Source organism: Centropristis striata, chromosome 11 (genome assembly GCF_030273125.1).
Source record: "Centropristis striata isolate RG_2023a ecotype Rhode Island chromosome 11, C.striata_1.0, whole genome shotgun sequence".
Lineage (NCBI taxonomy): Eukaryota > Metazoa > Chordata > Actinopteri > Perciformes > Serranidae > Centropristis > Centropristis striata.
This window is the reverse complement of record NC_081527.1, coordinates 29,406,368-29,550,546: the sequence shown is the minus strand read 5'-3', so window position 1 is coordinate 29,550,546 and position 144,179 is coordinate 29,406,368. Positions and strand designations below refer to the sequence as shown.

Below are 144,179 nucleotides of genomic sequence, written 5' to 3'. Positions count from 1 at the left end.
ATAATATAGCTAAAATGTTTGCAATTCAGTGTCCCTTTACAGCTTTGTGTATGAATAAGCAGGGCAAAAATAAAGCCTTTACCACTGCTTAATTATATTTTTCCAAAAATAATAAGAACTTAATAGTTGCCGATGATATTATTCTTAAAAGTTATTTAGTTACAAGTTACAAGTTATTAATTTAACAATAATTTTATACAATAACGTCTTTTTATTTCTACATTTTTCTGACAATATGTATGTTGAAGCTCACACAGTGGCAGTCACTGAAGACATTTATGTTTTTATTTTTTTCAAAAAAAAAAGAAAGAAATTAAATATATTTAAAGTAGACAATTTCTTGGACCGGAGGATGTGTTCCAATTACCGTGGAATCAAACTGCTTAGCCTCCCCAGCAAAGTCTACTCCAGGGTGCTGGAAAGGAGACTCCGGCCGATTGTCGAACCTCAGATTCAGGAGGAACAATGCGGCTTCCGTCCTGGCCGTGGAACAATAGACCAGCTCTTCACCCTTGCAAGACTTCTGGAGGGGACATGTTTGCTCTGCAGGACTCTCTGGGAATATGGGGTACTGGGCTCGTTGCTACAAGCTATCCAGTCCCTATATAACCAAAGTGCTGTGTCAGCATACTCTGCACAACGTCAAACACGTTCCCAGTGGGTGTTGGCCTCCGCCACGGTTGCCCCTTGTCTCCGATTCTGTTCGTGGTTTTCATGGACAGGATCTCAAGGCACAGCCGGGGGGAGGAAGGGATCCAATTTGGTGCAGTGGCGTCCCTAGGCTAAAACATTTGGGGCTAAACCCACAAATATAATAAATAATATAATAATAAAAAAATAAAAAAATTGAAATTATGTAAAAATGTATAATTTCGAAAAGAGTGTTGCAGTTGGAACTACTAGAGGGAAGAAGCTAACGTTGGTGGTAATAGTTTTTCACGTCTCACACAAACACAACCACAAACACACACGCACACACAGACACAGACACACACACACACACTGGATTTCCTGTAAATGCAACAGATTTTTCAGTCAGCTGACTGGGGGAGGAAGTAGGTATTACACAGTGTGACATTAAATGTTACAGAAGTCACCTCTGAAGTCACATTGTGGAGAAAGCCATGCCTCAGATGAAATAAATGTAGGTAGGGTTAGGAACTATGTACATTTCAGACCTGTGTACTTGAAAATAGAAGTATAGCGGTTGCATGTGAAAAGATGATGAAAAATAGACTTCTTGTGCTTTTGGAGTATCACTGGTGATGCAGCGTGAGTGTGACGTTGTCATCATTGTCATTTTACTGTCAGGTAGTTCAGTTTCCTTGTGGAGTGTTTGACTTCATATGTGGATTACACACTTACACCCCCCCCCCCCCTTTCTGATTCTGATTCATTCTCAGCTTTCATCAAACTAACTCTTTAAAAGGAGGAAGTCTCTGCCCCTCCCCTCCTTCACTGGCCTCAAAGAGAAAGTAGTGTTCAGTTCTCATTTTAATCTTGACAGAGCAGAAGGAGGAAAACCGAATGTCTGAGGCAAGCAAGTGCTTTTTTTAAACTCTTCAGTCAACAAACAAAAGAAACTGTGCAATCGAACTACAAAATCTCCAATTGCATAACTTTAAAAGCAGCTTTTGTCACAGATGGAGCAGCAAAAAAACCAGATCAACCTGTTTGGTTAGTCAAGTAGCATTTTCAGTGCGTCAGAAGAAAACCCACCGGATATCTAAACCAGTTTCCTGAACCATCAGGACAGAGTCAGATACGGAGAGCAGCCACAGTCTTTGAGTCCTTCACTCGCTTAGGAATTCCACTTGTACTGGAACTTTCTCCAACATCACTGCCGTCCCGTACACAAAGTCTTGCAGCAGCAGCTGTTATCGAGCTCCAGGTGCGCCTTAACTTTTCTTACTTTCCTTTCTGAGTCTCTCCTCTTGTGCTTTTAATTGATGTCACCTTTGTAGCTTGCTCCATTAAAGCTGCTTTCTCTGGCTTTACCTTGAAATGTGCAGATGAAGTACTAGAGACAGATGTTAAACAGAGTGGATTGGTTTGCTTAACTTGTAGACATTAGCTACACTGTCCCCACGATTGTCACTTTTTTTGCATTTGTATGCGTGTGTGTGTGTGTGTGTGTGTGTGTGTGTGTGTGTGTGTGTGTGTGTGTGTGTAAGATGAGTGACTGTGAGGAAGAGGAGAACAGGGCAGAGTCTTCAGTCTCCAGTTGTCTATCCCTAAAGAGTGATCGGTCCAAAGAAATTCCTCTCCACTTCAGTAATGACCCTGGACCCTCAGACACAAAGTAAGAGTCTGTTTCTACCCTTAACTGAAGAAATGTTGAAATGTACTTTTATAACAAACAATAACTATATGTAGTCACCAGTGATTACTGGCTCACTGAATGGTGTGACAAAAATGCTTTTATGCAATACTAATGTAATGGCAATTTTCCAATTTTATCCTATGATTTCCATTGTTTGCTTTTTCAGTTGAGTTTGAGGATTTATTGAAGCAAGTCGAAGCAGATTGTATGAAAACAATCCTGTTTGTGAGCTGTCTCCAGCAACAGCTAACACTGTAGGAATTAAAACAAGTCTTAGCATGAGACGGCCTGGCTCACTACGTTTCAAGCAACTGATAGAAAGAGCATGCTCAGACTAGCTTACAGTTTCTCTTCAGAACTACATATACAACTAGTGCCTCTCCATTTAAAGGCTGAAGAATTATTATGTACAAAAGTATATCCTGTTGTTTTGGGATTTTGCTAAACTCTGAACTCCACCAGGCTGTGAGGGAGGTATCTCACCCTGGGAATGTGAGGGCACACAGTGGGTCATCTGGTCCCAGAGCAAATTCTGCCCAAAAGGACACTGCAGCGAAGTTGGGACTTCTTAATAGGGCTGGGTCGAGTATGGTACAATTAGCGCAAGGTCAGAAGTGCAAGAGCGCCTTTAGGACGTGTCCAACTGACTTTTACATGGTGCACAATCTGGCCCCAAATTAAGCTGCAATAGGAAAAGTGGTTGTATTTAGTCTCTTGGTTAATCATGTGTGCTTTGGGCATAACAGGAATTAATCCAGTGTCATGTCCCATTCCCTTTAAAATCCAGTTGTGCCTGCACCTGATGCATTGCTGTTTACATAATCATAATAATATAATATATAACATAATTATTTGGATAGCACCTATCAACAATGAAATGCAGCACAACAAGTCCATTTGACCTCGTATTAGCAAATAATCTGTTGAATTGAGGAGGAGTGCTGCAGTAGTTCCCTGTGTGTACCTGGGTTAAAATGTTTTTTACAGAGAATCCCAGGAACCAGATATACAGTTCAAGCTTTGTATGACTGTATGTTCAACCTTGTTATATTTGAATATAGATAGCCAATGTGAATGTTATATTTGAATAATTATAAGACGGCAGATAGCCAATGTGTTTTTCTCCACTGTAGTTCTGTGTCTTTCTCACATAGACGGACCTGAGACATTCTCACAGTATGTTATCATATTTAGGCTTTGTAGCTCATAGATATGCGCCTGTAAAAACAACACACACACACAAACACACACACACACACACACACACACACACACACACAAACTGTGTCACAACCTTCGAATGAGACTTGAACAGCTGTTGGCCTGACCATGTCATCGGTAACTGGCCAATAGAATTCGGTTTGTGTGCAAGTCCAACTTTTGTAGAAGATGAAAATGTGAAATATTACAGAGATTGGGGCTCATTCTGACTGGGATCCTGCAAGAGCTGTGTCAGTCTGAGTCCAGCGCTACACAACTTTACCTGTAACCTGAATACAAAGCCTGTATTGAGGCAAGTCTTTTTTCTCTGGTGTGTGATTACTTTTGGGCTTCCAATCTCCTTTCTAGCAGAGAGTTCTTCACATCAGCAGCAGAAGAGAGGAAGAATAATGCTCAATGTGAGCAGTGAAGAATAATGCTCAATGCTGAAATTAATTAGTCTGACTGTATGTAAAGTTATTCTAATGGTTTTTGTAGCCTATATATTTTAATTTAAAACAAAGAAGATATGGTCTAGTATTAATGCATGTACATATTAAAAATGTTTATTAAAAACAGGTTTACAATTATTTTACCAAATGTATTGTTTATTCTAGTTTATGGTAAAAGCTTTAAACACTGTATTTTAATATAAAAGATCAATATTCAATCAAAAAATAAGTCAGATTGATATTATCAGTCATTGTCATTCTTCTTATTAATATTATTATGCATTGTATCAGTATGGGCCACAACAAACTCATAATTAATGTTTGTGGTTACAGTTCTGTATGTCAGTGTATGATCTCAGGGTGTGAGTACAGGAGAGAAATGTAAAGAAAATAGCTGCATTTGTCAGTCACCACTCATCTAGACAGCCATGGTAAAGTTATTAAAGTTTATTAAAGCTTTTATTAAAATGATTGCCGGGTTTAAAGAATGTGTTTATATCTATAGTGAGAAGAAGAGGAGTGATGAGGAGGACCAGCTGTCCTGCTGTGCTTTGTGTCAGGACGTCCTGAAGGATCCAGTCTCTACCAGCTGTGGACACTGGTTCTGCGGATCGTGCATCAGCTCATATTTGGACCAGTCTGCCTCATCAGGAGACTCCTCCTGTCCTCAGTGTAAACAAAGATCCAGAACCAGACCTGGACTGCAGACAACCGGTCAGATCTGCACTGAACAAGGTAAGACTGTCCATCTGTCTGCAGTCTGCAATTGTTAAGCTTAATTTTTGTCGGAATGCTGGAGGTCAGCCTAACACACGGATATTGATTTTATTCTAATAATATAAATATATATCCCGCTGCAACAGAATAATATGTTGATCAGCAAATCAACCTCAGACACAAGGCATGTAATGGGCGAAGGTTTGATCCGTTAAATACACAGAGGATCAGGGAGATTTCAAAATAAAACACAGCAGATTGTCTTTTAATGGCGAGATCTTCACCACAAAGTGATTATGTACATTCACAGAGTGAATATTTAGAAAATAAAACATATATTTCTCACTATAAATGTAATCAAAATCCATTTTTATGCAGAAATTAAGTCAAAATATAGATTTTTTTTCACTAAAAATGAGAGAACTGTCCGCCATTTTTTTTGTTCTGACAGCCGGAACCTTGAAAGTCAAGTGACTTGGACACAAACCAATAGGAAAAAATATGCATGGAATAGCCAGGGATATGACTGTCATTAACTTGCATTGTAGCGAAATCCGTGTCAGTTCCACAGAAATTTGAGTGATTCCGTGGCTATTCCACGGATTTTGAGTTAAGCAAATCCGTGGCTATTTCACGGATTCCTGTGAGACCATGTTGCTCGGTGGAATGGAGCCATTGAGGCTAAGAGTTGTGTGAACACCACAAAAATTAGACTTCACATGTGTCTCATGCCCTCAGTGTGGATTGACACAATTCATTGAATGGAATATTATTTGGTCCATAAAACATGCAAGTGACGGAAGTGGGATTTATTACATTATTTAGCGTATTATTACTTGTATAACTGGCGCAAAAAGCATACTTACTAATGTCCAAAATATCCACATCATAAAACCATTCACTATCCCTATAACACATTTTCCACAAAATTGCATTGACCAAACACGGTCAAATAGATTTTGACCTAGTCTTGTTTATTCTCTTCCAGCAGATAGTGGTCTGCAGGAGGTTTTAGATGACCATAAGATCAGTCTGAGGAGGAGATGTGAATGTGTGACTGAAGGAACTGATGAGACAGGAAGTGGAACCCTCCTCAACAAGATCTACACTGAGCTCTACATCACAGACGGACAGAGTGAAGAGGTTAGTACCCAACATGAGGTGAGGCAGCTGGAGACAGCTTCCAAGAAGAAGACCATCCATGACGTTCCAATCAAGTGCCAGGACATCTTTAAAGCCTTACCTGACCAACAGGGACACATCAGAGTCGTTCTGACTAACGGCATCGCTGGCATTGGAAAAACCTTCTTGGTGCAGAAGTTCAGTCTGGACTGGGCAGAGGGTTTGGAAAACCAAGATGTCAGTGTGGTGATTCCGCTTTCATTCAGGGAGCTGAACTTGATCAGAGATGAGCAGTTCAGTCTTCTGGAGCTGCTCCATGTTTTCCATCCAACATTACAGAAGGTCACAGCAGAGAAGCTTGCTGTCTGTAAACTTCTGTTCATCTTTGATGGCCTGGATGAAAGCAGACTTTCACTGGATCTCAACAACAAGGAGATTGTGTCGGATGTCACACAGAAGTCATCAGTCAATGTGCTGTTGACAAACCTCATCCAGGGGAATCTGCTTCCCTTGGCTCTCGTCTGGATAACTTCCCGACCTGCAGCGGCCAATCAGATCCCTCCTGCGTTTGTTGACAGGGTAACAGAAGTACGAGGCTTCACCGACCCCCAGAAGGAGGAGTACTTCAAGAGGAGGGTCAGTGATGAAGAGCAGTCCAGCAGAATCATCTCACACATCCGGACATCCAGGAGCCTCCACATCATGTGTAAAGTTCCTGTATTCTGCTGGATCACTGCTGCAGTTCTGGACCACATGTTGACTACAGATCAAAGAGGAGAGCTGCCCAAGACCCTGACTGACCTGTACTCACACTTCCTGCTGGTTCTGACAAAGAAGAAGAAGCAGAAGTATGATAAGAGACATAAGACGAGTCCACACAAGCTGACAAAGGCTGACATAAAGATTCTTCTGAAGCTGGGGAGGCTGGCGTTTGAACAGCTGCAGAAAGGAAACATTATGTTCTACCAAGAAGACTTGGAGCGATGTGGTCTCCGTGTCACAGAGGCCTTGGTGTACTCAGGAGTTTGCACAGAGATCTTAAAAAGAGAGAGTTTGATCTTCCAGAAAACAGTCTACTGCTTCGTTCATCTGAGCATTCAAGAGTTTCTGGCTGCAGTCTACATGTTCCACTGTTACACCACCAGGAACACAGAGGTACTGAAAGCTTTTCTGGGGAAAGACTGGGGGTCATCCCCCGATGTCTTCCTGAGGAGAGCCATGGAGATATCCCTTGAAAGTAAAAATGGCCACCTGGACTTGTTTGTTCGCTTCCTTCATGGCCTCTCTCTGGAGTCCAACCAGAGACTATTGGGAGGCCTGCTGGGTCCAACAAAGAACAGTCCAAAAATAATCCATAAGACCATCAAAAACCTTAGGGAGATGAACACCAAAATCTCTCCTGACAGAAGCATCAACATCTTCCACTGTCTGCTGGAGATGAAAGACCTCTCAGTACATCAGGAGATCCAAGAGTTCCTGAAGTCAGAGAACAGATCAGAGAAGGAACTCTCTGTGATCCACTGCTCAGCTCTGGCCTACGTGCTGCAGATGTCAGAGGAAGTTCTGGATGAGTTGAACCTGCAGAAGTACAACACATCAGAGGAGGGACGACAGAGACTGATTCCAGCTGTGAGGAACTGCAGGAAAGCTCAGTAAGTCCAGATATGAATAATTGTATGAATAAGTGTAGATTATTGCAAAAGTTATTATGTATTTTGTGGCAGATGTTCTTAAACTTTTTCAAATGCTGTGTGTGCAAAAAATGAACATTGTTCATTTGATAGTGTTCATAGCTGCCAAGTTAATGCCGTCACTATTATTATAATAATATATTATATATTATATCATATACTGTCTGGTCACAATAACAATATTACCATCATATCATCAGTAACTACCATCATCTTGCCACTGTACCTAACCTACCATCTTATCTTCTTTTTAACTTCTTAAGTGTCCTTGTTCTATTCTGTGTTTTTTTTCTATTGTTGTTTTTATTTATTCTACCTCAGTATTTTATTATATTGTATTTTATTGTACTTAAATACCAGACTGCTGTGACAATCGGATTTCCCTTCAGGGATGAATAAAGTAATCCATCCATCCATCCATCCATCCAATTAGTCTCTGTACACTGCCTTATACATAATTGACCGTTCGCAAAAGCTCTGTCCCCTTAGTTACTGTTGCTACGCCCGTCAAGCTTCCAGGACTGTCAGCAGCCATGGAGCAGACTGGTGATGTATTAGTGAGTGTTCAAGATTAAAATAAAATAGGTTCATAATGGCCTGTTGCGATAATTATGTTCAACATTGACATATACATTACAGGACTGTATATTAACTTTTCTGGATAGTTTTGTAGCACAATCCACAAAATCTCTAGCATTGGTATGTATCTATAGTTACAAACACCTCCTCTGTAGGCTACACTCAAATAAGATGTCACTGGTGCCAAGATGGTAAATAATCCATAGCACAGACTGGTGTAGCAAGTGCTATAGGCTACATCTGTATTTTTACTGTACTGTGACTTATTGTGAAGGACTGAATAAATACGGAACCTGGACAGGGTGTGTTGATAACGATGATGTATAACGGTGATATTCATTTGGCTGACCCAGAAACGTCCAATTTACCCCGGAAAAATCAGCAGCCCCCCATTGTTTTACAGCAAGGAGATGAAAGTGATCCATAAAAACGATAGCGCTAGGCTAATTCACCAGCGTTACCGTCTTTTTGCCTACTCTGGTAAACCCAAGGCTAACGTACATGGTCAAAACATTATATGGTTTGAAAGATAAGAAGTTAGACTCTAGTTTCACACCACCTAATTAATTGGGAACATAACATGACCATTAAATAAGTAGTTGATCTGAAATTCTGATAGAATGTTAGCCAAAAGCCGGGCGATGTGGGATTCAGTGACGCTAGCTATTAGCACTGTACAGCCCTGTATTATGTTAAGCTCCTAGAAACATTGCTAGATAGCTTAGCGTGCTAATTTTACAGACGGTGTCATGAACATAAGTTTGTTGGACTAGTTATGCACTAGTAGTGGGAAGAATACTATTTGACGGGAACCATAGCTGTTAAATCCAGTTTGGTTTATCTCATCTAACATAGCTAGACAATAGTTAGTTAGTACATGTTTGCTAGCTAGCAGCTTAATTTGGAGCAGTCATATGTGTGTCTTTTGATCTTCGAGATATTAGTTGTGTCTCCCACACTGTTTAATCCACAGCCAGCAACACTCCTCTTGCTTATTGAGTTTTGGAAAAGGGGAAAAAACGACTCCTCCTGCTAAACTCTTAGTCTGGTGTCAGATTTACAAATCCTGTATGCACACTCTTTCACCATGTTGCTCAGAGCTCAAACCTTGACGGACCTTCTTCTCCTAAGGTATGATTGGACAAGGAGCGTTTGGGGGAGGAGTTTTGCGAATGGTCAAATGTTTCATGAAAACATTTTATAATATTAAATAATTGTGTCATGACAGACTTTCTGACTGTGGAATCTCAAAGGCTCACTGTGAAGTTGTGGCCTCAGCTCTGAAGTCCAACCCCTCCTATCTGAAAGAGCTAGAGCTGAGTCAAAACATCCTGCAGGATTCAGGAGTGAAGCTTCTGTCTGTTGGACTGGAGGGTCCAACCTGCAGACTGGAGACTCTGAGGTCAGTTCACTGAACAGCTTTTGTAGGGTTTTTTTGGGTCGACCTTGGGGTCTCTTATGTCTGGGCTCAGCCTTAAAAATAGGGTGAGGAGCTCAGACATCCCTACAGAGGAATTTCAGCTGCTTGTTATCTCATTCGTTCAGTCACTACCATAAGCTCAGGACCACATGTGAGGGTCTGAAAGTAAAACTTCTTGGCGGAAAACAGACCAATCTGGCAACACTGACATCTCATCATTTCTGCAGCCTGCTGACACAAATAGATACAATGTTATTTGCTTAATTCATCACCAACCAAATTGGCTAGAAACTTTACAAATTTTACCCGCCAAAGTTTATTTTTACCCACATTTGGCAGGTTGGTGGGTGTCAATTTAAAGCTTTGATCACAACACGCATAACTATTTTAATGTCAACTTTGCATGTGGCTGTTGTTTAAAGACAGACTTGTAATGCAACAGCATGTTATTAATCTGTTGGCATGGATAGTTTTATGAATGTTGTTCTGACATTTGAATGTCTGTAGGCTAAAATCATGATGATCCACAATAATAAAATGATGATCCAATAACACAATGAAATAAGTCACTCAAGTTCATTGATGAGGGTATATTAATGTCGAGCTGATATTGATTGGATAATATATTTTATCTGCATAATTTGTTCTTTATTCAGATTGAGGTACTGCAGTTTGTCAGAGAACAGCTGTGCATCTCTGGCCTCAGCTCTGAAGTCCAACCCTTCCCATCTGAGAGAGCTGGAGCTGAGTGAAAACAAGCTGCAGGACTCAGGAGTGAAGCTGTTGTGTGATTTTCTGCAGAGTCCAAAATGCAGACTGGAGACACTGAGGTCGGACACTATTTTTCACTTTTGTGCTTGGATGAATATGATGTGAAAGTTGTGTTGACGCTAAACTGCAGAAGTTGCACAGGCCTGCAAAAATACAATGAATAAACACTCTGTTTCAACAATCAGAAAATAACAAGTAGAATATAGTATTTTCTTTTTAGGGGTTTTCAGTTGTGTTTGGCTTCACAACATGAGTTTGTATAGATGTAACATTTTCTAAAGCTTCTACACAATAAGCCATCTAGGAATAGATAAGTCAACATTGAATGAAGTCAAGCTGGAGCTTCTAAAGTTTTTTGTCTTTATTCAGATTGACTTTCTGCAGTTTGTCAGAGATCAGCTGTGCTTCTCTGGCCTCCGCTCTGAAGTCCAACCCGTCCTATCTGAGAGTGCTAGACCTGAGTGAAAACAAACTGCAGGATTCAGGAGTGAAGCTGCTGTGTGATTTTCTGCAGAGTCCAAAATGCAGACTGGAGACTCTGAGGTCAGTTAACAGATTTTTTGTTACTATTGTGTATTTAATTAACAATTTAGCCAAAGTTCTCTATGATATCGTAGTTAATTGGACGTAACTCTATGGGCTTTAATTTGTCTTAGTAATATCTGCAAACACACAGAGGGTGGTCTACAAATAGTCCTTGATTTGCATACGTGTTGTGCTATCCACAAATACAAATTTCTAATTTGTAACTTGTATTTTGTTTTTTACAAATACGTATGTATTTGTACGTATGTATTTGTAAATATATTGTGTATTTGTAAATACCCAATATTCCATTTGTAAAAACAAAAAAGACATTTGTAAAACGGAAAATTCTGTTTGTGAAGTGTGACTCTGCATTTGTGAATCATCAATCACACACTGGAATCAATGGAAATTTGATTTTAATATTTAATTGGTTGGGCTTACGTGACCAGGAAGTTTGACTGCAGTCAAGTGAGCTGTCATTCTCTTCTCCATAGTGAAACCAGCCGTCACTATACAATGTAGTGACCCGTATTGTGAATTTTATGGTAAAGTCATTGAAGCTGCACAGAGCGAGCTGACATGAAGGATAAACACTTTACTGTCATTCTTTCTCACTTTTTTTAGTATAAAACTCTTACCCGCAGAGAGGAGATGAAGTATTAACTTTACATGAACATACCACATGAAATAATTAAATTGCGGCGTGCCAAAAATGTGTTTGTTGTGTCGACGTGCGGTTTTCAGTTTTCAGAATAAAGTGTTACACAACCAGGCCAAAAAACAGATAAATATGGAAATAAGATTAATTGCATGATATTCACCAAACTGTTCAGCGCCTATGGATATAGACTGTACAGTAAAATATTACATTATATTAAAAAATTATTAAAATTAAAATCTCTGTTTCCAGTCACTAATTCAACTTCAGGTATATTCTAAAGGACCTCAGGTATCTTCTCACAAACTTACAGGTAGTTTCACTGTGGAATATCAGTTTATTATGAATTTTAATATAATGTAATATTTTACTGTACAGTCTATAGCCAAAGCATTTTATTTATTTTTTTAAATCCACAGTGAACAGTTCGGTGAATATCATGATTGCGGGAAAATGTCCTGAAACCCATTGGTCTTAAAGCCGATAAGTCCGACTGTCTGTTAACCCCAAAAAACAAAAGTATTCTGCTCCAAATGTACACAGTAAAGGTTGTCGGGTGCCTGTGACTGCTGACGTTAGTACTTTCCAGACGTCATTAACATATTGGCTAAATTAAATTAAAGATTGAACCTCTAATTACAGAGATTGTGTTATTATCTGTGTTGACATGATCACTACTATCTTTGACATCTCACTTATTAGAACAGTGGTAATGTTGTGTTACACATTTGAAAGCTGAATAGAACTGATTTGATTATAAAGGGATTTTTTATCTACATCTTTTATTCATTATGTTCTTATTCAGATTGAGGGGCTGCAGTTTGTCAGAGATCAGCTGTGCTTCTCTGGCCTCGGCTCTGAAGTCCAACCCCTCCCATCTGAGAGTCCTTGAGCTGAGTGGAAACAACTTGCATGATCCAGACATGAAGCTGCTGTGTGATTTTCTGGAAAGTCCAAACAGCAAACTGGAGACTCTGAGGTCAGACACCATTTCTACTTCTGTGCTGGGATGAATATGATTAGCGTAGGTTAGATTAGATTAAGTAAATTAAGCATCTTTCCAGAGGTTGAAAAAGCATTTAAGTGCATACACGTTGTGTATTCTAGCTCTTTATCAAAGTTAGGCCTTTGATATCAACGCTGAGTTAAACATTCAAACCAAATGCTATGTATTTATCATTACTCCATTCCAGTGCAGCTTCTTACGACCCTGTAGTCAACGCTGGTTCAGTAGACCCATTCATACTGCGTTCCCGCAAAAGTCCCGCTATATTGCCTGAAATATCTGTGTCGGTTTTTCACCTTAGAGCATTCATAGTGATCCCGCGAAGGCATGTTATTCTTGCTTATTCATAATGCAGTTGGGTCTCGCAAGGAGGTGGTAGGAGACAATAGTGATGTGCAACAGAGCAGCAGTAGTACTGCCCAGTAGCACTGTAGCAGTACAGTATGTATGTGCTGCAGCTGTATGTGTACAGTTAGCGACATCCATTTGTTTACAATCAGCGGCAGACACATTGTTTACAGTTAGCGATGCCGGTTTGTTCATCATTCACAGTAATAAAAGTGATCTGCTTACATGTTAAAGTGAAATAAGTTGCTTTCAGGTGTCAACAGCACGTTTGAGGGCCGAGATCACCCTCTTGTCTTCAGGTGGTGGCGGGTGCATTGAGAGCATGCCAGGATACATTGCAATATTGTGCAAAATACAGTAGACCTTGGTTCGTCTGGTTGCTCCTGAGCAGTTTAAGATAAAATCTGTGTGTACGGAAGATTAAAGCATGAAGCCCGTTGTCTTCTAAAAATATCATTGATATATATCATTGATTCTTTCTTTAAGTTATGTTTCTTCAGGTTATGTTGCTCCAGTTTGTCAGAGGTCAGCTGTGCTTCCCAGTTTAAGATCAAATCTGTGTGTATGAAAGATTAAAGCATGAAGCCCAAAAGTTATATTATTGATTCTTTCTTCAGGTTATGTTGCTCCAGTTTGTCAGAGAACAGCTGTGCTTCCCTGGCCTCAGCTCTGAAGTCCAACCCCTCCCATCTGAGAGAGCTGAAACTGAGCTACAACGAGCTGAAGGATTCAGGAGTGAAGTTGCTGTGTGATTTTCTGCAGAGTCCTAACTGCAGACTGGAGACTCTGAGGTCAGTTCACTGACTTTCTTGCTAACGTACATGTTTTTTTGGATGATGTCTGTAGAGGATGGACAATGTTTTCATGTCAGTCTTCTGATTTTTTGGGGAGGCAGGCATAGTAACTTTAAGCTAAACCTGAATTTAAAAAACTGATTTAAAACCTGAACACATTTGATTAATTATACATTTTTTAAATTTACATAATTTATTCTTTATTCAGATTGAGGTACTGCAGGTTGTCAGAGATCAGCTGTGCTTCTCTGGCCTCAGCTCTGAAGTCCAACCCCTCCCATCTGAGAGAGCTGGAGCTGAGTGAAAATGAACTGCAGGATTCAGGAGTGAAGCTGCTGTGTGATCTGAAGGAGAGTCCACAATGCAGACTGGAGACTCTGAGGTCAGTAGGAGGTTTCACCAGTATTGTACTGAACACAGTTGGTATCAAAGAAAGATCCAGTATTTCCTGTAAACCTCTGACCTTCTCAGTGAAGCTGTGAGAGGATAGTGGTGACAGAAACACAAAGAGAGAACAGTCAGCTAATCAGATCAGCCAGAAGCTTGTTGTGTGCATTATATTTGTTTTAAGAGATGAGGTCTGCAGCACAAGTTACCACAACACTGATGTATCTCTTCTGTTGTCTGTCTTCTTCTCTCATCAGCTGGTTGTGATCTCTGGTAAAGTCCAGTCCACAATCCTCCCTGTGTGTTCCCCTGGATATGACAGAGTATCATCAGAGTATCTGGACTGCTGTGCTGCTGCTCTGTCCTTCTACACAGTCTCTGCAAACACACTGAGACTCCTCAAGACTCACATACCTCATCCACCTGAACCTCCACCTGGACAGGAGGATAAAACTGTAAAAACTAAATAGTGAATTAAATCAAGGCTTCACTGAAGTCTACCAACTGAAACAGGATTCCGTAAATGCAGCTTTGGTTTAACTGGTGATCAGCAAAATATTTATATGAAAGTGCTCAAACATAAGTAACATAATTACTGCAAGACTTTGATCTCTTTTAATATTTGTATTGCAGTTTGTATTATTGCAGGAAAATAAAAGCACAATTCCTGATATTTGGATCCAGTTTTAATTGTAGTGTTATGTAACTGAGGTAATTCTGAATTATCCTTACATTATATCCCTGGCATTGTAGAGAGTTAATGAAAGCACCATTAACCATTATGGGAATGAGAGTTGAAAACATATGAAAAGGTGTTTTCATCGGACAATGAAAATAATACATAAAAAATATAAATTTTGCAAATGCAAATAAAAACTAATTTAAGAAAAAGTTTGAGGAGACAACGGGGGACATGCAATAATATATATTGATGGTTGAGAGTGGAGCGACGACAATATCATCCCAGAGCTGTCTGTTTTTATATTGATTTTATTAATAGTAAAGGTCAGAAAATATTTTGTTCTGGCAAAGTGAACAAACTTAGGACTGTTTATATTGAGTTAATGCTCACTGAACAACAGGCTGAAATACCATTAACCATTAGTCAGCTAGGTTAGCCTCCCGTTAGCAAACTGTCTTTGGAAAATAGAGGTAAAAGCTGCGTGTTTCACATGTATTTGTAACTGTTGCTGCCAAATTACTCCAAACTGAACTTTATGAGTAGGTGTAAAATTTAAGTTCATTGTGTTTTGTGAACGGCTTTTATTTTGTATGTTTGTTCAATTTTATTTTGAAAAGGGAGTGTAGGTGGATTTGATAACCGTGAATGACAGTTACAGAAAATGTAACTAATCATCTTACTATCTTTACAATCGAAAAGAAAACAAGTTTATTTATTTCATCTATGTGAGCATTTTAAGAAAGTTGTAAGTTAACAGTTAACAGTTAACAGTTAGTTAACTTTGGTTGTTAGGAAAGAAATGTTACTTTAACTATTGTTTCCATCTTCAGTCAACTGTGGCAGATTTAAAGGTATGGATCCATGCAAAAAAAAAATGCTGCAATCCAATATTGCTCAGTAGAAAGTAAAGCCCAGCTATTGAAGGTAAAGTATTATCAGCTAAATGTAACTGATGTATCCAAACCAAAATACATCTTTTATGCAAATGAATTACCCCTATCTATATAGTTTTTTATATTGCATTATTGGACTGGTACTGATGCATCAATGCATACACATAAATGACAGATGTATAATTGTCTAGTTGAGCTTTTAATTACTAATGTTATATATTACTTACAGTAAGAAAACATGGTTTCCCAAATTGGGGTCAGAACATTTAAAATGCTCACAAGATAAGTCTGAGGGGTTCTGAGAGGAGTATGAAGAAAAAACAAAGCAATGCAAACTAATTTGTATGAATTGCTTAGTACTTTTTCACCTTTTATTCAATCATAGATATCTTAAACATGACAAGGCATCTCAAATTGTCACTCTTTTTGTAAGGGGTCAAAAGCCAAAAAATATAAACTCTGTGTTGTACCTGAAGTAGAAGTTTAAAGTGGCATGAAATAGAGGTACTCAAGTAAAGTACAAGTAGGCTACCTCAAAATTGCACTTAAATAATACCTTAATATGTTCTTGAGTAAATTTACTTTCCAACACTGCGTAAATGTCTGCTCATTCTCACCATTTCTTAATGCTATTCCTGTTTGTTATTTGCAGGTAGAAGGAGGTAAGAGAGAAGGACAATGAAACTAAAATCATCTGAAACATGATGATGATCTGCCAGCTGTTAAGGACAGAAGGACATTTACACATCTTTTTTTAATTTGGTGATATATGCAGTTTATTCCTTGATTTTTTTTTTAATCATACTTTTTTACTTGCTTTTTTGATGTTTTATACATCTTTAAAGATTTGGATAATTCGTATTTATATGAGCTTTTTCTTAATTAAATTGGAACAAAAAGTGAAATCCTCAAAAAAAAAATGCAGTGCTCTCACAATATTTATCCTCTCAATTCCAAGCCTAATTATGTAGTTAATTACATACAAAATAGACACAAATTGCTTGGAGGAAAAAAACAAGATAGAAAATTAATGAGAAAACAAACCATAAGACAGCTTCCTTAGGTCAGACAGCCTCAGTCACCATCAGTGTTGCCGATCAGTGGCCAGAAAGGTTGTGCATTGATTGACAGGTGCGATGTGCTTCTGAGCATCCCAACTAATTTTGACAAATAGCTCCTCGTGTGCAGCATCACAAACTGCAGTGGCGTGAAATGAGCTTTAATTACTGCCAGTTATTGCTCTGACGTAGTTTGTGCTTTGTTTCGCTCCAGCACACGCAGACTACTTGTTTTGTTTGTAGATGAGCTGAATATGTTGTTGTTGTTGTTGCTGAAGGTCTAAACAACTCTAAACATCTGTGGACAATATATGTGTGTAGACTCATTAGTTACTGTAGAGATTTTGGTAATCGCTCCAGAGAATGTTTGTGCAAAATACAGTAGACCATGGTTCATCTGGTTACTCCTAGTACAGTTTAAGATCCAATCTGTGTGTACGAAAGATTCAAGCATGAAGCCCATTGTCTTCTTAAGTTATATCACTGATATTTCTTCAGGTTATGTTGCTCCAGTTTGTCAGAGATCGGCTGTGCTGCTCTGGCCTCAGCTTTGAAGTCCAACCCCTCCCACCTGAGAGAGCTGAAGCTGAGCGAGAATGAGCTAGTCCAAACTGCAGATTGGAGACTCTTACAACAAAAGTTCTTTTTGGCACAGTCATTGAACTCACTTTAATTAAAAGTGGCAGTTGAAACTTTTTTATTAAAAAAACAAAGGGTTTAAATTGCAATAATGCTGCCTGATGCTTGACTGTACATCCTAAAAAGTAAACAGATATAATACTGCTAAAATATTCAAACATTTCTGTCTGCAGTCTGCAGTCCCCTGATAGTTTGAATAAGACATGACTTTTCATATTTTCATTTCAATTAGATTCAAGCTTCAGGATTTCATTTCATCAATATCTTTATCAGGACAGAACATGCTCAGTCTTTAGATTAACAGCTGAGACGTTTCAGTGTCGTTTATTTTCAGAAAGCATGACATTACACTCACTCTGATGGTCAATGTTTGTGGTTCTTCTGCATTTGCACACTGTGTCTCCGCACACTTATTCTGTGTCTCTGGGGAATGTCTGAAATGGCATTGTAGTGGCACTTTCAACCTATATAGTATAGTAAATATAGTTGAGATATCACATCCAAGAGAACTGGACATCTGGCACAGTGCCTGAATATAGGTTATGAAATCGCTTGTTTTGCAAGCCATTAAAAACATGTTAATCTGCTAATGTTTGGCTTGTAATTAAGAACGGCCCTCAGTTGTATTACACATTTGGTAAAGGCAGGATTTATCATTAATGCTGAATGCATAAAACCCGCAGGTATTCACTCCAATAACATTGTCGGCAGTCAGCAGCCTGGAGCTTCTTTTCTTTACTTGTCTCTATTTAAATATTTCATCATGAAACTGCATGTATTGAAGTTCCTACTTGAATGCACACAATGTCGTCTTCAGTGGACAAAGCCATCATCGAAAATGGTGTTTTGAATATTCATAGCAACTGCAGAAGGTCTTCAATTTGCACAAAAACCTCCCTCTACATATTTATGCCTTTATTGTGCTGTAGTGTGCTTTGGGTAAAAGCAGCAGTAAAAAGGTTCATTATGAGCTCACATTTTCATTACCTTGACATTACAGTAGTCTCTAAAAATCTACTTGTGCTCTTTCCAGTCACGGAAGGGAATACTTGCACAGATGAAAAAATAACTTACGAATACATCAGCCCTTTAGCGCTGATTTAAGCTAAGAGTGTTCAGATTGTACAGTGTTCACTTATAAAGCCCTTCTGCTCTCTGATACATCCCACCCTGGAGCTGTTATCTCTGCTGGCTGCTTCTCACTCTCGCACCTCCATATCTCATCACCAATTTTTCCTGTAATTACACATAATTGGTTTTCTGCACCAAAAATCACTCATGTGGATAATCTCTCATTTGTCTCAGTGAGAAAAATGAATGTTAGATTACATAGATTTACGCTTTAATGGAGCATGGCCTACTCTACAGCACACATGTGCCACATTCTGGCTGCTGTGTGTACTTCTGCAAAGTGGTTTAGTGTTTTCAAATGGTTCAAAACTAATTATGTTTCCAATAAATCACAATTTTGAGCAACCAGAGTATATTGTAGTTTTATAAATGTGAGAAAAAGTCTAAACAGTCTTCAGGGATGTAAGTTTGAGCTACAAGAACTTTCAAACTATTTTGTACATTTTACAAACTACTGTATAAAATTCATAGTTGCATAATTTGACAGTGTTGCATCTCTCGAAATGTAAACCAATTATCACATCTTATTTAGTGGAGAAGACACACATGTACTGATATTTACACACAAATATACAACAGTGAACCCATTAGGAGCTGACTCATTTGTTCGATGTGGCACGTACGTTTTTAAGAGATGTTTCCAGTAAGATTGACATTTATCCATAAACTGTTATCCATCACTTTATGTGTCATTTTTTTTTTTTTTTTTTATATATATAATTTTTATTAACGAATATACAAAGAAAAGAACAGTGGATTACTTATTAGGAGCCACAATATGAAAACAAAACACTAAAACACAATTCTAGACAACAAAGACTCAGAAACATATTTACAAATTAGACATAATGTACACACAAATAACATACAAAGAATAATATAAAGGACAACCACAACAACAAAAATGAAAACAACGTTTCACCAGTACAAAGCCACATGGCGAAAACAGACAAACAAACAAAAGAACAAAAAAACAACAACAACAACAACAACATGCATTTAGCCCAAACAGAAATATAGAGAGACTGGTAATATACACAGATTCCATGATAAAAAGAGAATCATATGAAACGTTAATTAAATTAAAAGTAAATCCATCACTTTATGTTGTAGCTTTATGAAACATGCCGTTTCCTCGTCTTACCAGTTCCGTATGTGTTAGTGTTACAAAAGTATTTTGACATATACTAAATTATCAGAAAATTGGAGCAACTTGTTTGATTTTACATGCTTAAACTGATGCAGGTGTCTTGGTTTGGTTTGACTGTATTATGATTGACAGGAGGCCTAATGCAAGCAGAAAGCTTTAGCTATCAGTCTTTTATTTTGTTTAGGAAGGCTAACTAATGGAAGAAGCAGAAGACGAAAGTTGAGTAATGGTAGAGGACTGTGCAAAATGGATTTAAATGTACTGTAACATTTTTTTGTTGCCATTGGAAACAATGGAAACACTGACATTTCTGACACAATTATTAAAAAATGAAAAAGAAAAAGCTGTGCTTCAAGGAAAGAAGGGGTTAGAAAGAAATTAAATGTGGTGCTGAAGAGGTGATTTATCATTTGCAGATCTGGAGTCCTTTTAATGTGCAGGACTGGATGTTCAACTTCTGATAGAGGGTTTGAGAGGTGCTGATGTTTCTCACATTTGCTAACTGTAAAAAATATATGTGTTACAGCATTTTTTTTACACCTGCCTAAAACTTTTGCACAGTACTATATGTACATATTGTTCAGTCCTCACAATTTCCCAAAGCAAAGGTGACATCTTCAAATGTCTTGTTGTGACCTGAGAGGCATCTCTTGAACTAGAGATGTTTTTATGTGATTTTGAATTAAGAAGTTACTTAAATGTTTACTTGATTATGAAATGAAAAAGTTGATCATTTTTATGTCTCTCGAGATATTGATAATAATAGTTTAATCTGTAATCAGTTCAATAGATGAATAAACTTGATAACAACTTGCTATGCTAATGTCATCTATTTTAGTATTTTATTTCATTCATATATTTTTATTTTATACTTAAGGATATTTATTTTTGTGATTAAGATTATGACCCTTTTGGTACCCTCTCGGATCTCCCTTAATCTGTAGACATTTCATTTTATTATGGCCTATGGAATGTCTTATTTGATATGTACCAACCTGTTCCAAATCAATGAAAATTTGATTTTTTTTTTTTAAATCCTAAGAAAACAAAGTATTGTCACTATTTTTTTCCATTTCATTCATTTCAGTAGCTCTCTTTTATTCATTTCCATGATGCTTTGAAGAAAACTTCACAGTGAACTTGGTTGTATGATAGGAATATATATTGTGTTCCAGATGTTTTTATGGTCTTTTTACAGCTGCGGGCCGTACACATCAGATCTGTATAATTACATATAATTACATTCAAGGACATGCTATCTGTGTTGGACTTTGTGTCTGCGTGGGTGTTTAAATGCAGGGAGGCTGTGAAGGGAAAATGACAAAGAAAATCATTTTCATTTTCAAGTTTAGACAGTTAAAGTTACTATTATGTAAAGTGGGATTGAACAATCAGTACATACAGTACATTTAGGTTTAAATTTAGTGGAAACATAATATTGAAAATATATCCTGAAAATATTATATATCTGATTATCTTTTTTTAATAAAACTTGTCATCTTGTTTGTTCACAGGAGAAACCATACCACTGTACCCAGCAGGAAAACTCCTCCAGCAGATATTACTTTAAAGCCCACCAGGAAATCCACTTAAATGAAGGTATTTTTATTAATTTAAAATAGTATAATAACTATGTCTGAGGTTTTCCAAATCGATAAGTCATTCAGAATGAACCAGTAGTAATTATTGCTTTCTAACTTATTTCCGTTTTTCTAATTGTCACCCTTTGTACAGCTTTAATGTCGTTTATAATAGCACTCTTTGTTTTACAAGGCACTGAAGGATATACAGTACCTGTTCTATAGTTCTATGGGATGGGTTATAATGACATTCTTTATTATACTATTGGATCATACTATATTATGACTTTTTTCAAAACTTTTTTATGACATACTACACAGTGACTTTCATCAATTACATTTTAATAACCTACTTTAGTGTTCCATTTTTATGCCATAATATACTATGACTTTTGGGGTTTTTTGGACCATATACTATACTGACTTTTTTTTACGAAATACTATAAGGGGTCGTATAGGACATAATTCTCATCTACCCTCTTGCATACACACAAAATACCTGTAAGATACGCAATTTTACCTCTCACATACACTTATTTTTAGTGCTCACATAAAAATTTAATGTGAGAGCTAAAAAAAGTTGTTTTCTTAAAGTCATAAAAAAATGTAATGCCCCGATACTCTCAGAATGATCTTTTTGTAGTCTACTGATATGTGGGGTGGCTTTCCCTCAAATAAAAAAAAAAAAAAACACCATATTTTGAGATGTCCAAAATTTGAAAGAAAAAAAAAAGTCATACTACTGCAAGTCGAATTTTTTTATGAAAAAAATCATAAATGGTCTTATTATAGTTTGTTGATACATGTAGTAGGGTGGCTTTTCCAGAAATACTTCCAGTACTTTCATTAATTTGTAGTATTATAATTATGCCTGAAAGGTTTGTATAATAGCACTCTTTGTTACATGATGTACTTTCTTTGGCTTTAGTTGGCCTCTGTTTTAAAAACTCAAATCTCACTTTGAGAGAGAAAGTATTTATTGGAAGAAACAGACAACAATTACAGTTGTCAAAGTACACATCCAGAAATGTAAAACCCAAAACATCATTGACTTCTGTAATTAATGTCTATTTGTACTTCCATATGAACACAACTTGCTCAGCATCATGAAGGTGAACTTTCCAAAATGTAACCATATGCATAGTTAGTTCATTGAATCATTAAGAAAAACAGTGTAAACAACAGAACTCTGTAAACAAATAAAAACAGAATTTCACAGCTTAATGACCGACAGAAAAGTACAATCATATCTTACGTAACATGAGTTTCTACGTCTAAACAAAACTGAGCAATTACATGTTCACACAACATGGAAAAATGTTCAAAAACCAGACTCTTTTCGAAGTGTACCTTGTTCCCTTAAAAATCTAACTAAACTGAAGTTTGATATGTGGAGTTTTCCCCTCAGAGATTGTCAAAGTTCCCCTTCATAATGTCCGTTAGAACTTTTGAAGGGATGTGCATTGTATTTAAAAATACAAATACATGTCAGAGGCAGAGTAGCAGAAATAACTGTCAAATAAAGAGGTTTGATATCCAGCCACAGACCAGTTTGGGCTCAAGATAGTTGTAAATGTGTGACTTACAGAATTACAATTGGAGCTGAGGTAATTCATCATCTGACAATTGCTTGAAAAGTAATACTGAAAGCTTAGTTTGCGTTATTCTACAAACGGTGTTTCCACGTCAGCCTTTTTAGAGTAAAATAAGATTTGCTCTTATATTGTAATTAGATTTTTTTTTGTTTTTGAAATGCCAATATAGGTAGCAGAAGTGGTCCCATTATCCTATTTTGGTTGGGCTGCAGTCACAAGCTCATGAAATATCCTCCCAAATTTTACCAATTCTCTCCCCCCCAGAGTAAGAAGACAGTGAAACATGACTAAACACTGAGGGGTAAAGGCACTAACATGATGCATTCTATCCTGTTTCCGTCCAAGACAGGATTGTTCTCCACTGACATCTGATCAGAGAATCCACCTGAGGGAAATAGAAATCCTCATTAGTCATCACTAAAGTAGAATTAACACAACAACCTGCAGAACACCTTTTACCATTAGCAAACATTACCAAAGGTACAGCACAGGAGCAAAAAAAGACACAACTGCTTGTGGTTCAGAGGGTTAAACTGTGAAATGAAATGAGAAGGATGTTATATTTGCAATTTTATTATTTTTGTTGTTATTGTTTAAGCCTTCCTCCTTGAGGGTAAAAAGGGTGTTTTAATCCTAGGTGATATGATCCATGAATAGCACCTCTCGAAGAAAATTATATATTGCTTGAAAAGTAGCGAAGGCCCTTTTAATGGGATTTAAAAATTGAATCGCTCTAAAAATTTAATAAACAAGTGTTTTACTACCTTCATACCTGATAAATATGAGATGAAAACTTACCCAGATTTAACCAGATATCGCCTTTTTCTTCTTTTTCTGGAAATATCAGAAAGAGAAAAAGAGATTTTTTTTTAGTTATTGTGTAAAGAATCTAGTGGTTTACTTTCATTCTCAAAACATCAAAACAACAAATCAAACATCAAACACTTTTGTAGCCAAATGTTTCGTTTCTTGCACAGTCATACACATGGGAATTTAATTTCAGTATTTCTTTCTTACCGTAGAAGCTGGAGGAGTTTGTTCGTCTGCAGTCGGCTCTGCCTCTTCCAGTTTCTCTTTTAATCTGTTCTTCTCTGAAAAAAAACCCCATGAATATCAACACATGAAGTTATTTGCCATCTACAAGAAAGGCAAGTCAATATAATTTATAAATCCAAAATCACTGATTTGTGTCATAACTTTCAGTGCTGCAGCTTGATTTTGGTCCTTTAAGAATAATATTTTTCCAAAAATTAAGACGACCCAACCCCACCCAGATTTGCTTGGACTATCATTTAGTGATTACTGATTTAAGATGTGATAAAGATAAATTGTATCATGGCATTTTACAGTTGGAAACTTGCCAGTTCTTTGTTACTTTGTTTCAAAACAAAAATATGGAAATCCCATTTGGCTTTGGGAAATTGTGATTTCATGCTCTCCTTACATTTTGCACTAATGAAACAAACAAAAATAATCGTTAGCTTCATGCTACATGTAATTATTATTTTTTAAATAACTCAAAGTCTCTTACTCTTCTTCTTTGCAGGTGTGTCTTGGCTCACAGTGATGGGGGCGGGGCTCTCCGTTGTCTCCTCGCCTCCTCCAGTTTTCTTCTTTTTCTTCTTCTTGCTTTCCTTTGAAAGTGGAGACGAGTCAACTTCAGGAAGCTCAGCGCTGATCACACCACTGTCAGCCTCCCCCTTCACTAATCTCTCCTTTTTCTTTTTCTTTGTCTTTGGCGGCTGGTTTTCTTTTGAGGAATTTTCTTCTTGCTCTGTGTTCATTTTCATCTTTTTCTTCTTCTTTGGTGTGTCGTCTTCCTCCGGGGCAGAATCGGGTTGAGGTCTTTTGGTTGGTTTTGGTCGAGGTGTCTGTTCTTGTCTGAAAAATGGCGAAAGTTAAATAAATATCATATTGTCCATGTTTACTATTATTCCATGAGTCATTATTATTGCGGTTATGTCATTGCATTACACATTTTAATATAAAGATCCAAAATAAACTCGACTGACTTCTCGCCGTCTGCTGCGGTCTCTCCTGAAGTCTCGCCGCTGCTCTTCTTCTTTTTCTTCTTCTTCTCTGCTTTCGCCTTGAGCCTCAGTTTCTTCTCTGCTTGTTTGTGGACCCTCAATCTCTTTTTCAGGCTGAGTTTCTTCCTGAGACGGTTTTTCTTTTTGGTCGAGGAGAGCTGAGAGGAGTTTGCATCTAAAGGGGTTAAGAAAGATATGAAAAGTATTCAGGGGCCTTATTGAAAAAAACTTTAATTTAAAAAGTGACCTAAAACTAAACCTGCAGTGAAATATAAAATAACTTCAATAAACCAATACTGAAAGTGTAAAAGCCAAACAGATTAAATATATAATGTATTCAAGGAGAAGAGTTAGACTACCTGTGGCTTCCAGCTCCTTTTCTGTATCTTCGTCGCCCCCTGCTGGTTTTTCGTCAGACTGCACCTCCTCTTTATCTTGTCCACCCTCCTTTTTCCTCTTTTTCTTCTTCTTCTTTTTCTCCTCTGTTGGCGCTGCAGGATTCTCCTCCTCCTTCTCCACCACTACTGTCTCACTCGGCTCCTCTTCTGCATCTTTCCCCTTATTCTTTTTCTTTTTTCTTTTATTTTCTGAAGGAGTGACAGGAGTTTCTTCGTCTTTCTCTTCCACTTCATCTTGCACCATTTTTCTTTTCTTTGCCTTCTTCTTCTTCTCTGGCGAAGTGGTCTGAGATGTGTCCTCCTGCTGTTGCTGCTCCTCCTCCACCTCCTCCTCTTTCTCCTGATTCTCCTCTTCCTCAGCTACCTCTTCTGCTTTCTTTTTGTCTTTCTTTTTCTTTTTGGCAGTCTTGGTGGAAAGAGAAGTATCACTGGATGACTCTACGGTGGAAGCGTCTGTGCTCGGTGTATCTGCAGCGTCTGTATCCTCTTTGCTCTTCTTTTTCTTCTTCTTCTTGGGGGTTTTAGCATCTTTTCCGGACTCTGCAGCCTCTTCAGGGAGCAGCTGGCCGGTTTCTTTCTCGCTGTCTTCGACTTCGATATTGAGGATGATTGAGCCTTCTGGGACTGATCCCTCTTCTGCTTTTTCTACGACAAAACCGAAAACACACAGCATTTATAGAAATGTAAACAAAGAGAGACAAAATAAGGAACATGTCAAAGTCTGTGGCCTCAGTACTGCAGACAGAGGACATGGGTCATTTCATACCAGCTCATCTAAAACTACCAGTCCATGTCATTAAAATTCTTGACAAAAGTTTTGTTAAACTTGCAAATTCCTATACCTCCTACAAATGTTTTTTTTAGTTATACAGTTTTTAAGCTTGGCCCTCTGAGCTAAATTTCTTATTTACACTTACAGTTATTGAAGATTTTTCACAAGTCAGATTATTAATAAATACAAAAGGTACTGAGCAATAATAATACATACATACATACATATAAAAAATAGAATTGAAAGAAGAAAAAATAAGGAAATATTGGCCACAGATAAAAGACATCTTATAAATAAAATAATGGAATGGATGTAATGGGTTCATATTGTCTGATTTGTCATAAGTTTCTTGTTCACAGGGCACTATACACAATGGGAAAAGTAGTTCAGCAGCATTTCTTATTTACCTTTATGTGAGAATTGTAGGAAATGTGTTTGATGTAAATAATGAATAACTTACCTGTGTCGTTGACGGGGTCCTCTGAAGTTGTTGACGGCTCTGTCGGGTCCTCAGGATTCAGCGAGGACGTAACTTCACTGTCCTCTGTTTTCTGCATCAACACACAGACACAATAATTATTATTACTACAATTACTTATCCATACTTATGTTTAGATCAACAACAGTTACTAATAAAATGGTTTAGGGTACCTTGGATTCCTCTTCCTCCTTTTCCACATTTGGATTTTCAGAATCAGGGTCTGCAAAAAAATGACAACATGATTGAATACTGAAAGTATTGTATTATTTCTTCAGGAATATCAGAAACATTTAGAGACATACTGAAGATGTTCTTCATTTATGTATGTATGCATTTAAAAAAGTGACCAGTAGAAGATCTTTGCACTCTTTAAGGATTTGGATACATAATTATTATTATTATTATTATTATTATGTTAGGATTATAAAACGTCTCTCTTTCTGAGTAAATCTTTTCAACCTTTGAGTCATGATTGCGTGCAGCATGAGAGCACTCTCCTTTTTTTTGTAGAAGATTTTTTTGACTTGTTATTTCAACAAAAGCTCAGGTGGAACTAATTTCCAGTGGCTTTCTGTTCCAGCAATTATTACAGTTCAGTGATTAGTAACGTGACAAGTTAAACCAGAGTTTGACAGGTGAAAATGTCCGCAGAGAAAAAACGTTTCTGCACCAAAGTCATGAATTAATTTCAACCACTTTGGTAAATGAGGTGACTGTGTTCCAGATGACTGTAATTCTGAGACTCGTCGTCGCTCCAGTTTGCTTAACAAGCTCCGACAAGCTTAACAAACCCCTTAAACAAGTGACTGACGTTGTGGAAAAAGAGCTGTCAGAGCGGTTTCTCTCAGCCTTGGCAGAAATCCTTCAAACTCTTTAAAAGTGTTGGCGTCAAGTCTGAGTACAACAAGGTAAAATCTTTAAATGTAATGTCCTCTGTTCTTTCCATTTATTCCCGCAATTAAAATGATCCAAAAGTTCTGCCAACAAAAAGGAATTATAGTATGTTTATTTTTCCTTCTAAATAAAATGGAAAAAATATGTTGAGTGTAGAATTAAGGGCTGCAGCGAGGAAAGGCCGAGTAGGAAAGTACTTAATTTGTGATTCACATTTGGAAGTGCATTTTAAAATTGGTGGATAACTTTTAAATGTCTGTTCGTACCAATTTTTTTAGTATAAATCACGTCCAATAACATGTTCACATATAATAATTTCTAATAGAATCATTATTCATACATTTCATCTGAAACAAACTTTTCACTGAACCATTCTAACACCCGATACGGTCTGATTATAAGTCATCCTTCCTGTTCAATTTTCAAATGAAATGTCATGTGGTGGCAGCAGCTTTGAAATCTGCAGCAGAGGTTTCAGAAAGAAAAAGCCCTCTGAGCCGTTTCTTCACAACAGCTTGTGATTCTTGTCAGTTCAGTGAGACAGAGACAGAAAAGATGCCATACATAACATGTAAATTGCAACCTGGTTGTCTTATTGGCTCTTCATACCTGCAGGGGGCGGGGCTTCGCTCTCTGCTGGCTGGTCATTGGTCTCCTGAGCTGTCAGGTCTGACGTTGCGGACTCCGCCTGGCTCTGCTCCTGCAGGAGGAATCAACAGGTCAACAACAGTCTCCAACATCACACAGGAAGAGTTTCTCTCTTGTTGCTTGCTTCATTTTCTTTCTTTACTTTAATGTCTTTATTTCATTCATGACATAAGAACTACTCCAGTTACTGTGAGCAACAGAAAGCTGCAGTGACCTATATATACCATTACAGAATTACACAGATTAAAATAGATAATATATGACCATTCGACTAATATATGAACTTTTTGATATCATATGATGTTTGTTGGCACTGCAGTGATGATAAAATTGTATAATTCGCTCAAGGTTTTTGGGAAAGTAAGCAAAAAAAAAAAAAAAAAGCGCATTCACAGAATTTGTCCTTCTTATATTTACAAACATAAATATACACCACTTCTACACCTTTGCAGCGCTGCTTTCTTCCTCAGTTTGATTGACAGCTGTCTGTTCAGGTGCAGAGATTTCCTCTGTGGCTGCTTCAGTCTCCTGAGGAAAGAAAACAAAACAAATTATAAAACTATACATTTTTTTTTTTACTGTAGAAAAAAATAAAGGATCATTTTAGTTTATGAGAACTTCAGCCTTGCGTAGTTCTGCTTTTTTCTTAATTTCTTTTGGTTATGAAAACTTTATACAAACACTACAACAACAACAACAAGTCAGATGAAGCAACAACCACAATCAGTCAAGTCCCGTTCACACACGCACTACAACCCTGAACCTTTCTGGACATTACCCATAGGAGCTGTATGCCAGCAAGGTTGTTATCGTTAACGAAAACTAGAATTGAAAAAACATTTTTGTTTACTGAAATAAAAATAGAAATGAGAGTTTTTAAAAAACCATAACTAACTGAAACTGTATTGTGTGGTTACAAAACTAACTAAAATGATAGTGAAAATGTCCTTAATTTTGGTCTTTGTCAACTTTTTTCACAAATAATCCAGTGTTTCTATTTCTCCACCGTTGAGTATGTGTATTCCTGCTTTGTGGGCTTCCGGGAGAAGCGCAAGTGAAATTACCGTAATGACTCCATATTGAATGAAAAGAGCAACTTCTCAGCTTTAAAAAAACATTGGCATTTTCCGGATAGCGCAAACCGTTTAGTTATTATGGTAAAAGTGTCGCCGGCGCAACTCTCTGTAAACTTTGGATGTTGTGCTTTCACTGTGTGTAAGTGAAAGTCTTCAATTCAACCATGGTATTACAATACATGTAGTGGAAACACTGCATAATCCTTTTTGGTTGATATGAAATGTATTTATTTAGCTCCAACTAAACAGCTGCTGGTTAGTGAACATGCAGGAACACATGGTAAATATGTTTACTGAGACTGTGATATCTACACTCCAACCAAAACTCAAAACACCCGGAACTGTAAGAGTTAATAACCTTATTGGGGCTGAGATGGATAAACCAAAGGAAATAAAGGCAAAATGTATTATGACCTCTTTGAATCTCGCACCAAACCCATTACAAAAAACACTAAAACTAATAAAAACTAAAACTAGCAAACTCACTCTAAAAACGATTTAAAACTAATTGAATTTGAAAACAAAAATTCACAACGAAATTTAAACTAAAACTAATGACAAATCAAAAACTATTATAACCTTGTATGTGAGAAGGCAAATGTCTGAATCAGTTAGACCGGACATGAAACAGACGTGGCGGCTCATAGTTTGTGTAATGTCTGATTAGTTCCAATAGAGTAGGTCATTGTCCAGAGAACGCAGTGAGCCAGAGACTGTTCTTTAATACGAGGGGCGCATAGAAGAAAAACATCTGAGGTTGAAGAAGGTCATTTACACACAGACATGAAAACAAAAAAACTACATAACCATCAATGTCATTCAACTTTTGGCCATTGAGATAAATATATAAAACAATTTCTGAATCATGAGCTTCGTTTTCTGCAATATATATTATATAAAAACAATTTTTTTAAAGAAAACATTTTAAAAAGTTCACATTGGCACATATCGGACAACATATACAGTCATGGAAAAACATATTAGACCTCCCTCTTTTTCTCTAATTTCTTGTTCATTTTACATTACAGTACATTTGTTTGGACAAATATAATGATCACAACAAAAACAGCTGATAAGAGTTTAATTTCAGAGCTGATATCTAGACATTTTCCATGGTTTTCATGATAATGACTTTCAAGAAAACCTTAGAAAATGGCTAGATATCAGCTCTTAAATCATTATACCAACATGCCTTTGATACGCCAATATCTGCCTAATTGTTTTCTTGCCTGACAAAAGTACCAACAAAATATCTGACAAAGACACAACTAGAGTCAGGAACTTCTGCGGTGAGGGCCAACGCCAAAATCAGACAAATTCCAGGAACAGCAAGAGACCGGGTTGTTTATGACAAAATTACATATTTTGCTGTGTGTTTTCTCTCATAGATAAGTTTCTTTATTTGCTGCATTCCCAGCAGCCTGATTCATAAAACCTCTTTACCAAATAAGCTGATTCCTATTAGCCTGACTCATCAACATATTTCCCTGCAGCTTGAACTACGCTGAATAATGATTTATGGAACCAAATCAACTGAAAATGAGTCAGAATGATTTAAATAAGTCCTGGCTTATTTGGTAAACTGGCACCAAATCTGGGCAATTAACAATATAATCATCATTGTGCAGGGGGTTAAATGAAGTTGACATTCCTGTTCAGTATTTTTCACAGACTTGTATCACATAGATGCCTGGTATCCACAGCAGCTTGACGGCCTATTATAAAAAACAAGTGCTTTATTGTTCACATTAATTACCAGCAATCTGAAGACTTTCTTTCAGGTATGGGGACATTTAATCCCAAACCTTTACATGCCAGAATAAACTTAAAAAATTGATGACTCTGCAGAGAAGAACTGCATGCACTGTTTCCCACTGGAAGCACAAACAATGCACTGCAGCCAGTCACAATCCTCTGCAAAATAAGTTTCAGATGTGCACAGGGTGAGCTGAGGGGAACAGAGGCTTGGCTGTGCCAGCAGTCAACAAAAACTGCTGTTTTTATGAGTTGTGGTTAAAACTGATTAACATTTCTGCTCATTTCTGAACCCTGCAGAGCAGTTTGGTAGAGGAGGGCGAAAATATACAGTACAAGGAGCTGTTTGGTGGCTTAAATGTAGGACACATTTCAAAAGGGAGCAATTCAGGAAGGTTGTAAAAGATACAACAAACTTGCAGTTGTATCCTCTTCTGTACGAGAGTAGTAAAAAGAAAACACGCACACACACACACACAGAGCAGAAAAAACTAGGAGGAAAATCTGATCAAAAGTTTAACTTCTTGGACAGGTTTGTATTTTTAAGGGGAAATTAGAAAAAAGATATGAAATATTGGAAGCACTTTAAAGTAAAACTAATTAAAGTTTTTATGTTTGTTGGAGGAGTAATCTTACACAACCACATACTTTGGATTCAGCCTCAGGTCACTAACCTGCTTCAGCTCATCCTCGTCCTCTTTATGCTCCTCTGTATCTAAAGTGGTGGTCACGGCGGGATCAGAGGCCACAATCTGATCCTCTGCCTGGTCAGGGGCAGCCTGGCTGGCCTCGACTGCCCCGGCTTCAACCCCCTCAGCAGACTCTTCAACAGGAGCAGACTGCAAAACATGTACAGGTGGGCCGGTTAGAACACCGAGCACAGCTAAGAGACATGTTCCTGTAAACTTTCTCACAGGATTAAAGGAGTGGTTCAGTCTTTTAAAGTTGGGTTGCATGAGGTATCCATAGTCTGGTATTACCTAGAAATCAACATCAGCTTAAGTTTATATTTAGAATATTTTACCGCTTTCCCTTGCCATGAAACAGCCCTGTTTAAGTGAACATTGGTGAAAGGGAAGTCCTTATACACTTTATTCAAAGCCGTCATTTTACCTTGCCGAACACGGTAGTAGCTGCTCTCCCGCTGCCTCGATTGTTTTGTTTGTTTGTGCTGTTGTACATATTCAGTGAAATCTGAACCAACCCTTTAAAACACCAATGTCACACAATGACACAAACAAACTAACCGATCGAGGCAGCAGTAAAACAGAAACTCCTTTCTTCTGTGAGGTAAAATTACTCTATTTCTCAAAGGGGTTTGGTGGCTCCAGAGGGCAAGGAAAGGGCCTTCTGACAGCGAGGAAAGGCAGTGAAAATATTCTAAATATACAACTGGCGTCTATTGTACTGTAATACACAGGATATGAAGAAATCCCTCATACCACCCAATTTAAAAAACCCCAACCTATGCCTTTATAGATTCCTGCTGGTTTTAGAAAGTTAAATTCCACACATTTGAGCATCATTTTATAAGGCTGCCAATATTCTATGTTTTCTTTTTTATTGTGAACAAATCCTATAAAAGGACCTTCAGTCTCCCAGCACTTTCCGAGTTTCTTTCCTGGGTCCTAATGAAGATATGAACCTTTAAAAACTGGCCATGAATGTATACAGGCATTTAAAGTTTCCATAAAAGCTGGGCACTATAGTTTTTACTTACTCAAACTAGACTAAATGATGTCTTTGTCAGGGACTAAGCCATGGATTTGATGCCCTACCAACTTCTTTACAGCAGCAGGATCATGTCTGTAAGACTGAGTCAAACTAAAGCGTCTGCATTTATGGTAAAGAAACAAAGTGTCTCACAGCACATTGTGTGTCTTGGGTTTTGTATGACTGAGATGAATAAGATATATCAGGCTTCAAATTATTCCCAACTGAACACAGAGAAACTACAAATCAAAAGTATAAGAAAATGTATCACAAAAACTCTTTTTAAAACACATGATGTTAAATATGTTTGGCAGCTTGTATTAATCTTTTCTTCTGCATGCGGGCCAGATTTAATCTGACCAGCTGGAGAGTAAAAAGGAGAAAGTAGAAAAACAAACTGTCTGCTTTTGATTTAATTCTGTTCAGTGAAAAGAAACATCTTTGTTCTGTTAAAAGTAGCGGAGTGCACTGTTGTAGAGAAAAATCTGTAAAAGCCACAACTCTTCTGACACAAAGCAAAGCAATCAGGATTTTGTCGACAGAACCACGGAAACATGAATACAATTAGTCTCTGAAGATTTTCATCCTGTCACACACAGTTTCTGTCCAAACAGCATTATCTACCGCATCACTGGGCTAGCAGAAAGGGACACACACACACATACACACACACATACACACACACATATACACACACTTGAAATAACAGACGAACACAAACTAACAGATACAGACAGGACAAGTTCACATGAAATGAGTCTGTGTGTGTTTCAGAGACGTATAACAACACTGGAGCTACTGTCCAACTATCAACACATTATTACAGTGACTGGACAACAGTTATGTGTATGTATTAGTGTGTGTGTGTGTGTGTGTGTGTGTGTGTGTGTGTCTGCATGTTGTTGTGACAGCTCTAGACTCCTGCTGCTGCACAAACATTTAAGACTTTTTACTTTTTGTCACTCCTTTTGTAGTTTCTCCATCATCGTGTATCATTATTAGACGACTTTGTATATTGATTTGATCATTTTTCACTTTGAAGCTCCTTTGCTTAGTTTCATTCATTTGGATTACATGTGTATTTTATTTTAGAAGCTGTCGAAGCAAACACAAAATGTGTCGCTCGCTCTTCCACTTAAAGAAAAATAGTATACTACTGTGCAGAAGAGTTGTGATTTTTCTATGTTAATAATGATTTACTATAATATTGATAATATGCAGATAAAATCAAGGACTTTTGTTGCAAAGTTGGACAGCAGAGAGGAGAGGTTAGAGGTGCAGGACTTTTATATGGCAGTAAAAAACAAGGCCACAGTGAGTAAACTGTGACAGGAGCAAAATAAGAAACTGAAACTGCTCAAATTCAGAGGGTAAATATTTGCTATTTGAGCTAATACATATTAACCTAAATTTGAAATAAATATGTTCCTGATACATCAAAGTAACAGATGTAGCGGCTAAATCTGACAAACTCCTGAAATGATTGTGATGTTTCACTAGAGAAGACTCTCAATGAAGAAAAGATCGAATAAAGTCTGGTTGGTTTTAGATTGATCTGTAAAAATATGCTGACACAAACGGGAGCCAAACGGGACATGCAGTCAGGACGGGATCTGGAAGCAGATTCATATATGCACGTCGTAAAAAACATAATTAGTGGTTTTCTTGTATTGTTTGACTGAAAATAGAAGAAAAAAATATCTCTCTGAAATATAATTCTGACATTTTTCTTACAAGTGTCTAATTGAAGGGTGCTTGTTTTTTTTATGGCAACAACTGCCTGTTTATTGTTTACTCTTTTTTCTTGCAAACATCAATAAGAGTGCCAATCTCGTCTCCTGGCAGCGATGCTGGACAGCTGCACTTTGTGGACTAAAGGACGAGCAGCACATGGGACTGTAAAAACAATAATAAAAAGTGTGAAGGCATACCAGAATCTGGTTCAAACTCCAATAAAACAGTGTTAGAACAAAAGACTCTGTTTTTCTCTGGTGGCTGCAGCTCAATTGCAGCAGCTGATGATTTTTTCATGGTTCAGGGATTCAAACTGGTGACCATCAAATCATAAACCTGCTTCTGTCACTCTCACACTGCTGCTATCTGAATCTGCCAATACCCTGCCGTGTGTCCATTGTGATGTTTTTCTCTGCTCACCTCCTGCTCTGTTTTTGTCTCTTCCTGCTCTTTTTCTTCTTCTTCGCTATCGGAGCTTGCAGTTTTGGTTTCACCTGCAGGATTCAGCTTCGGCTCAGAGGCGGCCTCAGCTTCTTTCTCCTCACTGGGAGGCTCGACACCATCCGACTCTGAAGCAGGGACACAAAATATATGCAAAATGGCTGAAGAGTTCTGGTCAAAATGTGTAAAACTAATATGTAACTTGGCAAAAACTAAGCCACACTCATGTAAACTAGAGGTAAAAAAACACAGATATTTGCATTTTTTACCTGTATCGGCATCGGCCAATACATGCATGCGTTCGCCGATTGATAAATTGAGACTTGTGTAACATTTGTCATCATTGTGTCATTTTTATCATGTAAATGGAGGGAGAAAAGTCAATATCGGCTTCAAAAATCAGCCCCAAAAAAATCAGCAGCACATATCGGGGATCGGTTAAGACTGATGTCAAAATAATCGGCACCGGCCTTAAAAAACCCGTATCGGTCGACCACTAATGTAAACGCATGCAAATGTTCAAAATGATTGAAATTATTAGAGCAAACACAACTAAGTAAAGAACAACACTAACCAGGTGGAGGTTTTGCTTCCACGTTGTTGGAGAGTTTAGCGTCTGCGCCCTCTTCTTCTTCGCTGGTGGCAGGTTCTGGTTTGATGCTCTTCTTCTTCAGAGAAGTGGAGTCTTCTGTCTCCTGCTTGGCGTCCTGAGCCAGAGAGCACAGCCTGCAACACACACACATACAGGTTTCATGTTATTTATGGATGATCCTGGACAAAGCTCTGGTGATTAAACGCACTGGAAAGTGATCTAGTGGTTATGATTTCATATAATCAGGCATTCAAATCCAAACTGCAAACTAATTTTGAGTAGGTTTTTAGTGTATTCAAACAGAAAAATGACATAAAGCTTACTCAAAGCTGTCAGCATACATACTGAATACAGTTAGTCTGCAGTAAATAATGCTACGTTTTAGAGATGTTTGAGTTTAGGAGAAGTACTGACGAGTAAAAAAAAAAGGACAAAATCGTTTCCTGTTATCTTCACTGTAGTAAAACGTAACTGGGGAACAAATCCTGTGTGAATCAGCCAAAAACTACAGATGTTTGTGACTGTCGAGATGAGAAACTCAAAGATGTTTACAAGCAGAATAAATTATTCTGACAGGAGAAATCTGTTTGTATGCGAGTCATAATCAGAAGGAAGAATTAGCTACAAAACAAACTACACAAAGGAAGGGATTGCATTGTGCTTTGATGGACGTGTTTCATAGTTACTGCAGAGATGAGAACCACCTTATCTGTGGTGTCTCAGGAAATGTGTCAAATAGATCTTGGGAGAAAAGAAACTTTTCCCTCAGAAAGAGCTGTTGGAAAACAGGAGTTTCAACCAGGATCGTCTTATATTCAGAGCAATATGATTTATTTGCATTTACTGGCTTTGATTTGTATTATTTAGTGTAAGATTCAGTGGAAAGTGGAAAACCGCAGACATGAGCTGATGTCATTCACTCATTCATCTGCAGGCCGTTTAATCCTTTTCAGGGTAGAAGGGATTTGAAGTAAATCCCAGAATGCACTGGGCAGGCGGCCAAGCAGTCATTCACAGGGACATGCACACTAACAGTGACATCCTGTCCACAGAGACAGTTTGGAGTCTCTAATACACCTAAGCTGCGTGTCTTTGGACTGAGCTACCTGCTGAGCAACTGAGTCCAAACACAAGGTCATGATATTTCACTATAAAATGATGATTGAATCATTGTGCATGAAATAAAAACCATGAAAGTGAAAAAACATTTGCAAAACAGACTTACTTTGGAGTTTAAACAATCAAACGTCCCTTGAACCTATGCACGCTCAGTCTATCCCCTCACTGTATATAATTAACATTACACTTCTAATGTACAGTAAATTATTGGCACCATCACTGTACAGTGTTTATTCAGAGTAGCTGCATAGTTTTACTTATGTCTAGTTTATTACCGTTGACTTGCCTTTTTATTGTTTACTTATTTATTATTTTATCTTGCATTTTTTACTGATGCGTCTTTTTATTGCACTGTATATTTCCCCGCTGTCTCACCAATAAAGGACTATCCTATATTTTTGACTTTTAAATTGTGTTTTGTTCTTTAGCTTCCAGCAATTCTTTCATTTTCATGATTCATGTGACAGCACAGTGCTTTCCCACTGGCTTTAATAAAGTATTTTATATCAACTTATCAGACATTTGATAAAAGGAATATTTATTTAAACCTCCGACTGTTTTCTTCTCCACAGGTATTTAGTCGTTTTCATTACTGGTGAATCTCTAGACTGGTTGAATGATTGCATTCTGGGTTGCAGCAGTAAAACCAATTCCACAGTGTTTTAATAATATAAAGCTTATGTTCAGGACTGCCCAGTTACTGTTTTGGCCCTTTGCTGCATGACGTCCCCATTCTCTCTCGCCTCCTTTCTATCTATCTGAACTACCCATAAAGGCAGAAAAACTCCAGAAAGTGTTTTCCCCTTCAGTTTTTCATTTAGGGTCTTTGTAACTGATAATATATTAAGAAGAATGTTGTATTACTATAATATGCAGAATGTAAAGCCATGGTCAGACTATAATCGTACTGTGAAAATCTCAAATCTTTGCAACCCTAATTGTATTTTTAAAATAAAAAATGTCCAAACTTCCTGCAATATGTCTGACTTACTTCATCCAGCCAGTGTAGATATCATGAAGGTTGGAGCCTTCCTCTGGTGTCTCGATCTACACAAAAAAAACATACATACACAATAAATACAGCAGCCTGAAAAGTACTTTATTTTTATGACTCTTAACATTTTCCAAATTAGTCATGAAAGCACATTTTACCACTTTTAACCGATTGCCTCAATGTTACATTTATAATCACACGGCTGAACAATATTCCTGTAACCCCACTGTGATGATGTAGATAAAAAGAAAAAAATTAAGGGTTTAAAAGGAAATAGCAAATTTCCTGTGGTTCAGGAATGCTTCAGCTTTGTTGCCACACGCTCCCGGAAATGAAACCATGCAGCAATACAGAAAACTAAGCAATATGAGAGTATGTGAGGAATTGAAAATTTAAACAATATGGAGAAAAGAGAAAAGGTCAGCTTACATGAGGCCATTTTTTTCTATTGTAGTTTTCCTAAGTGTCAGGAGGATGTTTTTACTGTTTTTAGCCAACCAGCAGACTGACCAAAGTTTACTTTCCTTAAAGCATACATAAAGAAAAACATGTGTAATCTTTGTGCATTTAAGTGCAAGAATACCACAATAAAACGTGAAATTCAGTCAGGAGAGTTATTGAGCAATGTGCAGAACAAAAAAGTGATTTTACTAAGAGGTTTCTAATGGTTCTGATTTTAAATAAGGTTTTGATTGCATTGCTCTCTAAAGAACATGTGAAAAATAAAATAAGATAATTAAATAAGCAGTGGGCAGCTTTGTCACAGAGTACAGGCTCTTGTGTGTGTGGTTGCATCATGACATTTTTAGAGCTGGAACTAACAACTTATCACCAATTAATTGTTAATTTTGCAACACTATTTAGTCATTTAGTCTGAAAACAGTGCAAAATTCCATTACAATTCCCTATATTTAGTTTGCATTGCTATAAAAACAAACAAAAAAAGCAAATATCAACAGAAGCCTGAATGTCACTTAAAGACTGCAAAATTAATTCAACTTTATTGAAATATGATTTGGTGCAATATTTAAATCCAAGTATTGAGGTGCTGCAGATGTAACAGAAAGAAAATCTTGTGAAAAATCACACCATGTGTTAATTTTTTCCCCAAAAAAATGAATAAAAGCAACAACAAATGTGATCAATTCCTCCAAGATTCTTAATCAAATGTAACAGGATTAGTTGCCAATATAAAATTAGTTTTTTTTCCCCAATTTTTATATAAATCGTCTTAAAATCAATTATTGATAAATATTTGCCGATTTATTTATTGTCGATCAACTAAACGAATAATCGACATAGCACTGCAGCTCAAGGACATTTTAATCAAAATTAACAACTTTTATCAGTAAATCCTATAGAAATGTAAGGAGGCGTTGAATGGGGGTGTCTGTGCGCTGCAGGAGGCCTGGAGCAGCCTTGTTTTTACAGCCACGCAGCTTCTGTAACATAATGTTCTTTTGCTGCAAGAGGCCTGAAGAAGCAGCCATGTGCCTCCAAACACACAGAGGCTGTCCTGTAGCTCACAGACTGGAGCACTGGAGCAAAAAGCACACTGAAATCACATTTATATTTAATGCATATTTCTTATATAATATGCAAGGTAGCATGCAAGCTAAAGCAAGAGCAATCAAATCATCAATGTGACCAGAAAAATGAAAGTGAGTGACTTAAAATCAAACGAGGCCACTTCTACGCTGAGTCAGGCTTTAAAGGGTGAGGACGCAGATCCAACTTCTTACCTGAGCAACGTGTTTTTCCAGCACCTTCGCAGCTTTCTTGTAGCCGTTCACCTTTAGGTGCTGGAAGATTAGAAAGAGCAGAGCGTCGTCCTCCTCTGAGGCCATGCTGACCCGCTGGACCCGCTCACACCACTGGCAAACGGGATCAAACCCGGAATATTGTTGAGGAGTTATTAACAGTTCAGTTCATGCTCGCTATTCAGCGTGCAGCCATGAGCTTCTTACGGCGACGACGCCCCCCTCGAAATGCATCATGGGAAGTGGGGTTTTCTTCGGAGAACAACAAAGGCATCCTCTGACATTTCAATGCATAAATGTTATAGTTACAAGGCATACGTACATACATATATGTATGTATGTATACATATATATACATATATATACATACATATATATATATATATATATATGTATAATTTTTTTTAATCTTTACATATCCTGTCATTGTGCTGCTGCAGAAATTAAAACTATAATTTTTGCAGCAGCACAATAATTTAGGCCTATGAAAATACAATGCATAAATTTCATTATAGCACAAATATAGTTACAAGGCTTAGATTATATATATATATATATATATATATATATATATATATATATATATATATATATATTAGTATTATTATATTATTATAATAATAATTTAATATGTATATATTATTAGTATTATTTAAAAAAAAAAATTTACTCCATCTGTACGTATCCTGTCGTTGTCGTGCTGCAAATTATTTTTTTGCAGCACAATAACAGGATAAGTACAGATAGAGTAGGAAAAAAAAAATACAAGGTATATAAAACCAAAAATGGGAACAGAAGTTAAAAAATAGAAACTCTACAAGAGCAATTTAAAACAAAATTACAAGAAAATATGGCTGTGGTGTGATTAATAGTATAGTATAAAATGTAATATAATATATTAAAAATGGTATTGTAAGGAAGATATATTTAAAAACAATTTGATATGAATTTATCCTTCATTAAGGCTAAACCCCCATAAAATGACTTCAGCTCATTAAATAGCCTCCATCCATCCTGTTTCTCAGTTTATTGGTTTAATATGAAGCTAATGGCCTTTGCTAATGAAGCAAAAAGTTGAAAAATTGACCACTTCTAATTGGATTTAAATTTAAAAAGCATAGACAGTCAGCAGCCACAGCCAATTAATGGACCAATGAATTAATGGACCTTGAGAATATTAAATTGGATTTTTGACTTTAGAAACCCTTTTTTAGAGTGCTTAGTCGTGGTCTTTAGAAGCAGGGGAGCCCGGGTTTGGGTGGTGCACTTTTCACTCTCAGCTTTATTTGTCTTGCTTATGTTTAAATATTCTTAACAGCACCAAATAAAGTTGTCGAGGCTATAAAAAAATGCTTTAATGTATACAAATTATTTTTTATAAATTTGGGTGATTCATCATAAAAGTCTGTAGCATTTTCATTGTGCCAACCAACGCTGTGATGGGGCAGGTTGGATCAAATGCACGTTAGAAAAAATGGTGAAAAAAAAATTAAACTAATAAAAGAATTTAAAAAAATGTTTTATTTGAACAAGAGCCAGAAAACATTTAATACAATATATGTTCATTTAAAAATGTTTTCAAACAATTATTTTGAAGGAATGTCTAAATCACAATAATTAACTAAAAATACAGTGTAGTTTTTATTTTTAATCTTTCATAATCCCCTAACATGTTAGTGTTGTTAGCCAGCTACCAAATTAAATAAACGCATAGCTGATTACAATGTCTATAAAATAGAAGTAGCATATTTAAAGCTCTAAGTTTTTGAATAGCATACATTAAGTCCAAAAAACACTTTTTACTTCTTTATTATAAAACTGAAATGTTTGAATCCTAGACTGTAAAAACAAGCTTTTAACATATCAGATGAAGCAACAAACATTTGGATGCTAACTTTGATTATGTCACCTCAGAAGACCAGAAAATAGCTGTGTACCAACCAACCCTCGTTATAAACTAATCCCTTCATTGCAAACTGTCCAGACACATTCTAGTTTTTGTAGTTTTATCATTTATTCCATCCTGCCAGCACAATAAATCAGCTTTGTAGCTCAGAGTTGTGTTAGAATAGTAAGCACATGTTGGTATAACATGCTAACCTGCTAACAAAAGTAACTTCGGAACATTATACTAAGCATACTGTCAACATTTACATTGTTAATCAAATAACCACTCAATTAATATTTTAATACTTTCAATTCAAATACATTCATTGGTTATATTTTACTTTAATCATGCGTCCTGCTAATCCACAGAACCAGGTCCAAACTGTCAAAATGTCTGAGTGGGTTTCCAAGGGTCTTTATACTGGAGCAGGGGGTGGGTGTTTTATTTGGTTTAGGAGAATGGTATTTTTTTAAGTATGCTAAACAACTTTTTATTTTATTTATTTTTTAAAATATTTCTCTGTTGGGACAATTGGGATATTTCTTTTGAAATTGTTTTCATATAGAAATGTTATTTTCATGTCTTACATGATGGAATTTTGGTTTTCTGTGGGAGGAGCTTCCCAATTAAAATCAAGAGGAAAATGCAGCTAAATAGTTCAGGTGCAGACAGACCTGTAAGCTCTTTGCCAGCTGCCATTTACTGAGGCAAGTCTCTTTATAAGTTTACTTATTCATCATTTAATCTGTCAAATGGAGACACATTGTTTAAATAACTTCAGTCATTCAGAAGAAATAGTAAGAACTTAAAGTAGCCCATGTCAGAACGTCCTTTTACCAGACCAAAGAAAGAGTTTTCCTTAATTCTTTCTGCCTAATTTACGATAAAGTGTTTTCAATAAAACACAGTCAATCATCCATCCCATTAATTCATCCACCCACCCATCCATCCATCCATCCCTCATAGTTAAGACAGTCACAGTCCGGATTTTACGAACAGGATCTCTATTGTCTACTTTCAAAATAAAAGCCGGAGTGAGGAACCAGCTGCAACATCTTGAGTTTTGTTTTTTTTAAACGTTTGTACAGCTCAAACCAAGCGGATAAAATAACTGCGAATATATTACTGTGGACCCTCAATGCTGTGTTTATACTTGATTGGGTTAATTGATGTTTATATATCAGAAACACTTTTATTGGGCAAAGTAATAAACAATAGGGACAATGACAGTAATAACAGAAGAGTAATTAAAAAAATAAAAAGATTAGTCCAGTGTAAAAGTAACGGATATATTACAGGGATCAGGTACAAACAAGTGTTCTGGTAGGTGCATGAAATAAAAGATAATAATAAAAAATAAAGATATAAAAGCAATCCAATACGCAAGTGCTCTGGCAGCCTTGATGTGCAAAGGACAAAATGTTTAGAAAAAAATAATTATAATGATTTTTAAAAATCCCAGTTCAATGATCGGCTAGGCTTTGTTGTTTTATTTTTGTTTATTCTGCTTGTGTAATATTCTAAGTCAATTCCTTATTTCTGCAGCATAGCCCACTCCCCCTAAATAAATAATTAGGGCTCTTATTTCTTGATTATTCTGATCTGTTTCCGGCCTCCGCCTGGTTTGCCTTGAGTTGTCTTGATGCGGTTTTGCATCTGTAACAGTTCGTTGCGTAAAGAGAGAAATTCCTGGTTTTCTCCGGAGTGCCAGCTGGCTCCTCTGCCTGTTAAACAGCCCACAGTCATACCAGCCTACCGCTCGGCTGATGTTCAGCTCGGGGTCACACAACCACAAGCAGGAGAGTCTGTTATGGTGACAAAAATCATAAGATACATGAATCATTCAAGGAAGCGTACTACAGTCGTTAAACGGATGGTGTTAAAGGCTTAATACCGTTTTCCCGTGTGTAAAGTACACATGAATCAAATCAAGACGAGCGGATGTGAAGCATTTTACCCTTCAAAATAAAATAGAAACATTTTGTTTTGAACATAAAATGTATCATTTTTGCATCAATGAAAGTGGCCAATTTTACATTACTGCCATTTTAGATAACCTTTATCAATTACCAAGTTAGCTATATTACAAATATGTTTGTCTCCTTTAGAATGAGCTGGTCTAGAAGCAGCATTAATTCCAACAATTATTCAATTTCTCTGCTAGTCAATTGGTGTTACTTTTTAACCTAGAGTAAAGCGATAAAGATCTTTTTTAAAGGGAAAAAAGTAGCCAACTAACTGGGAAATAGACAAAATCTAGTTAACTGACTTATGTAAGGCTAGAATTAGTTCAGTTTTATAGTAACTATAGTAAAATATCTATCCATCCATCCATCCATACAAATAAAATATCCATCCATCCATCCATCCATCCATCCATCCATCCATCCATCCAGTTAATGGCTTAGTGTAACTTACTAATATAGCTAACTTAATTTTTTACCTAGCCATTGATTACATGCAGCCACAAAGAAATGCATCTCATTAAAGACAAAATATGATGAACGAAAGGTAACTAGCTAACTAACTAACTAACTAACTACATAAGCTATCCACACTAAGTTGCCTAACAGTTAGTTCACTAACTAATGTAATTAGTATTCCCTCTCTTACTTCAACTGATAACAGTTCAGCCTATGAGCTAACTTTAATTCAGTCGTTTTACATTTTTCCCCCCACACAATAAAGACCTGTAAACATTGGCGTAGCCACGGGTGTGCCAGGGTGTGCCGGTGCCACCCACAGAGGCAGCTGGCACTCCCAAAAAAATTGCCGTCAGATGATGCGTTGCGACACCTGGGCAGGTGTGCACCCATCAGGAGTGATTCTAATTTGCGCTCCTTGTGGATTATGATCCTTGACAGACAGCTGGTCGAACTGAACAACCGTTTTCAGAGTGACTCTTATGGAATAATGAAGGCTGCTGCCTCCCTGCTGCCTGCGTCTGACGCAATTTGCCACTCTGAACTCAGCCTCTGAACTCACTGTGTTTGGGCAACTCATCACGCGTAAAGTTGACGGGGGACGTCCCTTATTGAAGTCTTGGATTCATGAGACAAAGATGTTTTTTCCCAACATGAACGGTTTACTGCGTATTCTGTTGTCACTGCCTGTCACAAGTTGCTCTGTAGAGCACCTGTTTTCGGTTGTGAACAGGATTAAATCCACCAGCAGAGCTACAATGCTCACAGAGAGACCTAACAGCATTTCGTTGCTCATGTTTGAAAAAGAGCTTGCGGAGAAACTGGACTCCGATGAAATAATAAATGCGTTCAAGGCCAAGCCACGCTGTCTTGCCCTGTACATTCAGAGCTGCGCATTGCGCACAGGTGAGCGCAGTATCGTTGTGTCCTTTACTCTGCTGCTAAGCCCAATGTGTTCAGATGATTAAATAGTGTTTTTGATCACACGTAATGTGGATACATTATGGCTCCTTGCATGAGTAAGTGCATGAATGTTATATTTCACTATGTTCATCTCATTGGGCATGCAATGTCTGTGTGTGTGTTGTGTTTCTGCGGTGTGCTTTTCCTATTCTTTTGTTATGCTGGGCTTACACCAAACGATTTCCCCGGTCCCAGACTAAAAACTGAAAGTCTTTAGTAAATCTAGGAGTTTTACTGGAGTCACGGCGCTCCCGTCATCTCCATGGCTAAGTGTAAGGTAGTAATCTGCTCTGTTTCATGTCAGTCTTTTCCTAGTCTTGGGTTTGGCGCAAGTCTCAGTGATGTAACACAATCAACAACCAATATATGAGCGGGGAAAAGGTCCCCGGTTCCAGACCGGCCAGTAAAACCACTTCTACAGGAAAAAGGAACATCACAATAATGTTATTAAGCTCAGTCCTCAATTCAAATATAGTGATGTCATATATTTACGGCCACAAGCGGGATTTTGGGGGCGCTGTTTCTTAGTAAAGAGAACAGTAAGGAGACCCGGTAAAAATGTATAAATAAATGTAGGCCTATACATAAATAAGTAATAAATAATCGATAATTAATGTATGATTAACTAAATGAGAGTTGAAAGAGCTAATATATATATATATATATATAAATATTCAATTAAACACATAATTAAATAGGGCATAAATGTATATCATGAATTCATTTATAAATTTTCCTTTCCTTTATTCTTCCTTATATCTATTTTGTTTACTGTAAAATAGTCAACTTTTTATGTCAGAAAAACAGAAACCCTTTTTCAGCTTTGTGAGGGGCATTTTGTGGCGTCTATTCATCTTTTTATTGTTTTTGTTTTTTTCAACACAAACCACTGCACACATTAGAGCAGCTGGAGCCAAAAGCTGCTTCTCCTCCATTTAGTCAATTTTTCCTTAGAGCATGATGAGGAAAAAAATGCTAAAAGAATCTAGTTGTAGTCTTGAACATACTGACCCTGAAAGATTGACAGTCTTTGTAGAATCTCAGTGTGAGACTAGGCTGGGACTAAAAACTCTAAACACTTGTCTTTAGATGTGAGCAGGTGTGAGCTGATAGTCTTCCAGGAGTCTTTTCCAAATCTTTTCAAAGTCTTCTGGTGTATTGTTAGCATTATCGATTTATTTGAGAGCACGTCACAAGTTGAATGTTTAGACCTGCTGTGAACTAACTGTTGACTATTACTGAAGAGAATGTGTGGATATGTTGTTGTTGTTGTTGTGTTAATAATGTTATATTCCAGAGACACATTCTTTTGAATGTTTGTGGAGGTGTAATAAATTTGGCACACCCAGTATTGCTGGTGCACACCCAATGTCTTTTTTCTGGCTACGCCAGTGCCTGTAAATAAACATTTCCTTTGTAAAATGTAAAATCCAAAACTGTAATATTAATAAATAAATAAATGCAGGCTATTCAAAATGCACTTCATCTTAAAATGAAGCGTAGAAGCAGTATTTTGTTCAACGCAGCTCAAAATATTATAACATTTCCCAACTTATCTGTTTTCTGCCTCTGATCCTGAGCCTGTCATCATCCTTTTTGCTCTTAAAAGTGGAAGCTTGCGCATAACTTTGTTGCATTATATTGAAACTGTGTTACAGTGTTTCAGATTCATTCAAATGCGAGAGCTCATTGTTGTGATCGTGATTATTTTATTACAGTATATGTGTGTTCTGGTCATTTGAGCATGATTAAACATACCGCCTTTAATATGGCTATTAAAAAAAAGCTTATTTCATTTTGTTTGTTTTTATACATGTATATATGTCTATGGTATATATATATATATATATACATACATACATGTATATATGTATATATATACCATATACATATATACATGTATGTCTATGGTTAAGGTAACTACCTGCAGCCACCAAAGTTCGTTATATATCTCATGTAATTATAATTTTAATGGTTGATACTTAGCCAAAGATTATAAAAAATACTAAAGCTAGTCTGTGCTGTGCAATATTTGCCTTAAGGTCAGGTAAGGTAAATTAAGCTAATTAGTTAGTTAGCTAACTAGCTAGCTTGGTGACTAGCAATAAAATACAAGCGAGAAACATAGGGGCACTTAATGGCATCACATTTTCTTGAAATCAAGATGAACAGAATGCTTGACATTTCTATGTTTTTATCATAAAAGCTAACTCTATATGTGCCCTGCTTTATAGCACTTAATACATTTGGAAATATGGATAATTAACAGTTCAAAGTTAGATAATGGTTGTTAATGGTTTATTTAAGACCCTGTATCGTCGTATGTAACTGTAAATGTGGATTGTTATTTTTATCTTTTTTATTTTCGGTGTGGAAACTTTAATTTACCATCAGATTATTCATTATGCAAACTGCCGTCATCCAATCCTGTTTGTTTTAAAGATGCAAATGGATTTGGTCGGTTTGTGTTTTATTTTGAGAGGTCAGACCGGAAGTGTCAGCGCGCTGCTGTGACTGACTTGACTTTGGTCGTATTTCATTGGGAGTGTGGACACTCAGACTGAAGGAAGGAGGAAGGTTTTAGTGGAAACTTGAGGACATGCGGCGTCTCCTGCAAACTTTACTCCAACCAAACTTTCTGCGAGCTGAAGAAAGACCCGTGAAGAGAGAAGAATGAACTGAGGCGAAGCGGAGAGGAAGAGAGAGAGAGAGGAGCGGGGAGAAGAGCCGTTCACTCCCATTGATCCAGTATCGAGGTATTGATTTGGGGCCTGGCTTTAATATAAAACTGCTGCTGTGAGGAATTGATGTGCATTCAATTAGAAATGTGGTCATTTTAAACATCATATGGAGCTGTTTTGATTACTTGCACCTGGTTGAAACTGTGATGTCAGACTTAAAATCTAAATGAAAACTGATATTGACAAACACTGCATTTCTAATATAGTTGAGTTAATTTGTAACTTGATATAGACTGCAGACTTTATCAAAACAAACTTAATGCAGGGCCAGTCTGGGCTTGCATAGCAATGTTGTCACAAGGAGAACACACACCTTTCCTCTCTACTTTAGTGTGTGTGTTCTCCTCCTTCGCTGTATCCTGGACACCAGTATCTCATCTGATGGGAAACAAGTACAGACATCTGTGTCCGAGACAGCTGCATCTAGTCACGTCTTGCATGAAATCCCTATTGCATGCTGTTCTTGGCTTTGAAGTTTGTTGTAAACATGTCATAGATGATACAGAAGTATACAATCTGTTTTCCCAGTTCCTTTCTCAGAAGCTGCAAGCAAACTGCATACAGCTTCTGCCTCCGAGGAAATGAAGGGTTAAAGACCATAAAAATACCTGTAAAATCTAATTCACAGCACTACATCAGCCCAGAAACATCTACGTAGAGGGTTGACGCTGTGTGGCATGGATGAACAACCGTTTCTTTTTCCAAAGAAGCCACAACAACGTCTGGCAGCATTCCTTCATGTATTGCTCATTGCCAGTGAATCAGGCCTCAATAAATCACACGCCACCTCTGACACCCCTTTGTTGCTGGAAACTTGTGGGATGCACTGTCTGCCGGAGAGGCTCCCTGAAGGGAAGAGGGTCCACTATCTCTGAGAAACTGAGAAAAAAATATTTTTTGACAGAAAGAGGTCTTTTGTGAACTGTACTGAAAATTTTTGGCCAAAGTATGTTGAGGTGAATTACATTTTAGTGTAAATTTGACTTGTTAAAACTTGAAATATAATGCAATCTATTTGATGTTGGTCGAGCGACAAAAGATTTTGACAGAAAGTCTTTTTTACTTATGGCCGGTTTATGTTATTGTAAATTGAATAACTGAAAAACTCACTACGTGTGTTATTTTCCTCTTTTTTCTCCAAATTCGTTGACAAACTAATCAATTGGTTCAGTGAATAAATGATTGACAGGTCCTTTAGGAGTGACAGTAACCATTAGGTTAAGCTGTAAAATCTATTGCAACTCCAACACAAACTCAAAAACTTGAATCTTTAATGGTTTCACAACATAAATGCACCACTGTAGATCTACTTTTTAGTAAATACGTTTGCAAAAATATATTATTGTGTGTGTAGTAACTTAAATTACATTTCAATGTAACATTGCATTAAAATGCCGACAGCAGAGTTAGTTAATAAAAACATAGGAAAAGGACAATATTATATATATGCCATTTATATCATGGTGGCTCTCCCTTTAACAGTTTGAAGTCAATATGCCCATCTTTGCTTTCTTCTTTTCTTCGTCTACCGCTGCCTCGGTCATTTAGTTTGTTTGTGTTATTCTGTGACTTTGGTGAATCTAAACTAACCCTTGAAAACACCAAAGTAATCTAGTGACGCACACAAACTAAGTGATCGAGGTAAACCACCAACTCCTGTCTTCTGCAAGGTTAAATCACAGATTTTGTCAAAGGAGTCTGGTGGCTACAAAGAACAGCCTTTCCCCCTTATAAAGTGAATAACAGTCTCTAACAGCAAGGTAAATCAGTTAAAATATTCTAAATATAGTGAACACCTAAACTGTGGACCTGGATCTTTTTAAGTGGGACATTTTTTAGGTGGTTAAAATACATTTTTCTGCTGCCTTCATCCACAGCAGGGCATTGCTGAGTTTCCGGTCCAGTACTCCTTCCTACTTCTCCAATATGGAGGCCTGCCAACTGCCATCTACTGTAATAAACTTGTTAACTACTTTATCACAGTATATATTCAATATTAGCATATATTATATATAAACATATATATACAGTAGGAAAGGATATTTTCCTACCCTGTAAATGTAAGAAGCTCCATAAAATACAGCAGGAAATGACCAAAGAATAGTAAGAAAATCCAGATTCAAAGTGGTCTTTTTTTGCTCTCTCAGGCCCGACTCATATATTCATCACTTTTTATTGGTATTACTCAGTTCCAAAGACTCTAAATGGTTAAAGAAAAGACCTCCTCAGAGCTTCAGCTCTCTCTCCACCAGATGGATGTGTTTCAGATCGCAGTTACAGCCAAGTTGGCAAGTCCATCTCAAATGTGGTTTTATGATCTACAGTTCGTCCGCCAGTGATGGCATGCGCGTGTGAATTTGTGCCGACTCAAACATTTTTAAGCTTCCCTGGTGTTTTGTTCATGGAAGTTCTCGTCCTATTGTTATATTTTTTTTGTTCACTGCAGGGCTCCTGCAGGGAAAGATGCAGGCTGCAGCTGTGGCTCTGACTGTGCTGAGTGTTGTCTTCAGCCTGGACTTCCTGTCGGCCCATCGGTCCAAACCAAACCACACACAGAACCAGGAGGACAGAAACACTCAGAATGACGAGACAGAACAGAAGAAGAAGAACCAGCCGCACATCATCTTTATCCTCACAGACGACCAGGTGTGTATGTGTTTCATGTGTGTGTGTGTGTGTGTGTGTGTGTGTGAATGGCTCTTCTTAAATCACATGTTTGGATGATTACACCCCTAGCACCTGAAATATTCACAAAATCATGTTGCACAAGCTACATCGAAACTTGGAAAAATTGCTGTCGCTCAGCAGTGTCTATCATCGTCGGTCAGTCAAAACCCCGCCCCCCACCTCTCGGTCCTCCTCCAAGACATATGCACGCATTCACACACATGCACTGAATTTACGTGCACGCGCCAAACTAAATACCAGCAACCTGTCCGGGCTGTCAGAGGTGATCCAAACACATTGTAGTGTGTTATGATGTTCGGTAGCCGCAAGCTAACACGAGCTAACAATTAAAGTCGTTTTAATCACAAAATGCTAAACTGTGACGAATTACTTCCTGTCGCTAAAGACATGCAGCTTTCAAAATAAGAGCAGAGTGTGTTAACAGAACCCACCACAGAATTTTTTAGAAGACTGTCAAAATGAGGTGCCTTAAATAAAACGTAAAAGAACCCTTATTGTGCTTTAAAATATGCCCCCGGGTTCTTCTAGCCAGCTATTTTTCTACACTGGCTGGCTACTCCATGTCTGAATAAAAAGCTGTTAACAGCAATTAAAAATGTCACAGTAGGATAACAATGAAGATTTTATAATAATATGGTATGGAGATACTATATTATTATAGAGTCTTTATTGTTATAATAATATAGTATTGAGATACTATATTATTTATATTATTATAGAATCTTTATTGTTATCCTACTGTGACTGTGATAAATGTTATGTGAAGTGTTTGCTCTCATTTAGCTCTCAAAGTGCACGAGATTGATGCATTGAACTTGATGCATGTTTGTCAATTATAAAATATTTTAGTCGGGCTACAGCAGTGAATATTTGCGACTGCTTCTGTCACTTTAAGTAATAATGTTGTTGTCGCAACGTTGATAATTTGTTCTTTTCTGACATTAAGTAAACCAAAATGTTCCACAAAAAAAGGCTGGAAGAACAGCACTGCATGATCAAAAACTGTCTGCCTCTCTCACTCAGCCTCACTCAGCCTCTGAACCAGATTAAAGTGCGTCTTAATCAGTTATCTCAAAAGAACCTGCATGTCGGAGGAGAAAACACAAAAGTGTGCAGTATATAGAGATGAAAATAGCTTGTACATTCAGGAAGAAATAAAGAGCTGGATAGGAATCAGAGGGTCTGTAACCATCTGGGAGACAAGTATCACGTACAAAAAAGAACTTGCTAAAGTAGTATTTAAACCGTCAAGTTAATTTTGTCGCTGCAGATGGATCGTCCAAATGTTCTGTGTAATTCATCGTTGTCGTGACTCTAACACAGGGCTTCAACGACATCGGCTACCACAACCCGACCCTCAAGACTCCCACTCTGGACAAGCTGGCGGCGGAGGGAGTGACGCTGGAGAACTACTACGTCCAGCCCATCTGCACGCCGTCACGCAGCCAGCTCATCACCGGCAGGTACACATGATCTTTACTGGCTCCCTGCAGGATGAAATGCTGGCAGCTTCTCCATCTGTCTGCCATATGAAATACTCCGGACTGGATTTAGACACCACTTAGGAGAACGTCTGTCACTACCACTTCAATGTACGGAGCAACTTGTACTTGGAACTTAAACTGATAAATTCATGTGGTTATTTTTAAATAAAATTAAAGCAGGATTATTGTGTTAATGCTGATTCAGCAGTATTCACACTATTGTTCTTCTTTTTCGGCTACAGAAACCATTCACTCATCTTCTAAATCTTTGCATGCTTTTGTTGTGTATTAATCTTGTTTACATCTTCTTAAAAGTGTTTACATTTTAAACTTGGTTATTTCTGCATGAATTTAGGTGAACAATCTTAGTAACCTACATCTTCCTTCTCTGTTTCTCTCCTTCTCAGCTTTAATCCACTCCTCTTTTAATCTCTTCAAACTTCTGCATACTTTCAGCTTTGGAAACCATTCAAATGTCAAACCGTTCTACTCTTTAAGGTCACTTCCTGCTTGTATTCAACTTTTTTTTCTACCGTTTATGCTTTTTTTTAAAAACACAGCATTTCTTTTAACAGCTTTTTTGTTAATTGATTTCAATTGATTTGGTCAGTATTACAGTTTTAACTTCCAGCTTTTCTGCAGAAAATGCATTTTCTACTTCAGTTTGAGCACCACTGAATTTGCTTTTGCATAACGCTTGGTTTGTTTTCGGGCTGCAGCTGATGATCCTTTTCATTTTTTGATTAGTCTGGTGATTATCCAACACGTACTAAATCCAAAGACGTTCAACTTACTGATTCAAAACCAAGAAAAATAGCAACTCCCAACTTTTATTAAAGCTGAAACCAGAAAATGTTCAGCATTAAACCATTTTCTGATTCATGTCTATTGAATGACTAATCGATTAGTTTAAACGCTAATTCATTCCCTCTTTTTTCTTATTCTAGTCTTTTGTCATAGATCGATACATATCTTTTAACAGCATGTTTGTTATTAGTTTAAATATAATAAGAAACAGGGTAAACAAGATTTAAAGAGAAGAGATTAAAATTCAAGAGAAAAGCTTCAGACAAAGCTGACACAAAAGACAGAACAGTTATTGAGTCTGCGGCTCTGATTCAAATGAGGCAGCTGCTATGAATAATCTGATTATTGATTAGGCAACATAACAGCAACACGGACAAACAAGTGGTTCTACTCTGAGGCCAAACTGTAGATCCTGTGTGAGCAGCTCTGCTGGTGGAAAGCCAATAACAAGTCTGTTTTCTTCCAGATATCAGATCCACACAGGACTCCAACACTCCATCATCAGGCCGCGCCAGCCGAGCTGTCTGCCTTCACACATGGACACGCTGCCTGAGAGGCTCCGCGAGGCCGGATACACCACACACATGGTGGGCAAGTGGCACCTGGGCTTCTACAGGTGAGACCAACATGACCAGGAGCGTCTATTCTGTTGTCACTATTAACAAACAATAACGTAACCCCATCGTAAACAGTCTGCTAATGACGTGATGTTCAATACAAATTCTCAGCCAACTAGCTTGTTTTTTCCCCCACTTTGTTCCCTCACGTTGACACGTCTTTGGCGTGGTTTTGTTGAGGCAGGCAACACTTTTCTTCATCTGCCCTTGGTGGTTGTAAGCGCCAACTGCTTCACTTCGTTTTTCATGTATCTATTTCAAACAAGTCAGAAGTTTAAATGTTGAATATTTTGTCCGTTAGTTGATGTTGCCACACTCAAAAACGAAGTTTTGTGACGGCCACATTTGAAAGTGGGTTGAAAAGCCTGCTGTCATACAAAAAGTACTTCTTTCACTCCATATTTTTGTCTTTTTTAGGGATGTGCAGGGAGATTCGTGGGAGATAGCAGCTCAACAGTAGATGTCACATAGAAGTCTTAAAGCTGTGAACCTGAAGATTAATTTGAGATCAGCACTGTGTGTCAAGTCATAAATCTACTAATAAACATTGTTTTAGTTAGCCGCCTATTTAGATAAGTGTATAAGGGTTTAGAACATTATGATAGGAGTATATGAAGTCCATTCCTGTGTTCAGTTATGTCTAATAAGTTGTAGCAGCAATTTCTAGGTTGATACCATTTGTGGAATAAAAGATTTGATGTACTACGGAAATGTAAAAATTTAATGATAATTTATGTTTTTACAGTTTTTGGCTGTGATAAATGGAATTAAGGCCATTTATCAGAGAAAAAATGCCTTTTAACCCACCGGCAGGCTGTTGGTATTAGAGTAATAATAGCTTTTGTAAGCTGCTTGTGTAGAAAAGAATCATAGAAATCTGATGCTCAGTTTACTTTCTCTTTCCTCCAGGAAGGCATGTCTGCCCACCAGAAAGGGTTTTGACAGTTTCTTTGGTTCTCTAACAGGAAGTGTGGATTACTACAGGTAAAAGTGCATTATTATTATTATTATTATTGTAAAGAATTAGCCAGTACTGATCAGGATGTTGTGTTCCTAATAGGGTTGTCAAAAGTATTGATACTCAAAAAAGTATCGATACTAAAATGTTGTATCCGGATACGATACTAATTTTCAAAAGTATCGATACCCCCCCTTGCACAGCATACAACCTCAAAATATTGTTATAATTGTTATTGTATTTATTTATTTTTTACACTACCTCAGACCTGAAGCTTGTTATCACAGTTGCAGTTTCTTTTTGCACAACTGTTTTTATTATTTATTTTTAAGTATTTAACCTGTGGTTCTGTTAATTTTTACATGTTGCATTTTTCTTGTTCATAAAAATATGAGTATCGGTATAGAGTTGAAAATTGTAGTACCGTGACAACCCTAGTTCCTAATAAGACTCACATGTCTCCGTGTGTCCCCAGTTACGGGTCCTGTGACGGCCCGGGGTTGTGTGGGTATGACCTCCATGATGACGAGGGCGTGGCGTGGGGCCAGGAGGGAAAATACTCCACCACGCTGTTCACACAGAGAGCACGCAAGATCCTGGAGAGTCACAACCCCACGGACAGGCCGCTCTTCCTGCTGCTCTCCCTCCAGGTATCACGCTGAGGATTGATCTCGCAAAAATGTCAATAAAGAAAATAGAACATTATTTCAGTTGCAGAAAATAGGTCAAAGTCTGCCTTAGTTTATGTCTCAATGTGGAGAGTTAGAAATGTTGGAATAACACTGAGGCCACATTAAAGTGTGTGTTTGTCTTAAGCTTCATAAACTTGTTGACAGACTGTTTGGCCCTCGTGGACCATAAACTGTCTAATCAAAAGCATGGAACACAGAAAATGTCACTTAAAAGCTTAAAGTTTAAACTCAAGAGATTGATATTTGTTTACTGGTGATTTTGTGGGGAGCCACGTTCATTTGATGGGTTTGAGAAAATCAACTCGATGCCCTGACAAAGTACAGCAAAACAAAGGGCTGTTTTATTTTCAATTTTCCCCAGTAGAGAGTAGGGGACACTGAGTTCAAACTTAAATGTGTTTCTTGTGTTCAGCACGATGTGGGTGGTGAAATTGCACAGTTGCAGCCTGAGCCGGGGATAATAGATTGATTATTGAAGTAATTTTTCATGCAAAAATGCCAGAAAATGCTGTTTTCAGCCTCTCAGATATGGACATCTCCTGCTTTGCTCATTTTTATATCATATTAAACTAAATATTTGGAAGATTTTTGTGTGTTCTGCACCAGTAATGAATAAATAAACAACCAACAAAATATTTAAACGTAGAATAGATGAAATGTGCAAATTAAACACATGTAAACAGACTGTGTTAATGTTTTCCTCCAGGCGGTTCACACTCCTCTACAGACTCCAAAGTCCTACATCTACCCCTACAGAGACATGGCCAACGTCGCCAGGAGAAAGTTTGCCGCCATGGTGTCGACGGTGGACGAGGCGGTCCGAAACGTCACGTACGCTCTGAGAAAGTACGGATACTACCGCAACAGCGTTATCATCTACTCCACTGACAACGGTGCCCAGCCATTCACAGGAGGCAGCAACTGGCCGCTACGAGGCCGAAAGGTACGAATCACTTCTTTGTGTATCAGTTCAGTCAGTTAATGCACCGCAGCAACAAACACTAGAGGGCACTTTCAAAAGGAGCGACAACACCAAAAAGATTACCGAGATGGTTTCTTATTTTATACTTTAAAAAAAAACCTTTAAGGAACAGTTTGGATGCAGGATTTTTTTATGCAATGCAGAGCTATTCACTTGTCAGGCATATACATGTGATTGATTTTAATCAGTTTAATGTACTTGAAGTGTGCATTGTGCCGCTGGATTATCTAGTTATGTATCTAGTATCGACAACAAAAGGACTAAGCAAAAAGCAACACAAATCACTTTGGACATCACACACACTCTACACAGCCAGTATTGCCTCTTACCCTCAGGCCACAGATACAGAGCACCTAAACTAAGGACAATTAGAGCCCTGTCAAGCTATGTCCCGGCATCCATAAGACTTTTGAATGGCTGAACCCCCTTTTTTGAACTGTCTCCTCTCTCTTTTAACACCTGGACTCTTTATTTTTTATTTTTTTTAACTATTATTTATTGCCCCTCCACTATGGAGGTGTTAATAACTTATTTATTTCACTAGGCTCAGCAAAGATTTTATTATCTGCCATATGTCTAGTGTGGGCTGACTGTGTGTATGTGTGTACGTGTGTTGGTGTACGTGTGTGTTTGTTTATTGTATGTATTGTTGTATTGTTGCTGCTCCTCCACATGTGAAGTTTCTAACGGAAAAATAAAGTTCTTTGAATTGAATTGAATTGAATTGAATTGGAACTCTATATAAATTGCCTTGGATCAGAATCAGGGGCATATCTATTCCACACCCATTAGTATCAGACATTTAACGTTCACGATTCTTGTTTTCCCACAAAATAAATAAACTCTCACAACATTATCCTCTACTCCCTGCAAAAATTAACACTGTGTGATAGAAATTAACATCAGTGGCACAAATGGAATTCTCTGCTAACGAATAGAGACAAGAAAAGAGTAACTAAACTTCCTGACTGTGTTTCCAGGGTACATACTGGGAAGGTGGAGTCCGTGGAGTGGCGTTCGTTCACAGCCCGCTGTTAAGACGCAGGAGACGCGTCTCCAAAGCTCTGCTCCACATCACGGACTGGTTCCCCACACTGGTGGGCCTGGCCGGAGGAAACACCAGCCAGGTCAGTGGAGTTTTTTTCGTCCACTACCACTTTTAAAAACTTTTGAATGTTTTTGGCTTTGTACTTTGTTACTGATAACTTGTATGTTTGTCATTGATGCTTTCTTTATCCAAGCCTCTCTGGTCACTCTCACTGACCATTTTATTGTGTGTAAATCAGAGGGATGGTTCTCATCATGGCCACCCAAGCTGCTGATAAGAGAGATCACTTTACTCTAAGACTTTCAGAGTGTTTAGGTTCTGTATATTTTCCTCGTTATTTCATGTTCATGCACAAGTTTATTTGTTGTCTCAGTTAGAGCTGAATGTTTGGACCTGCACCTACATTAATCTTCCTTTTGGCTCCAGACTCTCAGGTTACTGTGCTACTGTAAAACTGTCTTTTTTTTACTATCATGTAGATAAATGTGCTCTTGACCTATTATGATAAGTGCACTATTACTACACAACTGGCCGCAAAGACGCTTTGTGTTTTAGTTGAGAGATAAATTACTTTTAGTAGCGAGTCAGTGCAGTCTGTGTACAGCTCCCAGAGAGCTTTGTTGGCACAATATGTGAGCAGGTTTTCATTGCCAAAGCAGATAAACAAATCTATCTTGGCTACAATCAAGACAGAAAGTGACTAATGCACAAACTCCAGAGTAAATTTACAATTATTTGTTCCTGTGTGGTAAATTTAAAAAAAAAGTATTTCTTCTGCCAACATTAATGCACACTGACTCGAATCACAGTACCTACAGGGACCTCTCTAATTACTCTACGTACGACTTTTTCACTGTATTCTTTGTGATACGATTGTGTTTGTTTCGCTCTCAGAGTCACGGCCTCGACGGTTTTGATGTCTGGCCCGCCATCAGTGAGGGGAAGGAGTCACCCCGGCAGGAGATCCTTCACAACATCGACCCTCTGCACAAACCTCACGCTCAAAACACCAACTGGGACGTCAGCACGGAGGACGCCTCAGGTGACTAGCAAAATAAAACGTCACAAGTTGGTGTAATTGAAAGCTGCTTCAGTCTTAGTAAAAAGGTTACAGGGCCTCAAAATATCTCACTTGTTCAATAAGTTATAAAGCTGCACACATGTGACGACCAGTTGTTTTGTTTATGCTGATGTGGGTAAATGAACAGGACTTGTACAAAGTATTGAAGGTTTGGAAATGCTTAATTTTAAGCTTTAATTTATATGTAAATTCCTTGAAAATGCTTGATTTTCAACAAAATCAACATAAACATAAAATCTTTCAATATTTAACATTTTTATTCATACATGAAACAGTTGTCTTTTGAGAATTTTTGAGATCATAAATAAGTTGAGAATCTGGAATTTTTAGTTTGGGTGCCCTGAAAGTGCTTGAAAAGTGCTTGAACTTTACTCTCAAGTTTTATTCTCAAGAGGGAATTCTTGAGCTTTTGTTTAGCTTTAAACTGCACCTCACAGCTTTCATCAGCAGATGGAGTTTGCTCAGTTGTCATTGACATTAGTCATATATCTATAGAAGTGTATATATGTACTGTATGTATTTAAGTGTACTGTTTTTCCACTTTTGTTCACACTGAAATTTCTTTAAAATTCTATTGACTTTCTTGTTCTTTCACTTCACTTTTTTTCATTTTTATTAACAAATATCTGTAAAACTAACGACATTCAGCCTCAGCTGTTCTTTGCATTAGTGCTAATTAGCAAACGCTAGCATGCTGAAACATTAAACTGAGATAGTGACCATGGTAAACATTACACCTGCTACACATTAGCATGTATTTGCATTCAGTTCAAAGCAAGTAAAGCCTCACAGAGCCGCAAGCGTGTCAACAGACTCTTCTTGTTAATACATGCAAACACCACAGACAGAGGAATTATTTAATCAGGTTTGCAGAGTCTGAATATTAGAACAGAAATAAAAGAGCTGGGTAGAGAAGTGAACACAAGTAAGAAAAAAAGAAGTAATATAAAAATCAAAGGAGGTGAAAAGAAGAGAGACATTCTGGACGTAAGATAAAATGAGAACATGGAAAAGAGGGATGCTTTGAAGGAAGAAAGCAGCTCTTACACAGAACTAAGTAATACAAAATTTGAATAAAAGTAATTTTATCTGCAGGGGGATCTTACACATGAATCAACAAAGCTTAAAGCTAGAGGTGAGCCTGAATAGATGAATATTCAATGATTCGATCTAAGCAGCCTCAGTTGAACCATCTCAGTGGCAGAAAATGTGGTTATGAACCAACAGATCGTTCCATTCAGGCTGTAAGAGGTGCTGAATGTCTACGTTAAATTGAATTATATGGTTTCTCAACGAGGCAAGACTTTACCAATCAGATTTGAGTGAAAACCAAATTTCAAAGGAGTGTTTACTTTGTGTTTCTGACCTGTCAAACTTCTGTTTTTCTTTGATTTCTCAGTCAGCAAATCCAAAGGTCAGAAGAAGCCCAAGAAGAAGAAGAAGAAGATCCTGAGGCAGAAACCAAAGCAGAAGTCAGCATTCAGGCTGAAAACAACCAAGAAACCTCGGACGTTTTCCCATCAAGCTGCTAAACCTAAACCTAAACCCAAGCCCCTCCCCAAACCCAAGCTCAAGCCCCTCCCCAAATCTAAACTCAAACCCAAGACCAAAGTCTTCCCTCAGAGCCAGAGACCGGCACTTTATTATCCACCTCTGAAGTCCAGCGGTGCTCCGTCAGTGTCGGCAACATCTCGCCCTAAAACTCACATCCAGCCACGTTTAAAACCTAAATCCAGGCGGAACATATCCCCGAACCAGAACCTGTTACAGTCAAGACCACCTCCAGCAAAATCAAAGAAGCAGCTAAAGTTACATTTAAATTTAAAGTCCAGACACCAGAACATGTCTCTGCCAGGGACGCCAAAATCCCATCCAGTGCCCCAGTTCAGTGTCCAGCCGTCCCAGTCGGTGTGGGACGCTTCAGTCCAGGCCGCCATCAGAGTCGGAGACTGGAAGCTGCTAACAGGAGACCCGGGTCATGGAGACTGGGTCCCCCCACAGGTACTGAAGCACATTTAATCTGATTATTTTTACTCTTCTGTTTCATGATCATAAAGACGTAATAATTGCACTTTTTCATCCTCAGGTTCTTCCCACTCTCCCAGGTCGCTGGTGGAACCTTGAACGCTCCGTCTCGCCGCCACATAAATCCTCCGCCCTCAAAAACTTCTGGCTGTTCAACATCACGGCGGACCCGTGCGAGCGGCAGGACCTGGCGGACCAGAGACCGGACGTGGTCCAGCGGCTGATGGCCCGGCTCGCCTTCTACAACCAAACAGCCGTACCCGTTTACTTTCCGCCAGACGACCCGCGAGCCAACCCCAGCCAGCACGAAGGAGCCTGGGTGCCCTGGGTGGAAGAGGAGGACGAGGAGGAGGGGAAGTATCAGGGAGTGTACAAGAAAGGAAACAACCGGAAGAAGAAGAAGAAGAAGCCGAAGTGCCCGGTGTGCAAGCTGCAGTCGATCTTTCTGAAACTGAACACGAGGATGATGTCCAACCGGATCTGAGGATCTGAGATGGAGACTTGAGCCATGAAATGTTTGTGTTAAAGACTGAAATGTTTTTGTTACATCTTTGTTTCCTCAAACCAGTGAAAAATGTAGTAACAAGGTAAGTTAAGTCCACTAGATTCATATGAAGCGAACCTCTTTCTAAAACTGTCTGAAACAAGTCACTGGCTTCACTTTTCTACATGTTCTTTCTAAAAAATGTTCTGTCAAATATTGGATCTGAGGTGATGACAATGAAAAATAGTGCCAGATTAGCGGCCAGAAAAGTGTTTTTGCAAAACAGTATGATGTTACAGTGACATTTGCCTTTGGAGACAAAATGTCTTTTCATCCTACAAGACATTTTATATTTAAAAATTGTATGATTAGCAAATTAATCTGTGAATCATGGCTCAACCCAATATTTACAGTGACACTGGTCTTTGACCTCCAAAACCTAATTAATCTGTGAGTCCAATTGGACTTGAAAATTCCCTCCAGGCTTTTTTTTTTTTTTTTTTTTAAGTTATTTTGGCCATTTTTCGGCTTTATTTGACCTAGAGTGAAAGGGGGGCCACCTGCTTCAGAGGACTAAGTCTCTGTGTTATGCAGTATCACCCCCCAAAAATGATACAGGCATGAAATCACAGTAATCTTGACATTTGACTTCCAAAATCTAATCAGTTCATCATTGAGTCCAATTGAGATTTGGGCCAAATTTAAAGAAATTCCTTTCAGGTATTCCTGAGACATCATGCTCACAAGAACAGGATGGAAGGACAACCTGAAAACATGATGCCTCTGGTCGTGTCATGGAGGTATAAAAACAGTATTGATGTGAAACTTAAAGTAAGCAGTAAAATGTTGATATGATTAGTGTCAACTGACCATGTAATAACGTTTCTTTACTGTTGTGACAGCTACTCAGCACCATCACCTGATATATGATGTGATTTTATAAAATGTTTGTTCACTGTTTCTCATTATTGTCTGTTTTTGTTTTTAATTGTTGTTGCTCACAAACTGACAGAGTTCTTGACAAAAGGACCGACACATTTTTACACTGTAAATGATTTATGTTTCTTTAAATTAAAAAAAAATGTCTGTCTGATAGTTGTTTACACCAACAGTTCACACGTTTCGTAGCTATTGTTTACTTTTTTAAGTGAAACTGCATGATTTTGATAATTATTTCTCTAATTCTGTACATGTTTTTATTTGTCGTCTGTTGTACGCAGCAAAATATCACAGAAGACTTTAATATTTTCACATTTTCAGGTGCACGAGCCAGTGAATACAGATATGTTTATAATAATTTTTGTCTAATGTTGGTTTTCTTTGTGTTACTGTGGTTGGAACAGGCCTTTGATGCTGTGGGTGTTTGAATGTATTGCCAGTAGTGAGCATTTTCTAAACTATGAATTTACAGTAAGTGTTTTTATTCACTACATTCTACTGTGAACAGCAGAAGCTATAATTTGATTAATATTAAAAAAAAATTTAAATAATTTTTAGAACAGTGACAAAATCTTACAAGAAAGAAATTTAGCAATACAGTGTTTTATTTCTAACAAATATTGTTTTAATTCAACCAGATTCAGGGGAAAGATTAAGCAATTTAAACCACATTTTATTTATTTTAATGAGTAATCAAATAAAGTGTCTCAAAGGCAGGAAACTGTTCTAGGAAAGAACCCTGAAATACTTCAGTAATGATCTTTTAAATCCAGAATAACATTGACCTATGAAACATAAACAAAGTAAATTTTCGCTCCTGCTGTCACAGAAACTTCACAGATGTAAATATTTGTCAATAAAAGCTCACACATTCAGAGAGGAGGAAGAAGTTTTTCCAGCATTCGAAACTTCTTTGAAGTTTGATGTTGGTTTCCTCGCCATGAGCAAAAGACACCTAACCTCTAAATATTTCTGTGTATTTACACAAAATCTAACAAACCCGGACTGTGAGCGAGCAGCAGAGTGCTGCTGAGAAACCGTTTAAATGGACGCTTGATGTCTCCACCCTGAGTAAATAAAGGTTAAATAAAATTAACTGCGACTCTGTGCTTTAATGTTGACAGGAAACAGAATGCAAGTTTAAGTCAAATATTTTAACCCCAAGGACATTTTGCTTTTTCATTTTTCTATAATTTTGGCAGTTTTTATGCATGTGGCAGAAGGATTATGTATTATTATAATTATTTTTGTATTATTATTTATTTTATTGTGTAGGTTGAACCCTCTATAAAACAGGATTTGTAAAGCTTTTTAAGAGTAAAATACAAGAACTTTCAAGGTACATTGACCAAGATTTTCCAGACTCTACAGCATAAATGTATATTAACACTATTTTTTTTCCCCAGCTGTTAAATAAAATATATATTCACTTTGTTGGTTTTGGTCATGCTAATTTCCATTCAACAGGATTTATTTAGCAAATAGTGACCACAGCTTGTCTGGTTCAAGACACAAGGACACAAACAAATGACTAATATTTTAAATTATTATCAGACTTTTGGTATAAATAAGTGTCAAGCATTTTTCAGGGAGTACATTCAAATTCAAGCATATTTCTAACCTTGAAACCAAAGTTTCAAATTGCTTGTATGAATTTGTATGAACCATGTTTAAATGTGTATAATAAATTGTTCTAACACACAGACAAAAATGTCCCCATTGAAAGGCAATAAAACCAATTTTCAAGTCCATGGACACTACAGCATAAGATCACATATTCCATTATATCAGGCTTCATAATTGTAGGTTTTTACATTTTCCATCCGGCATTTTTTCATTTCATATGCTATTTTCCTTGTTTCCACTAGAGTTATTGCTGCTGTCGAAAACGCCCTGCAGTGTTAGATGCATTGTGTTAACATCAATGTTGTTGCTGAACATTAACAAATCCCACACTGTTAAAAAAAACAACCCATAAAAATATAGCAGATTTCATTTAAGATATATTTTGTATCTATGAAATAAATCTCCAAAGTGGTAAAAAAAAAAAAAAAGGACAATAATTGCTTGTGAAATGTGGAGTATAATTATAAAAGAGCAATAAATGGAAATAGAATCAAATTTGTAGTTAAGTACACAACTTGAGTAAATGTATTTAATTACATTCCAACACTGTTTAATATAAGAAATAAAATAATTATTTAGACCGTTACAAACTGCACACACTAGGTTAAACCACTAGGTGGCGCCAGATATCAACAATCACTGCCGATGGACAGCTCAGAGTCTCACATCACACACGCACGCACACACACACAGACACACACACACAGGCTAAAAAAGGATTTTCCATGCTACACACTGTTTCCACGAGGGAATAACTGAATTGGGAATCTCTTTCATCCCTGAACACCAGTGGGATTATGTAATCCTCCGGGATTAAAATACCAGGAAGCAGTTTGGCTGTTGAAGCTGCTGGTTTGATGCTCGCGTCCAAAAAACTTAATGAAATGTGTGTTAGAAGCTTTCTCCAAGAACAGAGAGGAGCCAGTGTCTGTGATAAAACAAATTCATTAGTTGGGTGGAAAATGTTGTAGCTTTAATACAAAGTTCACATCATAAACTCTATTTAATAATGCCACTTACAATTACTTTTTTGTAATTAATGCCACAAAGAGACAATACATTTATTTTATGTTTTTCTAACTTTAATTCTCATTTTGTGTCTGGTGGTGTGACAATAGATCGGATATCAAAGTGAAAAAACTATTATACGATCTATTACTCTTAACTATCACATTACAACTTGTTTTTCCCTTTGTCTTAATACAGTGGAATTATAATTCCTTTGTTATTCTAAACACTAAAAAAAGGTGCACTTCAAATTCAGATTTTGAATATTTAAACCTCTTTAACTCTTTGTGGACGCTGCTGTCCTCGGCTGACTTTGTGTTTCGCAAGTGAACGCAAGTTTAACTAGAAAATCTACACTGCAAAAAGAGAAAAGGGTGAACTCAAAATTTCAAGGCAACAAACTTCGATAAAATTTTAAGTTGGACAATTAAACTAAATATTTTAAATTTAGTTTTTGAGTTTCCTCAACTCTGAATTCAGATTTTTGTCAACTCCACTGTAAATTGTACTAATTTATCATTTTACATTGTAATAACTTTTAATCCTTACTTCTGCTAACTTCTGTAATGTGCTGAATTGGCATGATTGTAACGCCGCTATGAAATGTCAGCTAATGTTGCAACCACAATTTTGAGTTAGCATTGATACGCTTATGGCTACTCTTGTAGCTGTAACAAGCAGCGCCGCTAGCATCAGTTAGCCGTTAGCTAATGACCGAATTTCACCGCTTTCCCGCATTTCACAACAAAGAAATAAGAGTTATCAGAACTATTGTCCCTTGTTGCGAACCCCAACTTAAAGATATAAGTAACAACAACTCACAAACTTGTTTTTGAGCAGACAACTTGCTTCCTTTGTTGTGCTAACTGACATTATTGCCCTAAATATCAATAATTTATATTTCCAAGTTTTACCAACTTAAATCACTGTTTTAGGCCAAAAAATACAAGTTGTCTTTTTTGCAGTGTAGGGATTCCTGTCTCCAAACATGTCATGATATTTTAAATAACGCTTCTAAATTAGGCTAATTATTAGTTAGGGAAAAAACTGACATGGCAATTATTAAGGCAGTCCCTTAACCTCTGACCTCCAGATGTGTTCTATGGGCACCAACCAGTCCTGCCTTTACAGACATGCCGACTTTATTCTGATAACATGCAGTTATATTTTCACCTATTGTATATTTCTGCAGAAATGGGTTCCACAGTTACAGCATTATGTTTTTTTTAGATGGCCTAGTTAAGAAAGTGCATCCATACAAATGCATTATTTTCTGCCTTGGTGTTAAAAAGTACAATATGTAACATTTCTGCACTAAAATGTCTCAAAACAACTTGTTTTATAGTCAAAGAAAAATTTTAAATTGTCATTTTATCCAGTTTCAACCAAATATTTACAATACCGTTTTTAGATATTAGTTGTGTTAGCTTTATGGATACATGATTTAAGTCACTGGATGTCTGGATGTTAAATCATTACAGAAACAAGCTGAGCAAACATTAGCAGCAGCTCAGCTCCCCCCCAATCTGCGGGGGTGTGCCAAACATAATTGGAAAAAAGCTAATTTTTAACATACATCTGCTTCATTCAGCGTTTTTATCGGTTTTGATCCAGGGTATGTTTGTTTTGGAGAGGAGGAGACCTCTGCGGATATTTCCGCTTGCGGTAAAAACCTCCTGAATGATGAATACTGAAGGAATCGTAACAGGAATAAGCTGACTGACATGACGGCATAGCTCCGTCTTTTGTTTTTGTTTTGACTGAGAGAACCCTAGCTGCCAAAAAAAATTACATATTGCACCTTTAAGAGAGGAAACGAGATGGTATCTGATTAATACCTGTATTGCCAGATACTCAGGGTTGCGGTAACTGTATCGTACATGAAAAAAACAGGTATTGAAGTACAAGTTAGCTCACTCACGTCATAGGTAATCAACGTTCTAATTTAATTCACACAGTCACACCTCCTCTCCTCTCTCACAGCTTGAATTAACAAGTTTACATAGAAATATCTCCTTCTTCTCACTCTCTCTCACATACACACACGTAACCAATAATCCTGCCTTCATCCCGCTCCCCTCCAGGGAAACCAGGAGAATATGAGATCTACAGAACTGGAGCTTGTGGGCGGCTGTGAAATCAGGATTCCCTCGCCACAGAGCTGCGTTCTGCTGACACAATGAAAAACTCATAATTGAGTTCTGTTCTGTGGTCACACTGACACGAGCCTCGGCTTGTACTCTTATTCTAGATACATTTTTTTTAAAAACACAAAAGAAATAGAAAAGCCTAATGTTCCTAGTGTGTGTGTGTGTGTGTTGAATCCTGAAGGAACAGAGTGACTTTAAGGACGTGTGTTGCTGAGTTCAGTCTTGTTCCAGTCAGACCAGTCTGACTTACTGCTTGTATGAAAATGAGCTTCGTCTCCCTGCCCCCAGGCTCAAATGGATTTCTTCTTTTTTTAAACCTGTCACATCTTTTTACAAAACCTCTTTTTCACGTTTCGCCTCTTCGCTTTCAATTTCATCCCTTTGTCGGTTCGATGTCTTAAAAGAGTTACAGCTGTTTTCATCACTCACTGAGAACCAGAAAAATATATAAATATATATTCTGGAGGAGGTTTTTTTGGCTGCAGCTCTTAGTGCTGATTGCATTCTGTTTTCAAATGTGATGTTTACACCAATTATCATTTAAATTACATTTTCCTTTTGCTGGTTTCATCTGATTTAGCCCAGTTTGCCCTTGATATAAATATAAATTTAAGATCAATTTAAAGGTATAATATGTAACTTTTCCGTATTCAAATTTCTAAAAACAACTAGTTATGATAAATGTTTTAAGTTGTTTTCTTACAAATATATGGAATTACTATATGTGATGTATGATATCTATGTTTTTATTATTATTCATTTTTTTGTTCTATATTATAAGTTTTTTGTTTCTTGTCCTTACGACTTTTTATTTTTTTTAAATCAGATGATTTTGTCATGTTTGTTTTTCCGATTTTTTTTTGATGAAGAAGAGAAGCAAAACATCACTCTGTTCAGATACCACTGTGAATAATAGTTCACAATGAAGACATTTAAAAGATGGCAGTGTAATGAACTACTGTAGGCAAATCTGTCGGTAAACAGAAGTAGAGAGAAAAAACAGCATCAATAAAAGAGGTTGCTAATAGGACAACTTTGGCCATCCATGGGAGAAAATGGAGAGGGGGGGGGTGGGGGGGAACCCTACTGCGGTTCAGTAGCACTGTGAACACAATCTGACCCAGTTACAGGAAACAAACCACACTGCAGCAGATTGTGGACCTACCTGTGAGATGATGAGAGGTTTCTTGTGTTTGTGTCTCGTGTTCCCTTGGCCATTGTGAGGGTCTAAAGACAGAGGGAGTCGTACCCTGTACAGTCTGTAAACGCCTTTGAGGCAAATCTGTGATTTGTGATTCTGAGCTATATAAGTAAAATTGAATTGAAATTGAATGTACACAGAGCGAGAGATGCAAATGAAGTCCACGAAAACAATGACGTTTATAAAATTCCAGATCAACTGGAGGAGAAAGGATTTGTGTTCACGATAGATCAGTGCACAGTCGATATAAAAATACTTTGACAGCAATATTTCATGGTGTTTGGCTCCATGTTGCTTTTTGTTTATTTCCCTGTTTACAATTTCCACCACCAACTTTACAACCATTAAGAAATAAGACTGCAAGTATATTTCAAGCCCTCCGCCTTCGTACACGCCCCTCTGCAAATCTTTGTGATACCAAAAATATCATTTTGGTTTGGTGATTATGGGGCGGCTGTGGCTCAGTTGATAGAGTGGTCACCAACTGATCGGATTGTTGGCGGTTCGATCCCTGACCATGGCAGCCTACATGTCGAAATATCCTTGAGCAAGATACTGAACCCCAAATTGCTCCTGATGCTGCGTTCATCGGTGTATGATTGAATTCCCAATGGTGGCAGGTGGCACCGTTTAGGGTAGCCTTTGCCACCAGTATGAATATGAGTGTGAATGGGTGAATGAGCACAGTCTGTAGTGTAAAGCGATTTGAGTGGTCGCAAAGCTACTAGAAAAGCGCTATATAAGTGCAGGTCCATTTTCATTGCGAATCGGACTAAACAAAGATATCCAAAGACTGAATCTCAGAATAGTTCAGAATTACTGGATTGGCAGATGGAAAGCGATGGATGCTCCACATTAAAATCACAGAACAAACAGCGAGACACTTTGACTGGGCTCAGGAAACAGACAACGTGATCAGACCCTCCATAGACGACCTTGATCGTCCCTGTTCGCCCTCTGACTCATCAGCCTTAATGAGGCCGCCGGTCTGCAGCGTCTCCTCCCAGCGTTCATTAAGGCTCTCCTCCTTAATTGAAAGCAGCGACTGTGGATGAAGATATGGAGGTGGCTTGGAGAGATAAAGTCGGTGAACATGCAAGGCAAAGAGCACAGATAATGAGGCCGCGGTGTGAAGAGAGTCTCTGAGGCTTTGATGGCTCTCTGTAGAGAATAACAGCGCTCAAAGCAGCTGTCAGTGTCCATGAACTCCTCATTCACCAGCTCAGACAGCAAGAAGGTTTTATCAGAATATTTAAGTACTTTTAGGTAGTATTTAATACACATTTTACAGGTTTACCATGAAAAAAGGAAGCTGCATGTAAGTAATTGTTCCTCTTTAAGTAGTGGATTTAAAGGGATTGTTCAGGTTTTTTATGTGAATTTTGAGGCCGTTTTCACAACTTAAGGCAGTTTGGTTCGTCTGAATCACAGTGAAATTGATACTTTACATTTCTTTTGTATTTAGTCTGTTTTGCTTTCACAGTACCTAAAATATAGAACATATTCTGGTTTGTTTTACCCTTTTTTATTACGTAAATGACTTGATTTGAGACACGACTTTCATTTAATGTTTTTACTATAAATATTAAATGAAAAAGTAAAATGTAGATACATTTTATCATTTGAAGACTCATACAGATCAGCAAGTGTCTGTGAGGGCTTTAGATTACTTTAGCTTTCTATAATCTGGCATTCAATTGACTTCAGTACCAAGACAAGAAATATGGCTTTTTTTTTTAAATACACACAATATATGTTTTTATTTGTTTTACACTGTGCCCCAACATTTTCTTAGCAATATGGGTTGGATGTATAAAAATGTGTTCTTTCTTCAGTGTTAATCTACAATGTTGAAAATGCTAAAAAATAAAGAAAAAACACTGAATGAGAAGATGTGTCCAAATGTTTGACTGCTATGTACTGTATAGCCAATATTGTATCATTACAGTAATTTCAATATTCTTTTCAAATTTTAAGTTTTACATGAAAAATCCATTATTGTTGCTCAATTGCTTTGTGTTTCCACACTTACTTCACTCTTAAAACATGCAGTAAATTCTAAATAACTGCCAGATATCGAAAGTTCCAAGTGTTCTGAAAAAATAGGCTGAGGCACTTACTCACAGGACATTTCAGACCCTTTTATATTTAAAATAAGAAAAAAACTGCAGGTGGACATTTTGAGGCTTAGGTGTTAAAGGGTTAATTACATTTTTAAATGTCCTTTTATGTAAAGCACTTTGAATTGTCTTGTCTGTGCCATATAAATAAACTTGCCTTGCCATATGTATTAACCCATTTAGGCCTAAAACGCCTAGAAAAAATGCCTGTAAAACCTATATTTGAGAGCTTCAAACCTTTAATAAAGTTTTTTTTTTTTTAAATCAACGTGTTGCATTGCGACACTCCCACATGTATTCTGATGCATTTCATTGGCCAAGAGACCAAAAATAGGTGGAAAAAACTAAAAATACTACAAAACGACGTATCCGCTTTCCCGGCTTTAATGGATTAACAGCCAGAATTATCGAAAAATGAATCATTAAAAGGCATAAAACTGTCCCTAGAGAGGCACAAATGTTGAAAAAAAGTATTTTTTGTGTGCAAACTTTCATTAAGCACTCATATATATTGATAGTTTTATACAAACATCCCAACGGCTTTGCTTCCCTTTTCCAGTCAGTATTTTATCATTTCTTTGCAAAAAAAAAGTACATTTGTGTCTGTCTCTTGTGTATAACTGCTTTAAAACTGCAGCTATATTTGTTGCTTTCAGACTATTTAACACACCACCTCACTGCACACTTTCCAACACCTGCTATCAGCTTCTCTTACATCCCTAAAAACTTTCTGCATTGACAGTTTTCCTCTCTTACCATCTCTTCCGAACAAGCAATTACAGGCAAAGATCCAAATATGATCAAGTCAGACGCACAGGTAACACAATCTCTCTCCGGGAGTCAGAGCGCGACTCGGCTCATTTATTTCCAGCTCTTATCGACTTTCTTTTCCCTCCTCTAAGAAGCAGAATTTACATTTAAATGTTGTGCCTTATCCTGCTTATTTTCTGTTTACCTCAATGAATAAGAGCCACAGGTAAACAGCTACAGTGACTGGCCTTCCTCACAACACACTCATGTTTTTATACACTTTAATACTGTAATACCCCACTGCAATGCAGCAGGGAGAGCTCAGATTGTTTGATTTAGCCCTTTTTCTACCTCAACTCAGTTGTGAAGCACCTTGATGTTTAAAAACAAATGTGCATCGCAGAAAAACCTGCGGAAAACAAACAGAATTGTTTCTTCGATCTCATTGACCTACACAGACGCGTGCGGAGTATGTAGTGAATAAAAAGGAGCAACGTGGGCGCTTTTAACAAACATATGAGCAACATTTACTGGAAGAATGTCTCTGTGATCTGATTCACCAGGGTAAGATAATAAAATGTCTCTCCTCTGCTGCTCTGCCTGAGCTTTCTTCCTCCTGACTCGACTCATTCCATCACCTGAATGTTTTTCACTCAGTTGATTTGTTTTATCAGGTACTGTTGTTGGTCAAACCTGCAGCCACACGGCCCTTTCATGTACAGTAGTGTTCAAAATAATAGCAGTCCAATGTGACTAACCACATTAATCCAGGTTTTTAGTATATTTTTATTGCTACATGGCAAACAAGGTACCAGTAGGTGCAGTAGATGTACCTCTTTATAAGTTTTCCCCTCTCCTATCAACTTTTTAATCAAAGTACGCTGTTCTTGAACAACCTATTTCCCTCAGGCTTTCAAAGAGAAATGCATGTTCAACAAGTGCTGGCTTCATCCTTAAATAGAGGCCACCTGATTCACCCCTGTTTTTTCACAAAATGATGACCTCACTGATTGTGTGCATATCATGAATGCTGGGTCTTGTTGGTTTTCTGAGAATCTACTGCACCTACTGGTACCTTGTTTGCCATGTAGCAATAAAAAAATATACTACAAACCTGGATTAATCTGCTTAGTCACATTGGACTGCTATCATTTTGAACACTACTGTATCAGTTGGACACCAGATATAAAGCACCTAATTATGTTAAAAATCCAGCATTCTTCAAGGAGTATATACAAATTGAAGCATATTTCTGACCTTGAAAAGCATTTTCCAAACTTTTTATAAGCACTGATGGCTGGTTGATGCTCAGTTCATGGATGAAAACATATCTGTAATCAGAGACGTGGACTTCAGTCGATTTAAGTCACTGTTTTGATGCTCTACAACTTAAGAGAAAATAAATGCTCGAGACATGATCACTCACGACTTTCGGTTTCATTTGATTTCCAGTTTAAATATTGAAAATGATAGGTAATAATATTGACATTGTGTAACTACCTGTTACAATATAAATCTTTGTTGTTTGAACACTATTTGGATCAGCAAGTGTCCATAAGAGGTGATGATAGCCCGATACAATCGGTTCTTTCAACTCTGCAGCTAGCAAATGATGCCTGATAACTGAGAACAGTCAAGAGAACAAAACACACACTAACATTACATTTCTACCAACCAAGGACATGTTAAAGACCCAATCTATAAGTTTCACTGCTGATTTTTTTTTTTTTTTTTAAATGTCTGCATCATCTAAGTCAGGCTATGAGAATATGTTTTATGTTGTGACTTGATCAAGACAAAGTGACTTGGACAACATGATTTGAGTCACGTACAGTACTGTGCAAAAGTTTTAGGCAGGTGTAAAAGAAAACACTGTAAAATAAGATTTTTTCAAAAATAGAAATGTTGATAGTTTATTTTAATCAATTAAATTTAAAAAAGTCAGTGAACAGAAGAAACATCTATATCAAATCAATATTTGGTGCGACCACCCTTTGCCTTCAAACCAGCATCAATTCTTCTAGCCATTTTTTCACACCTGTCTAAGACTTCTGGAAATAAAAGTACTTTATGTAATCTGCAATCTTGCTTTTTTCCCCCCTTTACTCCAGTTGTGCATTGTGCAACACCATGTTTTTGATGCATCCTTGATTACAACCCTGATTCCAAAAAAAGTGGGATTCTGTGAAAAACCAAATGCCAATTTAAAAAAAACCATTCTGACCTGCATTCAATTAAATACAATACAAAGACAATAACTCTAAAGCTCAAACTGAGAAACTTTTGTGTTTTGTAAATCTACACATCTCTCACATTATTTTATTCATCTTTTAGACAGTGTCCCAAACTTTTTCTTGGGAATGTGGGTTGTACAATAGTTTCTCTCAGAACTGGTGGAAATGTGAGCCGATTCTCTAGACAACACCAAGTTTACAAGGATCCTGAATGGAACCGGTCCAACAACAGGAGCTGGTTTTATAGAAAAAGGGGCCACAGAGACACACAGAAGTTCACTCCATTCTTCACTTCAGGACACATTAAAAGACAAAGACGACAAAAAACGAGACATGCTGGTCGAAACACATAATGCCCTGGATTTTTATTTCATTTTGTGACAATTCAAGAGGATTCTTAGTCTTTCCCGTGTGTGTGTGTGTGTGTATGTGTGTTTGTGTGGTGGAAGGGTCTACAAAAACAAAACAAAAACTCATGAATCAACTGGGCCATTGGAATGGGCATTGGGATTTTGTGGTACAGACAAAGAAAAACTACAAGTAGCCTTGTTCAGTACCAAACTCTTCACAGAAGAGAGCGATTTTTTTATAATAAGGTTTTTCATTATTTTTTTCCCAAATGAAGGCACCCGATAACTTGTGGTTCATGGCCTTTCAGCCTTCTGGAGTTTTTAAAAGTAGAGAAAACTTTTTTTTTTTCAATTAATACACGTTTTCTTTTTTTTTTTTTTTAAATGTAGAAGCTGGAATGATAATAAATGTCAGTTACTGCATTTTTTTTTTTACTCCCTTATAGTTTTTTTTCTCTTTTTTTCAGATCAACAAGTAACAAAATAATGAAGTTTTTTGTTGTGATGGAAATTAAAATTTAACAAAAGTGGGTGATACAAAAATATTTATTTAAAAAACAAACAAAAAAAAACAAGGGGAGATGGGGGATTATCTTTTTAAGTAAATAAGGCCACCTGGTGCAAACCAGAGGCCAAAATAATACAAAAGCAGCATCAATCAATCAATAAACAAATTATATAGTGCTTAGATAAGTCAGAAGCAGCAAAGTCTTCTGGGAAAGAGTCCCCATTGTTTTGTTACTTGTCTCAGGAATATTATATGTATGGAAGAGCTTTGTGGAAACTGATTAACCCACTGACAAACTGATGCCTACAACAAACAAATTCACACCTGTCTTCTTCTACCGCCCTGCGCCTGAATCTGCATGAGCGCACGTCTCCATGGATTCAACGTGACACACAGGAACATTGTGGAAGGGACGCCCAACAAAAACGAGGACGTGCTCCCGGCCATGTTCACAACATCCAAAAAAATACACAGAGTTTTTTTCTTTTTTGTTTAAATCTAGCTAAACACTGACTACAGCACGGGGGAACCGGTGAGGGGTACAGTGTGTAAAAAAAATGTTTTAAAAAAGAAAAAGGATTAAAAAAAAACATGAACTGGGGGAAAAAAAAAAACCTTTGTAAACACGGCACAATAAATAGATCAAACAGCAGGTTCCGCACCATGCATGTGATGACATACATTTTTCTGTGGTACAACTTTCACACCTCATACTCGCACCAGTTGCAGTTTGTCGTTTTCTCTTTTTAATTTTGATTTTTTTTGTATATCTCGAGTGCAAAACATCACAAATGAACAATTCTGTATTCAAGTAATGTTATATACAAGAACAGGGAGGAGGAGGGGGGAGTAGGGCGGGAGGGGGGTATTACAAATATGCAGTACTGTACATATAATTGCCATATTAAGAATTTACAGACGATCTCTTATTAACAGTAACAAATAGGGAAATGGGGAAGAGAGGAAAAAAAAATCTGTACGAGACGAGCATTGCAATTAAGTCCCAAAACAGTTGCGATGGAAACCCAGCCTTGCCGTGCTCATTCCGCCACCACTTTGCTTTTCACCACTAACGAACGATGCATAGCACCTAAAAAAACAAAAACAAAAAAAAACAACAACAAAAGGAGTTACGCTTCCCCCGTGCTGCGTACGGGGAGGCTACGTAACCTCCATGGCCACTGTGTTCTCTGATAGACTGTTCAGTGCTGGCTTGTCTTGTTCGTGATTCTCCCTGAAAAAGACAAAAGACAAAGTTAGCAGAAAGTAGTCAGCATTTAAAACGGTTTCATTAACAGCATTTTTCCACAGCAAGAACTTACACCTGTAACCTGGACAGTCTCATAATCTGAACCTTTACAGGCCAGGTAAAGCAAAATCATATGTAATCTGAGTTTTCCACAAAGAAAAATGTGTTATTTAACACCCAGCCAAATGTAAATCCGGGGGGGGGGGGGGAATCACCCAGTATAAAAAATTATTAGATTTATAAAAATGAGAAGTATTGCTGTAGTATGTTAGACCATACCAGTGTACAGGTGCATCTCAATACATTAGAATATCAGTAAAATTTCATTTCCAGTAGTTAAGTCAAACAGCCCCGACCAAGTATTGAGTCATATAGATGGACATACTTTTCAGAGACCAACATTTTCGTGTTAAACACACTTTTTAAAATTGGTCTTTTGTAATATTACATTTTCTTTGAGATACTGAATTGTAGGTCTTTATTAAATGTAAGCCATATTCATAATTAGAAGAAACTAAATAAATTAAGACATGGAATGTTTCATTCTGTGTGTAATGGATCTATATAATGTATTATTTTCACTTTTTGAATTGAATTACTGACATAAATAAACCTTCTGATACTTTAATTTGAGATGCACTTGTATATACCTGTCCCAATAAAAAAATAACTGCCACCAAAAAGCCATTTTTATGTTACGCTCTGCTGCAATTGCCCCCTTTTTCCATTTCGTTTAAATAACTCCCTGTTGATAATTTTTATATACATTTAAAAAAAATATATATATATATATTTTTTTTTTACTTTAAGTGCTTGTTTCCTTAATCTCCATTTATAATTTAGTACTTTGTTTGCACTAATACACCACATTCAATTTTCTTTTTTTTTTTTTCTTTTTTTTAAATGGAAGCCCAGGTAGGGGAATGTTCTGTTAAAAATGAAATCTAAAATAATAAACAGGTGACCCTGACATTTTTCCCTGGAATGGTTAGTGTGAGCGTCATTCCAAATGTGAGATTCTTGTCCCCAAAGCACAAAGGAAACAGAAGAACTAAACCTGCCTCCAGTTCCTGCAGTGGAAAAGGGAAGACATCGTAAAATTTCAGGGCCACTAGTCAATACAGAGGTTTTGTTTTTGTTCTCCGTTTTCATTGTTCCTTTTGTGCAAAAAAACCCAACTTCACTATCAAAAAAACATAACCGACTTCTTTTCAAAACAAGTCAAACCACAAAAAACACACACAACAGATAAAACGACTATCAGCTGATGCTGATTTATTGGTTTATCCCCATTTTCTTCTTTTACACTTCTATTAGCACATCAGTCAGACTGCTTATTGTAGCTGTAATATAGATTGTAATAAATGTCCTGTGTGACTGTAACAGTTGTGACAAACACCAGATATTGAAGTCACCTCATTTGTAGATGGGGGTGACCTGTGTTTTTAAATATTAACCGCCTCACACTGGTTGCATGTTAGTCTCACCTGGGCACTATGTCCAGCGGCGAGGCCGAGGCCGTAGTGACCTTGGGTTTCTGACAGTTGGCGGTTGCGGCGGCTGCGTGGGCGAGCTTTAAGGCGGATGTTGACATGGTGGTGCTCAGCGTCCGGGGGGCGTGGACGCGCTTGGCGGCGGGAACACCCAGACGGAGGCTGTTGTTGTTGTTTCCCAGCAGGACCTGAGTGGCGGCGGCGTTAGTGGTGTTGGCAGGGTGGGCGGTGCCGTTGTTGTTACTGGTGGCGGAGGAGGAGCTGGTGGTGGTGCAGGGGTGGAGCAAGGTGGGTGTCGGGGTAGAGGAGGGTGGAGCCGGGGCGGCGGGGGAAGGGGACGCTGTGCTCGAGAGGTGCAAGCCCTTGTAGACACCTGAGGGGTGAAAAGAGGCCGGGGGAGGTGGAGGTGATGGTGGGAAGGGAGGGTGATGGAGGGGGAGGGGTGAGGTGAGGGTGGTGGTGACAGGGGCGAGTTTAGAGATAGAAGGTTTCAATTATCAGCTGTTCTTTTTCTTATTTTAGCTCAAAGTGTGAATTATATTCCTTCATAATAAATCAAGCGTAGCTGTTGAGAATGTTTGCACAGGTATGAAAACAGCTCAGTGAAATTACTTAAAGGAATAGTTCAGATTTTTGTAGTTGGGCCGACACAGAAGCTAAGCAGTGAACGACCCCGATTCAACAATGTTGGGAGATTTTGTAAAAACTAAACAAAACAGAATGTTGTAATTTGGAGATTCTTTAATTTACACTTTTGATATTGATTGAAAACTGCACAAAAATATATTTTATGTTCAAGTCGTATTTTGTAAATACAGACTGAATTTGATGTGAAGACTGATAATTGGTGATGTCATGTATTCATTAAACCTGTGAATGCTGATGCAATTTGTCAGAGCAAACCTGATGAAGCTGCAGGTGAAACACTGTAGTAATTATTCTTCATCTTCATCTGAATGTGATCCATTCTGTTTTAGTTTATGTTTCATACAACATCTCAACTTTTTTGGAATCAGATTTGTTGTTGCTGTTAAAGTTTATGCAGATGGAACTCTTTATTCAAAGGCATCACACTCCAATGACAAAAACAGTAATTTTACCCTGCAGAATACACAAGTTGCTGGTCACTGTCTTGTTCAAGAAGTTTGTCTTATTGTGGGACTTTGGTGAATCTGAACTAACCCTTTAAAAAAATCAATCACACAAAAACCAGTCAAAGCAGCAGTAGAGCAGCATCGCTGGTGTTCTGCAAGGCAAAATTACTGTTTTTGACAATACATATCTTAACTTTTGTCCCAGTATTCCCACCATCTACTCTACACTGACTGGTACCTCATATTACCCCACTTCAAAAACATCTAATCTATCCCTTTAAAACTTTGAGAAAGTGCACAGTATTAAATATCTCCTGCTCGACAGAAGGTCATTTATGAGCTCCAGTAGTATTAGAACAAAAAAAAAATCTGTCACAATGATTATCTAAGTTTGAATAGTTTTATCTGTATCCTTCATGCACCGTTTTCATCTGCAGAATAATCTCAAATGTAAATGTCCTTTCTGTCACTTTTCTCACTTTTTATCTCCTAAAATCCTGCTGCCTGAAAATGGCATCAGTTGTTTGGGGCGTTAGTGCTGTAGGTTTTTGTTCAGGCTGCTTTGTGCCGTTATCTGCTCTGTCAGTGCACTCCATTATGGGTTTTAGGACTGTAATTACTTCACCCTCATTGTTTGCTTTGTCTGCTCAGTGTCACTGTATTGCAGCACTTGGGTGAAGTGCACTTAAAATTTTAATTGCTTTTAGTTTGTATTACTTTGTGGCTGCATTATTTTTGAAAACAAATGATATTTTTGGAGGTACAAATAATCACATGGTTGGGAAAGTGTTTGCATTTAAGTCATAAAACATTCCCAGTGGTGCTCGTGAATAATCAAGATGGTCATCAGACACAAATGCAGCTAATAATCACCACCTATCAAATAAAATGAGGATAATTACTCCAGCCATTACTGTGATGGGACATCGTCCTCAGAACAATTTGAGAGTCAACTTTATTATTAAATAAATATGATCTGCACTTTATTTACAGAAGACAAAATGTTCTCAGAAAGTAATAATCCTTCCATTGTCATCAATTTCCTCCTTTTCAAAGCTGAAGCCAGATGTTCAAGTCTACTGGTGGTTGTCTCGACGGTTTCTCATACCTGAGGGGGAGAGGACGCCATTGACTCCACCTCCCAAGGCGAGCTCCTCCTTGGTTTTGAGAGCAAGCAATTTGTCGGCGGTGACTAGGGCTGTGGCGGCGAACTGAGCGCTGGCCTGGTCCAACGTATTCGAGAGGCCCTGTGACGTGAGAAGGAAACTGTTTAAGTCACAGATAAAAGCTGGACACAAAAGAAGATCACTTCAGTTTGCATCTGATGGCTAGAAGCCGTATTCACAAAACATCTTGAGGTGAAAAGTAGCTCTTAACTTTCTAAATGAGGAGAAAGTTTTGGTTTTAAAAGTATTTTACAAAGCGTTTTAGAGCTAAAACCAGCTACTAGTTCTGTAAAAAGGTAGAAGCAATCAAGAAGAAGTCACACAGAGCAAATCCCAAACGATCCTAAACTGCTGCCGGCAATCTGCCTCGTAATCACATCAACATTTTAGAAACCTTTGATGACACTGAGCTTTTAAAAACATAACATAACAAAAAATAAATAGTTAGAGAGCTGGCAAACACGTAAGAGGCTGACCATTACCTGCACATATACTTGATTAGTTAGTAGCCTTTATTACTCTGTTTCATGTTAACAGGGGGTGAGCTCCCCATGCACGGCCGGGTCGTTACATACTGAACAGACCTTTTCTCTCTTCTATTGTTGCTGGAACATGTAGCGAACTGATCATTTCTACACGGATGTGTGACCCAGTCCACATTGTTACAAAATATTGAGGCGCATGGCTTGGCACTCGGATCCTCTGTGGACCCCCCACGCAGTCATACAGGCTGAAAATGCACCATGCTGACTGCCAATAAACAGCTTTTAGAATACATTCTATTTTAATATATTAATTTGGATATGCAACATGCCTCCCACAGTACTTCATGAATTTTCTGACAGATCCAAAACAGCACAGTTTTATGAAACATAAGATCCATAACAATGGGATGAACCGGGACCTCTCTTAGCTGAAGAGTTGGTCTAAAAATTGGTCTCAGCAGCTTTGTGAGCAGGTTTTAAGAGCAAACACTTAGCTGGGAACTTCTTCCTCCTAGTGTTAAGATAGAGAGTTTTTGTGAATGTGACCCCTGAGAGGACTTGCAGGCCACTGACCTTTGTGCTGTTTGTAGTGGCGGTGCTGTTGGCTTGCTGTTGCAGCTGGACCTGCTCCAGCTGCTGTTTCTGCATCATGGCCAGCTCGTCCAGATGCTGCTGGTACTGTTCGGCTGTGAAAACTGTAAGGAGAGACGAGAGTTTGTTACAAATCTGGGAAATCCGATTGATACTGTACATGCAGACGAATTCATCAGTGTGAAACAATGCAGAAACAAAGCGTGGGCAGTGTGTGAAGGAGAGGCGCCGCTGCCTCGGATGTGAATAAACATATAAATCCTTTTGTTGGCAACAGAGTTTTTAAGTACCCGACTACTTTTGGAAACAACTCTTCTGCTCAGAAACATGAAGGTCTAGTGGTGAAAATGACGCACGTTGAGGCCTTCAGATAGACCAATCACACTGCGGGTCTGTGTACCAAGATTGTGTTTCAGATAGATTTTTTTTTTGTCTCTTTTATTTCGAGTGCTTTGCCACACCTGATGCAGCCGCTTGCAGATTTGGCACCCATTGGCATCAGCTCCACATGAAACTCATCACTGATGCATGAGGTTGTTTGAAGCTACTGTTTCCCTCCAACTTTCCCTCTTGAGGATAATAACACAATATAAATAAAGTCATAGATATTTGCTTTCAATTTATTTCTGGTGAATGAAAATAAACATTTCATTATGCAGTCCAAGTTCCTCATACCTCCCCGCTTCCTTTTTGAGCTCTGCCAAATCTGCCAGACTCCTGGTGGGTTCTATGGCAGTGTGCCTGTTTGTTATCCACACAGTAACGCACAGGCACAACAGCAACTTTAATCAACCCACACACACCCAATACTGCTTTCATTGATAAGGCGGTCGCCAAGAAAACACTGTCTGAAGGGAAAACCAGGTTCCAGACTCTAAACTAGAGGTGTTAGAGAGGAGGATGCTGACCAACAAGACAGTTAAAAAAATGCATTTCTATCATTGATTCAAGAGCTTTTATTTTTTTGCTCTTCTACTAGAACTACAGTAGAAAACAACTTACATCAATCAAAAACCTCAGGACAGAATAATTCCATACAAAAATGGTTGGAATAATTTGCTTATGGTAATCAAGCAGTCTGCTTACAGTGTTTGTTTTCATACATAGAAAAATGATAATTGATTTCCCCCCCCTTTACTACCATGACACTTTGTCTCGTGGTAACCCGTTTGCATATTCGAACTCTGCAACTTTATTGCCAAGCTTTGACTTTGTAGCCTAATTTGCACTACTGAGGTTATCGTTTGTCAACAGCAGAACACTGTTTCAAGCTAAAGCCTGATTATAATTTGAACTAGAGTAAACTAATTTATTTACAAGAGGTCTATGGTTTCATAGTGTATTTCAATTATACACGTATGGTTACTTCATTTGTACAGCACTTTAAGTGTTTGAAACGGTCAATAAAATTCACTAGCAAAGCTGTACATTTCATAACTTTGTATCCATGTAATAAGTATGCAAATATCAATTAAATAAATATAAGAAAAAGGGTTATAATAATTAACAAAATTTAATTTAACTTTAAAGATATGACATGCGATGGTAGTCAAAAGGCTACTTTCTCAAAAATGTACTATATTTTACAATATACATGCTATGCATAACACGGTCAACCAATTCTAGAAAAAATTACGAAGAAAAGTAACAATATAATTAAAACTTAAGCTAAATTTTTCAAAAGGTTCAGTCAGTTGCTCAGCATTTTAATAAAGAATAAAATACATAACTTCTTAGTCACCCCAATCATTTTCTGAATTAGATACAAGTTCAAGTGTTAAAAAAAAAGAAAAAAATAAGTCATATTGTAGCATATTTGACAATATTTCCGCAAATACAATAAACACTGATATGCCTTTGATAGGCAAACATCAGTCGATAATATTAACCAGTAAATCATCTGCTTATAGTTATCAAGTTAACCTGGACACATGTCATCACTGTAAGACTTCTACAATAATACAATGGTAGAATTATCAAACCCCTAGTCTGAAAATGATAATGAACAAGTTGTCAAAAGTATCGATACTCAAAAAAGTATCAATACTACAACGTTGTATCCGGATACAATACTAATTTTCAAAAGTATCGAGTATCTGATGCTTGTTATCATAGTTGCAGTTTCTTTAGTTGTGCAAAACCTGTGGTTCTGTTAATTTTTACATGTTGCATTTTTCTTGATAATAAAAATATTTCTGTTAATCTTTGTTTTTATCCTGGTGGTATCAAAAATGGTATCGAGTATCGAATATTTTCCTGAGTATCGGTATCGAGTTGAAAATTTTAGTATTGTGTCAACCTTAATCAGAAATCATATTTCCGAACTGTAACTGGTTAGTAATCTGGCTGGTTACTTCAGTTGGCTTTCGTACACTGAAAATATTCCAGCTTTGATTAAAAAATCTAATTATTGAGCTGCATGTTAACACATTTGTTTGTCATTCACCAGGTTACTCCAATAAACAAATTCGCAATTTTTCTGCCATAACCTGATTTCAAAATCAGACACCTGTAAGTTGGTCTTATTTGACTTATTTATGCTGCACATGGCATGTCCTCAAGTCTTTTATTGGCTTTCTACCGATTATGAAGTGATAGTCTCACATTTCTTGGCATGAACGTGCTCTTGCGCCTCAGTTCAATATTGATTTTATTATTCCCCCTGAGCTTTTCTACTTCACAGCATCCAGAACTCATCATCTGAAAGTCACAGCTCGTCCTCTGGCACCACGTCCCTCTGACACAACCTTCATGCTTATTTCATGCAATCTGACGGTGTCGCATTTAATCAAAACACTGCACTTATTAATTCAGCGCTGCTCACAACCACCTTTACGGCTGCTCTCTGCAGACTTAACCACCTCTAAAGTCACTCGAGTTTCTTGTAAAATCTCTTCATTACATCTGTGTCCTCTAGTTTCTTTATGGCACTTCACAGGCCGATCAGCTTTTCAAAAAGACGTCAATACGCAGCTGTTTTTCATGCACATCAAAACATTCACAACTCCTGTAAACTGCTTGTAGTGACATTAAGACAGCAGTCGCCCGACTGCCCTCGCAGTAATTACCACCAGGGACCTGTGGCTTTTAGTTTGTATTCAACGCTCAACGCCTCTTTGTCCACACACCCTGACAAATCCTTCGCATCTCATGAATTTATTTATCAAACCCAGTTTTTAATTGACACCTCATGGACTGGGTGGGGTGGGAGGTGGTGCACTGTGAATGCCAAGCAACAGCTGCACCTGATGATCACATAAAGAACGTTTACAATGCAGCTAGAGGAGAAAACAAAGAGGTTGCTGTAATCTAGGTAAAGATAAAAAGAAAATGACGAGTTTCTCATTATCTTTCTGAACTCACACCCCTCTTAAAAGGATCAGTTCAGCCAAAACACTTTTCTCATTTTACTCGAGTATTTTGTCACACGGATCGTTTTACATGCCCAGATTTTGACAAATACTCTCCAACACAATCAAAAGGAAATGGAATTTAATTTGAACTGCTAGTAATTAAGAAATAAACTTTAAAAAAAAGCAACTTCCCATAATCCACAGACCTTATTTCTAGTGTCAGTATGACTAGTTGTTTCAGTATGACTAGTCACTTAAACGTTGGTAGTATGTCATATGACAAGTGCTATTTTAATGTATACATTTAAATTACATTGATAACATTTGCACTGAAATGTCATGTCTTCTTAGTGAAATGTTCCTTGATAAACAAGTCTCCATGTTTTCTCAAGATTTGTTTTCCTGAAGAATAGTTTTTGTCAATAAGTGTTAGTTAACTTTTAATTAGTGAGTTGTTGTGTTTTGTAGGATAATGTACATCTTCATACTGCATGGTGCACACTGCCAAACATGTAGGCAGCATTTAAAATATGAGTTTGTTATTCAAAAATGTGATTACCAATCTCAAAAATCAAATTTCAGGAAGTCCAAACTTTGTAGATTAAGTTTTGCTCGATTTTGACAGTATTCCAGCTTTTTTACATTTCCCCAAGGTTTAAGGTTAGGATTTCTGTTTAAACATCAGGGAAATTAAGTCATCTATTTCTTCAAGAAAAGCAATCCATGTGAAAACTGGTTATCAAGAGTAATTGGGTTGTAGTTTCTGGGAAAGACAAGCTGCTGCAGAATTTTTCAAATGTTTTATAGATTTTCTTAGCACAAAGAAATCTTCACTTCCATTAGAGAGGAGTGACAACAGAAATCATAGCAGTGGATAGTTCAACACTTGGGCAAATAAAACACAAACTATTGGCATGGCTAGATACCACCAGGACTAAGGAATTAAATGTTTTCATGTAAAATGAGGAAACCGACCGCTTAAAAGAAGCCCATTGGTGGAAGACAAGTCCTGCATAGTGGTGTGATTGTGAGTGATGAAACCAGGACGGAGATGGTTTTCTGCTCCTTCAAGCAACCATGAGTGCAAAGTAATAAAACAACAGTGCCAGACATGAGTGCATCAATGTGTGTGTTTGAAGGCAGCCAATCCACTTACCAGCAACGGGTGTGGGTGCAGGGACAACCCTCGCCGGGCGCTGAGAGCCGAAGGGCTGTCCCCCGGGCGTGGAGGCAGAGACTGGGCGCTTCAGGCCTCGACTCAACTTCCTGAAAAGCGGGTGGGCATTGTCCAGCTCGTGTAGTGGTAGTGTCCGTGGTCTAAAGTGCCTCCATCGACACAACTTTATATTCAACAGTATCTGACTGAGGTCCGTGGGAGGAGGAGAGGAAAGAGAGGAGTTGAAGGAGGAGGAACTTCTGTCCGAGGTATTTGTTTCTGAGGTACTGGCAAACTTGTCGGTGGCCGGCGAGCGTGAAGTAGTTGTAGGAGGAGGAGGAGGCGGAGGAGAAGGGGGAAGAGGCAGGTCGAGCATTTCGGGATCCAGTCCGTGGAAAACGTTGTCATAGTCCGTGTGCGCCCGGTCCAGCAACACCCTGAGGGAGGAGGAGGAGGAGGAGGAGACGGTCAGGTCTTTAGGGTAGACAGTGGGACATGTCAATAAACACAACTAGCATCATTCATATAGAATTATTTAAAAAGTTAAATGTATCTAAGCCCTTCTCTTCAATCAGTTATTTTTATAATCAAATATTCTACAAATGACTGAATTTATCAAGTGAGTACTTAAGAGTAGAGCACGACGGATATATCGGTTCACTGATTATCGGCTGATATTGTTTTATCAAAGGCATATCTGTGTATATGCTGTCTCATATGCGCAGTTATTAAAACTTTTTTCCACTATATATATTGCAAAAAGTTTTTTTTAAATAGTCAACAAATGACCAGGCACTAATGATGTTTATTTAGTTATTTATTTTATTGTATTGATGTTTTATTTTCTCAGCTATCATTTATAGAATTGGCTGACAATGTAAAACATTGTTTTTATACTGTCAAAAGTTTTAGGTTTGAGAAAGTAGCTCTCTGGGTGCATTTGCAGAGGTGTACAATCTATATGAAAAGGGTTTTTTTTTTCATTCTAGCTTGAAAAATGTACCATATCGGGGGCCATATCGCTTATCGATCAATTTCCCCTCTAAAATCAGTATCGGCATCAGCCTCTATCGGCCTGGCTCTGAATAAGAGTACTTCATTATTGAACAGAGCAAAAGTTTAACTGACCTGCCGCCTCGTCCCACGCGTCTTCGAGCCATGCCGAGACAGTGCCGCGGCACGGTGAGCGTGGTGAGACTGTAGCGAAAGCGAGCTTCTGCCAAACCACCGTCCCAGGGTCCACACCACGGCCAGCTCCCCACACGGTCCTGACGAGCCTGACACAAGACAGGATGCTTAACGTCAATCATTTTATTCTCTAATGTGAAAGCACAGCTCTAATATGCGTTTTTCCCCTCTCAGTGTTGATGACTTACAGAGTAGTACTGGCAGCCTGCCTTCCTGCGAAAGGCGTAGGCACCATCTGGGTCGTTCTCCTCCTCTGCTTCTGATGAGCCTGAGTGCAGCTGAGGACAGAGGTCAAAGGTCAGACTAAGGCCAGCGGAAGAACAGATTTTATAACAGTGAAGCCCACCCACTCGTGTTTTTGCAATTCTGAGTGGATTTATCAAGCCAAAGGAGCAGAGAGCAGCAAAGTAAAGGTATGCAAAGAGCTGAGGTAAGCTGCTGGCTACAGACTCTCAAAGTTTGTTATTCTAATTCACTCCAAGAGTTGTGCTTTGTGATTTAAATTGACAGACTAAATTCCTATCAAAAGGGTGTTGTAGTAAGTTTTAGAATATGCAGCAAAGGAAAATATATGCCACCAATACAGTTTTATTTTCATCATCATATCAATATGGAAAAACTGGAGCTGAAGAATTTCATAGTGCCATATGAAACTACTTGTATGATTAAATTTCCCCCATAACACCCTATATTTTACTTGGCTCTATTAGCTTTAACTCACAGGTTATTATGAACATAAACCAGGAAGTGAGCATGCAAAATTTTGATATTCAAGTATAAACAAACAAGAAATAATCCAATTGCAACTATTTTAGTTTTGTCAAATATTATTGTCAAGGAGCTTTCTATATATTTTAATACTCTCATTCTCAAAAATCGGTGTAAATATGTTTTACTGTAAAACATATACCAACCCGGTTCCAAAGAAAAATATCAATTAAAAAAAGCAAAACAAAAAACAGATCCAGATCATCTAACTAATGCACACAAGAAGATTGTCAGTTTGTTGGCCGTTGCGGTCATTCAAAAACCTTGAAACCTAGAAGTAATGAATATTAGGCAGAGAATTCACTTCACACATCCAGCAAAAACCTCTACAATTTATAAATTCATTGAGACGAGCGGTCATGCTTGGTCGACATGGTGTTCTTGGCTTTGCATGAACACATTCCTGTGTTTGTAGGAGTGGTGCATGTACCTGGGAGAAGGGCTCGTCGTCTGAGCTGGGGAAGTCGTACTGGTTGAGGTCCTTGGCGTTGAAGACAACCGGACCCTGATGGTGGGGGGCGCCCGACGAGAGAGGCAACACCTTCTGCTTCTTCTCGTATCTCCTCTTCTTTTGGGGAACTTCTGTCTTCTCGGGCTGAAGAAGAGATAACTGATCAGACTCTGGAGCACCTTGAAACATGCCTTTAGTGACGGCAGACTACAGGCACACAACTCTCTTAACACCATTTCAAAATCTTACTTTTCAGATCACAAACCCTACAGATAAATATAAACTTGTACTGGATTATATATTATTGGTCTTCATGTCCATGTGTCTGAGGTTTTCCTTGTAATGTTTTGTTGCACTTGCAATTGTGTTTTTGTTTTGTTATAGTGCACCTATAAAAAAAAAGTGATCTATAGTTGCTGAAAAACAGATTTGTCCTCCACAGAGAGGAAATTGTACAGTATATCCATGTATATGCATGCATCATAGATACTTTCTGTGTATATTTGTGCTTAATCAGACATTAAAACAGACAAAATTAAATTATACAGTCCAGTGTCAGAGGCTGCTTCCTAATAATGAGTCTCACCTTGGATTTGTAGTCCTTGAGGTCCATGTGGTCCTGGTGTCGGTACTGGTTGGTGACAGGGACCAGAGGAATGATCTGCGGCCTCACAAGCGCTCGTTCAGCCAACACCTCCGCCATCACCTCACCACCATAGTCTGACATAACGTTTCTGGAAAAGAAACGGCAGAAAAGATGAGCCAAAACACTTGTTTTTCAACTCAAACTACACTGAAATTTCATTTTGAAACTGTGCCAAATAGTACAGTACCTAAATGAAAAAAAAATGATAAGTGTAGTATTGTTTTATCTCAGTTCACTCGACTTTTTCCCTTTTAACGTCCCCCTGTTGCCTCCACTTTGCCAGCCCTTTTGTCTGACTGCTTTGTTTTATTTCTGTACTACTGCTTTATGTGTGCAGCCCGGAGGCAGGCTCACCTCTTCTCAAAGACCTCCAGTGTGAGGTGCAGCAGCTCTCTCTTGCTCTTCTCCCTCCTTTTGATCATTTCCAGAATGGTGACGGCTCGGCTGAGATCCCTGCGCAGCTTCAGCATCTTCTCATAGGACGCCTCGTCATTCTTACGGTTCTGAGCGTTGGAGGAGCAAACAGGTGTAAGCAACAGAACAGAACCAGCAAGCTATAATGATTCATTATAGGTTCATTTTTTTTGCGAGATAATATTGGTGCAGAACATGCATTAATTACAATAATATAGGATAATAATACAAGTAAGTCCTCTCAAATGCAGAGAAGACAGAAGCAGCAACACCAGAAATAACAGCAAATAGTGTGTCAGCATAGTTTTTTCTGCTCATTCATGTTATGCACTGTAAAATAAAACACCTAGTCTTCTATTGATCAGGAAACTCTGCTGTTTTTATGGTAACATGTTGGGGACATTCTTAGGGAAACAAAGATGCATGGTGATATTGTACGATATACATTTGCTGAGCTTGACAAGTCAATATTGTCAGCAATTCATTAGTGCTTTAAGCCTTACATTAAGCAAAACATGCAAGAAATTAAATCTGTTACAGTCATCATAATGATTATAATAGTTATACTGCACTTAAATATATTGCATGCCAATTTATGTGCATCAAATGTGAAAAATCAACATTTGGCCAAGTTGCTTGGATGAAAGCAAACAGGTTGCTTCCATAACAAAGTTAACACGAAGGTTAAATTCTTCAAATGACCACTTGGTGGCACAAACATCCTTTACAAGGGTCAAGAGGAAATTACAATTTCATGGAGTCTCAGTGTTCAGCAGTGTAGGATCACTAATGTAAGTAAATCCACTGGAGTTAATGTAAATTTAATATAATTTAACTTAACAGCCGCAGTGTTTCTTAGACGAGAACATACCAGGTCCACCATGGTATTTTCAGTCATGGTCATTTTCAGTTGTATATGAATCTCTTATCAGGAGCTTTTTAGCCAATTCACACCTTCATTAATCCCCGTTACACAGAAGTGAAGCTTGACGAATGGAGAACAATTTAAAAAGGGGAAAGTATTCAGATTTTTAACCAGCTTTGTGTCATTGCAGTGTGGGAAGTATATGCAGATGAGCAGTGTTTGGCTTCTCTCCATGCTGCCAGCGCCCGGAGCTGTTGTGGTGCAACAACAAAACACTGCTCATCTGCATAACCCTACACACACACACACACACACTGAGCTGCACCAATAACAAGTCGACAAATCAATTAGCCTGTTGACAGGAAATAAGTACCAAATATTTTCATAATTAATTCATCATCAAAGTTATTTTTCCATGCATAAATGACAGACAATGCTGTTTCAGTCTGTCAAATATGGAGATTTGCTGATTTTCTTTGTGATAGGGTTGCCCCACATTTTCATGGACAATGTCTCAAAACTTTTCCATGACTTTTCAAGGACCCATAATAAAATGTAATCATCAGGTGGATGCAAGTATGCAGGATTAGACTCACTGTTAATAAAGAAAAAGAATGAATTCTCAACATTTATTTGGTTTAAGGAACTGATAAAACATGTTATTTAAAGACATTACCTTGAACTTTGAGAATTTGGGATAGACATTTTTTCATTGTTTCTGGCATTTAACATTTAAATAACTAATCAGATTAACAGATTATAAAAATAATTGTTAGTTTGCAACCCGACAAAACAAATATTAAACTTCTTCATTCAAATCATTGTGTTAAGACAGACTGAACTAGGTATCTCACTGAAAGCTACGTGTCACCAAAGTACTCTCTCTTAGTGAAGCAGTAGGCTTGGTAAATGCCTGACTGCATTCTTCTTTTGGCGGCCTGTCAGGTATTGAGAATAAATTACGTCCACGTCACATGTTAGATATGTTAAGTAATACGGCAAACCGGATCGACCTTATTTGGCCAAGCTTCACAAAAGAGAGAGAGTGAAATGTTATCACTGTGGGAAAATCATTTCCTGAAAGGAGGAAGCCGGTCCAACATGATGAAATATTTCCTGCAACAAGGCGAGAACACATTTCTTTGCCACCCAGTTGTCGCTATATTGCCATTGATAAGAAAGCAAATATATCCTATCATTTTACCTTTGTGTTGAGCTCTTTTTGATCAGCCACATAAAAAATTCCACAAAAACCCTCGAGTGTAAAGAGTACCGACCTTCCTGGTTTGCATCTTCTCAGTGCGTCGTCGGAAGGCCACATAGGGGTCACTGGTGCTGGAGCCGTCCCGTTTCTCCTGCTTGACGTTGGGGATGAGACAGTTGGCCCGGCTGTTTTTCCTTTTGCGGCTCCAGTAGTCGAAGACCTCCTTGATGAGCTCGTCGTCCTCCTTCAGCAACAGTTTGGCCTCCGGGAGGCTCACCAGCTGAGAGACACAAACAGGAGTTACTTTGATAAACAAAAGATGTTATTACACAGCGGTGAGGGTAAAGAATATGTCGGGGAGGGCTTTCATGTTGATGGTAGTACTGTTCTAATGCAGGTGACATGGCCTTTATTTACAGCTGGCTCTGTGTTTTTGGGGGGCCGATGGAGACACAAACAGTGCTGACCTGCTGTCCGCTGCCTTTCTCCAGCCGGTCAATCATCTCCTCAAACTGTAGGAAGCTGATCTCCATCTTCTTTTTCAGCTTGTTGACAAAAGCGTCGTCTTCTGAGTCCAGGTCATAGTCGGGCTGCTCTGTGTCCAAGCTGAAAGCTGCAGAGAGGTCAGGAAAAGAAACGTCAGTTGGATAATAAAACAGTGCTATTTGTAATCAGCGTAAAAATAAAATAAAAGTAAAGAAGTGATATATAACTAGTCAGCAGATTTCTTTAAAATGTAAAAAAAATAAAAAAATAAATAGATGTAGCTTTTTTAAAATCAACAATTTTACCGCCCTTTACTAAGTCTCACTCTCGTCAAGCTTTCACACTTGGCATGTCAATACAGAGTTTGCAACTATGTCAGTGAGAGATATGCCAAATGAAATCCAACAAATTTCTCGAATAATGGTTATGAAGTATCAAGGGCAGAGAGGACTCCAATGTGCAGTTGAGAAATATATTTAAAATGCTATTTGTTGGTGGAGTATTGTGAATGAAGTGGCATCCCACACCCTGACGATTCATGTGAAGGACAAACATGTACAGGAATAACAATGCTCATGCACAGCCCAGTTAGTCATTATATTGTTTTATTTTAAGCTCACATCTAGTAATGACTCCCTATAGTGTCGGAAACTTTAATAGCCGTATGCCTTTAGCCACATGTGCTGAGGTTAGCACAACAAGCAAGGTAGCGTGCGAGTCAGTCACACTGGTGAGCACAAATGAAACAGTGCAGCTGGAAGACCTGGGGTCAGATACAACAACAACGAATCAAGAGTCGTTTAAAAAGAACTGACCGCATACTCCACAGCTGAGAGCAACATTAAAACATTTAGAAAACAACAAACATACTAATGTACAGTCGGCCAGCGCTGATCAGCGTGATGAGCGAAACAAAAAACTATCCGAGGCCAAACTCCTTATCCCCGCTGCTGTCAGACTTGCAGGTTCCAAATGAGCACAGTTTAAATATTTTCCCATGCAAATTTATGGTTAATGTTACCTTAGAGGGTCTCTTCCAGCCTCCTTTTTTTCCTAAATTTTGTTGTTGCTCATGCCTTTCTTTCCCTCTTCTGAAATCCCCATACACAGACAAGCATTTGGTGCAACCACCCTCCTGGTTTTAACTTTCAGTTGACCATTATTGAGGCAAACTGTGACATGGAATGAGTAGGTTACAAAAGAAGAAAATCAGTGATACCAGCATGTGGGGAAGAATGTACATTTTTTGGGCACATGGATCCACTCAAGCGTTCATGATCAGGAATGAAGATAAAGACATTCACGTTTTAAAATGTTTTTAAAGACAGAACTTCAAAGAGATCTGTTGAACATGCTCTCTTTACTCTGACTCCACGGCAAACTGACCGTTAAAAGTCAGATTTCAGCCTAATTGGTTTGCTAATGACCGAAGGCACTGCATGCAGCATTACAAAAACACTTTTCGGCCAGTTTCCAGCCAAGTTCACTTAACGTCAGTGCTGAACAATTCCTTTGAAAGACCAAATGCAGACTTTGTTTGAAGCATCGTAGTTATGGCACCAAAACTCATGTCCATCCATTAAAGTTATAGGACAAGAAACTAGCATTTCTGTATGCAGCCTACAAAAATCCTTGACCATGAATCAATATAAAGAGTCCCATGATTGGTGCTCTTTACCCTGCCGTTTAATGACAGGTAAACCACATTGTTGCTTGGCAATATGACTGTCAAGGCCAGTCTAAACATGTGCATTTAAAAAAAAAAAAAGTCAGAGTCATTCACTACTTGCTCAGTGTTTTCTTTCAGTGTGTTGTTTGTGTGCTGGCAAGTCCAATAAGCAATGTACAAAGAGAAGCATACAGCAGATCCTCTACTCTGAACACTGTGCTCACTACAGAAGCAAGGTTACCACCTACACAGCAGTCCATATTTAGACTTCATTATCTTGTGAGTATTTAAGCATTATAATGACACGGTTTTCAGCACTGCTGTAGGATCAAAATGCAGCCTGATGTATGAAAAGAAAGTTGTCCTACAATACAAAATAAAACAAATCTAAGCGTGAAATTAAAACATTCATGGCTAGACTGCTCACAGATATTGACCAGAATGCATTTTTAAAACAGCTTCCTGTGCAGCCCAAACTGTAAATAATGTTGCTCCAGTGAGTTAGACATTGTGGCCATATTACAAAACATTACAACTGCTTTAAGAAAAATAAGAGTCGGGCCTGTTTGCAGACACACAACCATAACCAAGGAAAATACCTTGGATCAAAACAAAGCTAAAAGAAACACAGGATTCCAAACAATGTTACTATATTGCTGATTCAAGGTGAAAAAACTAATGCAGGAAACATAACCAGTCATATTATCATAGAACATGTAAAAACAAAACTGAACGTAGGCAAATTGTGTGATCTGACGAGTCACCCAGCAAACTGAAAACTGCAGCAACCAAAGACAAAACACATCGTGGGATACGTTTTTTTGGGGGGCGAAATTGCAGTCAAATATTACCTGTGTTTATTGAGCTTTAAAAGTACCCTACATGATAGGCAGGCTATCATGATAGGCAGGCTACATGATAGGCAGGCTATCATGTAGGGGTCGGGATGATATTCTCCCAATTTAGGGAGAATACACTTGTTATTTCATGTTCATTTGACAGGAACAGATACAGTATACATAGAGAATCACACAACAATTACCCAATGCAATGTATCTCATCATTTATAGCTACTGTGAATTTCCAATATCCATCACTGTACTCTGATTTATACATTATGCAATTCAATATTTCATTTATTGGGATTTGTGTATTTTTTTCAACACTAGACATGGTAAAAAGTTGAATCATATACTCCTGGAAAATGTATATAATGCATGTTATAAATAAACACTTTTGAATCATTCATCAAGCTAGATTCAGTGTCTCTTTGAAAATAAATAAGCATAACCTATGCATGCTCATATCATTTGACTGCTTATCCAGTAATTCCTTCTAATCTGCATGTTTTACTGCTGCGAAAAAGCATATGATAGAATTACCTGAGAGAATTAAATGTGTTGGTCTTCAAGAGATTTCCCCGGTCAAAAATTGGAGAACAGAAACCACGGTGTGATTTTGTCCTCAAATGACTCTAAACTCATGTAAACCTGACACAGCTCCTTTCTGCTGAATACATAACATTCATTAAACTGCACAGGGCTAATGGTCCACACTCCAAGCACTTTATTTATTCCAGTTAAGAGTACAGCCCACCCAGCATCTGTTGGATCATAAGGTGAGGGACACACTAGATGATTATCAGGCATAATTACACCAGATTTGCCCTCCCGGCTGACTGAAAGCATAAGGACCGGCTGGAACTAATGAACAGTATAGAATATCTGTTTTGTTGTGAGGAGTTTTGGTGCATCAAACCCAGTAACTCACAGGCTGACCCGACACTTTATCAGCCCAATTTAATGGAATCTGCATTAATGTGTTTATGAAAGCTCAATAATGCACACTGAATATCTCAGCAGGTCAAAGGGGTATAATTTTAGTTGAAGCATGTGCGACTCTCATAATGGTCTGGAGTGTGAGCATATTTTTGACTCAAGACAAAAAAATGTAATAGCTTTCCGCTCACTCTGCTTTGGCTTTTCAAGTCTTATAGTTTGTCTCAAGTCTCAGTGGCCAGACAGTCACGTCAATCCATACCAGGCAAATTCAAACCAACTTGTTTCAAATCTCACAGCACAAACACAACCACGTCAGCTGAAATCTAATGAAAGCAGCTTTTATCAGACAGACGTTACAATTAGAGAGCAAACAATGTACAAACCAGAGTATTTGCTGCTTCGTCTTTAAAATGATTACCTCAGTCTGGATTTAATTAAAGCAAATCGCTTCAATCTTGAGCTGCCATCAAGACAACTGAGTACGACAGATGGGATATATGGTTACTGATGAGGTTACAACAGCATAGCTCTGTGAGCAGGAGAGTTTTTCATTTAAATCAATATTATGGTGCAGAGACTTGTTTCTGGAGCTGAAATGACCAGTCAATCAATAAGTGGACTGAGAGGAAAATAATTATTTTAATTATTTTGTTAATCAATTGTTAAAGTAATTTCTCATACATAAAAATGACTGAAAATGCAAAAAGCAATTTCTTGCTTATCTCTGTTTTATATCATGTTAAACTGAATACATTTGCAAAACAAGAGCTTTAAAAAGATAGCACCTTGGATTTTGAGAAACTATGGATTTTTTTGGCATTTCACCGACCAAACGATGAATCAAATAATATAATTGAAACGAATAATTGAGAAAATAATCAGCAGATTAATCAATAGCAGCAATAAGCTTTAGTTTCAGCCCTACTTCTTTGTTGGTTAAATTGATCAACTGTCACTTTGTTTTCGAGTTGTTAACTGTCATTTTACAGACAGCTTTTTGTTTGTTTCTTTACTTGATTATTTCCATGTCTTGAAACTTTAGTGGTTGTTTCAAAATCAAGAGTGAATTTTCAACACGTTTCCGACCGTCTAGACCTCTTGAGGAAACCTTGAAATTATTCAGACAGCAATTTGACAGAACAAAACATTTGTCATTTCAGCTCTCAACTGATAACAGTGTCTGTGTGTAGGGTACAGCAAATTGCTTCCCTTTGAGAAACAATCATGGCAACCACTTGTGACACAGACATGGTTACCAAACTAAGCAATCTAGCAACCTAATTTTCTTTGATATCATTACCGAGCTGGGCAATCTCACAAACTCATTTACTTTGACAAACATGTGACAACTCAGTAAAGCTCATATAACACATGCCTGATGCCATTAAATGGATGAATGGCTGTCAGACACAACAGACTACCTGTGAGCTTGTGAGTCACTAAATGTATTTCTAATTTAAGCCCTTACGCAGCCAACTTCACACAGCCAGAAACCACATTTTTCTCTCCGTCATAAAAGCTCTGAGAGAAACGCTTTATAGTCCAAGAGTTATTCTACTAAAATGACATTGGTCTAGATGTTTACAAATAAAAAGTACACTAATGTGAAATATTTTACCCAATGCCATTTAAAGTTTTGATTAAAAGCCCCCCAAGTGCCATTTAATGCATCCACAATAATTGGAGGAAACACTATTACAACCTAATGAAACAACCAAGGTCCCTACTCTGCTGCATCAAACTAATTTTCTCTGCTTTCAGCATCACAAATCAGCCATTAGAGAAGCTCACTTACGCTGTATGTGAATTAGCTGCTTTGGCATCTTGTAGTCCCCAGGGTAGAGGGATTCATAGTAGGTGATGTTGCTCTCTGCCTCGGGGACCGGGATGACCATGTTGTCCCGCTTCTCGCCATATACCTGCTGTGCCGAGATGGCCCGCTGGAGATGGTGTTCCTATAGAGACAAAGATGGAGGTCAAACACTTGGACAACCAAGGATGGATGTGGTTTTAAAAGAAATTATTTGGGGTTAAATACCCTTCAAACAAAACTCTTTTAATGCAATAGGGGAGCTATTTTTCATGAAACCATCAAGCTTATGAAGCCTAGATACTGAATAAAAGAAAATATCACAACAAAATCTGGAAGTAACATAAAAGCAATAAAAAAAAGCTTTTAAAGAGCCAATGCAATATGGTATGTTCTTTCATTGCTTAGTTCAGTCAGACATGCTTGTGCTAAGGAATTAACCATTTATAGAAAATAGTTTTACAGTTGGATTTGATGGAAAAGGCTCTGCTCTTTGAGGGAGTTGTCAAAGAATTCAGGCAGAAAAAAGCGGCATTAATCGACCAAGCTAATATGTCGGGCAATAATTAACGACCAACTGCGGTACAGAGAATGCTGAATAAATCGAGCTATGCTGTAGCTAAATAGCACCCAGCTGTAAATGAGCCAGCAACTGCCAAACATAAATGAAACTACTGTGTGAGTAAATCAATGTTTAAATTACTAAAACTGATACATTTCCAGAACCAACTATGTTTCTTTTCTTTACAATAAACATTGGCTGCCGTCATGTGGAACTTGATTATATTTTAACTGCAATGCAGTGAAAGAAAACACCTGCAATTTAGCTGTGAGATTATACACAATAAAGTTTGGTAAACACTGGATCAAAGCTGTTGATCCTGAAGCCGTACTTTCACAAATGGTAGCAACAATTCAAACTATCCAAAAGAGGCCAAAACTTAAGTGAGGCAACTGCAACAGCCCAACTGAAAGACAATATTAAAGCAAACAAACTTTGTCATGCTGGGAGGAAATAACAAGCTGACTCATGCAGATACAAGCAATATGTACACCTGCCAACTGGTTCACAGGAAGAAGTTAACAATTATCTAGTTACTCATTGGAAAAAAATTGTCATCAAGACCATGTGACAAATTTTGAAACCATATTAAAAACATATTATACTTAATCTACACTGCTGGCCGGAGGAAAATCTGGCCCTGAATTCCAATCACAATCATCTCAGGAGCACAGAGAGGAAAACCTGACACCGTTTTTGTCGGTTTGCCTTATCTACCCGCCACAAGTGTCACGAGAGCCTGATGCTGCCAAGGCGGGTTGAGGGGTAATGTGCCGGAAGGAAGGCAGACAGGCTGAATGGCTGACTAACTGGTTTGCTGGCGGGCTGCTTGTCTGAACAGTCCCAGTCAGTCGTAGTAGTAGAGCCTTTGGCCCAAAGCTGGGCGCTGAGCCACTGGCAGGCAGTCTGTCAACAAGGCAGCGTGCTGCCGGCCGCGTACAGCAGCTCTCTGGGGAGAAGGTGTGTATTTATTGTTTTCCCTGCGGCTGTCAGAGACACAAGGGTAGTAAGAGGGGGCAGGGAGAGAATATCTGTGCCGAGGGAAGGTAGACAGAGCGGATGAATGAGTCAAAAAGAAAGTGTGTGTGCAGGCTTAAATGAATGACAGGAATGTGAATGAATCTGCATTGTGAGAATTGCTCTTTTTCAATGGAATGAAACAAAGTACTGCAAAAACAACTACCATAAGTCAGTCACGGCATAGTCACTGGTGTGTATTAGATGTATATCACTGTAGGACATATACATATATACACACACACAGACACAAGTGTATATATTCACTGCATTAACAAGTACTGAAGAGCATCATTGAAATTCAACATGTACAATCATTCTCAGAGGAACAGCAGACTGAATTTCATTTAAAACTTGATGAGGTTTGCATTGTTTTAGGCTGATACCAATGCTGTTCCTCTAGGAAACTCAATTCTGCAACCACACGTATGCAGCTCACAGCTTCTTATACACGGGTACCCATTTATACTGCAAGACACTACTATGGCTAGGTCTGAATCTCATCTTGCATGCAAACATCTGTCCACCACACATGCATGCATGGTCAGCCTCAGTGTGCAACTGCCCAGCTTTTCAAAAGACTTCTATAATTAAAGAAGTGTTTAACAAAGGTTGAGATTAATTTGTGGCTGTATCAAGCTTAGTAACCGCAAAGTACTCCAAATCCACAAGTGAGATTGCATAATATGGATATACAAGTGTACAATATAAGTGTAGTTTCTATCATACTAGTTATCATCATATGGATAAAATACAAATAATTAAAGGTTAGGGTTTTTTGTGTCCCTAAAAAGTTAAATGCATTGACACATTGATGCCAAACATCCTTTAAATCCAACACAGCTGGATTTGAACGCCAGGGCTCAACCAAACCGTTGCCATTTTAGAAAAATACTGGCAAACAATCCTTGGCCTTTGGTTGCCATCAGTGGCAACTACTTGAACAAATTAATAAAGACTAATAGGGACAAACAGCAAAACATGCAGCCCAAAATCAATGTATATTTAATATGTGTTGCATTAGTGATACTAATCAGACAACACTGCACATGCATTGGTATGTATATTTCTGTGTGTGCACTGCAAGTCTGTCAAAATGTTCACCCCACACTCATTATGAAGCCAATGTATAAGCAGAGTAAAAATGACAACCACATTTTCAGTTTCAGCTACCAAAAGCTGAAGCCTGGCTGCCTTTTAATAGGCAAGGTTGAGCCCTGGACACAGATACATCTGTAAAAATTAAATTATACTAACAGTTCACACATCAAAATCAACTCAGTTTTATATAGATCATAGAAATCAACTTTAAGAACTGCACAGCCATGCATATTTCCCCCCAAATCAATCTCCCAGCTGCCTTTCCGTGCAGAAAGAGGAAAACATTTGGATGGGTCACCCAATTATTTATTAGATGGATTTAGTCTTTCCGTACAGCATTTTATAAGAGGCTTTGCTGTCCATGTGCACAAAAAAAACCTCAACTTTGACCATGTTTAACCTAGATTTTTATACCTGTATTGTATTTATTTATTAAGCAAGAAACTCCAGAACATAATTCTGCACCTCCTTTACCAGGACAGCACTACAGTTGCACTGTTGCCTAACATTATCAATTAACTGCAACTTCTGAACAATCAACACTTGTTTGGTGAGCAGCCTCATTATATCAATATGGACTTTTCTACTGTAACATTTATGTAAGCTGGTTTCATAGGTCTTTTCTTTAGCTTACTTAGTGCTTAATGTCAGGTTCTGGCCATCATGTGCTTCACATGATGGCCAGAAGAAAGAAAAGAAACATAATGACTGCAAAGAGTTTTCACTGGGTTACATCAGGCTAAATGTGCAGCTTCTCAGAAAGAACTCCAACTAAACTTCAGCTGAACACTGCAGATCAATTTGTTCCTTTATAACAGCACAAACAGCAGGCTTTTAATGTCATAAAAAAAGGTTTTTAAACCAGATATTTCTTGACACTTACACTAAGGCTTTGCACACACAGCAGTATTTCACTGCAATTGGTCTGGGCTATTCTGCTCAATATGGTCTATGGGCAAGTATTATTTCAAACACTGCATTCAGAGAAGAAAAACAGCTTTTCCATCTATTAGCCAAGACTGAAAGATGTGACACTCACAAATTATTGAGTGATTTTTTAGTTACAAACATGTTTCCAATGAGCTTAAAATCACTCGTTGAATGGTCAAGTTTCATTACATAAAAGCCTTGCTATATAAAGACAACTTTAAAAGCTTAAAATTTAAGCTTTCATTACATCTCAATAGTGGCTATAAATGCAATAGTGGACAATAAAGTTTACTCTTTAGAAAATCCTTTATACCCACAGCAACTGATGTATATCACTTTCTATCTGTTAATATTAACTAAGATTTTGCTTGGTGTAAGATGCCAAGAAATAAATATGACAATGGGATCAAAATATTCAAATATTTTTGGTTTACAAGAATGATTGTCTAAATGAAATGCCAGATAGGCTTGCAAAATCAAGCATTTTTCATAAATTGCAATTAAAGCATGTATCCTAACCTTGACAACATAAGTTTACATTTTCCAAACTTTCGCAACTTCATACTAACCCTTTATACAACAGTCCATCACAATATTTATTTTCTTCACCACATGAAAACATTGAAATATTAGAATCTTAACATTGATGGGTGGTCACCCATTTTAATGTCAGATAAATAAGGAGGATGCTATCCACCGCAGAGGCAGAAAAGTAAACTTCATAACGTGTGACCTTCAGAGCGCCATCATGTTGTTTGTACTCATCTGTAACACTTTGAGTCTACTGTATTAAATCTATTTTATTGTGTCCCAGAGCACCATGCTCATCAACGCCATTTGGACCTTTGGGGCCAATAATATTGTACACAGTCTGTTATGCCTGAGGCAAGTGACTGCATTTTACATTTATAGCGCCATGTGCTGTGGTGATCTGTTCAGAGGATGGAGCTGCTGCTGTGGACGAGCCTTTCAGTTTTATTCTCAGTGCTTCCCTAAGGCGTCTCCATATGAAACTCAAAACTCTTGCATTCAACTGTAGCCTTCGCTGTGACCCCCTCTGTGAATGCACGCTTGCATAACCTTCATGTTCCTATCTGATTCCCACTGAATCATTCCCCTGCCGGCGAACGCCTAAACCTCCGCATCAACATCCTCGGGCCTCTCCACAATGAGGGAAAACTCATAAAAAAAAAAAATCAAACGGCCTCCAGCAGAAACACGTTGGCTGCCAAACCTAATCATGCAATGCGTTTGTTTACTTTCCCTGCCGCGGCCATTTGCCTGAAAATAAATAGACTTAGATTGAGGTGAAGAGTCAGAATACAGAGCATTACCTGATGCCCTCACACACACGCTTTTTCCTCTCGGCCTCGCTTTCTCACACAGAGTCCAGAAATAGCCTTGTAAAATGACCACATCGATCACTGTCAAGTCTGCTGAGGCAGCCAGAGCCTCCTCCACCTTCCCCAGTCTCGCCTCTGACAGCTACTGTCCCAGACACTGTAAATGCCACTTAACATGATGGACAGCCGCAGGGTCTGGTCGGGTAGAGCTGTCGAGGGACACATAGCCACAGTACAAAGCACTTTTTTATGCACAGCGTGGGAGAAGATGGTTTTTTTAACACCCACTGTAAGTGGGGTGGGAAATCAACGGCAGCCATCAGACTGAGCTTCTGTCTGGGGCAGACTGGAGATTCCAGCTCTGCCGAGCAGTTTGTCAAGTTACTCATTATGGATCGAAATACTTTCCATTACAAAAATGAATACTGCTGTTAACTTAAGATGGAAAAAAAAAAAAGTTTCTTTTCCAGTGGATACATATGTTTTCTAATACTAAAAGCCCCCCCCCCCCCCCCCAAAAAAATGCAGGAAACAATGTTTGGGGTGATTTAGAAATGGTGTCATATAACTATTTACTTGTTATACAGTGCAATATTAGATATTTATTTTAATTTTATTTATTCTCATTCTTCTTATTCTTATTCTTATTTATTCTCTTCTTTTTATTTCTAGAATTAGCTGATAAGTTTGATAAAGGTAAAATTTTGACATGGTCTGCACGGCTCTTTAGGCAGAAAAATTTGAGCATTTTTCCAGCACTTTCGAGGTACCCAAATCCAAGATTTCCAAACTTTCAAGAGCTTTATCGTCACATCTACATTGTTACTTTAATTCGGAAAAATAAAGAGTGTCAATGTCAACACATAGCTACATTTTGCATCGATAGGACAATGAAAAGGTTGATGAGAAGGCTACTCCTACAAATAAGTATTTAATCATTATACATTTAATGTATTACATCAACCAGTTCTACAAATGATAAGATATATAAATTAATAGAAAAAAACAGCCTGTATGTTCAGTGTTAGTCATTTGCAGACAGTTTAAATAAATAACAATAAATTACACTATTTTTACATGCTCATGATAGGAAAATAACGGCCCATATCATCAGTCAACCATTAGAGATGCCGGGCTCTAGTCTACATCAGTAATTGTGTAGAGTAAACACCAGATTATGTTGAAAAATCAAGCATTTTTTCAAGCATATTCTAACTGAAAAACCAAACAGCATGTTCCAAAGTATTGCATGAACCCAGTGTTAAATAAAAGTTATTTGCTTAAGAAAGCAGTCTTATTGAGTTACTTTGCATAGTTGTTTCATTGCAACATCCACATAAAAACGTCTATCTTGATTCCAGTTTCAGTATTTTGGACATAATTTTGGTCATTTCTGAATTTTTCACTCTAGAATTGGTACTGATTTCACAAACCCAATATCGGTCTGACTCCAACCTTGACCACGGACCTGCTATTGCATAATAAAGTGAAACTAATTACAAAAATACATAATGTACAGTCTTCTATCCGTGGGCCAATGACTGGAAAATTCCTGAATTTACTCGTCATTCTCAGAGGTTGTTCCAGCTGAGGCTTGCCTTGCTGGCAAACTAGCCATGGGGTCAGATCCAAAGACCTGCCCGGAGGCTGGTGTTAATTTCCCACGCTGCCCACAAACACGTCAATACAAAACTGTCAACAGTGAAAGAAAAACAGGGGGAACCTGCTGACAAAGGCAACTTTCAGTTACACAGCATGTAGGCTGTAGAGACTTTGGACAGGTGACGTGCCCCACATTCCCACCAGCAAGGTTACACACTGAGGAACTGGGGCCAGTGTGTGTGTGTGTGTGTACAAGTACAGTGTCTGGCAAAAAGGCAAACACAACAGATGCCTGTGGGTTCCCACCAGGGCCACAGACACTGACCTCACTTTCACCCAAACGTAAACACAAGACAAAGTGTCTGGCCCAAAACAAACAAGCTGCACGTGCTGAGGGAGTTTCAGTGATGACGGCTCTCCAGTCAAGCCATGCTACACACACACACACACACACACACACACACACACCCTGTAAATCACAAAACCACATGCTGGACTGAGCGATAATTCTTGAAAAGGCAAATCATAGCAGCAGCAGCAGCAGAGAAATCAAAGAGTGTAGGCTTGTGCTCACTTAACAGTTCAAACGAGCAGTGCTAAATGTAGCAAATACAGAAACGCCTAAGCCTACAAGTGGCTGTGAGTCAGGGACACCACACAGCCACCCTGCAGACCACTGAGTGGGACGTCCATGTGGGTGAGGCTGTGGAAAGCTTAGTGGGTCATGCAGATCTTCAAAAACTAAAAAAAAATGCATGCTCTTACAGTACTGATGCATAATTTAAAAAGAAAATAGCGTGAGCAACAGTTTCTGAAAAACGATGAATCAAACTGTTTTCCATCTGAAACCTGATGTAGGAATTCAGAACAGACAGCTCCAAACACTGAGGGGTTGGCATGCAGCAGGCCTTGGCCTACCTCTTATGATAATATAACTGTTACATAACCGAGCACTCCAGCTGAGCAGAACACAGACTTTGAAGTGACAGCAGCCCCCCTCCTCCTCCTCCTCCTCTCCATGCCCTGATCTCCTCCTGAGCGCCACGTGCCGCTGGTCTGCCAGCCTGCTGTGCCATCTGACACACTGAACCCCTGACACCGAGCCACCACCAAGAGCCTGGAGGCAGACTGGCTGTAACTTACTGAATAATAACAGCATCCATCAGGGACGTCTGGAGTGAAATTCCCCATTTACTTTCCCCCTTTATATTTAAACATTTGCCAGGAATGCTGGCTCAGCTGCAAAACAACACTGTGGGAGAAGCTGACGTCTCGGGAAGTTGTCAAATAAATGACACGAATAGTGGAGAAAAATTTTTCCCACGGGGTGCGTCTGAAGTATAAACAACCCCCTACATCCTAAAAACAACCACAGCACCAAGCAGGAAGCAGACTTTGTTTATTTACCTTCCTCTGCGGCTAGTGTATCCCTGAAACACACCTGAAAAACATCAGTTGTCTTAAACTCTTAAACTCATAATACGATAACGGTTCCACTAAATGATAGCCAATTATATGCCACAATAGCAGGTCATTTGAAAGGAAAATGCACATGCACTGTAGATTCTAGCTTGTGGATGCAATTCAGTGTTTTCATCTGGAAAACCAACACTGGGAATGAGACAAGGCTATTACGGTCACATACACAAAAAACCTTCACACAGCAACAGGCTCCGGAAAATAAACGTAAAATAATATATCTTTCTGACTGAAGCAGCAATGTTGTATTTGCTGATCAAAACAATTGCTACATTATATTAAAATCAGTAAAAATGACAACAGAATCCAGTCTTCATACAAAAACAAACACTAATGGCTATATCATACAGGCAGAACATGCACTAAAGCAGTAAAGGGCTAATAAATTATGTCAACAAGCATAATGAGAGCAAAGACAGGCAAACGCATGCAATACATCCTGTTAAAAGATGACCCACACAGAGTTTTCCCCTCAATGCATGGCAGCACTGTTGACATTTCTGTCTGCTAGTAGCACAGATGCCACATACAGTCTGAAACCACCACAGCTCCCCCTTGCCCTGGTCCTTCGCAATTACGCCAACACAAGGCCCCATCCCGACAGACGAGACAAAATGTCGGAATTGCTGAAGTCACATGACTCCTTTGTACTCAGAAAATCACCTCACACACAAATAAGCCGGCCAAACCGGGAATTTTTACCCAATAATGACACATTGTGCCCCGTCGATGCCCAAACAGTCGCCGCGGCGGCTCGTTAGAGCGGTTTACAACAGAATTCCGTCGTGTTTCTCCTCAGAAAATTGGCGGCCATTTTGTGAAAGCTTGCGCAGAAAAAAAGGGACGCCTCTGATCACACAGAAATAAAAAAATAAAACCACATATTTTCACATTTTTTCGGACAGTTAAAAGCATACCGATTCCTCTTCCTTCTCCATCCCCGTAGGCATCTGCGGCACGGCCCGGTTAATTGATGCATATTCGTGTAGGTCGGGTAAATCCTCACAACGGAAGACGGGTAGAGGCTTGGAAGCGTCCAGCGCCCGTGCCCGAAACGACAATTTACTCATTTTTCACAATTCGAGATGCAATATAAATCTATCGGATCTCCTAATATTCAAAACGGTACCGAGTGGAGCTTTCATGGATGTTTCTGTGCGGTTATCTCTATTCTAACGTTCGAATGGTTGTAGCTTGTATTTAGGGCGTCGCCAACGGAGCCGGGGGAAGGCCCGGATCTTGGTCGCTCTCTCTCGGACTGTTTTTTTCCGACGCTCCGCTCCCTATCGTTGGTTCAGTGCGCCATGGACAACATGGCGGACATTTAAAACTCTTTTGCTCTGTTTCGCTCGGAGCGGTCCAACCCCCAGTTCGCGGACCGACCATTCCCACACGATCCCGAGCGCTTGCGCGTTGCGGGGGTGGGGGGAAGGGGGCATTTTGTTGCAAACTAACTCCTCTCCACACATACACATAAATTATTGAAATTAACATTAGGCACGGCCAAAATATACATCGCAAAAATGAAATAAATTATTTTAAAAATGGGTTAATATATGAATTAAAACATCGAAATAACATACAAAATAAACCAATGAAACGGGAAAAAATGAAACAAATTACTTGTATTAAATCATTACATGAAAATTCCCATACGCGACAATGGAAAATTGTAAATAAAGAAAATTAATTTGTTTATAACAAAAAGTTATAACTAATGTCTCAATTTTGTAAAAAAAAAAAAAAAAAAAAGTTTGACTTTAAGCTTAGTTATTATTTAAATATATTAAATATCCTCCTTTTCCCCACAACTTTTTCACATTTTTATCCCAATATTTTAACACACTATTTCATATTTTGGTGGTAAGTGGTATTGCCAATGTATACTTTACTGTGCAGTCATTTGAATATTAAATATCCAAGTTTATTTTACATTTTGTTTATGCCATCTTTGATCCCCCTTATTTTTACTTGCCCTATTTCATCTATTTGATTCTCATGTGCTGTGATTCTTGTGCGATTTTATTTTTTAATGCTTATTTAATTACCACTGTTGGGGGAAGCTGGGACACAATATTTGACATTGCTAAAGTAATTGTGAATTAGATTAATCATTTATTAATCATACTTTTCAAATAATTTCAAAATCAAAGCTCATCTATCCAAGTTTATTATTTTGTATCATTTTTCTTTTAGTAGTGTGTTGATATTATAAAAATGATATTAAAATGGCTGTTGCTTGGTTTAATAAATCAAATTAAATATAAAAAGCAGTAAAATTACCATAAATGACAGCAGTAAATAATAAAAAGCCTCAAACAAATTCTCAAACATCCAAGATTTTTTCCCCAAATCTTTCCAGTTTTAGTAAAATGCTACTTTACTCAGAAATAGTATTTTATGGGAGTTGGTTTTTACGCTTCAGTGCAAAACTGAAGGAGCACAATCCTCACCAGGAGTAAGAGTCATGAATTCCACATCATCTACTTCAGGCCAACGCCTAAAAATCACAGAAGCAACTATCTGCCAACCAAACCCTCTGAACCTTATCTATCTCTGCTGATAGATATAACATCCCACTTTACAGAAATGTTTATTCCAGGTGAAACTCTTCATGGCAACATGTTCACCACCTGAACAATGTCGCCCTCTTCTGGTCTGATGGGCAAAAGGTTTGACTTTAAGGACACAAACAGGTCTGTTTTTCTCATACACAGACAAACTGGATTCTCCCTTTGCTTAATAATTATATGCAAAACACTCTGCGGATCTTTGTGTACGTATATTATTCTGTTTAAGTGACTCCAGCAGACTGAATTAATTTTGGGGAATCCACAACTGCTTTGACTGAGCCAAAGACCTCTAGGATGTTAATTTATAATGTTTATCAAGGTCAGAAAAATGTCTTACAATCAAAGAAGCACCTTACCTGTTGGTGAGATTGGGTTTAGCCAGGATCCACCCAGATGAACAGGGCTTCACTTTTCATTATTATATCCACTGACTGCATCATGAGGACCTGAGAACCAATTGATACAAAAACATTTAGGCAAAAGTCTGCACGTTTGGACAGTCTACATGAACAAAAAAAAGCTTTAAAAATAAAGACACTTTGACAACTAAGCTACAGGAAAACATAAAGAACAAGTGGCAAGTAAGATTTAAAAAATAAATTAAACTTGATTAAAAAGAGGTTTAGGAGAGGGTTGTCTGGGCGGAGCACAGTTGAAACATTAGTCCACCAGCTGTTTATGATTGTCAGTGCAGCCTCTAACCCCCAATGACCACACCTGGCTGTGTTTATGGCTATTGCTAAATGGACACTTGTGTATGGAGAATTTACAATAAGCAGATACAATTTGTTTGCAACAAGAGCTGCAACCATTAGTGGATCGACAGAAAAATAACTGGCTCCATTCTGATAACCAAACACATTTTGACAAAATGCAATTTTTTTGCCTCAAATATCTAATTTTGCTTCTTTCTTCATTTATATATCTGAAAAGACTGAATATATTTAGGTTTTTAATTTAAAAAGGCATTACCTTGGATATGGCTTTTTCTTTTCTTTACAATTTTCTGACATTTGTATAGATCAAACGTTTCATTTAGAAGATAATTGGAGGAATAAATGATAATGGGAAAAATAGTTGGTTGCAGTCATTTGCAGCCACCAGCAAGCCATCGTCCCATAAACTTTCACCATTGCTCCTTCATTTTTCGATCACCCAAACAAGATCGTTACAGTCCAAAATGTCGCCAAAGAAGAGGAGAAAAAGAATAATATGATGCTTATTAAGAAACTTGTTCTGGCAGAATTTAAATGTGAAGAGAAAAAGGGGATTTGATGCAGCAAAGGTTCACAGCCGTATACGAATTGGGACATTGTGAATATCCGTATAGACGCATATCAAATTGCAATTGAATGGACTGCCACAAAATTTTGCAGGATGAGTTGTAATACATTTTGGTGATTCCTTGAAGGAAAACTGTGACAATATTGTCAACTGACTCTGTAACGTCCCCTATCTGCACTGCCAGCACCAAGTGACACAGAGCCGGTTGAACATTGGCGGTGTTTAAGCCTGGAACCCAGATTATTCTGATGAACTTGTGTTTTATTTGTTCTGGTGGATGAGTCTGGTCACTCACATCAGACTGATTTCCAGCTGCTGTAGCCCCGTGGGACAATACCAAGACAAACTAATAGAGGTGAGGGAAAAAATTGATTACAGCATAGTAGCGCGATATTTTGCATGGTGATATATCGATTTATTTATTTAAGTATCGATATTTGGCGTTCCAACAGCCCACCGTTTGATGTCCAGTATACTCCACTTTTAGGAATATACTGGACACACTGGTTTCATATGAAACACAAGACCTAAGGAATCTATAGGCACCTTGTGCGTCAGGATATCGTGCCCAGAAGTTGTCGAAATAACGCTGCAAACTTTTTTTATGTTTTATGGTGATTTTCAAAGCCGTCACGTGACCTATGAAGTCATGCTATCTCAATGAAAATAGCCTCTCTGAGTTCCCAAAAGTCTCCTCTTTACATACATGGCTGCCGCCCAATTCAGAACTGAGAATTTTCCCATATTTGACAAAACAATTTTGGATTGAGTTTGGTTTAGTTAGTTTTGTAAACAGAGTATTACAGTTAAATCGCAATGCATTGTATCGCAATATTTACCACATCACAAAATGCCTAAAATTTCAATAAATCGTATCATGACTCAAGTTTCGGGATAAAATCGTATCGTGGGGCCTCTAGTGATTCACACCTCTAGAGACTAAGCAGCACTGATTCAATATGAACAGATCCATAGAAGTTGTCACTCAGTGTTTGTGTTCCCTTTCGCACAATGGGCATACAATCTGGCCAGAAGTGATGACGAGTGGCGATGGAGGAGTATAACTCTGAAATGGAGGAGAAAACATTTGGCTGTGGGAGGAGGCTTCACCTTAAAAAAAAAACATTGATCTGTTAAAGAGATCAGGCTTATTGTGTCATTAATTGTTGATGAGATAACGCCACAGAGAACATGCAATACCCACTGGACGCTTTGCTGTATGATAGACACAGTTGTTAATGTCCTGATTGCCATCAAACTCATTAAGCAGATAAACTTAATTTCATTTGTAGTTGTGTTTGCACCCACTTTAGCCGCCTGAGTTGGCGGGGCAGCCAGCGTGTGTGCTGGTTGAGATGCCATTTAAATGGTGTGCATAGGCTGGAGTGGTAATGGTGCGAACCCACTCAGTGCTACTTTGCTTCGTTGCTCCGTGTGATTGGTGGTCATGTTTTGTTGCCTTGATTGGTTGTGGGTCTAGTCAGAGGCATTTTGTCTGTCCGCTGACAATGCTCTTTGTAAATCAAAAATTAAATGAGAAGTTCCAGACTAGTGTGCATTAGCAAACTAGTCTGGCAATGCTAGGCTAGCAAAGATTCCCCTTCAACACTTCTAGCATCATGTGCAGATCATAATTGTGTAATACTTTGGTTGATAATCAACAACAAAATTAATGATCATTGCGTGTATGTTTGTCTTTTGGCTAAAGTTGCTCCTGCACTGCCTCTGAATGCCAATAGAGGTCTTTGTATCAGAAAAGGTAACCTGAGACTCTGAACCAACTTACTGTATGTTTTCTTACTTTCAACCGTTACCCGTCTCCAAAGGAACCCAACCTTTTGTATAGCTAGCATTTACGTGCTTCTTTTAGCAGCATTGTGATCGTGAGCGCTGATGTAAATAAAACTTGAGGAATTGGTCTTTGAAAATGAATTATACGTTTTAATTTGGGACTAACTAGTTACATTTATGATATGATAATTTTGTCTGTGTTATTGATTGATTGTGGTCCATCTTTGGTACAGATTCAGCAACGTTGTGATGTCGTCTCTTGCTATATTGTGATGTAAACATTTCCCTGGTTCTGTCTGTTGTTCTGTCAGTTTACCCCATTTCCATGAGGGTATTTATGGCTGACATTTGGATGGAGGCACATATGTGCATGTTCCTGTGTGTTAAAAACACTCATATTCAATAGGTTTGCTAAATTCTGTATAAAAGATGCAGGCTATAATGTCATCACTACAATGAATGCCTGCTTTTTGAAAATTATCATTTTAGAGGTTTGTTTTCCCATTTAGTGACACCAATATTAAGCAGTTTTACAGAAGAATGCGTTGAAAACTCTGATGAATTGTTTATTTAAAATATTGGAGTGTGAAGTCAGGGCCTCTGTGTCGTATGATAATGCAAAAATGACAAAAGCTGGGGTGAAATAGTTCAGTCTTAAAAATAAATGTGTGACCTTAACTAAGCTTCTTAAAGCTTAGTAAAACACATAAAGACACTAATAAATCATTTAAACCTAGCAAACAGTGCACTCATACCTCACATACTTTGTGCTGGCCTACAAATGTCCCATGTGGGTGGGGTTTGTCCCACAATACCCAGAGAGTTTGCACAATCACAGGAAACCCTTTTAAGTGTAGTTTTAGGATTTACAGCTCACCTGGTTGACTTGGTGTCGTGAACTCTACCTATTTGGTATTCTAAGCAAGCTTTTTATCAAGAAATATAAACTAAAACACTGCTTGTCACCATTAGGCAGCTCAGTCCCTGGCTGAGTGCAGGTCTTCCAAATTTCATCTTTAAATGGAGGCTAAATCAGTTTCTAAAGTCTCCCCCTCCCCTTTTGGAGTCCATGTAAGGAGAGGTGGGTGTTTGAGGAGGGGATCTAATGTGGGTTACAGTAGATAATGCAGGGGGATATGAGGGATTCAGACCCATGCAGGCCAGGGCCAAGCAGTTCCCTGACAGACCACAGGAACTGCTGGCACTGTTTAGCCACACACCCTAAGCCTCTGATCCAACAATGTTGCATTTCCAACCAGGATGATGAGAAAACCCTCAAGTGAAATCATGTCAAAATGACCCTTAAAAGCCACTCATCGCCTCTTCCTCTTCCCCTCCGCCCCCTGCTGATGTTTTCTCCCCCTGTCAGCTGGATCAGGTTTCCAGTTTTGCCATAAATGAAACAACTAGTGAACTACATGTATGTTTTATACATTAAAAAACATTTCTTTCGGCTCAATCGATCGACATCACAGCCTCCTCGCTTCGAGAGCCGGCAAAGTGATGAGGAACTTGAGGTTTTTTAGTGCTGAATTGCATCCAGCTGACCAGCCAGGAATTTGATTGCGTGTATGAAATCATCTGATGCCAGAAAACACTATTCACGATGGGCCTTTCTGGCGACCATCGATTCAAGTTACAAAAACATTACAAGAGAAATACTCACCAAGTCGATCATTCGGCACACAACGGGTTTTTTTAAACACAGATGGAGAACATTTCTGCAAGTCAGAAGTTTAAAAAAAACGCCAGGCAACACGACGCAGCTAGCAAGAGACAGGACATTAACGTTAGCCCCAGCTAGTTCTTCTAGTTAGTTTTTATAAATTAATAAAACGATATCCTGGCAGGAAGAGCCGCTGTCCGCTTTATATCCACCTCGTCAAACAGCGTTTATCGGTCGACGAAAAGTCTGTGTTTTCCTGTCGATGCAAAGCAGGCTGAAACTAGAGAGGTGGACACCAAAGTGCTACTGTTGGGGGTTAACAACTTTGCTGTAAAACACCGCCTCTGATTGGTCGACGGCAGCCACCAATCACCTGTGGAGAGCGCTGGGCCTGTGGCGTCACGTTCCACAGGGGATGGAACGCAACGTGATTGGCCGAAAATGTCAAGATAATGTCTGGGCTATATAGCTCGTAGCTGTTTTTTTATTTTTATCAATTACAGTCAGAATTTCACATCTATTTATACATTGTTTTTAGCCAAGGTTTCGAAGGTTAGAAATAATTCAATTATAATAATTTAATTTAATTTAATAATTTAATATAAATTGTTGTCTGTTTACATTAACAACCAGTATTACTCCCGTTAGACCACACATGCCAAAACTGTACTATCATTTTTACAAACTGTAAAATATCAATACCTTCAACACTCCAATCAAATATACTATCATTCCACTGTGAAATATAAATATTTTTCTGTGTTATTCTGCAATTTTCAGCTAATGAGTATGTCTATATTGTATACATTGTTCCTAACTTTATATTTTTTCTATCTTAAATTGTTATTTGTTAATATTGCTTGTTAATATTTATTGTTATTTTATTGATGCTTCTATTTTTGCTATACACTCGTTGCTGCTGTAACACAGAAAATGTCCCTGTTGTGGGACTAATAAAGGAATATCTTATCTTACATATTTAACTCCATATCTGCAGAAGTGAAAAAAGTATTCAGATCCCTTACTTCAGTAAAAGTACAAATACCCACTATTAAAATTACACCATTACAAGTAAAAGTCCTGTTTTCAAAACTTAAGTAAAAGTACAAAAGTATCAGCATCAAAATGTTTTGCTTGTTGACCTTTTCTATTCTTAATTAATTTCTATTTATGCTGTTGTTTTTTGACTCAAAGTATTTGTTTCCTTAATCTATATATATCTATATTATACTATGTTCTTTTGCACCAATACAATTTTCTTTGTATATGAAAACCTGTTTGATTTGAATTAAAACACAATACGAGTCAATGAATCTATGAGTCAATGGAGCTAAAAAAAACATTTTCTCCAAGTTTGGTATAAGAAAGATAAAAACTATTCTGGTGGCTGTACATCAATAACAAACAAAGAGCTTTCCGATGTTTTCTTGTTTGATGCAATTCTCTTTAAAAATATAAAAAGTTGTGAACATTTAGCAAAGCTCAACTCCAACAATTTATCTGGTTGACTCATTTGCTTCCATTTGTCAGGAGGGAGAAGGCTTGAATCAAATCCTACTTTATCCTGAGTTTTGTTAAGAGACAAAGGCAGATGAGTAATATTAACAGGCTTTCTAGTAAGTTTAAAATGTGAGGTTGGCTATAAAGACAAAAAATCACAAAATAGTAATCACACAATAACATTTGAACAATATAGGGGTAAATTGTTTTTTAATGTTTATTCAATAAATAATTTCAGAAATACAGAATTGCAAATGTGAATGTGTTGAAATTAAAAAAAAAAGGCACTTTAAAAACAATGGTGACAGGTGTAACCTTTTTTTCTTTTACAAAAACTCTAGAGATTCAGAGATTCACATTCCCTTACCACTGATCTTTAAAACTAAATGACATTATCGTCACTCGTATTTCTTTTCAGTAAAAAATGTTTGATCGAGGCACCACAAAAGAGTCGGTTGGAATTACTTACACATAAAAATAAAAAATAAAAAGGAAAAAAAAGAGTGGGACCCTTCCCCAATTCATACACTACAAATAAAACATTTCATAAAAGCTAATTTCGTTAGCAAATAAGGCAGGTTTGCGTGTATTTGGCATTGCTGTGAAGAATTAAGGACCTGAGTTGGCTTTTAATTAAGCATGTAAAACCTGGAGCCAAACAGTAACACTACTGTACACTGATGTCCTGTCATCTAAAAGGCAGCCCGAGAAAACATCTCTCCTAGACAAAAAGATAACATTACAATTGATTGTTCAGGTGGATTAAGTCATTAAGAAAAGACACACTAATGCCTTCAGTCCTGTTCTGTGAATACATATATGGCTTAACACAGAGACCAAAACATACTGTACACATTTCATTGCTACCACACGCGGCCAACTGGCGCGACATCTGAAGAGTTTCAATCCAAAGAGGCATTTAAAAGGAGTGACACCTACTCAGTCAGAATGATTAGAGACACAGTAAGAACTTAGCTCTGACGACTAATCAATCGTGAGACCTTTGCTCACCTGTGTTTATAAACTGATAAGACTGCCACCCAGTCAACTTTAGGTGTTTTCGGCCCAAACTGTTCTGAGGACTCCAAAGAGGAACTGCTCATTTGAGAGCTTCCCCACATACCTTTAAGGTTCTTCTTTCCTGTTCACTCCCCAGTGCTGGCAGACTGCAGCTCTAGAGATGAAAGTCAGAGGCGGAGGGACTGCAGTGATGGCTTTCTTGGGCTCAATTTCTGTATCTTGGGTTGCATGAAAGCACGGTGGGATTAGCAATCAATTCTGCCATGCTTTCATTTAACCATGGCCACAGAAAATGAGCCCAACAAAGTCGTCACTGATTTCTCAATAGCAATTTGCTATGAGTGTGTGGATGAAGCATAAACTTGTTAAATTTTAGTCCTTCAGCTGCTGGCTAGTTCGCTCATGGTTTAAAATTGCGGCTGCAGATGCTGCATTAGACGCGCACTAACACCACTCTAGGTTCCTCTTGTGCTGGTAGAGTAACAACTCTGAAATAGGAGCTTAAAAGTCCCTAAAAAAGGATGTTCTATACTGGGGACTCTACTTTTGAAGAATAACTCATTTCGTGATGCAGATGAGAGCTAAATTGGGCCACAGAAAAAAGAAAATGGCGTTCGAAGAACTACAATCATTTCTAGATCTTGAGTGCAGGCATAATTAAAAGTAGTTCTTAGAGCTATGATAAAGTTCCTCTGGTCCGAAAGCCCCTATTGTTTCATTATTTGGAAAGGAACTCTTCATTTGCTGCCCATTATCAACATCCAATTCAACCCTCAACAAAAACACTGATGGCTTTATGTTTCTTAAGAAAAAAGGCACAGCCAGGTTTTTGTTACCTTGCCAGTCCTTAGGCGGAAAAAACTACAACTCAGTTCTGCACATTCTTTCAGGTTCCGCAGAGGCACAAAAAGATAAAAAAAAACAAAAAAACAAAGCCCCACATTTATACAGACTGTACACGTTTCAGATGATGCATAGAAATGAAAAACACGTTAGTAAAACAAACTGAAATAGTGGCAAAATGCATTGCTATCATTTGGTGTCTACAACAAACAAACAAACAAACAAACAAACAAACAAACAAAACAACATACAAACAGTGAGAGCATTATAAAACCCACCCCTCCCTTCACCCCAGCCCATATTTTTTTCCATACAGTGTTGTCACAGGGGAGGCAGAGCTCCATCATTTGCCCTCGTACTTTGGATTGACGACAGTTGTTACGGCACTTTTGTAGATCGGATTCTCACCCTGAGAAACAAAAGAACAGGACGAGTGAGCACAACAGTTCAAAACTTACACTTAGTAATAATATCAACAAAACACAGCATGCAGGGTCAGAAACTGCCACTTGCAGAATGTGTAAAAATCTATGTTGGCGGATAAAATAAATTGCTGAAATAGGCCTAGATCTCATCACTGAACAGAAGTTGCTTAACCATGTTTTGCTTTACATCATTCTGCACAGGTGGCAGCAGGAAATGTTTGATCATCAATAATTCACAAATCTTCCATTGACTCTCTGTCCACCTATTACAGTTGCACTCCTTTTATCCAAGCTGTGCGATAACATTGCAATGGCACAATGGGTGAAAAAAATAAACCTGAGAGAATAAATTAAGAGCACTATAGAGTGGGTCAGGAGTGATCAGCTCTTTTATGACAGCAATAAGCTGCAGTATTTACCTGACATTGTATCTTGTGCAGTTTTATGGGTTGTAGTTTTTTCAGCTTAACAGCCATTGGCAGATAGACTAAAAAGTTAATTTTGACCTACTACAGTCATGTCAGAGTATCCTATTTATTAATTTGTGGATTTTGTATTTCTATTTTTTCTGGGTTTTTTATTTTCATTTTTTATTCTAATTTACTGGATTTTGATTTTCTGGCACATGTGCAGATATATACATATATACCAGTACTTTAGTTTGTGTAGTTAGTGTCTATAATTTAAAGGTTATTTGTCTGTAATTTAGAAACTTCTTCCATGATTCACCTTTGGTCATTTGTGTTTGTTTTCATCTGGGTAGTTGGATGGGTTGTCAAAAGGGTGTGTGTTCTTTTGTAAAAACAAAAGGATTTAGTCTCTGTACTGTTTAATTGTTTTATTCCTGATTGATTAACAGTTTAATAAAAAGGCCTTGGAAAGAAAGATTTAATGTTGGACTGTGACAAATGAGCCAAAGCATAATTTCTGTGGTGTCATAAAGAACACTGACCTCAGCATTTTAAGATTAAGTTTGACAGTATCATAGCACACAAAAAAAGCCAACAGTGGGCATGTGGCCACATGGTTTGTCTTTCTCACCACCTGGTCAAACATGATGTATAAACAGCTGTTTGACACTGTATTTGTGGTTTTAGCAGTTTAAGTCCGACTGAGTGGCAGTCTGACACTTGACAGTCAACTCTGTCTGTTCTGATCCTTAACTGCTACAATCGTCACATAATATTCAAATGAACTGCACCTGACCCCTGGGAGGGACAGCTAAGTGGATTTCTTTGCTGCACAACACATTTGGTTAAGCTGGTTAAAAGGAAAAAACATCACACAGACTTTAGTAGCAAACATGTAACACCTGTGGGTAAACATGCTACTTTCACATCACACCGAACCTTTCACTTCACTGCAGCCGGACATAAAGTCAGTCAAGGTCTAAAAGTGCACTCTGCACAGAGAAAGTACATGCAAATACACAAGGCCAACAGGGGATACGAACTTTGACCTAAAGAGAAGCGCCTTTATTCCCATATCTGGGATTCTGGAACTGGTTAATAGGACTCTTGTAAATGGGGTTCCCTTGCTAACACGGAGAGGGAAAAGATGAAAGGGACAAACAAGAAGAAGAAATGAAAAGAAGCAGGAAAAGGTCTGAAAAGCTGAAAAGGACAGAAAGTGTTAAAGAAAATGTACGGTACAAAAAGTCAGAACCATTATTTAAGTTTTTATACTATAGGGCATTTCCTTTTTCCACCTCTAACATGCTATTAATGATATGTTTGTACGTATGAGTGAACCTTTATCTGCTGTAGTAGTAAGTTGTTTCTCAACATTTCAGGATATTTTGACATTTATTTTAATTTTATTCCACTTCTGTTAGTACAAAAAGAACAACCCAAAAACCCACAGCATATCTGTGGGAAAAGAATACCTTAATTTTTTATGGCTTGGCATGTTTATTAATCTGAACCACTTACAACCCACTGGCTGGTTTTAAAGTCATGTCTTCTTTTAAAAAAGAAAATCATCAAAATGTCACCATTAATCACAGCCAGAAACCGTAAGATTTCAAAGGTGACAAAACATTCAGTAAAACTTGGACTGAACTGTAGGTTGTTTACACAGAGCAGAGAGGAGAGGACAGGAGTGGTTGCAAAAAGGTAAATGGTTAAGTATATAAAGCATGTGGACCCCCCATTTTCCTCCTCACTTCCCTACTTCCAACCATGATTGTGCTGTTTCCACAGAGCTGCAGGACTTGTATATTACAGAGAAAAACAAGGCCACAGTGAGTAAAATAATATATATATAAAAACGCCCTCAAACTGCTTGAACTTTTAAGGATCAAGTAAGTTACTTCTTCATAGAAAGTAACTTTGTATGTTTCAAACTTTCTTCTACTTAATAAAGTTACATTTAAAGTTAATTTCCCACAAACGCTGCCTGTGATGAGCATCTGTTACCTCTCATCAGGCCAAATACTCTGCTGCTGTGACCAGCACACAGTCGTGGAGCTTTCCATCAATGATCAGCCAGCAGTCCTCCTCTTTCTCTGCTTTATTGCCTTTTATGGTCATGCAGTTGTAGCATGTGGACAGTGAGAGGCAGCACTGTCAGCAGAGGGGAAGGCCGCTCCCTCTGCATATACAGACTAAACAAAACTGCACAAAGCTGAGGTGGATCAAGGACAGAGTGGGGGCCATGCAGCCTTACCAGCCTACCTTTTATTGCGTTTAAATCTCTTTTTTCTGTGTCCACATATTTTCTTGCCACTTACTTTACATTTGACGACAGAATGGACATCTCCCTTAAATCCATAAACGCTCTCGATTAACCTCTGTTGTGGTGCTCAATTTTCTTTGAGTTTGATGATTTTACTTACAGTATAAGAGCCTGAAAGCCTAGAAGTTATTCATAGTTAAGGAAAGCCATACTTTTATTTCCCAAAGTAAAAAGTTGCTGCTTCAGCTGATTGTGATTTCAATAAAAAGTGAAGTTCCCTCGACTGATTGCAGCAGGTGCTCAGGTGTGACTGACTCACCGTGTCCCACTTGGCGTTCATCTTCTCCTTCTCAAACTTGGCGAACTCTCTGCGGTCGTGGATGATCATGAGCAGCTTCCAGATGAGCAGCAGGGCAAGGCCGATCAGCACGATGCCCGCTACCACACCTGCCACGATGGGGATGATGTCAGGTCCTGCTGGACACTCTGAAACAGCAAAAAGGCACAGAAACATTACTGAAGATTCTAAAAATAATAAGAAAACCCACATTTCAACGTATATTTTTTTTTCTTTGACTGATGTATTTTATATCGCTTGTTTTCAGTTGTTTACAACATTGGAAGACAAACTATTTCCATAAAATAGAATGGCCAAATACAACCCTGATGCTTTCTTGGCTAAACCAAAACTAAATTTGTAATGTCAAAGATTTAAAGCTGAGGGAGGCAGGGTTGGGGGGGGGGTTAGCCGTTGGGCAAAAATCCCATGATAGCCTTTCAGCTTGTTGTAATTCATGTGGCCTAAGAGGAAAAATAGACTTCTGCACCTCTTCTTGATTCTGTTTTCAGTCTTTAGAAAGTATAGCCCATGACAGGAGAATATTCTTGAACCATTTCAGGGATGGAAAGAAAATGTTTTTTTTTATAACTGGTATTACAGAGAAGATGCAATAAATAAATGAATCATGCAATCAAGCAAATAGCATAATGTTCACCATATCACAGAATGATGACATTGTCTGGTTTTTATTTTTTTATATTGATGCAAAACGTAGCAGTCCAACCATACCCAGCATATCCATCACGTAGACCTCCTTGGTGCCGTTCCTGATGGCGTAGGTGTAGTAGAACCAGCAGTCGTTGGCGTCTCGCTCCTTGCAGTGGGTCAGTGGGAAGCTCTGGTCTGTGGGCTGAGGCAGCTTTTCGCGATCCTTCACTGTGATCAGCTGGAAATAGCTGCAGTCCTGCTTGCAGGTTTCTTTCTTCTCACCAGCATCAAAAGCTCGGCACTGAACACAATCCCTGTAAAGGCACAGACGGAGGGTTGAGCCACTCTTGTCTGTTGTTTCCTATTCATTAGAGTCCCAGCATGATTTGGTAAAAGGCAGAGGAACCTCACTTTGTAACCTTGAGACTTACTTGTGCTCGGTGCAGACGCCGGGGCAGGTGGGACAGATCTCGCAGGTTTGACCCTGGAATTTAGGGTCGATGCATTTGCAGACTCCACATTCACAAGTACCGCGGCCGTTACAGATCTGCCCGTTCTTGGCGAGACAGGTGGATTTCTCCAGGGAGCAGTCACAGGCGCTGCCGGTGTAGTTGGCATCACAGATGCACTTCCTGCACTCACAGCGGCCGTGTCCTGGTAAAGCGCAGGAAAGGGTTACCGCAGAGTTACAACAAGACAGGTGTCAGTTTCAAATAATTCCATTTCTGTAACCCTCACCTCCGCAGAGCTTGTTGTTGGAGCGGTCACAGTTGAAGTTGTCGCACTCACAGAACTTGCCGCTGTAGATCTCTGCAGGATTCTCGCGCTTCTTGCACTCGCAGGTGCCGCAGATGCAGTCACCGTTGTTGCTGCAGATGTCCGTACCGTTGTCTTTTCGGCAGTTGGCATCCAGGTCCTCTGTCCGCACTTCGTCTTTGCTGCACTCGCAAAGACGCCCAATACGCCCATCATTACACCTGATGCAGGAAAAAGGAGGTTAACCATTGTTGAACACTCTGAGCTGAGGATAATTAAATACAGAATATGGGAAAAAGTATACTATATATGTTTGGGAAAGTATTTCAACTGCATTACACTGGTGTGTACCTGAGTGTGTTATAATTTGAGTTGATAAATAAAAAAATGTATTGAACCATGTCCGACAGAAGCCCAACTAGCTTTTCACCTGTTTCATAAGAAGTTCCCTTTTTTGGTTAAAGATGCACAGCTTTGGGGCGAAACTGAAAACCGAAAGACCTTTAAAGGCTCTGTGGTACACAGTTCAGCAGCATTGGATCTAGTGAATGTTTTTTGGCTGAATACTTACTTGCAGGCTCCGCACTCGAAGGTCCCGTTGCCCTCGTGGCACTGCTCGCTATTTGGCTCTCCTTCTGTGGCGCACGGACAGTCGCAGATAAAGTTCAGGACGACCTCCACCTCCTCGGTGAAGCCCAGCGGTTTAATTTTAATGACCTCCTTTTTGCCATGTGATGGACACTTCTGGGATTCAATGGAAATGTTGAAAAACACCTGGAAGCCAGAGGAGAGTTTATAGGGTCATTAAATCTATTAAGGAGGATGCCTCTCAGACAGATTATCTGATGCGTTTCTCATTTTCTCTTTATTTTGAAGTGACTTGTGTTATTTCCTCTTTGTCTCTCAATTAAGAACTAATTGCCTAAACCAGTAGAGGACGCTAGTAAAGACATAGTTGTTTTCCAGCTTCACAGCCAAGAGCCAGGACAGTCATGCAGTAAAGTAACAGTTCCTGCTGCCAGGATTCAAGCACTTGCAACACTTGTATTGTGTTGGGGAACCCAGATAGCACAGTGGGAAATATATCAGCATCAGTTAAAATGTTTGAGAATCTAAATGTCTCTCTTTCTTTTTTAGTCAAATGACAACAGAAAGGATCATATCTACCTCGTCTCCAATGGAGATGTTGGAGCACTTCCTGCCGTTCTCCCCTGTTGCCATCACGCCGTTCTTACAGATGGACTTGTAGGTGATGGAAACTCCCTCTGGCAGCCTGCCGTTTTCCAGAATGACCTCAGATGACAAAGACTGCCCAAAACAAGAGGGATCACACAATCACTACAGGATCTAGTGACATAGGTCAACAAACATCTTTGCATACAAGAGTTTACAGTGCCGGTCCTCATTAATACAAAAGTTAAGGAGTAGGGGTGTAAAAAAATTAAAGATCCACTATGTGATACTGTATCAATTCTCAAACACACTATTGTTTGTGTTGAATTGCTGATTTAAGTGCAAAGATTTGTAGCAGACAGACAGCACAAAAAGTAGTGCAATGATGTTGGTTGGGAAATGCAGAATCCCGAGGTATCCCTTAATGCCAGGGACAGTCAGACATGATGTAAAGACGCTGTAGTTTAACTCACGTTGTAGGCATCAATAATGAGTTTGATGACGTTGCTGGAGTTGGAGGACAGCGTGCCAACAGCTGATTTGGGAATGAGGTTTTTCAGCTCCTGAAAGAGACACAAGGGTCGAAGGGAAGAACACAGTGAAGAAATGTTCTGTATATTATTGCTGAATTAAACGACAATACAATGAACAGAACATTTTTTAAAAATTACCTTGTAAACAGGCTGGAATTCCTCTGTGACGGCAAAGATGGTCTGGATGTTGTGGTCGCTCAGTTTCTGAACCAAATGGGCGATGGAGGGGTAGTCCTATCAAAGGATTCACACACAGAAATATGAATAAAATTACCATTTTAAATCCCAGACTGTGTGGATGAATGTGGGTGTGTAAAGAAACAACTCTTAACATCAATAGTACATTGGAACAGTCTGTTAAAGCACACATGCTCAGTCAACTCCCTCTGGATACAATACGCATATTAAGTAAATGACTAATTCTCACATAGTAGTGGCTCATGGTGTACATGTCGTTCTCCAGGTGACACTTCCCGTCATTGGGCAGGACGATGCCGCCCAGTTTGCCGTCTCCAGCGAAGTGGAAACCAGCATCGGTGGAAAACACCAGCAGGCGAGTCACGTTCCTCCAGCCGATCTGGTCCTGGAAAGACAAAGACAGAGAAAGGCTCCTCATTAATATTTGACACATTTACAAGACACGACTGACTAGATGATTGCTGAGACTAGAAGCAGGCTCCTTCGTACCTCACAGACCGCCACCTGCATGATGGCATCGAAGCCGCCCTCCGGGGAGTCCAGGTTTCCTGAGATCTGCTGCTGACTGACCAACTTATTGAACTCGTCTCCCTTGTTTGTCAGCTTCAGGACATTCTTATAGCTGAAGGGGCTGGTGCAGTTCTGGTTCCCTGTGCAGGGGTTGATGAGCCTGGCCGGCGTGGTGCTGATGTAAGGCATGACCGTCTTCTCCACGAATGAGCCGAAACCTGAAAATGAAAGTATTTAACTCAGGGTTGTAAAAATATTTGTAACACTACAATTTTTGGCTGGCATTTAACTTAACCCTTCATTATTTTCTCTTAGGTTATTACGTTTACTGATATACTTACTGTATGTTTTATGTGGAAATTATGTGTGATGTTTGTTTGTGTCTAGTTTAGCTTTAATGTTATTTAATGTGTTAAAGTTCCTATTTACTATTGTTGTTTTATTTATTTATTTAGGTTGGTTTTGTGATTTTGTTGTTGTTGTTCTTTTTTTTTTTTTTTTTTTACTGTGTTTGTCCATTGGTGATTTATGTTGTTTGAATTATTATTATTAATAATAATAATAATAATAATAATAATAATAATAATAATAATAATAATAATAATAAAAAACACACTACAATATTTCTGTTGGTCATTATCCTTTTATTGGGAGTTTTTCTTACCAATTCTGAAATCTGAAGTAATCTCCTGCATCTCTGTCATGAGGGCAGTGCCGAGGTTCTTCACGTTTTCCAAATCATCTTTCATGGAGAAGGACAGGTCCATAAGGTAGTACAGGTCGATGGGGTAGTCCTCCGCACGCTTGAATTTCAGCTCAAAAGTCTGGGGCTCACCTTAAGGAAAAGAAACGAGTAATGTGCTTAGTTAACAACAAAGACATCACATTTGATTTTAACCTCAACATTTACTGAAACTACAATAACAGCCAGACTGAAATAGACAACAGAATCTGTCACAGGTAGATATAATAAACATTGTATGAAACATAAAATATTGTATGAAGGAAAGGAAGATTTGGCATTTTCTCTTCCATTACAGCAAGAAATCCTCTTCTTCGTCTATATTCTACTATGATTTGGGGTGTTTTCCTAAACAAATTACACACAGAAATTACGACAGTTTGACGACAAGTTGACAGTTTGCTCTGATATCATACACCATAAATAACCAAAATATAAGTTCAATTAGGAATGGGAATCAAGAACCGCTTCCAGTTAAGCTTGGAGGCATATGATTCTGATGGGTCAATTTATAACCCATTCTCATCAATTGCTTTTTTCCAAAACCAGTATGTCTTACTTACAGTTGTGGAATGCAAAACAATGACATCAAACTTAGGAATCTATGATGCTGGAAACTAACAACAAAAAGGAGTGATGATGGAGAGGAAGGAACGGTCCAAACCGCGGCTTCATTTTATGGAAAAAATGACAACAGCGCTGCTTGTAATTGCAAGATGATGCAATGTATCAGAAACTCTATATACATGCGACACTGACTCCTAACCAAGAAGCATGTCCTTTGCAGACAGTAAATAGGTGGTTGGAATAATATTAGCGCCACAAAGGCATGCTCAGTAGATTTTTTCTCTCATCAAGTAAAAACCTAATGAAAAGGCTGTACAAAATCAATTAGGAATCAACAGGGGAAACGGTAAAGAATTGTTGACCCAATAACATCAAGAGCATTTCTATCAACAAAATTGTATTAATTTTACTAAACCCCTGACTAGAGTGACAGCAGGACTTTTCTCCTGCTCTGGCCACACATTCAATGGTTTGGCTAGAGAAGTTGAATCTTTACCGGATCTGAGTGTCAGAGTGAGTTTCTGGGGCTGGATCTGAGTGATCTGTTCTGGCTTCAGCTTCTCAGCCACGTCCTTCTTTCGGTTGGTGACAGGCTTGTTTTTGTCGACATCGATTTTCCCGCGTGGATTCTCAATTTTCTCACAGTTTCTCTTCTTCAGGGACTCCAGATCATCACAGCGAGCTGACTTTGACTCACCCACATCAAGGAAATTCTGCAAAAAAGCACAGGGTTTTTGTGATAATAATTGTAAATTGGTACTACAAAGTGAACTAGTTTCCTAAACTACTTCTTCAATGAGCTGAAAGACACTGACAGATGTGTGACATAACAGATAACAAGATGTTCTTCCAAGTATCAGGCCTCACCTAAAGAGGTTAACAGATGTTTGAAATGAGCCATACAAAGATATTAAGCTGTGCACGCAGGTAACTGAGTGTTGGAGTGTGAGTACAGTTTCAGAGTGAATACAAACTTTCAAAGCAGAAAAATATGGTCATTCTCATAGGTGTTGTATGAGTAGAAACATCTGGCAAGGTCCCGTAAATGTACAAGAATTTGTCTCGCTGGGACTGGCGTGAAAAAACATGTTTACAATCGGCACATTCACACAGCACTACTGAAAAAATGTTACAGGAACAACAGGATATTAGATAAAAAAAATTAAAATATTCATATACTTATTCAGAGAAGATTTTCTAAGAAATAAAAACTGAACATGATGCCAGAAGTAACAGTTTGTTCTACTTCTGTGTTATTTCAACACATAAACATAAGAACATCTGGAGTATGGCAGCTGCAGTTACAATTTCCAGAATCTCTGACATGTATTTTAAACCAATGACTCCATTGGAATGGAATGGATCCTTTTTAGTTTTTGTTTTTTTTTGGCCATTGTTCTTGGACAGAAGGAGACAAGGAGAAACAGATGACTGGGAGGCCTGGCTAAGAATATAGATTAGATGCACATGATATCCCACAAAGCATAGCAGAGGAGAACTTGAGACAATGAACTCAGTCAAAACAAAAATAGTGCTTTGACCTAATTCTTTCAAAACCACATGACCAACAGAGAACTTTTTTTCTCCCTTGCATTTCGCCGTACACATCAGATAAAATTTATTCGAAATATCTTAAACCACAGAAGCACAAAACACCTATTGTTCTGAAGAATATTGAGCTAGTGGGGTGAACACAGGACATGATGTATTGAGAGAAAATATCTAAATCACAAGTGAACTAACATACATAATGTTCTCAGTAGTGGGCAGCATACACATCATTCATCTAGATGCAGTGGAATTAGACTGAAAGGCAACAAAGACTTTTTTGGAGCTTGTGTAAGACTTTGTTCTTTAGTGATGAGAAACCTTTGTTATTTTTGGTACGATTTCAAACAACAAATGGCTTTTTCTCGCTATGACAAGATTAAACCAAATGTACTTTGGGGCTACAGATATTTCTCATTCATCAACCAAACATGGCTGTCCTAAAAATTGGAGTTACGTCGTGATTTCAATAGCTCAGGGGTGAATATCAGTCAGCAACCTGACAGGCAAGATTCATCAGGAATGCAGCGATGTCTCAATGTCTGCCAAACAGTGAATAACAAATCAGTCTGGGTTGGGTAATTTTGTCAAAGATTTTCTCCTTTGGGAGCAGTTTTAGTTTTGACCGGCCAATCAGTCTCAGATAGACGATATTTGTGCCGATCAACTTGATGTCAACTGTTAACTTTATTCCTAGAACACGACTAGTGACGAATTTAAAGTGTTCCTCAGACCTTTGGGGAACAAGCAGGAAACACATTTAAATAAATAATGATGTAATGTAATGTATAGTCAGTAGGTGTGGGACAGGCTGACATTAATATAGTAGAACACACATATTGATTCATAAATAGTTTTGCTTCAAGAAATTAATATATAGTTTTAGGTTTATAGTTTTATAATGAACTTTTTATAGTCTATAGCAGTGATTCCCAAACTTTTTCTTGAGGGACCCACATTTTTACCACTGTAAACTTTGGCGTATGCTGTCAGTTATCCTTCTGAGAAAGAAAGAAAAATGGAATTGGCCAATCTCTACCTTCAGATAATAGTTAGCACAAGTGATTTACAGTACACCACTTGATTATAAAGCCTTTTTCTATACGATTTTCTTCGCTTTCTTACATCATTAATTACATAAATTAATTTGTGTTTGAAGTTGTCATAACAGAGCAGGTCTTAACTAGAATTTGAGTCTTGCAGAGTGAAACTGAAGAAACATGCCATTAACCACAAAGACTTGTTGAACTGTATTTTGTAACATTTGTTTGTCCTGCACTTGGTAGCCACCACACTGAAACATACACTGTATGTGCTGTAAAAGAATGAGCAAACATTTCATATTAACCTCACGCTCCTCTACACCAGTATTTTCCTGTACTGTGGTCTGTTCACTCAGTAAAATACTTGCCTTGGGTTCAGAAAACGTCTAATTAAAGAGGATTATTCAGCCCAAGTTTCCACCGTGAGACAAGAAGCAGAAGCACTCATGTTTACAATTAATGGAGAAGTTGTGGTTTACTTGCCTTTGGTTCAAAGTCTCTTGAATCTCTTAACTCTCTAGTGCTACTCTGCATTTATTTGTGCATGTACTTACAGGGAGAGTATAATTTATGTGCATTTATATCTATAGATGCATCTATTTATATAAATAGTACAAGTGGCAAAATTAATCTGAAGAAACAAGGAGTATTTTCTTACTTTTTGAACCCTGCCTCCTTTTTGAAAGGATTAATACAAATCAATAACAATAATCAAATAGATTGTAAGGATTTTTTTTTTTTTTTATCAGAGCATCTTAGGATTGAATTGGTTTGTTTCGAAAATATTTTGCAGAATGCAGACTTTCTGAAATGGTAAAATGTATTCTTTGTTTATTAGAGATTGCATTATTTATTTCAAAAGATGATGTTTTCCAGCTGTATTTGTTTGCTGTTTTTGTGCAATTCAACCATTAAGCAACACTGCCACAAACCATAAACTCTGAACATGCCACACCCACAGCTTAAGAATTATGTAGATAACGTTTCACTCATATGATAAAATACTTTGGTGGCAGCCTTTAGAGATTCAACTCACTTGATCTGCGCACCATCCACATGACTCTGCGACTTGAATGCATTCCCCACACGACTGTGCGTTTGCCTTGATGCATATGCTTCCCTCTGGAAGAGACAACACAAGTTCCTTTTTAGCCAAGATTACAAAACAGAATTTCCATTAGTTCACTAACACAAACCAGCTTTGGTTTCTGGCTGCAAAAAACAACCCCTTCCCAGTTCAGAAAACTGAGTCATGCAGAGAGAAGCTCCAGGCAGCTCACCAAGTGATGACTTCACCTTGTAAAAAAAAAAGAAAAAAGCCAGGACCCACGGACTCATAAAACCACAATGAATGAAAAAATGTACGATGTTAAGAGTGAAGTGGATGAACGCAGCTCTGTATTGTACTGTTTGGGCCCAATGTACTTGTACTAAGTTTAAGTTAACTGTAAGTTAAACGATGATAATCAACTTATGCAGTGTAACAATCAATACTAAGCTGTAGGTCTGGGCAACATGACAACATATATCTCCAAATGTTAGAAAAAATCTTTATTGTACATATTTTTGTATACCGTTTATATCATAATGTTGGAAAAACCAGCTGCCAAACTGTGTAACAGCAATATTTATGTCATTTGGATGATGCTTTGCACATGGGAGGAGGCTGGAACAAACTATAGAGGCTATGATTTGCTATTATAGTGTATACAAAAATAGTCTTTATCATGTGGTTATTTCTATAGAATATTTTTTGAATTACTAAAAAAAATATGAACTGACCTATATCAGTGACTGTATCTGACTGGGGTGTCTGTTAACACAGCTGAAAAACATTCCATGCTTGGCATTAGTTAATACTTAACATTTTAAATAAGAAAAACAATTCCTGTCTCTTACCTGGCTGTGCCCAGCTGCTGCAGAGGACCGCAGATAACGTTGCTATTAAAAGTAACCGAAGATCCATCTGCAACAACAAAAAAAAAAACAATGATTTAGTGATGGAAGTTTAAAGCAGCATGAAGGAAGAAGTTCTACAGCAGAGTTCTTTCTTACTAGTGTCGGTGACAACAAACATAGAAAAAAATGATTCTTTGTTTGTGTAACAGATTTGCAATGATAACATATTTTCACAGTATGAACACTTTATCATAACTGATTTTTTTTTTGCACAAAGTCTCAAAACAATTAAACAGGATTATGTATACACAAAAACTGAAAAGAACTGAAGTATTTAAATTCCCTTTGTGTTTCAGCCGCACAGTGGACACTTTAAGTTTGCCTGCATTAATGTATGTAAACATATACTACTTAATGTACCATTAACTCAGCAAAATCTACCCTTATGGCATTGTGACTCTAAAACCACAGTTATTTTTTAATGAGACCACTGGGATGAACATGTTTCATCATACTATCTACTAGCTATGTGTTGTAGTGGCTGCACCCCAATGCTGATGAGGTTAAATACCTCAGTTACCGTTAAGCAGCAGAAGGGAGGAGCAATTTATTTAGTCTATTCCAAATATGGATTTGCCAGCACTAAGCTGGCAAGAAACCACCATACTACATACTTCTTTCTGGCTGTAGTTAGGAATCTTTTATGCTGTTACAGGTCTCGGTGAAGGTAGTTGGTTATCTCAACAGGGCATTTCATTTAAGACTTAACAAGACAGAGACAGAGAGCCGCCTGAGGAGAGCATATACATGATGAGTTTAACAGCAGACTTGTAATGAATGAAACATTGAGAATCAGCAGATGTTTTAATAATAGGATGACCAACATTTAAAGCTGCCACAAATTCAACTGGAGGGGAATAACTGTGGTTTATTGTGAAAGTCCTATGATGCCTCTCTACCACACTGAGCTGAGTTGCTGAGCATTAACCAATCAGCCACAGCAGCAAAAACAAAACTGGTTAAAGACTTGGAAATAGCTTTGTTGGTGGGTCAACATTTTTGCCAAGCAAGTTCTGTGCAGAAAAAAACCCCTCAGTTTAGCATAACCTGGGAGAAAACAGAGAAAAGCACTAGGCAGTAGGTGTGTTCATGTGTCCGTGTTCCCATATTTGGTCAGGCTGCTTCATGTCTCTTCCTGAATCTCTGCCATTCCCCACAACTCCAGTGACACACTTCCTTGACTGTCTGCCCAGTCCTCAAACCGAGAAACTCAGACCAACGTTCAGCGTACTTGCCCCAGTAAGATATACATAGGAAATGATGCAGTGTTGACAGTAGCTAAGTCAACAGCTCTGTCCCAAAATAGTCAATCCCTGTTGGATATTGAGCTAATTCACACATTATCAGTTTCAGAAATAAAGGTGATATTTCCATTTACACCATACAAGAAAAATATATATTTTACAGTAAACTAAGTGATGAAGGGGTAAAACTGCAAGCTGTACATGCTTCAGTAGATACAGAGTGAAAAGGTGTAATATTTTGCTGCAGTGCCACATCCTGTGAAAATGTTGCCTAATGACCAACTCAGGTGTGAGTTTCACTTAGGTACTTTAGTGATAATTATCATACTGCTGTGGGGAATGGTGAGGAAAAACTTAGCAGATTAAAAAAAGATGCTAGACTTAAAGATAAGTGGGGGATGCAAAAAGTCTTACAGAAAGAGTAGAGCCAAATGCGAATTTTATTTGACATTTTAGAGAGCTTTTTAACATCTGGCAAGGAAATGAAACAGATTTAAAAATATTTTCTGTTGATTAAAAGACGCTGTCCCTCCTAAAAATGCTTGGCACAAAAAAGACTTGTGGCAAGATGGACAAAACACAAGATGCTTAATAAGCTTCAGGCTAACACCAACTGCATTTACTTTCTACACTATTAGGGCTCCTCCCCAACATTCCTGAAGTACAGCTTTGTTTACCACTCTGGGGCTCGTCCTGCTTAGGGCTGCAAATTACAGAGAGCTGACAGATTGGGAGGCATTCAGGGTCTCTAATGCCTGTGTGCCACATAATGGCTTTTAAGGAGGCACTGGTATTTCTGGTAATGATCTCAGGGCATGATAACTTTAGAAACAGGACTGCTTTAACATCAACATCTACAGCTTTTATTTGAGAAATAAATAAGAGTCTCACTACCTTTTCAATGAAAGCTGAATTACTATACGGCCCTTGGAGGGAGAAACGTCAACGGTTCACTAGAAATGGCGGGGCATAAAAGTGGGGCACAGCTGATAAGAGCTGATATCAACTTCAGGCAGACCGGAAATCAGCATCAGCCAAATGCTTGTAAAATATGCACGTGGCTGCTAGACTTTCTTCTCTCACCAGCAGCCAAAACAACAAAAATCAATGGCAATCTGTTGAGAGTCTGGTAGATTTTGGAATTCAGCAGCCAGAGTGCCTTATTTTCTTAATTTTCAACCCTGAGGAAAACACAGACATATGAGGCCTAATCCATAACAGAGTGTGGTAAAAATGCCCTTCATAACTGTGAAACATGATGGAAGATGGCCAGCTGGCGTGTGCAAAAAGGTCAAAAAATGTTTATTAAGTATATGCTTGACTGTGTTTTTACAACGTAGGGTACAATTTCTAATCAATAATCTCTATCATGCAATATTAGATAGGGAATTCCAGAATGAACTCTACTAATAAAAGTTTGTCTGAGACAGGCTGATATCATAAACAGATCATACTTAATTCTAGGAAAAGTAATGCTCTGAATATGGGAGTTGAGGTGGACATTGCAATCTCAGGGGGCTGGTGTTCATGCCCAGGTTGAAACTTCTTTATTCATATGCCACACCATGACGTAACTGCTACCAGTAGTTCTGTATGTAAGCAAATATTTTAAGCTTAACCTTGGTCTTTTTTTCCAAGCCTTAAACAAGTGATTTTGCTGCCTCAGCTTTGTTTACTGTTTAAAAACAGCAACTGTTATTTCGTAGGATATCATACAAACTGCATTGCATATGTTTTTGTAAGAAATAATACAAACCTATTCATAACAATACATTTTCTGGGTTGATTACCTAACCACCTCCTGCCTCCACAAAAACTACATTTCCTCCGATGCAAGACAACTTACCTGTTATCATTTGATATGTGCTTAAGTGGAAAGTCCTCCTAATGATTCTACACCTGAACAGAAAAGTACAGCAACATGTACCAGCTGTATCTCTTCAATGTTTGTTTTTTGTGTTGTTTATTGAGACTACAAGTCCCACAGTTGAAGCTTCTGTATTTTATCTTTCCAACATATCACTTGGGAAAATCATTTGACTACACATGAGGGCATCTTATTTACAACAAATGGAAGACGGATACTTCTACAAAGTTGTACTCTACTCGTCCTTTTTTTTTAAACTACTATCTCTCTCTATCATCAAACAGAAACTGTGCTCTATGAGTAGTCGTGATGACAGACCCAAGAGCCTAATATTTAGAGAAACAGGAGCACAGCGTGTCGAATCATGACTTTGTATGGTCAGGCTGGAGGAGACAGAAGCGGCACATGCTTTGTTAGTGAGGTTGAATGTTAGCATCACAATTTTTCATTTACAATTCTGCCTCTGTTAATAATAGCCAGAGCTGCTCAGCTCTTTCCAATACAAGTACAGTATGTAAGACAGTGGTTTGTTTAATATGGATGTGTGGGAAGGAAAGACACAAAGCAGGAGCTTGATGAATAAGGGCATACATATTTTTTAACTTTCTACAGATAAAATAGGTTAAAGGCTGCAGTAAGCTGAATTTTATTCAATTAATACCCATAATGTTGATTTAATTTTGACATCCAACCAAGCATAGACATTAATCTGAAGCATTTAGTCAGTTAACTCACTTGACTATTAACAAGAGTAATAGGAAAAGATTTTGTTGATAGATCAGAAGATTTAGTCCTTTTTAAAGTATTTAGTTTTCTGCTTTTATACAAAAATAAACTGAAAATCTTTGGGTTGTATACTGAGAAATCTAGTGATATAAAAGATGCCAACTGAACCGAACTGGCTCTAAAAAGCTATAAAAGGGCAATTTACAATATTCTCGTAAAAGAGACCATCTTTGCCTTAGTGGTTCAGAACCTGTAAATTAATGTATTTTCCTAAAACACTGGTGCTACTTATAGTCCCTGGCAAGACATCATGTTCTTGCAAAAGAGTAAGAGCAAACGTGTCTTAATCGGAAAGACAGGGAGAAACTGAATCTGAATCCTGTACTTTTTTTGTCCGAAACACTTTTATGCTTTTCTGTTGAGTAGATTAAACACTACCTGCTTGCAGAAAACAAATACAGCAAGCCCAACTTTCAACACAAGCAGCGGGGGTCACTCGCCCTGGAAAAATGTTTTATCAAGAATTTCTTACAACAGCTGCTGAGAGGAGCTGACTGAAACTCAATCCTCCAAAGCGTCTTCTTGTTATGGTCCACTGCCTGCCATCAGCCCCAGACAGGTCAGAGGCCTTTTGATTCAATCTGCAGGCTGAAAGTACGCCTCAGGGACTAGAGACATGCTATTTCTCTGATGTAAATTTGCAGAGAGCATTCCTCTGCTCACACATGTAGTTGTACTGAAAATAATCAACTCTCTGTTTGACATCTCAGCTAACTTGACAGTAGCATTGCTGTTTCTGTGGTGAAGGAGAGGCAGCGCTGACTGAACATTGTTTCAGATGGACCGTTTGGGAGTGGATGTTCGAGGGAGTAAAATGTAAAAAATAGCATGCTTCAACTGTTCAAAGGATTGACATTTTCATGTAATCACTGGATTAGCTAGACACAGAAATCACCATCTAGTTATTTAATTCCACTGAACATACAGTAAATGTACTCTGTCAAGGCAAAAAAAAAGATATAAATATCCCTACTTTTAGTTGCCAGTTCATTGAGTGCACGTTTTTTGCAGTCTAATACAACAACCCTGAATAAATCCTACCTTCAGGTTCATTTCAGATTTTGCTATATGTGTGAGAAAAAACACCCAAAACACCAGGCTGAAGTTAGTTTCAACAGCTGGGCATATGGTTCACCCAATGAAGTCTGCATCAGTGATGGGGATTAGACAGAGTTATATATTGGTCAGCAATCACCACTTCCTGAACTTATTTCCTGAGGGAAATTCTATCGTTTCATTTTCTAATAATTTGTTCACCCCATGCCTTGTGTTACCTTTGAAAACCTTAAACATTTAAAACAGAGCTGGGATTTTCCCGAGTCAAACAGGACTAAACAGGAATTTAACATGAGGGGTGTGAATCAGACTGGGCAGACATGTGTCACCACGTCTTCTTTGTTTACCCCTTCCTCTATTCAATGACGGTGATGCAGTGCCTTATTGACTTTTCTTAACAAGGGAAATACAACGTCTGGGGCAGGAGACTTCCTCTAGATAGAGCACTCACTGATATTCTGAAATATTGCACAAACAGCTTTACTAGGCGTTTATGTCTGTTGAGGTTAATTCAGCCACAGAATTGGAAGAAAGTCTAATTAACTGGTGGTCTGTGGGCTAATAAGTGAAAGAGCTGTATTATTTGATTAAAAGTAACATAATGTTTTTTAAACTCTGCAGATTATTTGCCTTTATGACCCCTGTGTGGCTTTGAACAGACAAGCCTGGTGTTGTCTGAAGGTGGAGCAAGGCACATCTGTGAATGTTTAGTAATCCGTAACAAAGTCCATGTTTAGACTGTGGAGGACTACAGTTCAACAAATGGGTCTAATAATGTTCCTACATGAGTTTACTTTTGTCACAAACATTTTGACATTTGGACCTTTGTGACAACAAAAATGAAGCAAGCATCAGTGTTTACATTAGTAACATGTAACAGCGCATAACATCAATAAGAAATGACTTGAAATACTAAAAATGACTTGAAATACTAAAATCTTTAAAAATGTAAAAAAATCTTTAAAATGTGAAATTTCTGCTCTTCCTCCCACATTCACATCTGATAAGTGTTCAGAAAGTGTTTCCTGTTGAATATGTTTTGCTGATGCGTAGCTTCCTCTTCTGAACACTGATAGGAGGAAATGACAGAGGTGTCAAAACAAATGTGTTATTTTAAGTTGTCTGGCATCTGATCTTTAGTTAAAAGGAGGTTTAAATTCCCCTGTCAGTAAACAAGCAAGTTTTCCAATAAACACTAGTGTTGACATGGTACAAACAACAAGAAATGCGAGTGCCAATTCCCGCAAACAATTAAGAAAGCACTACAAAAACACAAACAGCTAATGATTTGCCTTTGTGTATGCATCAGACAACCTGTACTGGAAGTAATTGCAAAAGCTACCACAAGTCTAGCTGGTTTCTCAGAGGTTCCTCGTTTAGAGATTAGAGGTTAACCACACTGTGCATTGCTAACCTTGATCTAGTTGATTCACTTTTTTTCCTCAAGAAGAGAGAAGTGCATGTTGTTCAAACTCCCACATGCAAACTTGCATATTGTTGCTAAAAAACAATATTTCAACATTATCCCACACAGACCTCAAACCCCACCACAAATTGCAGTCATTTCTCGTACTATACAGAGCAGCAACTAGCAGTATAAGGGTGTAATGGAAGTTAATGGTGAAAAATGATGATCAGTGTTTTCCAAAGACAAAGAACATAATTATTGGTGTTTTAACACCATGTGTGATAAGCGATCCAAGAAACTGGATGTTGTGATATCATACAGCTCCACATTTGGCTTTATTTATATTCACTTTGTTACTGGATAGTTTTCAAACAATGGAATGCACACCTCAACTCACAACATAATCTACCTCAATGTTTAGTTTTAATGATCTGGCAACGATATGAACACAATTTCCTACGTCACAAAATGCATCCTGTTGAGTTGTCAAGTTATGAATGCTCCACTCAAGTGTGAAGAACAGTAACATGCAAAGTGAAAGGTGGCGTTCAACACAAGTCAGCATTGTTCAAACTGGGTGGGTCATCTGGTGGTCCACAAACTGAGTGGGGTACCCATCCCCCCCAACCTCAGTATGCCACCCGGTCAGCCAGCCGGCCCCCACCTGCTGCAGAAAGTCACAGTCCACTTTCAGTCCATTAGGTCCCCAAACAACTCAGCATGACTCTGCATCCATTTCCTTAATTAAAACCACACCCAGGCACCACTATCCTCTCCCTAACAGGCTGTTGAAGGATCAGGAAGAACACCTCACTTCTGATTGCAACACAGCATGTTCGAAGGAAATCAGCCTACACAAAGCAAAACCTCTTTTATCGAGCACACATCTGTCATGACGCTTGATACTGAACTTTAAGTGCTGTCAAACTAGAGGACTGTAACCAGGTGAAATCTGGTTTTTGAGACAAAACATAAGAAATGAACACATTTTGACCATCTGGCACGCAGCTGGCTATAAAATATTTGAAAGGGTTAGGCTATTTTAAATGTTAATTATCCTTTTCCTATAATAATACAATGTGTCTGGCCGGTGTCTTCATTATAGCACCATCAATAACATACCAAGTAAGTGACGTTTATGGGAGGCAATGGGATGCAAAATACTATTTTAATTTTGTTGGTTATCATGATCTCAAGACAATTTGTGAGGGTGGTCAATCAGTTGTGGATTAATCACTAACTTACCAGACTCATTCATTACTAACATTTCAAAAAAGAAAATCAAGTTAAAGTATCAAAAACTACTACATAAACTTCTGTGGCAAAAAGTAGAAAGATAATGAAAAAAGAGCAAAGCAGACAGTCATGTTAAAATAGGTTTTAATGATCTAAAAGCCATGTAGGAAAGGGTTAAAGTCACTCTGCTGTGGGTTTTTTTTAAGTTGTATGACAAACTGCTAGACCTGTTTGTTCTCTGTTTGTCCATCATGTGTAGGAGATCCTGATCTCCCGACCCTCCTCAGAGAGATGAGATAACACATTCCATCTTAACTGGCTCCATACTATGTCGTGGGGAAAAAAACGACGTCACTGAAATATGGGGTGCTTTTTCCACTTCTTTGTTACCTAAAGCCAGAGTTCACTTGGTCAGTTTGATGAAGACTGAGTATGATCACATCTTTGGCTATAAAAGACGCTCAAGTTTCCTCCACAGCCTGAATTCCATTTCCAACACCTTATAAATAAAGTTATTTCCAATGAACTGTTAGATATCTTGTTCCCCTTTGGTGTCTTAAAATAGTTATTTTCATTGTGTTCATTTATGTAAGTCTGTCTCTCTTTGTTACCTATAGAGCTGAAACTAGTCACTGATTAAACTAAAACTTTTTTGACTCACTCAGAAAATCTTTGAATGTCTTGATTCATTGAACTTTGTTCAAAGTTTAAGATATAAAAAAGAAAATCACAGTTTTGCAACGGTTCTTGATAAACGACTTAAACAATTAATAAGAAAATCTGACAAAATAGTTTTAGTCCTAGTTACTTGATTGGTCTCTCCAGTTTGATCCTTCATTACCTCACCAAGGTGGTCAAATTTACTGTTCGGTTTGTTTGTCAGCAGGATTATGAAAATACTACTGGTCCAATATCCATATAACTTCCATTACATACAGGCATGGCTTTAGCAGAGATCTGTGTATTCTTTTGCTGTGCTCTTCATGTTAGCTTCCCATCACCAGCAATAATTTATACTTCTAAGAAAGACCTACAAATCTATCTGTCACTCATCTTGTGTTTTTTGCCACATCTTCTGAAGCAGTTTGACACTCCTCGTGTCTCTGCTGTGAAGTCTTTCATCATTTTACCACAGAGGGATGGAGCCATAAAGGGATAATGTTTGAACCATGATCATATATCTATAAACATATCCTTCCCTAATGCTCCGTCTGGCCGTCACTGGGAAGCCAGATCATCCATGACTCACATCTGACAAGTCGGGGTGGGAGTCAGGAGTTGAGTAATGCCGAGTGACCCTTTAAGTTGCTCCGGACACTCCTAGCTGCTAGCCGAGCTCTGCTCCCTCTGTTTAAACATCACAACAACGTAACTAAGGGAAGTGACTCAGTGATCTGCAGGGAGCCAGCTCCAGCATACAGACACGTCTCCCCTCATGTCTACAATTACCAGGCCTGGTGTATATTATATGCATCCATGTGATCCATACAAGCTGCACGACATCAAAGACATAGTGTTTTCTCGCCTCGATACAATGCTGTTGCTATGTTATTATCATGCTGTCTATAAGCAAAAACAGACTACTAATTTACTCAAAGCGTTTTATTCCCATGTAACCAAATTAGGCCTTCGTGAACACAGATTACTAGTTCGACAACTCATGCTTCTCCCTGAGATTAACAAGAGAGAACAAAAAACTGCCCCCCAGGCTGCAATTCCTTTACAGGAAGTGAATGATGCAGACAAGACCAATCTTGTCCAGCTTACTTACATACTGCACAGTCAACAGTCCTGAATCAGAGCTGCGGGCAAGGCTGAACAAGAGACTTTTGATTCTGGTTAACCAATCTGCCCTTCTTTAAGACGTCTTGGTCTTACTGAATCCTTAACCACAGTTTATTCGGCCCATAATGCAGTTAGAACAGACTGGGGTCAAACTGTGATTGGTTTCAGGATATTCTTTACTTCATAACAATGTGAGATGTTGTTTGAGTTTCTTCTTCATGTATGTTTTGTCACAAAATAACTCCGATTTGAATAAAATGCTCCTTTCATACATGTACAAACACACATGTTAAAGGCATCTGCACTAGGTTTTTTTTGAGAAATTGCCCAAAGCCTTGCTCGACAAATGGACCCAAGTGCTTTAACAGCATTCCTAAAGAAAACCAGGTGGTTTTGAAATACAATCTTTTCGCTTTCCAGGAGAGAAATCCTGATTGATGATGTTGATGGCATTAGCCGTCATTTCAGACAGACAATCACACAAGACTACACCAAGTACTTATTGTCACATAAATGGTGCAACTTGTTGAACTCTTTTTTCAATTTCAAGTTCCCAATTGCTACAAGAGAAAGCCCCACATAAATCATTTCAGGAGACTACAAAAATGTTCAAACAAAACGATTTTTTAGTTTAAGAGCATATCTATGACAAACTACTTGAGGAACTTGAATAGAGCTTGAGAGTAGAAAACAATTGCCAACTATTTGGATTTATCATCAATGGCAGAAAATACTGTTTTTAGTCTCTCATATGTGGAGATTTCCTTCTTTTCTCTAGTTTTCTAACTATTAAACTGAATATGTAAGACTTATGGGCTGACAAAACAAGACATTTAAAGACCACATAGACATTATTCACTATTTCTGACATTCTAATAGACCAAAAGATGAATTGATTTCGACTTAATCGACTAAATTGATACAAAATATAACCCTCTGTAGAAATATGACAACAATACTAGCGCTATTTGCCAAAATAGCCTAGTGTTAGGGCTGAAATTTTATGATAAAAACTATAAGTCAAAGCTACTGAAAGATGCACATTTGTCAGTGTAAACCCCAAGTAAAATGTGTAAAATTCTGATGGTCTTGACTTAAAGATGAATTAAAGGTGTCAATAGTTATCCAAGATTTCACATTTTAACCCTCTGGAGTCCAGCCCTGATGTCAACTTCCGTCTAAAGCAATGGCTTGAGACTTTACTACAGTTTTTGTTTGAGTAAAACCAGAGATATGGTCAAATTTATTTAGTATAGAAATATAGAACCAGATGTTCTCCTCATTTTACCTCTTATATTTGTAACCTGTATTCACATTAACAACATTTAAAATTCTTCAGTGTGCATGGTTGTTTGTTAAAAGTCAAAAAACAACACAATTTTCATACTCTAAAGATCAGGTCATTTAGGTGAGGTTATGCTGAAAAATGATACCAACATGGCAAACATTGAGTTTAGGTGGTTTGTAGAGGCGGAATGAAAATGATTCAAAAGCAGATGAAATAGCTTGAAACTACAAAGGGTTAAAACTTCAAGATAAAACTGAATACGTGTTTAAAAAAAACATAGTCTTCTTACTGGAGTCATATCTGTGATTGTGAGGATTTCACACTTTAAACCACCCATGTTGCCCTCTTTTGTCATAAAAAGCGGCCTACTTTCTGTACAAAGCCCAAATTAAGATTAATTGAGATTCAGACCTGATGTGTAGGTTGTAAATATGCCAACATATCACATGTCATGTTGTTTAAGACAACAAAGACTATTTATCCTCGGCTGCTAACTAACGGTAGCTAACGGTGAAGCTAGTTATCGTTCATCCACACCCAAAGTTTGCATTCCTCGCTTCTCCCCTTTTGTCGTTTAGTGTCTTTTCAGTCGCCTTAAACATAGCAGACTTGTGAAATGTGGGGAAAATGTTGGTTAAAATAACAACACATACCTTATTTTGGTGCTTCACTTGCGTTTCTGTTGATTTAGAGTAGCATTAGCCCGAAAAAGGTGTCCTCGTTAAAGAAATAAAAAAGGGTTACTGACGACCAGCTAATCTGTTATAAGGGTCCGCTTTGTTTTATAACGGCGCCGCTCCGCCCAGTACGTAACGTTCCCACTCTCAACGGTCACTTCACTAAAGCATATATTTATTAAAGAATGGACTATAAAAGTTAGATAAAGGAGCGAGGAGTCCCGGCTCGCCCCGAACACGTTACAGCAGCTACTCCGGTGCTGCTGCTGGGTCTTTTTTTTGTGCCCCACTTCAACAAACCTCCTCTTCTTACTTAGACCCCGCCTACACAGGAAGAGCAGCGGCACGTAGAGGCCGAAGGAACAAACACACCGGAGCACAGTGAACCCGATTCAACCTCGGAGGTGGTGAACGGTCCCATTCACACCTTTATATCGTCACACTGTTAAAATAATTGCCTAAATCATTTTTGTCAAAATTGTTTTTTGTTTTTTTTTGTTGCCTAAATCATCTCCTCATGACGCCGGTCACCTATGATAAAATCGCCTACATCCTCAGTTGATCAGATCATGTGATTTTACCCCTTTAAGATCATCACTTCTTTGACAATTTGCCACATTCATAGAACCCAGCAAAGAAGAGCTGGAGGGAGATTGTTTAGTTTATCAGTGTTTTATTGTTGACACTAATATTGGTGAGACTTTATTCTAAGGTGTCTACTTTACTCTAAGGTGTCTACATAAGAGTGACATGAGTATGTCATAAACATGACATGGGATGTGTTATGAACATTAATAACATGTTTCTGACAGGCTTGTGTGACTCTTATGTGGACACCTTCAAAATAGAGTGTTACCATATCTTGCTTAAGTCACAAAGGCATGTTCAAAAGATTGCAAAAAATGTATTTCTCTTAAGTTACATAATTTACACAGTGTTATTACTATGCCAATAGCCATCCTTTGTTACATCTTTTTTGAGTGAAATGATCAATAAATGTCATATGTTACACTTTTGGGGAAGTTTTTTGTGTTTCCTGTAAAACTTGAAAAAACGAGTTGGGCGATTATTTTAACAGGGTGATGATATACACCTGTCTGTCCCCTCTGCCCGTCTCACCACCACGGGGAGCAGAGCATTCAGCCTCTGGAACTCACTACCACCCCATCTCAGAAATATTGACTTACTCCCCCATTTCAAATCACAACTCAAAACACATCTGTTTAAAACGGCCTATTCCCTGTGATGACAATTGACCTGTACAAGCTATTTTATTGTATTGTTCTTAATTCTGTGTATTTTATTGTTGTTTCTTTTTCCATCTTTTTGTACAATGTCCTTGAGTGCCAAGAAAGGCGCATTCCAAATAAAATGTAATATTATTATTATTATAATTATTATTATAATTATTATTATTATTATTATTATATAGTTCAGTTCTGACTGTTTCTCTCAATATGTCTGTCTCTTTCTACTTGTCTGTCTCTCCATCTGTCTGTCTGGTTGTCTGTCTGTCTCTCCATCTGTCTTTCTGTCTCTTTCTGCCTGCCTGTCGGTCTCCATCTATCTATCTATCTATCTATCTATCTATCTATCTATCTATCTATCTATCTATCTATCTGTCTGTCTGTCTGTCTGTCTGTCTGTCTGTCTGTCTGTCTGTCTGTCTGTCTGTCTGTCTGTCTGTCTGTCTGTCTGTCTGTCTGTGTATCTCTGTCTCTCTCCAGCTATCTGTCTGTCTGTCTGTGTATCTCTGTCTATCTGTCTCTTTCTGCTTGTCTGTCTCTTTCTACTTGTCTGTCTGTCTGGTTGTCTGTCTGTATCCATCTGTCTTTCTGTCTCTTTCTGCATGCCTGTCGGTCTCTCCATCTATCTGTCTGTGTATCTCTGTCTATCTGTCTCTTTCTGCCCGTCCGTTTGTCTGTCTCTCAGTAAAGGTACTAATACTAAAATGTGAAAATACACGAATACAAGTAAAAATTCTGCATTTAAAAACATACTTGTATAAAATTATGAAAATGTATCATCAGCAACATGTACTCAGAGTCTCAAAAGTATTCATTGTGCAGTAAAATGCTGGAGGAGGATTTTAACCTATTGCAATTTGGTCAAAAATAAAACTGCATGTGAAATAATCACTTTATAACCTAAATATAGTAACTTTAGCTGATATAAATAGTTTGTTGCCCTCTGTAACCTCAAACTAGACTGACATATGTTGAAAAAGACCCTTTTTTAGAATGAAGCAGTGAAGTAACTAAGAGTTTGACCACCAACTTCCCACATCTATCCTCTGTAATTACTGTAAAATGTGTGATGAGGATGTAACAGCTGACACTGCCAGCTGGTCGAATGACACATGAAGTCTCCAGTTCCATTTCTTTACATCAGCGCACAGTCATCCTGCCACATACCTCTGATAATCCGCTCAGGGAGAGTCTGCTCAGAGCTCTTTTACAGTGTCAGTTTCACACACACACACACACACACACACACACACACACATAGCAAGGAAAGACCCAAACAGAACCACAGGCCTCTGATGACCACGGCACATCAAGCACGGGACAGTTGGTGTGTTCCAATAGTCACTTACTATTGACTATGCCAGAAAATTGTTTGGTATCTCCCAAAGAATGCAAAAATCCCAGAATATTCTACTGCATCCAGTCACATTTTGCAGCATGCACGTCAGCATGTTTTCTGGCTATTCTTACCAGCAGTTGAAGAAGTATTCAGATCTGTTTCTTAAGTAACATTAGCAATACCACATTGTGTAATTTCTCCACTACAAGTTAAAAACCTGACTTAAGTACAAAAGTATCAGCATCAAAATGTACTTAAAGTATCAGAAGTAAAAGTACTCGTTATGCAGAATGGACCCTCTCAGATTGTGTTTGTATTATTTCTGATGTATTTATGTAAGCAGCCTTTTACTGTTAAGTTTGACCCCTTTAATATACTGTTTAATTTATAAGAATGTGTAATCGTTTCAAATTAATTTTGTTTTTCATGTTAAATCTTGACCTGAAAAAGCTGTCGGCTAAATGTAGTGGAGTAGACGTATAAAGTTGCATAAATGAAGATACTTAAGTAAAACCTCAAAGTTGTAGTTACGTACAGTAACGTACAATGAGCAAATGTACGATAGTTACATTTCATCATTGCTATTCACAATGCTTGATTATGATTTAATATAATAATATATAGAGTATATATTTTAATGTCCCAATGCATACTGTAGTGTGTCAAAGTTTGCATTCTCAAGTGCACATTTTTTCTTTTACTGTATACATTTTGTGCAACAAATTGCAATGGATTTATGAGCAAGATGGTCGAAGTTCAAAGTTCAAGGTGCAATGTTATGGTGAAGTAGTTTGTCCCAGTTTTATGCATACTGCATGCAACAGTATGTGCTCTGCAGCTAAACATACTTATACTTCTTTATCATAGTATAACATTATAATAGTCACTGCTGCTCAAAGTGTAACTGCACTGAAACTCTTTGCAACACAGAAATGACAGTAAATAAGCTCGAGACATTGAAACCAGCAGCTCATGGGAAAGTGGTAAAGTGGCACCAAGTGGCAGGAAACCTAGCCTAAACCGCAGCCACATGACTGAAGTTCACATGAGATCAGAATGAGCTGAGCCGAACTGAGCTGAAAGCTGCAGTTTAATGCAACTCATAAAACATATTCACAGAGCTGAGGCTGAGGGTTTTATGACAAATGTTATGCATTTAGTTTGAGTGTCTGTAACATGCCGCTGTCATACATGCATGAAGATTTCTAGAGGCAACGCTGCCACTCGGTGGTCAAAGCAGAAAACTGCATGCTGACAGAGAGCCTTGCACTAAACAGTACAGTCATCATTATTACAGACTTTATGTGAATGCCACTCCATCATTTTAAAATGTTCCTGAGGTTTTTTTTGTTAGGTTAGAGCTGTTCAACTTTTGTTTTTATTGTATTTTAGTAAAAAAGCGTAAGTAGAATATGTAGTGAGTTAACACCGGAAAAGTGACAGAATTAAAGGAATACTTCACCCCCAAAATTATCATTGTGTCTATTAATTACTCACCCTGTGTTATCTTGAATTCTTAAAGAACACTTTGTTTTTCTCACATGGCTCCACAGTGAACAGAGGATCTGTAAACAGAGAAAAGTCTTGATGAATTGAAGTAAATGGGGGCTGCGTTTAACAACAGCAAAAATACATCAAAACATCAGTTTCAAAACTCTCACACAACTCATGCAGTAATATCCATGAGTGGGCTCAATACTTTCCAGACACATATATTTTTGCCAAAACAATCCATCCACATGCATTCGTTTAATTCTGCTTATCCTGGGGCCGGGTCGCGGGGACAGCAGATTAAGCAAGGTATTCCAGACGTCCCTCTCCATAGCAACGTTTTCCAGCACTTCCTGGTGGACTCAGACATGCAAAATCTCTGCAGCCTGTACTGGGTCTTCTCTGGGGCCTCTTACCAGTTGGACCTGCCCGGTAAACCTTTATATTCACTTGGGGGCCCCCAAGAGCATTCAATGCATTTTCTTTATTTTCATGACTATTTACATTGCAGATTCTCACTGAAGGTATCAAAATTATGAATGAACACATGTGGAATTATGAACTTAACAAAAAAGTGTGAAATAACTGAAAACATGTCTTGTATTTTAGATTCCTCAAAGTAGCCACCCTTTGCTTTTTTGATAGCGCTGCAAACCCTTGGTGTTCTCTCAATGAGCATCATGAGGTAGTCACCTGAAATGGTTTTCACTTCACAGGTGTGGCTTGTCAGGGTTAATTAGTGGATTTTTTTCCCTTATTAATGGGGTTGGAGCCATCAGTTGTCTTGTGCAGAAGTCAGGTTGATACACAGCTGACAGCCCTATTGGACAACTGTTAGAATTGATATTATGGCAAGAACCAATCAGCTAAGTAAAGAGAAACGAGTGGCCATCATTACTTTAAGAAATGAAGGTCAGTCAGTCAGGAAAATTGTGAAAACTTTGAATGTTGTCTTTGATGTTTCCCCAAGTGCCGTCGCAAAAATCATCAATCGCTACAACGAAACTGGCTCACATGAGGACCGCCCCAGGAAAGGAAGACCAAGAGTCACCTCTGCTGCTGAGGATAAGTTCATCCGAGTCACCAGCCTCAGAAATCGCAAGTTAGCAGCAGCTCAGATTAGAGACCAGATGAATGCCACACTGAGTTCTAGCAGCAGACACATCTCTACAACAACTGTTAAGAGGAGACTGCGCGAATCAGGCCTTCATGGTCAAGTAGCTGCTAGGAAACCACTGCTAAGGAGAGGCAACATGCAGAAAAGATTTGTTTGGGCCAAGAAACACAAGGAATGGACATTAGACCAGTGGAAATCTGTGCTTTGGTCTGATGAGTCCAAATTTGAGATCTTTGGTTCCAACCGCCATGTCTTTGTGCCACGCAGAAAAGGTGAACGACTCGATTACATGCCTGGTTCCCTCCGTGAAGCATGGAGGAGGAGGTGTGATGGTGTGGAGGTGCTTTGCTGGTGACACTGTTGGGGATTTATTCAAAATTGAAGGCATACTGAACCAGCATGGCTACCACAGCATCCTGCAGCGACATGAGATCCCATCCGGTTTGCGTTTAGTTGGACCATCATTTATTTTTCAACAGAACAATGAACCCAAACACACCTCCAGGCTGTGTAAGGGCTATTTGACCAAGAAGGAGAGTGATGGAGTGCTGCGCCAAATGACCTGGCCTCCAGTCACCGGATCTGAACCCAATCGAGATGGTTTGGGGTGAGCTGGACCGCAGAATGAAGGCAAAAGGGCCAACAAGTGCTAAGCATCTCTGGGAACTCCTTCAAGACTGTTGGAAAACTATTTCAGGTGACTACCTCTTGAAGCTCATCAAGAGAATGCCAAGAGTGTGCAAAGCAGTAATCAGAGCAAAGGGTGGCTACTTTGAAGAAACTAGAATATAAAACATGTTTTCAGCTATTTCACACTTTTTTGTTGAGTACATAATTCCACATGTGTTCATTAATAGTTTTGATGAATCTACAATGTGTAGTCATGAAAATAAAGGAAGCGCATTGAATGAGAAGGTGTGTCCAAACTTTTGGCCTGTACTGTATACATTTTTTTGCATCTATGAGTGAGGATTTCTGTATGATCAAAGAAACTGCTGCTGCTGATGTAGGCCTATATATATATATATATATATATATATAT

General features: G+C 38.2%; 5 protein-coding genes across 8 annotated transcripts; 2 read left to right on the top strand and 3 right to left on the bottom strand.

Moving 5' to 3' along the window:
* The first annotated feature begins 1,524 nt into the window (after nucleotides 1–1,524).
* Nucleotides 1,525–14,808, top strand: LOC131980587 (NACHT, LRR and PYD domains-containing protein 12-like). The gene is made up of 11 exons (XM_059344842.1): nucleotides 1,525–1,891; nucleotides 2,175–2,302; nucleotides 4,481–4,710; nucleotides 5,681–7,466; nucleotides 9,313–9,486; nucleotides 10,161–10,334; nucleotides 10,645–10,818; nucleotides 12,267–12,440; nucleotides 13,433–13,606; nucleotides 13,818–13,991; nucleotides 14,254–14,808. Exons 2-11 carry the CDS (start codon nucleotides 2,175–2,177, stop codon nucleotides 14,261–14,263), a joined length of 3,198 nt encoding a protein of 1,065 aa, XP_059200825.1. The 5' UTR covers nucleotides 1,525–1,891; the 3' UTR covers nucleotides 14,264–14,808.
* Nucleotides 14,809–22,906: 8,098 nt separating this feature from the next.
* Nucleotides 22,907–39,337, bottom strand: LOC131980973 (uncharacterized protein DDB_G0286299-like). Its single transcript, XM_059345272.1, has 15 exons — nucleotides 39,114–39,337; nucleotides 37,369–37,424; nucleotides 35,241–35,392; nucleotides 34,646–34,794; nucleotides 31,453–31,617; nucleotides 28,392–28,475; nucleotides 27,909–27,999; nucleotides 26,576–26,625; nucleotides 26,385–26,475; nucleotides 25,114–25,797; nucleotides 24,737–24,929; nucleotides 24,256–24,605; nucleotides 23,742–23,815; nucleotides 23,523–23,558; nucleotides 22,907–23,109 (listed from the first exon to the last, which is right to left on the bottom strand). The coding sequence occupies exons 1-14, from the start codon at nucleotides 39,216–39,218 to the stop codon at nucleotides 23,529–23,531; spliced, it is 2,274 nt and encodes a 757-aa protein (XP_059201255.1). The 5' UTR covers nucleotides 39,219–39,337; the 3' UTR covers nucleotides 22,907–23,109; nucleotides 23,523–23,528.
* A 7,620-nt stretch (nucleotides 39,338–46,957) lies between these two features.
* LOC131980972 (arylsulfatase I-like) lies at nucleotides 46,958–61,828 on the top strand. The gene is made up of 11 exons (XM_059345271.1): nucleotides 46,958–47,161; nucleotides 49,593–49,792; nucleotides 51,158–51,297; nucleotides 52,592–52,741; nucleotides 53,652–53,726; nucleotides 54,176–54,350; nucleotides 55,099–55,335; nucleotides 56,355–56,501; nucleotides 57,317–57,464; nucleotides 58,903–59,504; nucleotides 59,590–61,828. The coding sequence occupies exons 2-11, from the start codon at nucleotides 49,610–49,612 to the stop codon at nucleotides 60,010–60,012; spliced, it is 2,280 nt and encodes a 759-aa protein (XP_059201254.1). The 5' UTR covers nucleotides 46,958–47,161; nucleotides 49,593–49,609; the 3' UTR covers nucleotides 60,013–61,828.
* An 11,127-nt stretch (nucleotides 61,829–72,955) lies between these two features.
* Nucleotides 72,956–110,436, bottom strand: LOC131980971 (enhancer of polycomb homolog 1-like). Of its 3 annotated transcripts, XM_059345269.1 has the most exons (15): nucleotides 110,116–110,436; nucleotides 105,731–105,820; nucleotides 94,753–94,912; nucleotides 89,489–89,634; nucleotides 89,095–89,301; nucleotides 86,893–87,041; nucleotides 86,479–86,626; nucleotides 85,872–86,036; nucleotides 84,862–84,951; nucleotides 84,614–84,762; nucleotides 83,486–83,922; nucleotides 78,959–79,080; nucleotides 77,843–77,981; nucleotides 75,635–76,013; nucleotides 72,956–74,132 (listed from the first exon to the last, which is right to left on the bottom strand). In XM_059345269.1, the coding sequence occupies exons 3-15, from the start codon at nucleotides 94,850–94,852 to the stop codon at nucleotides 74,060–74,062; spliced, it is 2,304 nt and encodes a 767-aa protein (XP_059201252.1). In that variant the 5' UTR covers nucleotides 94,853–94,912; nucleotides 105,731–105,820; nucleotides 110,116–110,436; the 3' UTR covers nucleotides 72,956–74,059. The 3 variants fall into 3 exon arrangements, with proteins under 3 accessions (XP_059201252.1, XP_059201253.1, XP_059201251.1); XM_059345270.1 differs by lacking the exon at nucleotides 110,116–110,436 and having other exon boundaries at nucleotides 105,731–106,031; XM_059345268.1 differs by lacking the exons at nucleotides 105,731–105,820; nucleotides 110,116–110,436 and adding an exon at nucleotides 103,719–104,147.
* Nucleotides 110,437–111,808: 1,372 nt separating this feature from the next.
* On the bottom strand, nucleotides 111,809–142,213 carry LOC131980131 (integrin beta-1-like). Of its 2 annotated transcripts, none has more exons than XM_059344315.1 (16): nucleotides 142,027–142,213; nucleotides 126,537–126,603; nucleotides 125,674–125,759; nucleotides 122,543–122,759; nucleotides 121,402–121,572; nucleotides 120,717–120,955; nucleotides 120,457–120,612; nucleotides 120,168–120,263; nucleotides 119,970–120,059; nucleotides 119,491–119,631; nucleotides 118,895–119,097; nucleotides 118,306–118,544; nucleotides 117,999–118,221; nucleotides 117,649–117,881; nucleotides 116,899–117,065; nucleotides 111,809–113,887 (listed from the first exon to the last, which is right to left on the bottom strand). In XM_059344315.1, the coding sequence occupies exons 2-16, from the start codon at nucleotides 126,601–126,603 to the stop codon at nucleotides 113,822–113,824; spliced, it is 2,394 nt and encodes a 797-aa protein (XP_059200298.1). In that variant the 5' UTR covers nucleotides 142,027–142,213; the 3' UTR covers nucleotides 111,809–113,821. The 2 variants fall into 2 exon arrangements, with proteins under 2 accessions (XP_059200298.1, XP_059200297.1); XM_059344314.1 differs by lacking the exon at nucleotides 142,027–142,213 and adding an exon at nucleotides 137,920–138,201.
* Between the last annotated feature and the right edge of the window lie 1,966 nt (nucleotides 142,214–144,179).

Excerpts from the sequence above, each read along its gene's own strand:
- LOC131980131 (XM_059344315.1), bottom strand. The coding sequence starts at position 126,603 with ATGGATCTTCGGTTACTTTTAATAGCAACGTTATCTGCGGTCCTCTGC. Across the intron at positions 125,760-126,536 it reads CAGCAGCTGGGCACAGCCAG|AGGGAAGCATATGCATCAAG; the intron begins GTAAGAGACAGG and ends TGTCTCTTCCAG. Across the intron at positions 120,613-120,716 it reads TGCAGGTGGCGGTCTGTGAG|GACCAGATCGGCTGGAGGAA; the intron begins GTACGAAGGAGC and ends TTGTCTTTCCAG.
- LOC131980971 (XM_059345268.1), bottom strand. The coding sequence starts at position 103,871 with ATGAGTAAATTGTCGTTTCGGGCACGGGCGCTGGACGCTTCCAAGCCT. Across the intron at positions 89,302-89,488 it reads AGAAAGGCAGCGGACAGCAG|CTGGTGAGCCTCCCGGAGGC; the intron begins GTCAGCACTGTT and ends TGTGTCTCTCAG. Across the intron at positions 86,627-86,892 it reads CTGGAGGTCTTTGAGAAGAG|AAACGTTATGTCAGACTATG; the intron begins GTGAGCCTGCCT and ends TTTCTTTTCCAG.
- LOC131980587 (XM_059344842.1), top strand. The coding sequence starts at position 2,175 with ATGAGTGACTGTGAGGAAGAGGAGAACAGGGCAGAGTCTTCAGTCTCC. Across the intron at positions 2,303-4,480 it reads CCTGGACCCTCAGACACAAA|TGAGAAGAAGAGGAGTGATG; the intron begins GTAAGAGTCTGT and ends TTATATCTATAG. Across the intron at positions 7,467-9,312 it reads AGGAACTGCAGGAAAGCTCA|ACTTTCTGACTGTGGAATCT; the intron begins GTAAGTCCAGAT and ends GTGTCATGACAG.
- LOC131980972 (XM_059345271.1), top strand. The coding sequence starts at position 49,610 with ATGCAGGCTGCAGCTGTGGCTCTGACTGTGCTGAGTGTTGTCTTCAGC. Across the intron at positions 52,742-53,651 it reads TGGCACCTGGGCTTCTACAG|GAAGGCATGTCTGCCCACCA; the intron begins GTGAGACCAACA and ends TCTTTCCTCCAG. Across the intron at positions 53,727-54,175 it reads GGAAGTGTGGATTACTACAG|TTACGGGTCCTGTGACGGCC; the intron begins GTAAAAGTGCAT and ends GTGTGTCCCCAG.
- LOC131980973 (XM_059345272.1), bottom strand. The coding sequence starts at position 39,218 with ATGGCCTCAGAGGAGGACGACGCTCTGCTCTTTCTAATCTTCCAGCAC. Across the intron at positions 28,476-31,452 it reads ACGAGGATGAGCTGAAGCAG|GAGACTGAAGCAGCCACAGA; the intron begins GTTAGTGACCTG and ends TTCTTTCCTCAG. Across the intron at positions 23,559-23,741 it reads AAACTCCTCCAGCTTCTACG|AAAAAGAAGAAAAAGGCGAT; the intron begins GTAAGAAAGAAA and ends TGATATTTCCAG.